This window comes from Microchirus variegatus (genome assembly GCF_963457635.1).
Source record: "Microchirus variegatus genome assembly, chromosome: 14".
In the NCBI taxonomy this organism is placed as follows: Eukaryota; Metazoa; Chordata; class Actinopteri; order Pleuronectiformes; family Soleidae; genus Microchirus; species Microchirus variegatus.
The window spans coordinates 25,379,639-25,523,817 of NC_139815.1; the positions used below are offsets into that span (position 1 = coordinate 25,379,639).

General features: G+C 40.1%; 2 protein-coding genes across 3 annotated transcripts in view; both read left to right on the forward strand.

The window, feature by feature from the left end:
- Positions 1-15,546: 15,546 nt before the first annotated feature.
- On the forward strand, positions 15,547-51,439 carry LOC310936989 (mothers against decapentaplegic homolog 3). Its single transcript, XM_083901168.1, has 8 exons — positions 15,547-15,923; positions 40,642-40,835; positions 41,843-41,977; positions 43,459-43,584; positions 44,899-45,111; positions 45,216-45,353; positions 46,659-46,803; positions 49,970-51,439. The coding sequence occupies exons 1-8, from the start codon at positions 15,721-15,723 to the stop codon at positions 50,091-50,093; spliced, it is 1,278 nt and encodes a 425-aa protein (XP_083757294.1). The 5' UTR covers positions 15,547-15,720; the 3' UTR covers positions 50,094-51,439.
- A 45,660-nt stretch (positions 51,440-97,099) lies between these two features.
- Positions 97,100-144,179, forward strand: part of map2k5 (mitogen-activated protein kinase kinase 5) — a 66,208-nt gene continuing 19,128 nt past the window's right edge. Inside the window, exons 1-22 of one of the 2 annotated variants that reach the window (XM_083901181.1) lie at positions 97,100-97,317; positions 98,753-98,801; positions 99,480-99,547; positions 105,509-105,578; positions 106,377-106,417; positions 107,789-107,856; positions 107,961-108,009; positions 110,541-110,605; positions 119,416-119,455; positions 119,579-119,647; positions 120,436-120,517; positions 122,000-122,061; positions 124,857-124,905; positions 125,022-125,095; positions 127,107-127,157; positions 127,260-127,331; positions 129,641-129,670; positions 134,984-135,010; positions 135,420-135,452; positions 141,942-142,003; positions 142,187-142,212; positions 143,196-143,262. In XM_083901181.1, coding sequence (XP_083757307.1) covers positions 97,186-97,317; positions 98,753-98,801; positions 99,480-99,547; positions 105,509-105,578; positions 106,377-106,417; positions 107,789-107,856; positions 107,961-108,009; positions 110,541-110,605; positions 119,416-119,455; positions 119,579-119,647; positions 120,436-120,517; positions 122,000-122,061; positions 124,857-124,905; positions 125,022-125,095; positions 127,107-127,157; positions 127,260-127,331; positions 129,641-129,670; positions 134,984-135,010; positions 135,420-135,452; positions 141,942-142,003; position 142,187 — 1,194 coding nt within the window. In that variant the 5' untranslated portion in view covers positions 97,100-97,185 and the 3' untranslated portion in view covers positions 142,188-142,212; positions 143,196-143,262. Of the gene's footprint in view, positions 97,318-98,752; positions 98,802-99,479; positions 99,548-105,508; positions 105,579-106,376; positions 106,418-107,788; positions 107,857-107,960; positions 108,010-110,540; positions 110,606-119,415; positions 119,456-119,578; positions 119,648-120,435; positions 120,518-121,999; positions 122,062-124,856; positions 124,906-125,021; positions 125,096-127,106; positions 127,158-127,259; positions 127,332-129,640; positions 129,671-134,983; positions 135,011-135,419; positions 135,453-141,941; positions 142,004-142,186; positions 142,213-143,195; positions 143,263-144,024; positions 144,071-144,179 lie in introns of those variants that run through there. The other variant, XM_083901180.1, reaches the window with a different exon arrangement.

The following is a 144,179-nucleotide window of genomic DNA, read 5'->3' on the forward strand; positions in this document are numbered from 1 at the left end:
GCTGTGTGAAAGTGAATGTGCCCAGCCTTGTTTGGTTTTTTTATCAAATCATCTCTTGTACCTTTCAGGCAAACAGTCAGTGCTTTGTGCAAATCCAGTACCAATCGTTCACATTCACGATCACTAATGTTCTCTGAGCCAGAGAAACAATAACTCTCACGCCTTATTTCATCATTTTTAAGGATTAAGTCTCATTAAAAAGTGCTGAGACTCTTCTTATTATGGCATTATTTTATGTTCATATGTGTATGGAATAAGTTCAAATGAATGAATAACTGATTCTGTCCTCTTGCTTCACTTGCTATACAGACATCTCACACTGTACAGTTTACAGGCGAACATGTCACATGTGTTTTGGCAAAAATCTATGAAAACTTTGCTTTAAAATCTCAGCAAATTATTGATTTTTCCCACAGTCGACAAAAGCTGGGATTTTTTTTAAGAAAACACTGTAGATTTCAAAATTTAAAAACACTATATATCTCATATATTAATTTTGTTAAAGGTTAATATCAATATATGTCAGTATATGACATGTCCCTTTTACTTGCAGTGCTAATAAGCAGGAGGAGATTCTGGGGAAACTCACAATTTCTGTGTTTCCATAACCTTGCCCGAGTCACTCTGGCTAAAAGTCTCCCCCCTGAGCCCTGGATTCACATAAGTATAACATTTGGATAAGTGGGATTTTAAAGGGTTTTGTTGTCAGCTCAGCTGGGTTTTGCTGCCATCTGTTGGCACAAGTGAAGCAAGTCATGTAAAGTTTGTCGTGCGTGGGATCAATTTGTGAAGAACTGATCTGTGTTAGGTGGTCGTTTGTCTCAATGCGTCCCTGTGTCCAGAGTGTGACCCCCGCCCTTCACCCCTTATGTCAGCTGAGATTGGCACAGCGCCCCCTGTGACCCTCACGTGGAGGATAAAGCAGTAGAAGGTGGATGGTTGGATATTCTCTTGACCCTCATGACTCACCTAAGACTTTGAGAAAAGAGTGTTTAACAAGTGGAGTCTGCCAGAGAACCCCGAACATGGCTGTTCTCAACTGTGTTATCAATAAAATAAGATCCTTCAATGTAATAAAGGTGTTTGTCTCCACATACTTGTGCTAACTGTTGATTTTAGTTTAAAACCTGACAGTTACTGGTGTAAAAAGTGGAAAACAAAGTCTCCTCAGGACACAGAAATACAAGAAGAGCAGATTATCTTCACAAAGCTCTTAATCTTAATTCAAAGCTTGACCCTCAACCAAGTCTTGGCTCTAAAATAAAAAGCTTTTTCCTGATGGGAACATATAATATATAATAAAGTGCACACAAACACAAACATGCACTTTGATTACTTATTTTATGTATTTATTTACAAAAGGGGACATTGCACATTAATGAAAATCAAACGCGTAAAAAACACGCCACGGCTAATTTACGTCTGTTGTCCTCGGGCAAGTTGATGGTACAGAACAAATGACACGATTACTCACAGAAGACAGAAAGAAAGAAAGAAAGAAAACAGATAAGAAACTGCAGAATTACTCCCTGATTCCACTCAACAAACACAGACAAAAGCGCTGCACGGTGAACCCGGATACACAAGCACCATAGATTTCAAAGTACTTTTAGTGCCAGAATGTTAAAGTGACTGTTGCTAAAATGCTCCTACTCGTTTTTTATTGCTCGTACATTCGATACACGCAGGCAGCCTTTTGCAGAAATTAATGAGAGTTCCTGTCCCTTTGGTTCTTAGCCTGGAGCTAAGGCGCTCACAAACCACCCCCAAAAATAACAATAACATGATCTGTGTTATTATCCTTATCGGCTGTCTGCCGAGGTTTTTCCCACATTTTTTGGGTGAAATAATAGAAACTTTTAACTCCTCAAATGCATCATCTCAGATGTTAAAGATCGTGTAATGAGATAAAGACGCGACTGTGGTCGGAAATCAGAGAGGGGTCAGAACAGAATGTACTGGAAATATCAGAGATTTTCCCTTGATATTCATATTACAGCTGCTATGTGTGTGTGTGTGTGTGTGTGTGTGTGTGTGTGTGTGTGTGTGTGTGTGTGTGTGTGTGTGTGTGTGTGTGTGTGTGTGTGTGTGTGTTCTTGTACTTGCGGCATACTGAGGACCAATGAGGGTTTTTAACCAACAAAGTGAGATCATTTTCACGGAGTGAGGACATTTTGGCCGGTCCTCACTTTGTTTTCATTGAAATCACTTCCTTAGGTTGCTATAACATGCTATACTCAATTTGTCCAAAAAAAAAAAAAAAAAAAACATTTTGGACGACATAGTATAGTATGACGTTTTTGTCAAATTTTGGACCAAAATTTTTTTGCCAAATATTTTTTCAAATTTTGGACGACATAGTATAGTATCACGTTTTTGTCAAATTTTTGACCAAAAATTTTGGGTCAATTATTTTTTCAAATTTTGGACGACATAGTATAGTATGACGTTTTTGTCAGATGTTGGACCAAAAATTTTTGGTAAACATTTTTTTCAATTTTGTTCGACATACTATAAGGATGATGTTTTTGTAAAATTTTGGACCAAAAATAGAAAAAAAACAGTCTGGGGCTCTACCTGCAAATATTTTATGGTACTGCAACCAGTAGTTCTATATAGATGTAATTCATGAAATAGATATTTGTAGACGTTTTTGTCAAATTTTGGACCAAATTTTTTTTGTCAAAGATTTTTTCAAATTTTGGACGACATAGTATAGTAAACACGTTTTTGTAAAATGTTTGACCAAAAATTTTGGGTAAATTTTTTTTTCAAATTTTGGACGACATAGTATAGTATGACGTTTTTGTCAAATGGAGGACCAAAAATTTTTGGTCAAATTTATTTTTAATTTTGTTCGACATACTATAAGTATGATGTTTTTGTAAAATTTTGGACCAAAAATAGAAAAAAAAACGGTCTGGGGCTCTACCTGCAGACATTTTATGGTACTGCAACCAGTAGTTCTATATAGATGTCATTCATGAAATAGATATTGTAGACGTTTTTGTCAAATTTTGGACCAAATTTTTTTTGTCAAAGATTTTTTCAAATTTTGGACGACATAGTATAGTATGACGTTTTTGTCAAATGTTGGACGACATACTAAAGTATGACTTTTTTGTCAAATTATGGACGACATACTATACTATGACTTTTTGTCAAATTTTGGACGACATACTAAAGTATGCCTTTTTTCTTTTTTCAAATTAATTTTTAATTTTTATTAATTTTTATACTATATAATACATCATTAACTGGCTATTGTATAAAAAATAATTCAGAATGTTGCAGATGCTGCTGAAAACTATACTTATATGTTATCATCTGTTTTCATTTTCATCCGGGACAAAAAAGTAAACATTTAAAGTTAACATACCTTATATGAAGTATTTTATTGCAGTAATCATCACCCCAAAAGGAAATAATGGATCAGTCAGGCTTTAGTTTAAAAAGTATATATTAAAATGTATCTGAACATACAAAAAGTACAGATATTTGCTAATGGATATAATAAAATATAGATACATATTATACGAATTCCCTTCATTCAAGAATACAGACATCATTTAATTGTGTGTCTCTCCACAGGTTTGTGACACAAACGATGATGTTTTCTTCGTCTCAAATTGAGAATTGAACTGAAATAATTGGATGAAAGAATTGATGAACGAAGATGAGTCGCGTGTCATCGTCACATTGATCTCTTTGTGTCTGTGCTGCCACATAATGATCCGCTGCAGAACTGTTCTTTTTTAGAAGCTTGTTGGAATTTGATAAGAAGAACTCTGGTGACAAAAGGGTTCCTCTCACACACACACACACACACATTGTTCAAGTGCGGCAGTACAACGGTCGCCCAGGGACATTATTTGCATATTGTCAAGGGGGCGTGTGTGAATGGGGCTTATGAGAATGAGAAATTATATCAGCCACAAAGAAAAGCAATGGTCTGTGACCAAATGCCTGATCTTCTGTGCTTGTGTTTTCTCAGACTGAGGGGTTTTGTTGCCATAAAAATGCAAATGGAAGACTGGTATATGCAGGATATAATGTGCAATTATCTCTCAGAAAGGAGGGGGGAATTGGTACGGGATTGAAAGCTGCTTTAGTGTCGTGTGTCGTGTGATGTGCAGTGGACAGTTTCAAACAAATCCCACACAGTGGGATGATGTTAGACATAGTTCATTTGTTATACAGTGTGTGTAACCTGTAACAGACAGAGCTCTAACACCACGGTTAATAGGATATGTGTGAGGATTGATGGGGGTTTTGTTCAGTAAAATAGAACCTTTTTACAGGTGCAGTGAGTGAAACTTATCACCATTTATTAGTGGTGTGTTGCACCTTCCTATTCGTTTTAGGATTGATTTTAATTATGTTATTGTTGGTTTTTAGAACCCTTTAACACCGAGCCTTAAAATATCTGTGGTCAATTTTTCCCGAATACTTATAACGTTGAATATCTGACAGTTGTTTAGAATCAAAACAGTTTTAAGAGTTTTATTTTGAAAACAATACTGCTAAAAATTTGAAATTTGAACAGTGTAAAACATATTTACAATTAAAAGAAGTCATTTCAGCCAAGTAAATGGAAACCATGTACACACACCATGTATACTCTGTGTGTGTGTGTGTCTGCCTCCAAACTTTGGAACGAGTTACCCACAGAAATTAAATCTACCCCCACTATTGAACATTCTAAGACCCACCTCTAAGAACAGTCAACCTGGACACTTCTATGTAGTTTTTAACCATTTTACTATTTTCCCATTTTATGTGACTATTTTACTGATTCTATTTCACACCTTTTTATATTTTAGCCTTCAGTTCTAATCAAAATTCAAAAGATGCTTATTTTACACACACACACTGTAGCATTTAATGTTTGTAATGACGTTACTTTCACCACTAGGTGGCGTAAAGATACCATGCCTTAAAATGTAGACGTCACACTGTGTGGAATGTGATAGAGCAGACTTGATTTTTTTTCTCTTCTTTGTATCTGAATATTATTATATATAGAATAAGTCTATAGAATAAGTCTATAGAAGCAGTCACACAGTAACTTTATGACCAGGATTCAAACATTTAAGCAACATTAATGAGTCACTGGCTCTTTTCCAGAAATGTGCAAGTCCTCATATTAAATTGACTGTAACTTATATGATACATTTACTGTTTTCATTATTGTGTGTCAAATAGTTTTGGCTTATGAATAAAATAATTTAAAAATATATATATATATATATATATATATATATATATATATATATATATTACATGTTCTATGATGTGTAATTTGTGGGAACTTTCCATACTTAAAAAAAAAATACTCTCTATTTTTACTTTTGTAACATTTTACAAGATTTAATTTTTTTTTACTTTTAACTAGTAATTTTTCTTCTTTCTGCTGCTGACGCTTAATTAAGTGTGTCCTTTGTTCTGGTAAAGTGTGATGTTTCCTTTTAGAAATGAAGATATCTTGTGAGTCATATTTTAGTAATAATAATGAATCATCATGATAACTCTGTTCACAGCTTTTCTCTCCTGTGACCCCAATTTTCTTCTTCGTTTCATGTGGTTGAGTAATGACTCACACTGCTCGTGTTATGTGTGCGTATACATTTAAATGTTCAGTGTAGTTATATAATACATTTTTCATTTTTGCTCAGGTGTGTTTGTATAGTTGCCTATATGTTGTGCTGATAAAGAGGACATGAGACACTCAATATAGCACATTATTATAGCCTCTGTGTATATGTTTTAACATAACTGTGTTCTAAACGTTTATATATGTGTGTGTGTGTGTGTGTGTGTGTGTGTGTGTGTGTGTGTGTGTGTGTGTGTGTGTGTGTGTGTGTGTGTGTGTGTGTGTGTGTGTGTGTGTGTGTGTGTGTGTTCTTGTACTTGCGGCATACTGAGGACCAGTGAGGGTTTTTAACCAACAAAGTGAGGTAATTTTTACGGAGTGAGGACATTTTTTTTTTGGCCGGTCCTCACTTTGTTTTCATTGAAATCACTTCCTTAGGTTGCTATAACATGCTATACTCAATTTGTCAAAAAAAAAAAAAAAAAAAAATTGGGGTACATTTTTTTTTTCAAATTTTTGTATAGTATGATGTTTTTGTCAAATTTTGAAGCAAAAATTTTGGGTCAACATTTTGTTTTAATTTTGGTCGACATAGTAAAGTATGACGTTTTTTGTCAAATTTTGGACCACAAATTTTTGGTCAAATTTTTTTTTTCATATTTTGGACTACATAGTAAAGTATGAAGTTTTTTGTCAAATTTTGGACCAAACATTTTGGGTCAGATTTTGGACCAAACATTTTGGGTCAAATTTTGGACCAAACATTTTGGGTCAAATTTTGGACCAAACATTTTGGGTCAAATTTTGGACCAAACATTTTGGGTCAAATTTTGGACCAAACATTTTGGGTCAAATTTTGGACCAAAAATTTTGGGTCAAATTTTGGACCAAAGATTTTGGGTCAAATTTTGGACGAAACATTTTGGGTCAAATTTTTTTTTTCAAATTTTGGATGACATAGTATAGTTTGACGTTTTTGTCAAATTTGATACCAAAAATTTTGGGTCAAATTTTTTTTTTCAAATTTTGGACGACAGTATAGTTTGACGTTTTTGTCAAATTTTGAACCAAAAATTTTGGGTCAAAATTTTGTTTTAATTTTGGTCGACATAGTAAAGTGTGTGTGTTTGTGTGTGTTTGTTCAAGGTATTTACTCATGTTGTGGGGACCTAAATGTGTTTACACACTCACGTTATGGGGGCATGTCTCCTTGTGGGGACAAAAATCATGTCCTCATAATGTAAGGTTTGACTAAGTCTCCAGGAAGTTAAAATAAGTCAATATAATGTCCTCTGAAGTCATGACAACCAGAGTTTAGGACCAATTCTGGCGTAAACACTGACCAAAACCTGGTCCTAATGAGCAAGAACACAACAAAAGAATAGCTGCACGGACCTGTGTGTGTGTGCATGTGTATGTTTGGTTAAAAAACAACAAGCCGGAAAAAAAAAGCTTCCGCTCAGTGTCTCACTGTAATGAAATAATGTGAACCAGACTCATCAGTGAATGTGCTGCTGCTGCTGCTGAGTCATGTGTTGGGTTTCACACAACAGAACTATTTCGGGTGGCTGTTGCTCTTCCACTCTTCAGAGAATCTGTAACTTCAGCTAAAGCAACATCCCAAACCAATTTATCAGAACACGGCTCGCTAAATGAAACACAGTGCTTGGTGCCAATTTGCTTTCAAACCGAATAACCTCTACTCAATATCCTGTCTGCTATCAATGAGATTATGAAGGCACGCTAACAACAGGAAATTTGCTCTCGCTGGGATTGACCAGCAGCCATTTATAGTGACTCATGACTCAGAGGTAAGTCATGAGAGCGTAGTGCCCTCGATGACAAGTTTTTAGAATCAGTCACAGGTCGCAGTGTTGTTGCTGAGATTGTTGTTTCACGCAATGAGTCACCAGCGCGAGTGGAGATAAACTGGAGGAAGGGATTATGGTCAACGTGACTATATAAGGGAAGAGAGTGGATCTACCTGCAGCCGTGATGAGTCACGTGTTTGTATCTGATCATGTGTTCATGGAGCATCAAGGATGGAAATGTCACATCAGCAGAGTCTCACAACGGACACATGACTCGCTCTGTGTTGTACCAGTGTGTGTCAGTGCATGACCCACAGTGTTAGCAACTGTAAAGGGGGTCACACACTGTGTCAGGGGTCTGCAACCTGTGGCTCTTCAGCTCCTCTGCAGTGGCTCCTAGTAGTTTTAAAAACATATATTTTTTAGTGATCAGGGCGATCAATACAAGTTTTTTGTGTTGTGTGTGTTGTGCATCACATCCAACGTCTACGTCAAATAAAACAAGAAAAAGCCTTTGGAGTTTTGTCCATCTTTGGATCCACATATTTATGCCAGGCAGCAGGTTTTCTTTTCTTTTTGTAGTTTTTAAATCATAAATGCAACAAACTATCATTCTTTTATACATATATGGTATCTGTTATTATCTTTATTTTAATGGTCAAGTTGTTGTTTTTTTTAACTGCAAGCCAGAGCCATAGACAATAATCCAGTCTAGTAGAAATAAAAGCACGAATGACCCGTTTATAATCATTAAACAAGAGAGAAAAGGTTTTCAAACCACATGTTAATATTTGACAGAAAAATACTAAATCTTACTGCAATTTAAGGCCAACAAAACATTCAAACTGGTTACATTACAGAGCATGGATGTCATTATGTGTAAGAACCCTGGATGGAGAACAAAAGTCATGTTTAAAGTAGGACCCACTCTGAGCCAGTGTTTCTGAATTTCCATCTTTGATTATGAAATTGTTGGCTCTCCAAGGTGGCCACACACACACACACATTCTTGTACTTGCTGCATACTGAGGACCAGGTAAAAGTGCTGACAAAGTGAGGACCAGCATTTCCACTTTATAAATCAACACAATTACAAATATCTACTTCATGAATGACATCTATAAAGAACTACTGGGTGCAGTACCATAAAATGTCTGCAGTTGGAGCCCCAGAGCAAAAAGGGGCCGGGAAACTTTTTTGATTATTATTTAGAAAAAAAAAAAAAATTGTCCAAAATTTGACAAAAACGTCATACTATACTATGTCGTCCAAAATTTGAAAAATCTTTGACAAAAAAATTTTTGGTCCAAAATTTTACAAAAACCTCATACTATACTATGTCGACAAAAGTTGAAAAAAAAATTGAAAAAAAAAATTTGGTCCAAAATTTGACAAAACAGTCATGGTACAAAAAACTAAAACTAACACTAAAATTGATAGAAAGTCAGCATTTACAAACAATAACAATGAATAAAAACTAGCAAACCCCGCTCTAAAAACTAAAACGAAAAAGTAATACAAACATTAAAAAAAAAACTAGAACTAATGAAAAATCCCAAACTATTATAACCTTCTACAATAGCGTCCTGCTTTCAGAGAGCATGAGTCTCCAGCTGCAAACTGAAGCTTTGAAACCACTCACTCTCCTGCACCAAAGGCCATAGAGAAAATCAGTGTTTTGCAATTTGTCCTCCACATGAAGGTGAAAAGTGACCCTAGACACACAGAGACCAACAACCGTTCACGCTCACATTCACACCTATGGTGGCTTTAGTGTATCTTGTTGACCTCTGCATGATTTTGGACTGTGGGAGGAAACCGGAGAACACTTGGAGAAAATACATGTGGAACAGCAACCTTCTTTTTGTGAGTGCTATCCACGTGTTAAATCAAAACAAAATAAATGGAATAACAATGGCTGTGAGGTATAAAGAAAATCTGTGATTGTGCAGAAATCATTAAAACAGACTCATTTTTGGTTTGTTGACCAACATCATCACATTCGAGCACATCATCAGTTCCAGGTTTGGTAAACAACAGTGATCAACATTATTTCAACATTTTGTCGCACCCAATATTTTTCAAAAAAGAAAGCAAGAAAATAATTGTTAGTTGCAGCCCTAACATACAGTATATTTGTGTGTGTATATATTTAAATATGTGTGTGTGAAAATGACAGTTGACGCAAAAATGTCGTACCAACTGAACCATATCGCAATCAAAACGACATCTGACAAAATACTTGCAAAATGTGTTTTTGAGAATATCGTGCAGCTCCACACTAATGTGCAGAGACACATGATATCTTTCCTCACTCAGTAATTTCTCTCTCTCTCTCTGTGTGTGTGTGTGTGTGTGTACCTTTTATTCCTTATGTTGTGGGGACCTAAATCTGTTTACACAGTCCCATTATGGGAACTTGTGTTCCTTATTTGCACAAAAATCAATTCCCCATAATGTAAATGACACTGTTTTAAAGTTAGGCTAAGGTCAGGGTTAGGTTCAGGTTATAGGGTCAGGGTTAGGATTAGGCAGTAGTTATTATGGTTAAGATTAGAGTTAGTCTCCAGGAAATGAATGTAAGTCAATGCTATGTCCTCTGAAGTCATGGAAACCAGTGTGTGTGTGTGTGTGTGTGTTCTTGTACTTGCGGCATACTGAGGACCAGTGAGGGTTTTTAACCAACAAAGTGAGGTCATTTTTACGGAGTGAGGACATTTTCGCCGGTCCTCACTTTTGAGGACTGGCAACCTCACTTCCTTCGGTTGCTATAACATGCTATACTCAATTTGTCCCAAAAAAAAAAAAAAAATTTGGACGACATAGTATAGTATGACATTTTTGTCAAAAAAATCCTTTCAAATTTTGTGTCAATTTCTTTTTTCAAATTTTGTGTCAATTTTTTTTTTTCAAATTGTGGGTCAATTTTTTTTTTCAATTTTTGGGTCAATTTTTTTTTTTCAATTTTGTGTCTTTTTTTTTCAAATTTTGGGTCAATTTTTTATAAAAATTTTGGGTCAAAATTTTTTTTTTTAAGTTTGGGTCAAAAAATTTTTTTTCAAATTTTGGACGATATAGTATAGTATGACGTTTTTGTCAAATTCAAATTTTGGACCAAAAATTACAAAAAAAAAAAAATCGGAAAAGTATTCCAGCCCTTTTTGCTCTGGGGCTCCACCTGCAGACATGTTATGGTACTGCAACCAATAGTTCTTTATAGATGTCATTCATGAAGTAGATATTTGTAATTGTGTTGATTTATAAAGTGGAAATGCTGATTCTCACTTTGTCAGCAACCCAGTCCTCAGTATGCAGCAAGTACAAGAATGCGTGTGTGTGTGTGTGTGTGTGTGTGTGTGTGTGTGTGTGTGTGTGTGTGTGTGTGTGTGTGTGTGTGTGTGTAGTCTCTTGGGTACAGCATGTGCTCAGCACAGTGAGGGTATGAGCTGTCAGGAGCTGTTGAGTGATTGATGGCTCTCTCAGAGAGGAGACAGTGTCGCGTCAGTGTCAAGGAGCTCAGTGAAAACTGACTTTTATTTTGTTTCCCAGGAGTTTCTGAGCTCTTCACTCACATCACAACATGCATACCTGACATAGCACACACACACGCGTCTTCTCCACAAACACATGTCAAACAATCACACACTGCAGTATAGTAATCCTTTATTGTCATTGATGTTTGGATGTCAACTTGTCATTAAAAATTAAAAACAGATATTTGTGATAACTCCATCTCTGGCCCTGATGAATGATGTTCTGCTCATATTTAGCATAGTTCAAATACTTATTCATATTTCATTCCGTAGCTAATGTGATTAATTAAGAACTTACAGGTTTTCAAGACACCTAATAAAGTGAACAAGGTCACAAAATAAATAAATTTTCCTCTCAATTTGTTTATTTTAACATATTCATTTAACATATTATGTGTATGTTTTGTCTTTAAGTTTATAAGTTTTAACTTTATTGCTATACAGTGTTATTAAATCTACTTGTATACGTTTATATAAGATGTAGAGAGTGTAAAATATGGTTAAATGTGCAAATGTCTATAAAACAAGTTTATTTTCACACATTAATGTAAGAGAGTGTACATTGTTTTTGTCTAATTCTACACATACTTTAACTAACACTTAGTTCTGTTACTGTTTGTCATATGGTTAGGCTATAATATTTAAATAACATTATATAGATATATCACAATATCATTTTCTTCAATAGCAATATTATAACACAGGTTCAATATTTATGAATAATACGCACAAACACACTTTGCGATATTACACATAAAATGACTTCATCTCAGTTCAACAAGTGTTTGATTTCTGACTTTCAAACCACAATCAGCTTGGACATTTATTGTGATAATTATTAATATCAACTCGTTTTATTGTGGTTATTATTTTGACTATGCCGCACAGCGTTAGGTTACATTCAGTAAATCTCACATTGCTCATATTAAAGTTAATAAAGGTTTTGTTTTGTTTGATCCAATGGCGTTTTTTAATTTCCTCCAAAAGGTGGACAAACACAGATCAGCTGTGTTCTTATCTCATCTAAGCAGGGACCCACTATTTCTATTATTCCTGCTCCTGCCCCACAGGGACACCAGCTGACATCACACACACACACACACACACACACACACACACACACACACACACACACACACACACACACACACACACACACACACACACACACACACACACGCTGGACCACGTCCTCTGAGGTCGAGGCCAGCACAATGTCATTATCATCCATCGGATTGCATGTGGTCACTGCCTATTCAGTCCTGCTGACGTGCCTTTTGTGCTCAGTAATTCTTCTCACAGAAGCCCCCACAGATCCCAACCCTAAACCCCAGTCTACCGCGGCCCATCTGTAATCCCATCCCCCCCCCCAACCCTGCACCCCCATATCCGCCCTGTCTCGCCCCACACTTCTTCTCCCAAACAAACCAGCTGTCTTGGCCGGTCGTGTCCCCCCCGGGGGCGTAAACAGGTGCCGCGAGGGCCCGCGGGGGCCTCAGCATGTGACACATGGCTGCACGCTCCTGCAACCTGCCAACACACCAGAGAGTCGCAGAGGAAGGAGGGTTTTGCAGCTGCAAACTGTTACGACGACAGGCGGGAGGCTCTTCACTGCTGCTCGTAGGAAAACCACCTCATATAAATGACACTAATGTAATAGAACTGGTTTAAAAACAAGGACGCGGTTTTTAATTGAATTCCACGCAGGTCCAGTGGCGGCACACGTAAGAGTTGAAATAACTTTTAAACTGCCAGACATTGTTGTGCGTGTGTTTGAGCTTAAGTTCAGATAGAAAAGTACACATGGCTGTGGGACCAAAATAGATAAAAGGATAGGTGTCCGTCCTGCTGAGTAGAAAGCCAGCTGTATTTTTAGCACAAACTACACACTGTGCACAGAAGGAGAGGGGGGAGGAGGGGAAGAGGGGAAGAGGGGAGGAGGAGGGGGTGACTGGACACATGTCAGAGTGCACACATACCAAAATAGTAACCACAGGTCAAATGCTGCCCATCTTGTGAACTGATTAAAGGTTTTGCACAGGAAAACAAAACTAAAAAGTGAAATGTGGTCATTCTGACTCAATCACACTGTTTAGATCGTAAAGTCAAATAAATAAATAAACAGTTTAATGTGACTTAGATTAGTATGTTTTTCTGCTGCTGTGTTTTGGCCCAGTGTGATACTTTGGAGCAAGTGCACCATGCAGTCAGTCAACCTTTGTTGCACAACTTTTTAACACTCTCTTTGAAGAGTGCGGGCAAATAAGACACTCAGGTTTGGAAACTGCTCTTGAACGCAATAAAAGTCCTTCTTTTGAAGCGTGGAGAACAAAAGCAGAGCAGCCCCCTCACCCCGATCCGTCCGGCTATCACTCTCTCTCTCTCTCTCTCCCTCGCTCTGTGCAGAGAGCTCATCTGTGATACACACTCTATTGTACATCTGGCACTTTTGACTCCTTGACATTGTGTGGGTGTGTGTGTGTGTCTGTGGACTATAGTGAGGGAGCGAGGGGAGGGGGAGGGTGGACGTACGTCTGCAAACATATGTGCGTGTGTTTAGCTGTGGTTTCAGAAGCCGAGAAAAAGCCAAACTGCCATCTTGATGAGTAAGCGTATAGGATGTTCGCACCTCTTACAAGCTGAGGCAAGTCAGAGGCTCAACTTGTGTGTGTGTGTGTGTGTGTGTGACTTCTATCGCCTTCCATCTCACAGCAGCTCCTAAGTTATTTATTCACGCAGAAACCAACAACCCCGCAGCAATCACTGGACAGTTGTGTCCATGAGATAGCGACTGTCTCATGTGTCCTTATGTTCTTAGGTAAGACTGTGACAGTTTATAAGAGAAATATATGTAAGTGTTAAAATAATTGTCAAATGTAAAGCTTCATTATGAGAAGAGAAGTAAACAGTCTACAAGGTAATAAATAATACAAAGAAAACACATTTTTCCATACTCCAAATTCATATGCAGGTGATCAGCACAATCTTCTCTTTGTACAGCTGCAAAGATCTTCATGCAAATACTTGTTACACCGTTGTTAGTCTGCCTGTGAGTGTGTGCATGCACTATACACCTGAAATCTAATGGACAGTTTTGGATTAAATGTTGTAGATGAGCGAAATGAGATTTAAGTGGTAATTAAATTCAGGATTCAGGATTGTACTGAGTCTTGGATGGAGGATTGGGCAGTTACTAATAAAGTTATTTCTGTATAGTTTATTTTATTAATAGATGAATTTTGCATCACAAATACATACAAATATACACATATTGTGAACTATTTATCATTCCATATAAACACAGACACCTTTATTTTGAAATCATGTGAAATATCATCATAAATATTATCATTTCGCTGTCCTTTTCTCGAAAAGTTGGACTTAAAGGTGAAGTAAGTAGTTAATAGTGCCATCTAGAGGAGAGGCTGAAATTTACAACAAAGAACTGCTGCTCTGCTCACCCCCTCCCTTCCCCGAGCGCTACGGTGTCCTCAGCCGGTCAAATGTCGTCCTCGTCGTCTTTCTCCGTGTCAGCAGATGAGGTTCGTGAGGTGAGGGAGAGGGCGGAGCTACCGCGGCCGTAGCAGACGAAGCGGAGAGAGAGGAGGCGGGACTTCCGCTACAAGTAAAGAGACGCTTGATTTGTTCTCTCGCGTTTGTCCTTACAGGCTCCGGTAGAAACATGGCGTCTCGCTGCTAACAGTGGCTATGCAACCGCGGCCCGCGACCATGTTATTTTACATGACTTTTTGAAACACTACGAAAATGAAACAAAAACTATTATACAGCGACTAGACAATGCAGGAGCACATAATATGTATAAAAAAGTGGATTTTGGGTTATATAAACCCATAAATACTACATAGTGTCCCTTTAATTTCACTTGACTGGCCATCTACTGACTGACCTAGACACTCAGTGGCCCCGCAGGTCATTTGAATTTGAGATTATGGTTTATAAACAAACAAAAAAACAACTGTTCACCTGGTGAAACAGCTATGTGTCCTTGCACTGTGAAGGCAATGTGCAAAAAGGACACAGGAAAGATAACACCACTGAAAATTGAGGTAATTTTTTAACATTTTAAAACACACAAACAAACACATTGTCACTGATATTTGATTGGGTGCAACCATGTGTTGGTGCCTCATGTCCAGAATGTGCAGACACTCAGAAGACTGGTCTGTCTTTCACAGCTTCCATGAGCAGCAGATCACTCTCTCTCTGCAGCAGCAGCTCGTGCATTAGCATTTCATGCAGACTTCAGTCGGTGGGCCGAAGCACGGCGGATGAACACATCAAAACTTTGCAGATCTGGGGGGGGGGGGGTCAATGGCGCTCGTAGAAAACCCCCAAAATAAGTCCTTCCACCTCCTTGTTTCAGTCAGGTGTGTGTTGAAAGGCTTGTTATTGTGAGTTCGGTGTGTGTGTTGTTGCGCAAATAAAGACGAGATGTGAAGAAATGCAAGACGGGACTACTTTTCACTGGGCGGAGTGACACTAAAGACACAGTGCGGCACACTACCGGTGCACTCAGTCCGCAGCTGAACTCTCTCAGACGGACTGACGGAGTGAGTGAGTGCGTCTCAGACTGTGGGGGGTTTAACTCCGGGATGTTTCTGTGTGGAGCTCCATAAAACAACACGAAGCCCGACTTTAGCACATAAAAAACTACTGCTTTAACCCACGCTTGTTCGGGACAATTTTCAGGAAGAGCAGTCGTGTCATAAAACCGACGGACTTTTCCTGCGAGGACTTTCAAAAACCCCCACGAAAACTCAAGATGTCAATTTTGCCCTTCACTCCCCCCATCGTCAAAAGACTCTTGGGCTGGAAGAAAGGGGAGCAGAACGGCCAGGAGGAGAAGTGGTGCGAGAAAGCCGTGAAAAGCCTGGTGAAGAAGCTGAAGAAGACGGGACAGCTGGACGAGCTGGAGAGAGCCATCACCACGCAGAACATCAACACCAAATGCATCACTATACCGAGGTAAGCGGAGGGTTTTCCCAGCGTCAACAGCCCCGACGTTGACCGTGAAGTTCAGCAGCAGCAGCAGCAAAAAGCGATATCCTGTTGTTGGCTAACGCCGCACGTTCAGCATCCTTCCGTGACACTTCTCTCACTTTCAGTACCTCCAAACTCCCGTCGGCTTTATTACACAGTAACATGGTGGCTGAGGTCGAAGCTTAACGAGCTAACGCTGCACCATAAAAAAAGCAAAGCTGTGCATGCTGTCACTGAGCTGCAGCGATCGTCGTCTCGTGTACAAGTACGTGTGCACTTGTGTTCATAAATTAGACTCTTGTTTTGTGTCCGAGTGGCATTGTTTTCCACAGAACGCCAGAGTTCTGTGGAGAACGTGGAGTTTTTTAGAGATTATGTGCATTAGCAGCGCACATGCAACGCTGAAGCACAAATGGAGTCCAAGTTATATAACTTGACCTTAATCTGGGACGCTTTCTAGCTCTGTGCTCTCTATGCGTAGGCGAGAGAGAGCTGGAGCTGCATGGACCCTTTTTTCTTCTCATCTCAGTGCCAGTGTCCCTGTCTGTCTGTCTGTCTGTCTGTCTGTCTGCCTGCAGGTGTGGAGAAGTTCTAGTGAAGCACTGATTGAATCCCTTATCCACAGGATGTAACAGGACTGCAGAATTCAGAGCAATATACTTTTGAAATTGCAATGGCCATATCAAAAGACAACGATGGAATGCCTTGATTAAGATAACAATTGTGTGATAACAGCATCGCGTTGCAATTCTGTGGCTCCAAAATCATGCTCCTTGGATGAGAAAGAGCATTTTTTTTAAATGGCAAATGCTCATGACCTTTACATCTGGCATTAAAAGGTGTTTTCTGTGATAGGGAATACACGCGAGACGAGGATGAATTGTTATCCGATCTGCCAAACCGCAGAGAACGCAGCGGGTCTTTGATGCGTCTGTGCTCCACCTGCAGCAACTACGTTAGCAGAAATAACTGTACGTTGGTGGCTCCTAGCACAGCTAACGCGAAAGTGACAAAAATGCACAGTATATCGTCTGCTTTGAAACTCAAAGAGGAGTACATACAGTAGTGCAACGCCATGTGCGACTAAAATTGTTGTTGATATGGCGGCACGCAGGATGTGACGATGTAGCCTTAAGGCCACATTATACTTCTCCGACTGCGTATGCGTTATCCGTCTGCGTCACCACGGAGACGCCTCGAACCTTTATACTTCTGCGTCGTGGTGACGGATAGGCGCTGCAATTTCCCGCCCGATCAGTAGGGGTCGCTGCGCAAGGTTGTTTCATGCTACAGTGAGCAATGGCGTCCGAGAAAGAAAGAGAGAAAGACTGTTGTTGTTGAAACAGTAACCGTTTGTCACTTTTCTGTGTGACGGAACGCAGTTTTAAGATAATTTGAGGCGAGAAATTGGCCATTTAGAGTCTAAACATGTGCTGTGTGTGTTAAGATATGACGTATTTATAGTTTGGCAGCGGCGTTATCGGCGGTGATCAGCTCCGCCTCTGTGGGCGCTCGGTGCTCACTGTGAGCCGGCACAGAGCAGCTTAGCTCGGCCTGTCCTGAGGACCAATCGCAGCTCTTGCCGTCTCCGTCGTCCCTTGACGGAGTGACGGACACTTAAAAAATATTCCGTGCAGTCGGAGACGACGCAGAGACTCTACGACAGGTTCTGCGTCGACGCAGAGTCTCTGCGCAACCTACGCAGAGCACTTTACGCAGAAGTATAAATTGGCCTTAAGTCTTTGCAGAAGGAGAAGAGGAGGTGATGCAAGGAAGGAGATGACCGTGATTGGATAGCAATTGGATCTTGATGTGGACACCGGAGACAGATGTTAATACCAGATGTAAATGCATGTGGGGACTTCAGTCATAGAAAACACGTTCTAGTGCCAGGTGTAAATGGGGCCTGCGTCTTGAACAGCAGAATTCACTTCGGCTTCTTTGTAGCTTCACTCATACGCCAACCTGTTTGCAGCCATCTCACTTCGTTTTAGAGCAATGTCGCTGTTGCGTTCATCAGCCTTGACATAAAACAACTCACTTCTTGTGTGCAGGAATGTCGCTGTGCTGTCATGTTGAGCTGTTAGGCTCCATCAACGTTGTTTGAACTAATATGAGTTATTGGACCATATTCAATATAGGCAGGAAGGAAAAGAGAATCTCAGCTGCAGACTGCAATGTGAGGTATAAAATCTGTGATTGGCATGACAAAAAGTGATGGGGTTTGGCTCATAGTTATAGTTGAAGCTGTAAAGGAGAGGCTTTAACAGGTAAGAGGTTGAGGTTAATCAAAGTCTCCAGTAAGTGACCTGCAAGTACATCAACTCACTTTTCATCCACCCTAGGTACTAATGCTGCATTCCAGTTGTAGTCAAATTTTTCCGAGATGAGTCAGATTTCCAACTCGAAAAGTCGGAAGCAACTTCACCTAAACCCCTACATAGGATTCCGAGATTGCTGCCACGTGTACAAACACTGCTCCTTTTACAGTTAATTGCACTGTTAATTGCACTACTGTGTTATTTGTTTCACAGTAAATCAGTCGTACACATTGACATTCATGGTTATCAGTAGCTAGCCCACTCCCAGTTCAGCGTTTTGATGTAAATTGAATGCAGCGTTACATCTGTCAGCGAAAAGCTAAATTAACATGCAACACATTAAGGATACGATAAACAGAACATAAATTAGCAATGATGTTTTATGACTCAAGTCATTTTGAAAGTGTGAGATTAACAGCCACGTGCTGATATCCTCTTCTGAATATAAGGACTAGGCAACTTATGCTTCAACACACAATAATTAAATGGGAATTAGTCATTTAAAATGACCATTACTCTTAAACAAGGGCAGATGTCATCTTACTATAATACAACCGCTCAAAATGGCAGTGAAGCTGAAATAACACCTTTCTTCAAATGTTTAAACAAAGTCTGAACGGTTATGGAGCAGGATTTACTGGGTTGTCATACTAGTTTCAGCCTGGTGTAACTCACTGACTGGCATCAGATTTTCTATTTCTATCAGTCTGGCTTATTTCTTATAGAGTTATAGTAACTAAGGAAGGCCTCGCACTTTCTCTGCGTCCACAGATTCTCACTTGCATGTGTGGGCAATTTGGATTTAATAGCACACAGAGTGTGTCAGATGAAAAGTGAACCCCACGCAGGACACTCCCACATTCTTGATTGCCACAACTGTGCATATCACAGCTTGCACAAGCCCGGGCCGGCATTCGGAGTTAAGCCTACCCGGAAAGTTAAATAATGTTTGCCATGATCCAGGTTTCATATTTCCCCACCACTAATGCAGAGGGGAAGAGACAGCAGTGCATTAAGATGACCCCAGATCAGAGTTGGCTGTTCCGTGTTGGCCAACAGTGTCCCTGGAGAGCTGCTGTTTCTATTAATTCCCCTACGTTCTGGCTCACTGACAGCAGCTGACGGCATGTTCAGGCCTGTCTACTGGGAGGTCAGCTCTTATCTCTCTGACACATGAACTCCCCAATGATGTTCATCACCGTCCCTCTTGATAGTAGTGTGCTGTTATGCTGAATGCTGAAGGAAACATTCACCGAGCTCAGATTAAGTCAGTGTACAGAGATTACGGCTGAATTATTTGGTGAAAACATCTATGATTGTGTTTGTTTTTGAGAGATATTGTGATTCAATATATATTGATATTGAGACGTTGAGCTTCACTTCAACATACGCTCTATAATGGATCTAAAACGTGATGGAGCATTACCAGGATCCTGCAGCAGGGATGGTGAGAGTTTGATTTGAAATCAATGAATTGTTCAGGCCTGTTTTTTTTTTGGCCAGGTGGGACAAAAGTACCGTTATGACAAGCCATCACTGTCCTCACTTGGGCTGCAACTAGTGATCGTAATCAGGACATGTTGAATAATGTTGATCTAACAACCTCAATGGGTTGATGATGTTCTCAAACATCTTGTTTTTCTTTTTCGTTTTTAATAGCTACTTTTTTACATGGAGCAATGAAACCAGAAAATATTCTTTAAAAATCATTAATTATTAGGAAAAAAACATCATTAAATAATCATTGCAACCCTAGTCTTGACTTATTATCAATGCTTGGCTGGTTGTACGGATGACCTAACGACTTTTTCATGTCTGATACTGTTAAATACCATTATCGGTCTTTTTTTAATATAAAATGGCACTTGTCTGTATGGCTTCCCCCCCCTTTTTGTTCTGAAAATAACTCCACGTAGCTCACATGATCAGTGCATTTTTTTTTTTACCGGTATCAAACGGATTCCAATACTTAATATCTTATCGGCTCATCCGCACTTGTGGTGTCAATGTCGGGTAGGAAACCTGAGGAGGATTTAACTCATCGCAGCTGATACTATATCATATCAGAGAAGGCCAAATGCCAGATGCTGGTTTTTTACAATCACAAGGATAATGTTCTGCAGTTGTTTCAAACAAAGGGAATCAGATTTGCAGGTTTAGTCTAAAGCCGCCACCTACTTAGGTTTGACGTCTGTATCATGTCTACACTTGACGTGTGTCTTACCAATGTTCAGCTTCAGGGGGGTAAAAATGCTTGTGCGCTTTGGGGAAAGACGTGGTAAGACAACACGGTGACTTTGGTCGACATTTATTTCTGGGTGTGGGCAGCGTGTTGGTGGTGGATGTGGAGCAGCTTGTGCAATGTTTGTGTATACAACATATTCCAATACGAGGAGATAAAGCCCACATCCCGCTAAAACGACGTTAGTCACCGTCCCTCTGACTGACGTTCCGTCTAGAAATTGAAAACAAATGGCTGTTACGCTATATCAGGCCTTGTCTATCACTTGGGTAGGGCTACTGCTTTACTTGCCTTTTCAGTCGCTGCGGTTTTCACAACGAGCTGTTTTTACTTTTCTAAGGGTTTCTATAAAGACTGAATGCTCAGGGCCGTGTCCAAGTTCAAGCCTTAGTCACTCAACAATGAGCAGTTGCGGCATTGTGGTGTTGACCAACCTTCCCTCCCTTTTTTTCTCCTTTTAAAATCCGACCATCCTTTGAGCTGTAAATTTGGGTTAGTCACAAACATTGGTGTGTACAGTGCGTCAGGCCATGAAAGTTTACCAGTTTCCGATGCTGTTTAGTGGGCGAATGTGAAGTGTGGTAGCCTGCAGCGCCCGAATGTGACAGGATGACTAACAAAAAACCTTGTTTGCCTTGCATTTATTGACAGAAGAAATGTCTTTTTTTGAAAATGGGTTGGTATTTATATCTCGTGCGGTTTTACCGTAGCAAGATTTTACTACTCTGGTGGCTCACAGGCTCCCCCAATAAACCCTACTTCAGCCTGCCCCACACTAGAAGATTTCCAAATCTGACTTGATTTTAAAAACATGGGGGAGACCACAGACACAACGAACTTTGTGACAGATTTTCAGTGTTTTAATCCTGAGAAAGCACAGACTACAAGGTCCAGTCAGGACACAGGACCACACACTTTGAGTTTAATCAAACAAGTTCAGCTAGGAGATTCCAGGGATTTGGGGTTTAACAGAAACTTGCACGATTTAACGTGACTTAAAGCTCACAGAGTGATCCTGTTGCACATATATGTTAGTTATGAAGGTCTACTCACATACATGAACTTGTTTTTATGGTCAAAAACCTCCGAGTTGCTGTAAACGAGCCGATAGAAATCAGTCCTTATTGAAGCTCTCGTCAGCCGCGCTGTTTCGGACAGAAATCCCGCCCCGAGAAGTCAGACTGTGTTGTGATTGGCCAGCCAGCGTAGAGCCTTCCCAACTGTCTTGTGATTGGCCAGTACACGGAAGTGACATATTCAGCACACCAGCTCTCTCAGAAGCGCAGCTCCCCCCTCTGGAACGGTGGATGTACTGCTACTCGTTATCAAAACATTGTTTTAACAGTGTTTAAAAATAGCTTCTTCACGACTCCCCGCCGCAGTCCCTTTGACGACCTTTGACCCAGAGTCAGAAGACACTGTCGCTCGTGAAACACCTCCACAACGGACGTTATTCTTCTTCTGTGGTTCAATGTACGCAACCGGATGTGCCCGGACTAGTGCCCGGAGCAGGAGGATCTGCTGTTCAGGAGAACCGCCGTTTACGTAACCGGACTGGGTTTTTTCAGAGATCTCGCTGAGCCCGAGATTATAATAAAACACAGCGTTCTCAGCAGTGGCTTAACTGTTTGTTTAGAACCTTCAGGGCTTCGTAAACAAGTTAATGACGCAGATACACACAGCGTTAATTGGAACATCCGGTCTAGGTCCGCTTTAAAAACAAGAAATGGAGGCAGACTCTTGGCATCATCAGTTAATAGCTGCGATGACGGAATCAACTTGGTTTGCACAAGCTATGGGTAAACTTAAGTATGCAACGTTCATTTCCCGGTCAACTCCCGGGTTCTGCTCTTGCCCCAATCGCCGTTCAGTTGTAAATATCGAACGTTTGATACTTTTTACTTTGGAATTGGGAAGACTCTGAGTCTTATCCCATAGTGTGGAGCTGGCTTTACTTCTATTTTCACTGCTTTATCTCATTGTGAGAGATCCTTTCATTATTTTTGGCCAGAACTCTCCTGCACCAAATTCCTCAAAAGAAAACCCTTTTCTTGCTCTCAGGCATGTGACAGAGCTGCTTGGTCTGATCTGAATGAAGTATTTCAAACACCATGTCACTTGGCTACTCTAACTGGTAGTTGAATTGCTGGTAGTGCTAAACACATAGGATGTAGATACCATTTTAAATATCGTCTTTGGTGTGACGCAGCTGGGGTTTGAACCACCCACTCCAGAGGTGATCACTCTAACCACTGGTTCCACCTGGGTGGTCTACTTAACTGGGCAGACATTAAGTGTTAGTTAAGAAATCCCAACTCTATAGCGTTGTGTTCTTGCAGACATGCAAAGAACTTTCTCTGAGAACCATCTGAAATCATCAAAAACGGTGCATTTTCGATATTTGAACATTTTGTGGGGGCAGTTTGTAAATCGGGTAACAAATAAACTTTCATTTTAATTTAAAAAATTATTGCAACTTTTGCCTGGCAAACATCTCTTTCTGTCTTATCTAACCTAATTACCTCCCTGCCACACCTAACTAGGCCACTGTCACTACTGCTGTGGGGATGTGTCATCATCTCCTGATGACTGTCATCATGTCCTGATGACCGCAGCTTCCCGGAGCCCCAAGTCATGCCTTTCCGAAATGTGTCATGATTAATCAAGAGTTCACTGTCAAAAAAAACCCATCTGAAATCCTTTATTTATTTATTTTTTGCACAGTGAATAACTTAAATGAAAACTCCTGACTCCTGAGCAGTCAAGAGAATCAGTCATTTAGATAATTGACATGTACAAAACTAGGTTTGTGCTACATCATGCTGTGTTGACTGGGGACGTGACATTAATGAAGCGGACTTGAATCATCTGAACGTCGACTTTTACAAACCACATAAGTTATACTACTTTCAGAACCGTGGCAGGTGATAACAGGTACACTGCCTTCAATAACTTGATGAAGTGTGTGTAGGTTTTCAGAACCGTGGCAGGTGATAACAGGTACACTGCCTTCAATAACTTGATGAAGTGTGTTTAGGTTGCATGCCAAATGCCAATCATTGCAAACATTGAGTTACAGAACGTTTGAACAGAGGCCAATATAGAGAAGGACAAACCCATACGTGCTACAGGTTTTCTGTTGAGCATAATCAGGAGCTTACAGAGCAAGAATCTAATAGCAGTTTAGCGTGGGAACTATGGTGATATACACTATTTACATAAATGGTGTAAATAGTGAATGCTGTGTTTACTCTATGTGTGTGTGTGTGTGTCATGTGTCTTTTCACAGAGCCTGGGGGGACTGAATTCCTCGCTGCTACCTACCTACACTTACTTACTCTGGGTTTAGAATTGTGCAGGGTAGTGCTCTCGTCTTGTCCACACACATCCCTCCTGGCAGCGAGTCGACTGTCTGATTCACTCTGATGCGTGTCAGGGCAGGAGGTGGGGAGTTAACAAGTCCAAGGCACAGAGGAAAAGTGACAAAACAGGGAAAACTGTTATTATATTTATAAGAGTGAGAAGGGCTATATCCATGAAAAACATATTTTTCTTTGTTCTTCATAGGACAAGGCCAGGGATGAATCCCCAACTTTTTTGATCATTGATTAATTGGTTTGAGTGTTTTTTTTATTTTTTCCAAATATATATTAGTAGGCCCACGGTTGGTGTAGTGGTTAGCACTCTTGCCTTTGCAGCAAGAAGACCCGGGTTCCTGGGTTCGAGTTCCGTTTGGAACAACTTCGGAAAATAAGGGCCTTTCTGCAAGGAGTTTGCATGTTCTCCCCGTGTGTGTGTGGGTTTTCTCCGGGTTCTCCGGCTTCCTCCCACAGTCCAAAAACATGCGATATGGGGATTAGGTGAATTGGTCACTCTAAATTGACCATAGGTGTGAGAGTGTGAGTGAATGGTTGTTTGTCTCTATATGTGGCCCTGCGATGGACTGGCGAACTGTCCAGGGTGTACCCCGCCTATCGCCCAATGTCTGCTGAGATAGGCACAGCACCCCCCGCGACTCTCTGGTGGAGGAAAAAGCGGTAGATAATGGATGGATGGATGGATGGATATATTGGTAGCAAGATTTTAACTCTGTGCGTTGCAAAACGGCTAGAAAAATTAAAACATTTCACAGAAACACGGGGCATTTTTGGTCCATCTACCTAAAAGTCTCTTGGACCGATGACCTCAACAATAAGTCGGCCAGGACAAGAACACGCAGATACACGGTATCGTCCTCTGCAATGTCTTTGTCATGGAAGACAATTAGGAGTAACTTAAGCAAAATTCTTCGACCGGTTCATCCAGTCCACAATTATCGACACACGTCTTTGTGATTGAGAGCGACCCATTTTAAATGGAAGAGCTAAAATGACGACATCCTCAAATTTCTGGTTTACTATAATTATTTTTCTAACGGTGCCTTCACGCCGACATCATTTGGTTCGCACCAAACGTGTTTGGTCCCTCGGTTCGGTTCGTTTTGCGTAGGTGTGAATGTAATCTCGCCACTTTGGTGCGCACCAAATCGACCAGGGTGGTCTCGGACCGCTTTATCTTCTCTACTTTGGTACAGTTCCTCTGGTGGGAAAGCAACTAAACCAAATGGGACAAAACGGTATAATTTAAAGGGGAAGTAAGTAGTTTATAGTGCCATCTAGAGTAGAGACTGAAATTTACAACAAAGACCTGCTGCTCTGCTCACCCCCTCCCTTCCCTTGAGCGCTACGGTATCCTCAGCTGGTCAAATGTCGTCCTCGTCGTCTTTCTCCGTGTCAGCAGATGAGGTTCGTGAGGCGAGGGAGAGGGCGGAGCTACCGCGGCCGTAGCAGACGAAGCGGAGAGAGAGGAGGCGGGACTTCCGCTACAAGTAAAGAGACGCTTGTTTTGTTCTCTCGCGTTTGTCCTTACAGGCTCCGGTAGAAACATGGCGTCTCGCTGCTAACAGTGGCTATGCAACCGCGGTCCGCGGTCATGTTATTTTACATGACTTTTTGAAACACTACGAAAATGAAACAAAACTATTATACAGCGACTAGACAATGCAGGAGCACATAATATGTATAAAAAAGTGGATTTTGGGTCATATAAACCCATAAATACTACATATTGTACCTTTAATGCATTACGGGTATGAGATGAGATACAGGATTACCCCGAATTTCCACCGGGCTCGTCATCGGCCAACCATATTTAGCGCTGCCAGCGATCAGCTCCGGTGATCGCAGCTCTTATGTTCCGCGGCGGTGACGCGCCTGATGGAAATCATCGGGGGTTAGTCTGTTTCCGGTTTCGATGGTCACTCTCTATTTTGGTCCGTTTAGAACTGTGCATATGTAAAAGCAAACCGTACCCACGTCCGTTTGCTACGTTGTAACATTTTTCTGACCAAAGCAATCGAAATATAGACGTGAAAGCGCCCTAATATTTCTAAACTTTTGGCAGTTACACATCAGTTGACTCATAAAGGCAGAATATAGAGCACCAAACAGAAGCAGGGGGATTCCCAGTGTGTTTGCGGTTGCTGGAGGGAGAACCTGTCATCCTAGTGGAGGAATGTGTTTCACTGAGACAGACGGAAGTATGCTGAATTTAAATAGAGGCGAGAAATTTCGATTGAAGTTTGAGAAGATCAGAATGTCAAAGAGCAAGGGGAACCAGAAAGCAAGGGTTTAGATAAAAGACGAAACGAGGGCAGAACACTTGGCAAGTGCCAGCATGGTGGATTCTCCGGGCTTATCAAAGGAAGGGAGGTGGTTGGTGTGGTTTACATGAAAATAAAGTAACTCACTCAAAGCCGAGATGGAACAGATTTCAGACAGTAGTTTGACTTCCAGAGGCGTGTGTCTGCATGTTTCTGGGTGAAAGACTACATGAAACACGCAGCCTGCGTTATACCACACCTGTACTTTCCATACTGTACATAAAGTTTAATGTGTTTGCAGGACAAAACCAAAGATAGATGGAGATTTCACTTAAATATAGACTTGGATTCAGGTCAGTAATTTGTCTATCATCATCATTGCTAGACAAATTATTAGCTATCACAAATGTGTTAGCTCTCTGTTGATAGATGAGTACATTGCCTTAGGAGCTCTTCATTATTTAGAAATAGCCATAAAACTATGTTACATTTTCTCTTTCTCTCATCACATTTAAGTAACTGAATGTCAATCAGGGCTGCAACGATTATGCGATTAATTGATTAGTAATTGATTACTAAATTTGTGTTTTTTTTTTTCAATAATTAGAACAAGCTCTTTGGTTTTTCAGTTTCTTCTTAAGAATATTTCCTGGATTCTTGGCTCCATCAAACAAAAGAAATCAAAAATTGTCAACGTTTTCTGACATTTTTGACGCACTTCTCCTGTAGTTTGAATGCAAACTTTCCATAGAATGTGTGCAGTTTTGTCTTTGTGTTTTAATGTGATTTTTAACATTTAATTCATGTATGTTGCTCCGTTTTTCTCAATTTACACCGGTGGAAGGTTATGTTTTAAGTTACAAAGTTACAGAGACATCAGTCTATAACAACACAGTACTTTATTTCTTGAACTGTGTTAAAAGGTCATTTTAAAAATAAACTTATTAGTCATTCATTACATACCTCTATCAGTAATCTTAATCCGACTTTCCATGCTACTGTCACTATCATCGGGCAACAACGCCCAGCGAGCCGCTGCCGCCTGCCTGCGGTAACGGCGGCACCACTAGATGGCGCAACACAAATCACTCACGCAGATTTGTGTAACGGAGAGATTTTCACTGATTTTCTCCTTGCTGTTTTTCTGTAACTTTCATCATAATTGTGCTTCGGTGCGATCACAGTTGTTTGTTCGTTTATACACACACACACACACACATACACACACTGTCTGTCTGTCACTCACTTGAGTAGCTTTCACGCCAGGTACCACACCGTGAGTCACCCGAGACAGCATTGTCCGCCGCAGACGCAATACAAGACAGGTCACGGGGAGTTTATGTGTGTTGTCTGTCTGTGTGTGTGTGTGTGTGTGTGTGTGTGTGTGTGTGTGTGTGTGTGTGTGTGCGACTGGCTGCTGTAATGACTTACCCTCTTCAGCAGCGTTCAGGATTCCTGTCATTGTTTGATTTGCTGCGCAGAAACGGGACACTTGCCTGCGTGTACCTGCGTTTCAGTGTTTACCTCGTTGCAACCCGTAGACTGTATGACCTCGAAAACCTGAATGAGTCAGACCTCGTTGGCCTCTGCTGTGGCTGCTAATGACGCAGTAAGTGTGTGACATCACGACGCTGATGTTACGGATTCTTGGATAACGGACGTATAGAGTGGTGTTTATATAAGAAATATCATGTTTTTCAATATGATACGGAATTTAAACTCGTGCAATAAGTCATTGTCGATTATAAACAATGTACCAGCTACTGTCACGCCATTGAGTGCAGCACTAATATTTTTTTTTTGTGTGTGTCTGTGTGTGTGTGTGGTTAGTCAGCTCAGAGAAATGCTCTCTCTGCATGCCAGGCCTTTGAGGAGGGCGTGGGCTGCTGTTTGGTTTGCGGCATGCACCCGGGGCGAAGAGGGGGGGGGAGGGTTGGGGGTTAGAAAGACAGCATTGCCTTGACTTGGCCTCGGCCGCCTCACTATCTGCGGAGGAGTGTGTGTGTGTGTGTGCACGACGCAGAAAAACACACACACACTTTCACACGCACGTTCACCAGACAACAAACCTGCCTTTGTGCTCCACCGGCCGCCGCTGATTGCTGCGGGTGCTGGACCACAGCTGGATATGTGGGGGGGGAAACCTGACGTGAGGGAGGTGAAGTTTTAGAAAGAAAAAGAAGATTTAGAAATGAGCTCAAGTGACGGACTTTAAAATTCAGAACTACAGCACTGGTTAGCTGACCTGAACTAAATGTGTTAAAGCGGAACTAGACCGGAAGTTCCTATTATCGCTGTTTTTTTTGGTGTGTATCTGCGTCATTACCTTGTTTATGAAGCCCTGACGGTTCGAAACAAACAGTTCAGCCACTGCTGAGAACGTTGTGTTTTATTGTAATCTCGGGGCTCAACGAGATCACTGAAAATCCCGTAATAGTTACGTATGGAGCGATTCTCCTGAACAACCGATCGTCCTGCTCCGGGCACTAGTCCAGGCACATCCGGTTGCGTACATTGAACCGCAGAAGAAGAATAACGTCCGTTGTGGAGGTGTTTCACGAGCAACAGTGTCTTCTGACTCTGGGCCTGACTCCGGTTTAAAGTCATAAAAGGGACTGCGACGGGGAGTCGTGAAGAAGCTATTTTTAAACACTGTTAAAACAATGTTTTGATAATGAGGAGCAGTGCATCCGCCGTTCCAGAGGGGGGCGCTGCGCTTCTGAGATCGGATGTGCTGGATAGTACTGGCCAATCACAAGACTCTGTCTTCTGGGGGTGAAAGTTCACTCTGAAACATCGCGGCTGAAAAACACTGTCAGAAAAGAGGATTTCTATCGGCTAGTTCACAGCAACTAGGAGGTTTTTGACCATAAAAACAAGTTAATATATGTAAGTAGACCTCCATAACTAACATTTATGTGCAACAGGACCACTCTATGTGAGCTTTAAAGCATACTTTTATCACATAAAGGTCCAGTTTGTGTCTGTATAAGTGTATGATGAGGGTTTCATAGCCTTACATTGAGCTTTCTATTTGGAATTTAGGCTACAGTGTTGCTTTATGGACATTATGAAGTGGAAATGAGCTATTTGAATGTAGAGGAAAGACATATTTTGGTGGAATGTGAAGAGAAGGGGTGAGCGGGGGGGGTTATTCTTATGTTTACAAAATGGACCAGTACTACCTAGTACTCGCAGCATAGATGCATATTTGAAAAATATCTGGATTATCATTCTTTATGATGACCTCTTGCAAGATCTTTCATTCAAATCCGTCCATGAGGAATCTCAACTGATATAGGGCGATAGGAGGGGTAAACCCAGGAGGACAGGTTGTCAGTCCATCACAGGACACAGAGACAAACATACCATTCACACTCACACCTACAGTCAATTTAGAGTGTCCAATTTGTCTAATCCCCAAATCTGCATGTCTTTGGACTGTGGGAGGAACCCGGAGAACCTGGAGAAAACCCACGCAGTAAGGCTCTTGTTCTCAGGTTATTTTCATTCAAATCAAATTTTATATATTTTGCCTCTTTCTCCAACATCCATTATATAAAAAAAAACTTGACAAACATAAGTGTACTCACAATGTGTGACAAAACCCTTTGTTTAAATAGAAGAATCTACTGTCCGACAAGTTAGAGTGCATGTTGTAACCGGAGAAGGTCGAATGCTCATCCTCGGTTTACAGCCAGACGAACAAAGAGTTTCCTTTAGGTAAACGTGAATTGCGTCGCGCACGTCATCAGCAGTGTATGTAGGTTAGGTATGAATTTATTTTTAGCTGTAAGTTATACTGCATATGCAGCTGCAGCCCCCAGGGTTAGGGAATGTCACAGAGTGGTGATAAAACATGTGGTACAAAAAAAAAAAAAAGTCCGACAACCCCCCCCCCCCCACAACCGTTCATCACAGCAGAATAAACTTAACCAATAACCATTATACTTCATATTAGTGTTAGTGTGTGTCTGGTTAAAGAAAAAAAAAGCCTGTTTATTAAATCACGTTCAACAGTAAAACAAACTCTGGCCTGTGAACGTCTCTACAGTCGCTACCATTGGAAATAAACATCAGCTCGGCTGCAGGGAAGAATTTATTGATGACTCGCATCTGGAGTAATTTCACTCATTCATCATTTTGATTCTGAAAAAGACGAGGCAGGGCTGCTCAACTCATTGACTGTTAGCAGTAAAACTAACGCTTGCCAGTGCTCTATCGTCTCCCAGTGCTTTGAGCCCAGACTCTGTTATTTGTCGTCTCGCCTTTGCCAGTCGTCTGTCTCCTGGTTTCTTATTCCACATTAGATCCCTCCTTCTCTGCTCCCTGCACACTCCAGCCCTATGATATCACCTGTGGGACTTAGTTTTCTCTCACACTCTATTCTTGGTATGCTCCGCTCACCCCCGCAAGCCCCCGCCAACCCACCACCCACCCTTCCTTTTGTATGAAAAAGAGAAGTTTGATGGCTTTTCCAGAGAGTGGGAGTGTGTGTATGTGTGTGTGTGTGTGTGTGTGCTAAATGTATCCACACGTTAAATCTTCTGGACCACGATGATAAAATATGTGTGATATTTGTAGCATTTATAAACCAAACTGACTTTCTTAATGATGCCTTTCTATGAACATCATTATTTTTTATCCTTCACAAGTCTCTAGTTTGATTGTTTGATCTAAAAATGTGTTTATTCTTGCTCTCAATCCCCCAAAAAGCAATAAATGACTAGTTATGTCTCTCGTACTATTATAAACCACTACACGGTGTCTTAAAGGGACACTGTGTAGTATTTATGGGTTTATATAACCCAGAATCCACTTTTTTATACATATTATGTGCTCCTGCATTGTCTAGTTGCTGTATAATATTTTTTGTTTCATTTTCGTAGTGTTCCAAAAAGTCATGTAAAATAACATGGTCGCGGGCCACGGTCGCATAACCACTGTTAGCAGCGAGACGCCATGTTTCTACCGGAGCCTGTAAGGACAAACGCGAGAGAACAAATCAAGCGTCTCTTTACTTGTAGCTGAAGTCCCGCCTCCACTCTCGCCGCTTCGTCTGCTACGGCCGCGGTAGCTCCGCCCTCTCCCTCGCCTCACGAACCTCATCTGCTGACACGGAGAAAGACAACGAGGACGACATTTGACCTGCTGAGGACACCGTAGCGCTCAGGGAAGGGAGGGGGTGAGCAGAGGAGCAGTTCTTTGTTGTAAATTTCAGCCTCTCCTCAAGATGGCACTATAAACTACTTATTTCCCCTTTAAGCATACTCTAGATTAGCCTTCCTGAATTATTTAACCCTACTAAATCAAATACAAACTATTGTATTTTACCTAATGTTAGGTTTATATATTCTACATAAACAACCAAAGCTACAACCCTCACCAGAGACACCACTAAATACATTAACGGCGTCATCTGACCGTGACTGAAAGCAGATGCTGCCCAACTTTTCTAAAAACTTAAATAAACATCCTCCCTCCGAGTGAAATGACACAGACTGTTGCTGCAGAATCTGTGAAGTGATGGCACAGTAATAGAAGAGCAGCTACACACCGGGTTAAACTCTGCTCGTTAATGTGACGTTTGGAGTCTTCGGTGGTTAAGTTGAGTAGAAGCAGGTCCAGATTCTCGAGGAGAACACGAGTCCACCGACACGGTTGCGTTCTAGCACTGCGATCGCCAAATACCCCTTTTTAAAATGCCCAGAAATTCACGAGTTGGTGAAGTGGACGCGTGGCCAGCTTTTTTGAACCAAATTAAATGAATTCCCTTCTTGTGAATTAGCGTGTGATTTGTCACCTTACATCAGTGGTGTCAAACTCAAATACAGAGTGGGCCAAAATTTAAAACTGAACAAAGCCGCGGGCCAAGGTTGAACAAATTAACCTTTTAATAGGGACCCAAACAAGTTTTGCATTGAATATTGAACAAGCAAGGCTTATATAACTTTATAGTGACATGCAAAATCGAGTTTCACATAATAATAATAATAATAATAATTAAAAAATATCAATGGCATATCAAATAAAATTTAAATAAAAAATTGAATGCCTCTTTTCTATTTGCAGCCTTCTGAGGTAAATATCAACATTTACTTTTTCCACAAGCTAATAAATTTGAAAATACCGCTATACTGACCATCAGTTGCCAAATCGCCGGCTAAACTCAGCGCGATTGCTGCTGTATAATACCGGCGGGCCAGCTCTAATGTTAATTTGATATTGCCTCAAGGGCCAAATGAAATTACACGGCGGGCCGAATTTGGCCCGCGGGCCAGAGTTTGACACCCATGCGTTACATGTTGTTGCTGGAAGACAGCAGCAGCCTCTGCTCGAAGGTCATTGGACCACAGCGCTACAGTCTGGCCACAGACTTTATGAAAGTTCACAGAAGCCAGTTCAACTCCCCCACATCCTCACGTCCACCCTCACCCCACTCTCAGTTACTGGGATGGAAGGGATAGTGGGACAGACGGAGGAGAGGAAAAGGGGAGGGGTGTTTTCAGTCACAGACACTGTGAGCTGCCCTGAGCTGTTGAGACAGTCTGCCAGACCCATTGTCCGGCTGCAGCCTCCTTTCTTTATCCATCACCACCTTTGTCCTCCCCACTCTCCCTGCGCTCTTGTAGGGGGGGGGTTAGTGTTTTGAAGTATTTTTGCAGACATTTTTTTATTTTATTTTAAATTACACAAGAATTTTGTTTAATGACTTGATGCGCGAAAGATTCCTACAGGCGTCGTGTTTCTCACTCTTGTCTTTTGACATTTTTCAAATTCATTTTGTGAGCCTAGACTTCAAAGCTTGGCAGAGAGTTGTGAAAGATTCTTGTCAAAAGGTCGCAGCCCGCGAGGAGCAAGAGAGAGAGAGCGTAGTGTGTTTGTGTGTTTGTGTTCCCAGACCAAAGTCAGTCTGAACACACACACACACACACACACACACACACACACACACACACACACACACACACAGAGTGTATATGTTTGTGTCTGTGAGCGTAACCGGGCATGCCTCGGTGTGTTTGTTTTGCCCCCTCCTCCTCAGCTCAGTAAAAAAGCTCAATCTGCTCCGTCTCGGTCTCTTCTATGAGTCACACACACACACACACACACACACACACACACACACACTTCTAAAATGTGTGTACTACTACTACTCTTTCCTCCTCGTCACAGTCACTCACCTCAGCACTCCTTTCCATTTTCTGACAACATTCTTTACACAGTTATTGTATCTCACAGGCACACACCGTCACTGCTCTGAGTGTTTAAGTGTAAAAGTGTGTGTGTGTGTGCGTGTGTGTGTGTGTGCCATTCACACAGAGAGATGCAGCGCTGGTTTGGGCTCAAAGGTCAGGTTCAGCCTCGGCTTCATGGCACACACACAATGAGGTTGACACAATATCCCCCACGGCAAAGAAAAATCAATACCAATTTGTCCCTTTCATTCTCGTACATCAATTTCTCGTGTGACAGAGAAATGTCAGTGATTTGTCTCGTGTCCTCCATGCAAAAGTCAGCGCAGATGGTCTAAAGAGGCTCCGTCATAATACGCATAAAAAGCTATTTTATTTTATTTCAATAAAACACTCCCTGGACAAGTTTTAACCTCTTAAGTTAAAAAATGTATATTTTGTCATATATTAAAATCACTTATGGTTGAAATAGACAACTTTTTGGCTGCAAGGTATAAGAAAAAACGTGCAGTACAGTATGCAATAACATTGTTGAATACTGCTATGTTCATATGACTCGCAATAAATAAACAAATATTTAAGTGTACAGTAGTATTGACCCAGACAGTGAGGAGCCAAACACCTTAATATCCTGTTTACATCCTTGAAATAAACACATGAAACTCTAATAAAAACGAACTACATTTCTTAATAAACGTAATAATTTAAATCTAAGTGTAAGGTCTTTTACAATTGCCTGACCAATACTTCTTCTGTTGCACCAAGATATGTATAGTGCACATGTTGAAAGTGCAATGTTTCTGGTCTGATTGCTCAGTACAATGACGACAGTAAACCATTCATTCACGTTTATATTAGTCCTCTATAATCCTCTCTTTTCCCGTTGTGGAACTGTGCTTTTGTCTCAAATGTATTGCAGATTTATGGCACAAAGAAAATGTGATATTCTGTTTCCCTCAAATTATGAGAGAACCATGTCCATCCAGTATCTATGACATCATCGTTAAATGCCAAAATGCATCTTTTCTGCCGCTCCATCACTGCTGTGCAAGTAGTCAAATAGTCAGCGTTGTGATCTGTAAATAAAATCAGCCTGTGTTGACCAGCTTCAGGGAGAGGCTGAAGGATGAAAGCTGCTGGCCTGAGTTTTTTTGGATTCTTGGATGACTTCAGATCACGTGCCTCTTTCTGTTGCATAGCTGCAGCTGACTCTGAGTGTTGAATCATTGAAAGTGTTTTGCAGAGTGAGAGTTTGGCTGTTTGTGACTGACTCTCCCCTCTAACCGACAGGCTGAGGCTTGGTGCTGGTGCAGGAGTGGTTTTTACCGTCAGGATGATGTTTTTTTCCCGCATAATCTCGTAAATCTTGTCAATAAAATTAGTCAGTGTGGCGCAATGTACTATACAGTGATTGCGTTTGTTTCCTTTATTTTTTATTGGCGGATAAACAGCAGTTTTAGGGATGCGCGATATTGGACTTTTTGGCGATATACTAACATAACACTGCTTGCGCCAATAATCGATACTGATATTTTTCTCTGCACTGAAAAACTGAGGTTGTTTAGGTACACATTTTCTTCCTTGTGTAAAAAGGAATAAACTTAAAAAATAACAGTAGATGAGGGCACAAGTATAGAACTCAAGGATATAGCAGCATCGTCAGCATATACACAACATCTTAAAACCCACTGATCATACAAAGCAAATGCACAATTTCTGCATTTCAAAGGTCCCATATTATGCTAAATCTACTTTTTAATCATTTAAATCCATATATCTGGGGCTCTGGAGGCTCTACCAGTTGGCAAAGTGTGAAAAAAGATGACTCACTCATGTTTTTGTGGTCCTCCTCAATCTAAGTACAGGAGATAAAACACGATGTTGACCTCTTTGCTCCTTGGGACGTCACAAGACGCTAAATTCCTGGAATTGTTGTCTCACGGAGCTCCGCGTTGTCCGTAAATCACACGAGAGTGCTGGCGAGGGCAACAGTATCCGAAAACCAGAAGTCAGCGTAGTCCTCGAAAAGTTCTATTCTTGGCTCCACAGTGCAGCACAGAGTCCTACACAAACATCCAGCCTCAAAGGATTTATCTGTCCAGTGGATACATACATACATACATACATACATACAACAATGTGCCTGCTAGAGCCTGAAAATGAGCCATCCAAATGCTAACTGCAACTCCCAGTAGCCTCTGTTGCTGATGTCATTTCCTGTCCTTAAACTTTCGTTTTACTTTTTTTTTTTTAAGAGATACTGCTAAACCGAGCGTTGTGAACAGGGCTGTTTTGGCAGAATGATTGAACTGCTGTGGTGTTTCATCCTTATGGTATTTTGACCAAAGCATGTCACGGACATGTTCATTAGGACACAAGGGAACTAGCTTAAAGTTACGTAAGCAGCGGTTCTCCTGAACAACCGATCGTCCTCCTCCGGGCACTAGTCCGGGCACATCCGGTTACGTACATTGAACCGCAGAAGAAGAATAACGTCCGTTGTGGAGGTGTTTCACGAGCAACAGTGTCTTCTGACTCTGGGTCTGACTCCGGTTTAAAGTCATAAAAGGGACTGCGGCGGGGAGTTTTGATAATGAGGAGCAGTGCATCCACCGTTCCAGAGGGGGGCGCTGCGCTTCTGAGAACGGATGTGCTGGATAGTACTGGCCAATCACAAGACTCTGTCTTCTGGGGGTGAAAGTTCACTCTGAAATCTCGCAGCAGAAATACGCCGTCAGAAAAGAGGATTTCTATCGGCTCGTTTACAGCAACTAGGAGGTTTTTGACCATAAAAACATTAACTTGTTTTTATGGTCAAAAACCTCCTATATGTAAGTAGACCTCCATAACTAACATATATGTGCAACAGGACCACTCTATGTGAGCTTTAAACTTGCAGAAATAGGATATAATACGGGACCTTTAAATAAGGATGGATCAGTATAGTAGTATTTTTTGTGTCTGACATTGACAGCCTTTGAGTATCTTACACTCTTGTATTTTATGTTTGTCCTATTTTATTTGAAAATAAGTCCACATGACTGCATTCCACCCGTGCTACTGTTTAAGTGATATTTAGTGTTTTTTGGACCGCAATCGGATTTTATGCTTTTCTTTTTCCGATATCCAATCCTGTAATTTTGGGCCAGTGTCAGATCGAGACGTTACTGAATATTGTTGTGGAGTTTTCCAATTCCAGACGATGGCAGTAATGCGACATTGTCGATCCAAGTTTTCGCTAACCCGCGCAGAAGAAGAATCCATGTCTACTTAACTTGTATTTATCAGTATTGTTTTTAGTGGCTCTGTTTGTTTGTGCTTCCACACTTGTCAATCTGACCAGCAGAGGCCGCCAGAGGCTTGTTGCGTGAATGGAGTGAAGTGTGCCATCATTTATCAGGAAACAAGTGACCAGTCAAGAAAATCCCTTACAGCCCAAAAACCCAAGTATTTTTCTTCTCTTTTAAGACTCTTTAGTGAGGAAAGTGTTTGTTTACTATATTGGTGTAACCCTGTGTATCACCCTGAAAGAAACACGTTTTGGGCGACTTTGGTTCAATGAAGAATTTGGGTTTGTTTATGACTCGTGTGTTATGTGATGTGTTTGTCATGCAAGACATTGCATAAATGATCCTGATTTGTAGTAGTTGTCATGGCAACAGTATATTATGTATGTAGTAAACAATAATGCCCTATAGCAGTGGCAATGTCGTTCATTGTTGTTCACTGCAAAATTAGGTCACATTCAATGTTTCAAGTGGACTGTACTGTGGGTCAGTTTATTTCATTAGTGTGAGTCATACCATGCCATATTATTACTGTAACTGTGTTCCCTGAAAACACTGACTGGAAGGGGCTTTACAAAGACAAGGACATGAAGTAGGACACCAAAACAGCCAGTAATGTCATTGCAGTTTGTGTCTGTCTGTCTGTCTGTCTGTCTGTCTGTCTGTCTGTCTCAGCCCACACAAAGTTCAGCCCCACCAAACACCCACTCAGCAGCACCCAACAGTCCTGTCTGACCAGTTCACAGTCTGAACAATCATTTCTTTTACATATTTTGCTCCAAAGTGAAGTAAACACCTCACACATCACAACAACATTATTCTCTCTTTAAACGGTTTTTGTGAACCACATCAGAGAAATGTTGCACAGTTCATTCTTTTATAAAGAAGAATATATTTCTGTCTCGTATGGTTGGTTTTGTGAGTGTGATCAATTTTCCTCTGCGCAAATGCATTTTTCATGTGTTTCCCACGTGGCGTCGTGACCGTCGGAATATTTCCTATGATTCACTTTTTCAGCTGCCTTTTCTGTGATGTTGTCGCTGTATTTTAAAGCTCCCCTAGCAGTTTTTTTTAACGTTTGATTTATTTTTTGCCCAGCTTTATTAACCTAAATTGCCGTCACTTCTGTGAAAAACTAAAATTACACAAAATTGCGCAAATGCAGTAAAGGGAAACGGTGTCGATAAATTCTGACTTAATTCGTGCCAAACACTGCAATAGAAAAGAGGAACAGTGATCACAGGGAATCATAAACACTGACCAAAATAGATCAAATTGCAAAACCAAAAGGCACAATTAAATAATTCAAACGTTTTGACAGTGATTTTGTTCTTATTTGAAGAAGAACCCAAAGTGCTCATTTGTCTTCTCTGTGTTGGTTGATGTAGATTGTGTTGAGATTTTGTTATATATATATATATATATATATATAAGATATTGCTCACTTCCCCCTTCTGTGACAGCAGTGATGCCATGCATGATTCTGCTAACACTATCACCCACCAGGGCAGTTTGTTCAGTGAGATGCCATTTATTATGAAGAAAGACACATTTTCCCCAACTCTGAAATCATGTTGACATGGCTTTTATTGTGTATATTGTGTAACTCCTTTAGCATCCACTGGAGGTGGAAATCTGGTCAAAGTCTCCCGTCACGGGCCTCGTTTCCATCTGTAAAAGCAAAGTATTTAGGAGTCTCATTAAGTCTCTTTTTATTATTTATTATTTTACATTATGGTGAAGATTATTATTTAAAGCGGAACTAGACCGGAAGTTCCTATTATCGCTGTTTTTTTTGGTGTGTATCTGCGTCATTACCTTGTTTATGAAGCCCTGACGGTTCGAAACAAACAGTTCAGCCATTGCTGAGAACGTTGTGTTTTATTGTAATCTCGGGGCTCAACGAGATCACTGAAAATCCCGTAATAGTTACGTAAGCAGCGGTTCTCCTGAACAACCGATCGTCCTGCTCCGGGCACTAGTCCGGGCACATCCGGTTACGTACATTGAACCACAGAAGAAGAATAACGTCCGTTGTGGAGGTGTTTCACGAGCGACAGTGTCTTCTGACTCTGGGTCTGACTCCGGTTTAAAGTCATAAAGGGACTGCGGCGGGGAGTCGTGAAGAAGCTATTTTTAAACACTGTTAAAACAATGTTTTGATAATGAGGAGCAGTGCATCCGCCGTTCCAGAGGGGGGCGATGCGCTTCTGAGAACAGATGTGCTGGATAGTACTGGCCAATCACAAGACTCTGTCTTCTGGGGGTGAAAGTTCACTCTGAAATCTCGCAGCAGAAAAACATCGTCAGAAAAGAGGATTTCTATCGGCTAGTTCACAGCAACTAGGAGGTTTTTGACTATAAAAACAAGTTAATATATGTAAGTAGACCTCCATAACTAACATTTATGTGCAACAGGACCACTCTATGTGAGCTTTATCTGTTGATCAAAGCACATGTCACCTACTGCAGCTTTAACTTTAAACTCTCTGCTGTTTTTTATAGATATGTATAACAGTTTGTTAATGTTTTTCACAGCAGCACTTCCTCAACATTATGACTGAGGGTTTGTTTCCTCATTAGACATTTGGGTGAAGGTTTGTGACTCATTTAGACATTTAAAACATCTTTTTATTCTTCCGGTCTTCTTCTTTAAGCTCCCGTATGCTCGTGTATGCACATTAACTATGCTTTTGTGCACATTAAGCTCTTCCCGACATACACACACACACACACACACACACGCCCTGGCCCCATTTGAAACGCAGACGGCGAATAAAAGCTTGAGCCATGAAAAATTAAAACGACATAATGGTTGACCCGGCTTGACACTGGTGGAGCTTTCAGTGGTTGGACAGTGCACAGCCCGTGTTTTTATTTAAGGACAGATGCTTGTCCTTTCTGAAGTGCTCCAGCTTAAGCCTTTGACCCTTACTCTGTATTTGTGTGAGTGAGTGAGTGAGTGAAAGAGAGAGCTGTGGTCTCGCCTCTAACATAAGAAGGTGATGATATTTCTTTCTTTAGTGGGACGATGTGTTCAGAGATTATTCTCTGTCACCACATTAAGTCATTCTGTAATATCAAAGTCATGCAGCACAGCAGATGAATGCAGATGTCATACAACACTGTGGACTTCCTGTTGTACTGTAATCATGTTACCAGTGTGTTGTTGTTGTTATTATTAGACATCACCTCATAACCAGCCCTTAAAAAAACCAGCCGGGACCCAACTTATAACAGCAGTGTTATTATATATAGTAATATAATATGGTAGTTATTAATATTAATATCAAGTGTGTTGAATCAGGATAGTGCATAATATGCAGAATTCGCACACTTGCTTAATTCAGGGCTGTGACTGATTATTATTTTCATTATTATTATGTCGATTATTTTCTAAATTAATCGAGAACTGGTCCGTAAAATGTCAGTGAAGTTATTATAGTTATATTTAAGTTATTATAAAGTTATTATGGAGCAAAGAAACCATAAAATATTCACATTTAAGAAGCTACAGAAAATCAGAAAGCTTGTTTTTCTTTAAAGACTTAAACAGTTTAATTGATTACCAAAATATGTGACTATTCATTGAAATAATCATTGCAGCCCCAGCTAAATTAAGTCCATATTCCTAATGTTACTACAAATAGTACTTAACAAGTGGATCTACCTTCAATAATATTATAATATACTGTATAATGAGGCAGAAGACCCTGGGAGGGGGAATCAAATGAGAGTGTACACTGAGTGTTTGATGATGTGGTGTGTGGTGGTTTGTGTGGTGAACTCTTATGTGACGAACATGCTTACTGCTTAAAGTACCAGTGAGTAAGAAGACTCCTCCACTCACTTCTACACGTTTTCTTACTGTGACTCGGAGACTCAGTTTTGACTCATTCGTCAGTTACAAATATCCTGAGCATGAGACAAACAATAGGGTTTTAATTTCAGAAAGTGTTGTTTTTCATTCAAATGATTGACAAACCTCTGCGTCCTCTTCTGCCTTGTGTCTGCAGGTCTCTCGATGGCCGCCTGCAGGTTTCCCACAGGAAAGGTCTCCCCCACGTCATCTACTGCCGCCTGTGGCGCTGGCCCGACCTGCAGTCGCACCACGAGCTGCGGGCGGTGGAGCTGTGCGAGTACGCCTTCCACACCAAGAAGGACGAAGTGTGCGTCAACCCGTACCATTACCAGAGAGTAGAGACACCAGGTACGGAGCAACGTGGAGCTTGTTTAACGCGGAACTAGACCGGAAGTTCCTATTATCGCTGTTTTTTTTGGTGTGTATCTGTGTCATTACCTTAGTTTATGAAGCCCTGACGGTTCGAAACAAACAGTTCAGCCACTGCTGAGAACGTTGTGTTTTATTGTAATCTCGGGGCTCAACGAGATCACTGAACATCCCGTAATAGTTACGTAAACAAGGGTTCTCCTGAACAACCGATCGTCCTGCTCCGGGCACTAGTCCGGGCACATCCGGTTACGTGCATTGATCCGCAGAAGAAGAATAACGTCCGTTGTGGAGGTGTTTCACGAGCAACAGTGTCTTCTGACTCTGGGTCTGACTCCGGTTTAAAGTCATAAAAGGGACTGCGGCGGGGAGTCGTGAAGAAGCTATTTTTAAACACTGTTAAAACAATGTTTTGATAATGAGGAGCAGTGCATCCGCCGTTTCCAGAGGGGGGCGCTGCGCTTCTGAGAACGGATGTGCTGGATAGTACTGGCCAATCACAAGACTCTGTCTTCTGGGGGTGAAAGTTCACTCTGAAATCTCGCAGCAGAAAAACACTGTCAGAAAAGAGGATTTCTATCGGCTAGTTTACAGCAACTAGGAGGTTTTTGACCATAAAAACAAGTTCATATATGTAAGTAGACCTCCATAACTGACATATATGTGCAACAGGACCACTCTATGTCACCTTTAAAACTCCCTCCTCTGCAGACACTGGCATGTACACATACACGTATATATGTGTGTGTGTATATATATATATATATATATATTTATATGTATATACATGTATATGTTTGTCTGTGAATGGCAAAATTCCGTTGGGCATTTTCGTCACGTAGAGCTCTAGATATTTATGCACCTGACATAATTGCTCTGTTAGTAAAATGTGTTGAATTAAACATCTATTTATTTATTTATTTTTTCCAGACGTGTAACCAGACGTCTTGTTTGTGTTTGTGACTGTTTTTCTGTCCGTCGTGCAGTCCTCCCTCCTGTGCTGGTGCCCAGACACACAGAAATTCCCAGCGAGTTCCCGCCACTCGATGACTACAGCCATTCAATCCCCGAAAACACCAACTTCCCTGCTGGAATTGAGCCCCAGAGCAACTACATACCAGGTACCAGCGCGAGTGCATGTAGGAAGTGTCCTAATCCACCTAATCCTTGTGTGAGTTTAACAGTGGAGAAAGAAAAGGCTCAAAAACCTCTCTGCGTCCTGAAAGGTGCCATATAAATCCAGGTTTTTTATGACATCATATTGGTTTGTTTGGTTTATTAGTCATAGGTTTTGGTGTTTCAAAGAACTTGCAAGAAAGCAATCAAAGTGCCATTTCTCCGTCTCGATTAAAGATCAGTTGCTCTTGGACCTTGAGAAAGTTGCTTTTAAAAAAGGCAGATTTATCAGCGAGTGAGAGAACTGACATGTCTGTAGAGGAAACTGTTTGGCTTCACGCACACGCACATGCATTTGTTTTTTAAATGATGTGTGCGACACTTCTCTTATAAACAGTACAGTACTTTTAGGCTTTAAGTGTCACTGATCTTTAACACTTTGACTTGTATGTGAATATTTTATATTGAACTATTTCCAAAACATTATGAGGCTTTAATAGTAATATAATATATTAATATTTGCAGTGTTACTATACTACAGTTGAGCATATGTAGATACATGTGCTACAATACAACTCAGGGAAGATACTTTTTATTACGGTAGAATACGATTCAGTGCGATACAGTTCTTTTTTTTATAATTTAGACCACAAAATTACAAACAAACAAGCAAAAATTGATTGATGGTTTACCCTCAAATAGATATTTCATTAAAGACCAAGGATATGACACTATGAATCATTCGGGAACTACCAACACTGTTTGCTTAAGCGCAGTCAGTGAGACATGAAACATTTTTGACATTGTAAATATAAAGGGAAGTCTGGCTGACACACCCACGACCAGGTGTTTCACTTTGGCAGCCGTGGAGGAAATGTGGAAACAGAGAAACACCCAGCATTGCAACGTAGTAACTTAACATAGTAACTTAAAAAGACAAATTCTCTATTCTCACAAATTAGAGTGAAAGAAAAGGAGATGATTTGTTTTTTTATTTTTTTCATAAATTTGGCCACAGTTCTGATATCCTGACAAATAGAAACACAATAATTAAAGAATGAAAGCACGTAAACATGAGGATGCTCAACCGTAGTAAATAATGCAAACTACAGGGAGGTACGAATCAGAAAAAAATGCTGATGAAAGAACATTCACATTTTTGATTTAAAGGAAGTAACTGTTGTCTGTTATGTGTCATATTTACCAGGGAGTTTCAGAGTTCTTTAGGTCCCTATAAGATGATAAATAAAATGTAAAGAGAGGGATTGATCATTGGTGTGTGTGTGTGTGTGTGTGTGTGTGTGTGTGTGTGTGTGTGTGTGTGTGTGTGTGTGTGTGTGTGTGTGTGTGTGTGTGTGTGTGTGTGTGTGTGTGTGTGTGTGTGTGTGTGTGTGTGTGTGTGTGTGTGTGTGTGTGTGTGTGTGTGTGTGTGTGTGTGTGTGTGTGTGTGTGTGTGTGTGTGTGTGTGTGTGTGTGTGTGACTCAGAAACGCCACCACCTGGCTACCTCAGTGAGGATGGAGAGACCAGCGATCACCAGATGACCCACAGCATGGACACCAGCTCCCCAAACCTGTCACCGAACCCCGTTTCACCCACACACAGCAACTTAGGTAAGGGTTGTTTATGTGTATGTGTATGTGTATGTGTGTGTTTTCCGTGCTGCCTCAGTGTTTGTGTTATTCTCTCTGTGTGTGTGTGTGTCTGCCTGTGCTCACATTCTGACAAATGGTTCAATGGTGTGTTAATTCCCAGTTGGGGATTGTGTTTGTTTAACTCCATTATTGTCGGAGGAGGAAACCAGGTGTTGAAAGAAGCCTTTGTCTTTTCCCGCTCCACGTGAGCTGCTAAACAGGCCGTGACAGCGTCCTGCCAACACTAACATCACTGACAATATCCCACATTTATTCTATCAGGACGGGAAAAACTCCAGGAGGCCGCGGCTGCACGGCTCCCGGGGAAATAACAAAATCACACCCGTTTCATTATCCAGATCTGTCGTGAAACTTCAAAGTCAAGGACAAAATGTTAGACTGTCGAGGAGGAGGTGGGGAGGAGGGGGGGGGGGACGAGCAAAGCACCAGAACCAGTTAAAGTTACTGAAAACTATGCTGGATAAGCCTGTAATTTGACCATCTTGGCTCCGGCGTCTCCATCACTGAGGTTCTGAGTTTCCACATTTTGTCTGGTCAAAGATTCGGGGAAACGAGCGTATGGGTTTGACATCTTGTGACGCAAGTTTCAGCCTAATGTTTTCTTTGCTAGTGTTTTTCTTCCTTCTCTACGTTCGTCCTCCTCCTCAGCCCCCTTTTTTTTACGCCTCTTTCTATTTTGCTCTTCATTGCTTTTCTCCACCGTTTATTCAACTCAGACTGGCACCTGCTCTGGTTTTACATTTGTCTCCATCCTCATGTACAATTTCAAGCACTTTAATGATAACTGCACATTTCAGCAACTAGCATGTGAATTACACTATTTCGTAACTAGTACCGCTACTTTTTATTGTATACTACTACTACTTTCTCAATAATATTTCAACATTCTTATAGGCTTTTTTTCCAACTTTTGTTGTTCTCGAATGTTAAATGATTCAGTCTTAATGATTTCTTTGTTATGTAAAGAAAAGCAAGAGCAAAGCAAAGAAGAAAATATCCACATTTAAGAAGCTAAAACAACCAGAAATCTTGTTTTAATCATGAAAAAAACTTTTCGTCGATCATCGAAATAGTTGACGATTAATTTAGTAATCGATTAATAATCGATTGGACTCTCAAAATTGACCTTTCGTCCCTGTGTCAGCTGGGATTGTCTCCAGAGGCCCTGCAACCCTCATGTGTAGGATAAAGCAGTAGAGTTAAAGTGAATGATTCTCTCCTGTTTCTACTCTGTTATCAAACTGTCTCTCTCTCTCTGTGTGTGTGTGTCAGACCTTCAGCCTGTGACGTACTGTGAGCCGGCCTTCTGGTGCTCTATTTCATACTACGAGCTGAACCAGCGAGTAGGAGAGACCTTCCACGCCTCGCAGCCGTCGCTGACCGTGGACGGATTCACCGACCCCTCCAACTCGGAGCGTTTCTGCCTCGGCCTTTTGTCCAACGTCAACCGCAACGCGTCCGTGGAGTTGACGCGCAGACACATCGGTATAGTGTTCCACTCAAACGTCACGACGTCGCGTCGCGTCACGTCGTCACCTCTCCCTCGTCCTCACTGCGTGTTTTTTTGTTCCGTCTTGTTTCCTCTCAAGGCCGCGGCGTGCGGCTCTATTACATCGGAGGGGAAGTGTTTGCAGAGTGTCTCAGCGACAGCGCCATCTTTGTCCAGAGCCCCAACTGTAACCAGCGCTACGGCTGGCACCCTGCCACAGTCTGCAAGATCCCTCCAGGTGTGTGTGTGTGTGTGTGTGTGTGTGTGTGTGTGTGTGGAATCAGAGACACAAAACAAGAGATAGATGTACAAACGCCTTTAAGTTAGCGTTTCAAAATCATTTTAATGGCTTACTGACTTGTAATAAGGAGAATGGAGCCTCTTTCATTTCCCGCCCCGCACCTGGACCTCTGTTTTTGCACAAAACTGTGAGAAGTGTGTAACTTAATGATGCATCATGTGCCAGTGTACACAGGAAGCTGGATTCTCTGCCATGACGAGAAATATTGGGAAGCAGCGATGATGAAAAATAAGAACAAGGACTACTGTTATGAGACCAAAACGTTGAAGTGAAACTGAAAATAAGTTTTAATGTCACTTTCGAAGGTCTCCATTTCTGCCCAACAGAGCCAGCAGCATATTCAACCTCTCAGTTTTGTGGCAGACTTTAAAATCATGAAGTTTCTGCAGCAGAATGTAAGCTTTTTTTTTTTTTTTAAAAAATGGAAATATAGCAGCGAGAATACGGAGCCTCAGACTGCCAAAAACAGGGAAAGTAATCCTGAACTGAGGTTACAAACAGTTATAAAGACCCAGAAATCGTTAAACATCTGCTTTTATCGTTTTAAAAGTTACCTAGTGTTGATTTAAATTTGATTTGCAGTTTGTTTTATTTCCCCGTTTTATGTGCTCAGAAGACTATTGAATTCAATTCGGACTACTAGTGAATTGTAAATTACTTTTGCTGCCAAACGGCTTAAGTTTGTCACTTTCAAGGCTTTAAAAATGATTCATAGAACATACACTACAGTTCAAAAGTTTGGCCTCACTTAGAAATGTCCTTATTTTCGAAGGGAAAGCACTTTTTTTCCAATGAACATAACATTAAATGAATCATAAATACACTCTATACATCGTTAATGTGGTAAACGACTATTCTAGCTGCAAACGTCTGTTTTTTTAATGTAATATGTACATAGGTGTATAGAGGCCCATTTCCAGTGTTCTAATGGTACATTGTGTTTGCTAATCGCGTTAGAAGGCTATCGGATGATTAGAAAACCCTTGAAAACCCTTGTGCAATGATGTTAGCACAGATGAAAACAGTTTTGCAGGTTCTTTGACGAAAGCATGCGATTATCTAATCTGATCTTCTAATCTTGTGAATGTCTTGACTATATTTTCTCTTCGTTTTGCAACTCTTTTGATGATTAAAAGTGTCACTTTTAATGAAAAACACAACAAAATATGTATCGTGTCCCCAAAGGTGTCCACCAAGTGTGTTTCATGAATCTGAATGCATGTTTTTTTATTCCCCCTCTAGGATGTAATCTGAAGATTTTCAACAACCAGGAGTTTGCTGCCTTGCTCGCCCAGTCAGTCAACCAGGGCTTTGAGGCCGTGTACCAACTCACCCGGATGTGCACCATCCGCATGAGCTTCGTCAAAGGCTGGGGAGCCGAGTACAGGTAAGCGGCCGCTTTGGATTAAACGACGTAAACCACCTTGACCGCGGCAGATTTAACAGTTTAAAGCGGAACTAGACCGGAAGTTCCTATTATCGCTGTTTTTTTTGGTGTGTATCTGCGTCATTACCTTGTTTATGAAGCCCTGACGGTTCTAAACAAACAGTTCAGCCACTGCTGAGAACGTTGTGTTTTATTGTAATCTCGGGGCTCAACGAGATCACTGAAAATCCCGTAATAGTTACGTAAGCAGCGGTTCTCCTGAACAGCAGATCCTCCTGCTCCGGGCACTAGTCCGGGCACATCCGGTTGCGTACATTGAACCACAGAAGAAGAATAACGTCCGTTGTGGAGGTGTTTCACGAGCGACAGTGTCTTCTGACTCTGGGTCTGACTCCGGTTTAAAGTCATAAAAGGGACTGCGGCGGGGAGTCGTGAAGAAGCTATTTTTAAACACTGTTAAAACAATGTTTTGATAATGAGGAGCAGTGCATCCACCATTCCAGAGGGGGGCGCTGCGCTTCTGAGAACAGATGTGCTGGATAGTACTGGCCAATCACAAGACTCTGTCTTCTGGGGGTGAAAGTTCACTCTGAAACATCGCGGCTGAAAAACACTGTCAGAAAAGAGGATTTCTATCGGCTAGTTTACAGAAACTAGGAGGTTTTTGACCATAAAAACAAGTTAATATATGTAAGTAGACCTCCATAACTAACATTTATGTGCAACAGGACCACTCTATGTGACCTTTAACGGAAAAATAAAAATACTCGCACACAACCAGCTTATATTTTCAGCGACGCCGCGTAAAGAGCGAGTCGTCCTCAGCAAACCCATATGTAAACACAGACAATAGAAACAAACAGACTGTGAATCACATCCCGCAATCCAGCCGCCCCCGCTCCCAGGCATCTGCTCACACTCACACTGGTGAATCCGGTGTGTGTGTGTGTGTGTGTGTGTGTGTGTGTGTGACGTCGCCGAGGCCTCATCAGTCGGAACAGGCCCCAGCTGGCACGCCAGACTATTTTTAAACAAACACACATGTGCTGTGTCAAAAATGAGATGTCAGACTTTCCCTCTTCCATCCCCGCCCTGTTTTTCCACTTAGTCTGACTCACTGATAGTAAGATAGGAGGAGACGGAGCGAAGGAGACCACGCCATTGGACGAAAGCACCAAAGAGGTTTTTCCACAAGGGAGAGAAAACCTTTTGTGCCGCGAGCGACTGTTCAACAGTCCAGTCTGAGAGCAAACACTGACATGTGGATTCACTTAAAGGCAGGATTCAGGTTACTGGAACAGCCGAGCCCTCCTTCCTCCTTCCTCCCTCTCTCACTCTCTCTCCACACCCACTCCTCAGTCTCTCTGTCTTTTCCCAGGCTGGACGGATGTTGGTTGGTTTTTTTTTGTCGTGTTTGCCAATAACATTTAATTCATAAAAACACACAAATCTGAAAGTGAGTAAAGATTTAAAACTTCAGGTTAAACAGTGTATTATTATGACAAACCACTGCACTTAAAATGACTGTGTGGATGATGCATAAGATTTAGATCGACGTCTTTCTTAAGCATCTGTTAATTCACTTATCTATAAATTCTGTCTGTGTCTGTCTGTTATTCTCATATCTCTCCAACCAATGGTCTGATTTATTTCAAACTTGACAGGTGTCTTTTGCACGAGTAAGTCCAGTGTCACAGTGTTTGGATAAGTAACGTAAAAAGATATTGTTAAATATATCGGTTAAAAAAAAGCACACATTGGCTTTCGCGTGCTCTACTGTAGCCACGCCCCCTCTCACTCACACAGCACTGTGGGCTACCTGAGAGGATAAGATGTGTGGGTGATTATTACTGTACGTCTGACCTCTGCATTAAAATGTGTCAGAGGATTTTTGCTAAGGAAAAGAGCAAATAAAGTAATAGGCTTGATATTTTATTCAGATTTTCACTTTGCATCTTATCTTGACCCCGGTTTTCAATATTTCCAGAGCTGAAATATAATTTTTTACGGGCTAACAATGTGGGAAAGGAGTCGTCCTGGGCTTCGTAATTAATTTTCCCACCTCTGCCACATCAAACAGAGCCGTTAACCAAGGAGAGAGGGCTTTTGCATAACAGAAAGGATGTCTTTCACCTTAGTTTGCATAGTGAACTTCTGCAATCGGATGGCAAAAGCACACTTTCAGGCTACTGCACAAACATGGCAGCCTCTGTAAAGCAAGTATACACATATATTTAGTAATGACTCCAGTAAAGAAGCCTAATAATTGTGGATAGTATATTCAATTTCTGCATGTAAACGCTCTTAAATGTCATTCTTTCCTTGGATCATAACCAACATTCACGCTCCCTCTGGACATACATGACAATAACACTTGGACTGAACCAGTCACAACCACCCGCACATTATCATATTCTGTGCAATACTGTAAATACTGCAAATATAGTCACATGTACAAAATAATTATTCCCCGGCTGTAAATAAATGCTTACCACCCATAACTATAATCAACCGCCATATATACCATATTTATCTTTAATATATATGTATACTGTATATATTATATTGTGTATATATATTTTTATTTGTATACATTGTACATTTGTAATATACATATTTAATTGCTAACAGCACTTCTGAATGGATGCAGACTGCATTTCGTTGCTCTGTACTGATGACGTGCAATGACAATAAAGTTGAATTCTATTCTATTCTATTCTATTCTATTCTTACATTCCAACATTAGACAATCAGACCACGTTTGGCCTCCTTTGTGAGGGTTAAAACAATTCAGATGGCAAAAGCACACTTTCAGGCGACTGCACAAACATGACGCCTCTGTAAAGCAAGTATACATTAATCATTTGTATTTATTTAAAAGTAATCACTCACGTAAAAGAAGCCTACTATGGATAGTATATTCAATTTATGCATGGGTCATAACCAACATTCCAACCATAGACCACTTTTGACCTCCTCTGTGAGGGTTAAAATCATTTTTTCTTTGTGTTATAAAAGGTTCCAGTAGTGTTTTGAATCAGATTCTTTGCTGAAACTTGACTTTGGAGGTGAACTCACCCCCCTCCCCCCCCTCCCCCCCTGACACTGTCCCTCTCAACAGCTTCCTTTGTGCTCCTATAACATCTGTTTCTGTTCTGTGTCCCAGGCGACAGACGGTGACCAGCACCCCCTGCTGGATAGAGCTCCACCTGAACGGCCCCCTGCAGTGGCTGGACAAGGTGCTCACGCAAATGGGCTCCCCCAGCATCCGCTGCTCCAGCGTCTCCTAGGGGGAAGAACCTCCCACGCGGCCACTTCCTGCACACGTGTAAAATGTCAGTGACTAGAAACACACACGCACACATGCAGAAAAACAAAAAAACAAAAAAAGAATGGCTTCAGTACAGAAAGATGTGGATCCTCCTCGTTCTGTCACTGGCTCCTTCCTCCCCTCCAGCTGTCAGTAGCACTTTTGACATTCATGTTTGTGGCACAAGGGGACAAGTGCATTAAAGCAGTACCATGTAAGTATGATCGTCACGTTTTTGTCCAGAATTGTTTTGTTTTGTTGGAAAATGTTTTTATTAAGCAGCAGCTTTGTGCCAGAAAAGGCTGTAACTATAGGAGGAAGTTTTCAATTAAGATATTCTCATTTTCATACTTTTTATTCTCTCTCTTTTGTACAGATGTTTAAGTGAACAGTGGATTTATAAAAAAAAAAAAAGAAAAAAATGTTTTTTTGTTTTTAAGCATAATAACATTGTGAAGCACGTGTAAGATCGTGTTTAATGCATTTCACTTGACTTTGTATCTGGGCATTTGGAATACAGTAGAGTATGAAGATGATGGGAGGAGGAGAAAAGAAAAAAGGTTGAGCATCATTTTTAAACACTGTGTGAAGGAATATAAAGTGATGACGCAGTTTCAGGTTCAGTGTGTGAGAAGCTTCAGTCTCTCTGCTCTTTCTCAAGTGTGCCAGGAAACTACGGTGGCCTTCGCGTACCAGAAATTACGTTTTGGGTTTGTGTTTTAAAAAAAAAAAAAATGTAGAAAGCACAAAATGGCCTCCGTAAACCAAACCGTTCTTTTTAATTTTGAAACGACTTTACACTTTACGGATAGTATCTTCAATTTCCGCCTCAACACACTGTTTACGCACTGAACCTTTAAACTCTGTCCCTCAGCGATAGCCATACAAGCATTCACGGATTGTTCTGACACGGTAGATAGACAGATTACCGCTCCGATCTCAAAGTATTTGAAGACGATGATACTCCTCACATGTCACTTTTGTAAAAATGCAATGCAACATTGTAAGGCAACGTGGACAAAAGCACATTTAAAGGTCCAGTGTGTGGGAAACAAAGTAGAAAAAAACTGTTTTTCGAAGTCTATTATCACTTGGAAAAAAAACTCTCTTCTACAGAGTTTACCGTGTTTTGTACGGTAGCTCAGAATGGACACATTTAAGTCCACATTTGAAAACCCTCATTGTTTCTTTTAATGGCGCTTTTACATGATACAGTTCTAGCACTACTCAACTCTACTCTACTCCGTTTGGTATCAGACATGTCTTGTCGTGACATCATTTTGTACGTGGCGCCATCAAGTAAAGCCCAATTTATACTCCTGCGTAAAGTGCTCTGCGTAGGCTACGCAGAGTCCTCTGCGTCGACGCAGAACCTGTTGTAGAGTCTCTGCGTCGTCTCCGGATGCACGGAATATTTTTTAAGTGTCCGTCACTCCGTCAAGGGACAACGGAGACGGCAAGAGCTGCGATTGGTCCTCAGGACAGGCCGAGCGAAGCTGCTCTGTGCCGGCTCACAGTGAGCACCGAGCGTCCACAGAGGGCGGAGCTGAACACCGCCGTCTTCGTCGCTGCCGAACTATAAATACGTCATATCTTAACACACACAGCACATGTTTAGACTCTAAATGGCCAATTTCTCGCCTCAAATGATCTTAAAACTGCGTTCCGTGACACAGAAAAGTGACAAACGGCCACTGTTTCAACAACAACAGTCTTTCTCCCTCGGACGCCATTGCTCACTGTAGCCAAAAGCACAACAACCTTGCGCAGCGACCCCTACTGATCGGGCGGGAAATTGCAGCGCCTGTCCGTCACCACGACGCAGAAGTATAAAGGCTCGAGTGGTCTACGTGGTGACGCAGACGGATAACGCATTACGCAGTCGGAGAACTATAATGTGGCCGTAACGAGCAAAGCAGTTGCACTGAATACTCATCCGTCTCTGACACAGTCGCTGAACGGAAAAACAGCTGAACCGGTTGTGATTCGATCGCCGGCGTTCAGCAGTGCTGTTGGTATAAAAACACCATGACTCCAATGGTAAATATTGAGATTTTAGACACTTCCTTGCTAAACGTTGGAGATTAACGCACGTTTTCAGTATTCAGGAAGTCTTTATAACCGATCTAGAGTTCGCTATTGTTCGGCTTGATTCTTGCAACGGACATGGCGCTCATGAATCAGTGGACGACAGTCTGTCGACATCACATTTTGGCTCGGCTTGCTGGGTAACACTGGGTAACACTGGGTACCAGGTACTATCACTGATGGAAAAGCAAAAAAAAAAAAAAACTGGACTGGAGTTGAGAACTGTATAATGGAAAAATGCATTTACACACTTCAATTGGGTGCTTTTCCTGCACACTGGTCCTTTAATGAAAAGCTAAAACAGTGTTTTGAGAGGAATGCGTGAAATGACGTGTGCATCAATTTCAGGAATTTTCCAAACGTGTGTTTGCAGCATTGTGTCGTATAGTCACTTTGTACCTACAATAACAGATATTTTAGTTTTTTTATTCGACTTGAAAACATCTCACACACCTGTACCGTCCTGTCGTCTCCAACCAAACACACATCGTGTCATTTCAGTGCTTGTGTGTGTGTGTGTGTGTGTGTGTGTGTGTGTGTGTGTGTAACAGGAGTACAGAAAGATTTCAGGTGCATTTCTCATTTACCCGTCGTCAAACCGTGACATTGGTTTTTCCTTTTTAAGCATCAGTAATGTTTTTTTGTAAACTCAGGATCGTATATATAAATATATACATAAACAAAAAAACAACAACAGATTTATACACAGAAACAAGATGCATGATTCTTTAGACTTTAAAGTCAGTTGTTTTTATTTCATTTTTGTAGCACATTAAGATTATAATGTGTTCATGAGTTCAAGTGTTTTTTTGCATGACGTGACAGAATTAAGCTTTAACACAGCTTTTTTACAAAGGGAAATGTATAAATATATATATATATATATATATACACACACACAGAGAGAGAGACGTGTGTAAATAACATCAAACCTGATTGACCCTATTTACGACTATTTACATGTAGTTACATACATGAGTTATGACGTCACCTTTGACCTTTATATTGTTAATGGTTGTGGAAGCAGAAAGAACAAAGAAATAAGCTTCAAATTAACAAAGAAATAAAGCGCAGCAGCCGCTTCCTGGAAGTGGATCTACTTCCTTCTGGTTCTATAAAGAACACACACACAAAGACACAGTGGGTGTGAACACGGACAATATTTTTTTATAGTACTTATTTACATGAACCTGGTCTTTTTGATGTCGATACCAGCCCAGTGGTGCTAAATCCTCAAAAAGAAAACCATGAGATTGTTTTACTTCTTCTTCTTCTTCTTCTTGTTAAAGCTGGCAGATGATGATGATGATGATGATGATGATGATGATGATGGAGGAGACTCATAACTGTTGTAATGTGGGATTGTTTCAGAAACAGTAGCATCTACCGATCTGAGACAAGACGGCTCTTTGTGGAGCTTTTTAGTGTCCTTGAACACAGCAGTCCTGGTCCTAATGGGCTCTTAAAAAACCCCATAGTCAATGTAATTTACCCTCTAGGGATTTTTATTTTCTTTTATTTTTTTATTCAACTTATAGTGCTTGTGTATTTTTCCCTCCTTTTGTCTAAAATTCTCACTGTAATCTTTAGTAGTCTTTTTTTTTTTTTTTTTGCTTTGAATTGGTGTCGTCTTGTATAAAAATATACCCGATAAAAAAGTTGATGTGATGCTTTGTATATTTTTTTGTTTATTATTGTTGGTCAATTAATAAAATATATATCTCGTGGTGATTGCGGCGTCGACGTTGGATTACCGTTATCTCGTCAGTCGTTAGATTCGATTCCACCTTTCAGCTATAGGGTTTTTCTAGCCATTTTGAGTAACCATGGCGACTAAAATCGCAAAAAAAACTCCAATTAAACCCAGCGCAATTTGGAGCCTCACAGAGTCGTCATACTCTAACATAGAGACGTGGTTGAAACTTTAAACAGTTTCACAAGACCTGAGACATTTTTCACCTCAATCAGAGTTTTGATAACTGTTACGGTTTTTTAATCAGTCACAGTTTAATTTTTGGGACGTTTTTAAGATTTTATAATGAGTGTTTATTGCGCTGCTAGAGTGGCCACACTTGAGCTGAGGTTTATGAAAATAATCGAATCAAACTCTTCTTCTGCGCACAATTTCCAACCTACACAGACGACGTTTACATGAAGATGTTGTTATGGTTGTTGTCTAACCCTGTGTGTTTGTTTTCATTCTCATATGACTTACAGTTTTTCTTAAAATCACCTTAAAGGGCAGAGAGTTCTGGTCAAAGCTCCCATTGACTCCCATGTTAAAACTCAGCTCTGGAGTTTTTATTTTTATTTATCTACTTTTTTAAAGACGAGGGTGATTTTAAAACTGTAATTTTTCTGTCAATTCACACCCGTTTGTCACAGATCTAAATGTGGGAGCTCCTGAAAGCCTCCTGATGCTCACATACCAAAAAATGTTATCTGTATCATCAACCGTTCTTGAAATGCGACAACTTTAATAATAAATACGCAGTTAAAATGACTATATTTATAATTTAGGCAGGAAAAATAGAACAAAAACTGTTGCTTTTTCTGTTTTTCACCAGTTTTTGACTCTTAGAATCAGGTGTTTGGAAAAGGGGGAGGGGCTTGTACAAGTATAAGAGTCGGTTGATTCCACAAAAATACTGCATTGTCTAAATACTTCAAGTTTTAAAGGTTCAATCCACCCAAATGTTACTCCACGGATATGCCACCAAATGTTCTAGTTCCACTACACCAGTGTGTGAAGTATGTGTGAGGAAGAGGAGGAGGATGAGAGAGTAAATGATCTTATGAGGAATAAATCTGCCTCCTGTGAAACGGCTTTGCTCGGCCTAACTTTATTTTAACATTGGTGATAAATGTGTTATATTTCAAGAGCTCAATATTTTCTGGTATAAAAAGGTTTTAAAGCGGAACTAGACCGGAAGTTCCTATTAACGCTGTTTTTTTGGTGTGTATCTGCGTCATTACCTTGTTTATGAAGCCCTGAAGGTTCGAAACAAACAGTTCAGCCATTGCTGAGAACGCTGTGTTTTATTGTAATCTCGGGGCTCAACGAGATCACTGAAAATCCCGTAATAGTTACGTAAGCAGCGATTCTCCTGAACAACCGATCGTCCTGCTCCGGGCACTAGTCCGGGTACATCCGGTTGCGTACATTGAACCGCAGAAGAAGAATAACGTCCGTTGTGGAGGTGTTTCACGAGCGACAGTGTCTTCTGACTCTGGGTCTGACTCCGGGTCAAAGGTCGTCAAAGTGACTGCGGCGGGGAGTCGTGACGAAGCTATTTTTAAACACTGTTAAAACAATGTTTTGATAATGAGGAGCAGTGCATCCGCCGTTCCAGAGGGGGGCGCTGTGCTTCTGAGAGCGGGTGTGTGCTGGATAGTACTGGCCAATCACAAGACTCTGTCTTCTGGGGGTGAAAGTTCACTCTGAAATCTCGCAGCAGAAAAACACCGTCAGAAAAGAGAGATTTCTATCGGCTCGTTTACAGCAACTAGGAGGTTTTTGACCATAAAAACAAGTTAATGTATGTAAGTAGACCTCCATAACTAACATATATGTGCAACAGGACCACTCTATGTCACCTTTAGAGAGTGTGTGTGGCAAATAATGTTGTCAGTGATGTCAGACGCAGACAGACATAATTACAGGCCCAGAGCAGACGTGCTCTTGTTTCTTGGTAATTCAAACCCACACCTTTCACACACTTTTGTTCTGATTTTTTTATTTATTTATTTATTTATTTATTTTTAAAAGAAGAGCCTCTTCACAGAAACCACTTCACTGCGTCGACAAGTGGTTCCGGTGCATGAGAAAGTCTTTTGTCGAAGAGAGACGGTGACTTTTTCCTCACATTTTTCCTCGCCGATGACTGAACGGCTGAGCGCCTCTGTTGTGTGATGACATGCAGAGATACACCAGCTTACATAACCACAGTGTGTGTGTGTGTGTGTGTGTGTGTGTGTGTGTGTGTGTGTGTGTGTGTGTGTGTGTGTGTGTGTGCTCCCCGAGCATCATCACACACACACACACACATTCACACGATTTTAATAATTAACGCTGCGGTTTGCTTTGCTGCAGAGTCAAACACGTGGAAATCATAAATATTTAATTGTGTTTGTGCACACACAAATTAATAAATCAAAGCTCAATGAAGAACTCTTTTTATGTAGTTAATGCAGTTAAAGTTATAAAGAGTTATGGAATAATTTAGCATCATAATTATGTTTATTTTGTTAAATGCTTTGTTTTGAAATTATGTTAAATTAAAGTTTGAGTTTAGTTTGGTTGAGTTTATATACTTTTTTCTTCACTTAAGGTCAATATCCCTGATTTACATGTCAAATAAAAATCATTCACAATTTTAAAACACTTCTAAATACAAGGACTGCAACTAACAATAATTTACATCATCTGTTAATAAGATTATTGAATCGGGTTGTTATTTAATTATTTTAGCAATGAAAATTCAAGACCTTAAAAGACAAATAGCTGAATTTTTTTTTCATTTTTTTTTATTGCCAAATAACTCACAACTAGTATGACCTTTGACAATATCGTTATGTCATGACACATGTTCTGTTCTTATCCGATGTTCCAGTGTCAAACGTAACAGAGAATTTAACATATCACCAATGAAGACTTTAACTTCTTTAATCAGTCTGTTTTTTTGCAGCGTTACTGTCTCGTGACGTTGTCTCTTTATGTGAAACTAAAACAAAATCTAAAAAAAAAAAAAGTGTAAAAATTAAGTTGTCTGTGTTTCTGTCAAACTCCAGGATATATCTAGAAGAACAAATACTGTAAAAACAACTAAATAAAATACAGTCTTCACAAGCTCAATGTGTTTAAATATGTTCTCATGTAAAAGAAAAATATAATGATTTGGCAAAGAGAAAATGATAAGCAGCAAAATTGGTGAGGCTGCTGATACAGAAATAACCACAAGAGGGCGCTCAACACACCTAAACTGAATGACAATGTTAATTAAACACTTGTAAGAGTTTAGAGCAAATGCAATGTCTGATTTTGTATTTTCTTCTTTTATAATTAAAGTTTAAAGTGGAGATTAATACAAGGCCACGTTTGTTACAACCCTTTATGGTTAAAGAAGTAATGGAAAGTTACATTTATATTACTTTGTATTACTACTATGAGGTGGTGGTTTCTCAATGAAACGTTTTAAACTTATTCTTAAACAGAAATACTGTATTATTTAATGAAATGCTCCTCCTCAGGGAAAAGTCACTGTTATCAGTTTGTTTCAGCTCAATGCTGCCACCTGCTGGTAACAAGGAGTACAGGAAAAACAACTCGACTCTCATGTTTCTGTAATGGTCGATGCACCAGGATGTAGAAGCTCTTTAACTGAAAATGATATTTTTAATGCCAAAACATAAATATTATTGTGTGTTTAATCCATGAACTTTCAAATTTACTGTTTTATAAAAACAACAGTTATTTCTGATGTAAAGGTTTAAGTGAAATCATTTCAATTTGGCAGAAATGTAATATAAAATAATTATGAAGTGCTCATTCACCTGATTATATGATGTTGTTGTTTTATTATAACTACAGAATTAGAATTTTTTAAATATACATATATGTATATATATATATACATATATATGTATATATATATATATTTATTTCAGGATGTATGGCGGCCCACAACAGACAAACACAACTTTGGAGTTTTAAAGATAACGGAAGGTTACATAAGTTATTCAACACACTTGGATAATAAATACGCAGTTAAAATGACTATATGTATAATTTAGGCAGGAAAAATAGAACAAAAACTGTGTTGAACTTTATTTTTGTGTGTGTTCAGCTTTACGGTTTTATTTACACGTACATGACCAAAAAGTAAATGACAGATTTTAATGATGATGCTCAATGTTGAGGGACATTAAATATAATTAGGGAATTTCACTTGCGCGAAAGTGTTATTTATTTGACCCGCGCCGTTACTTGTTTATGTTCAGTTCAGCTCATTTCAGTCCGCGAGGAATTTACAACGAGTCAAAAGCATTAAACTGACAATAAAACAGGAGACAAAAGAAAAACAAAAATATTTTTTTTTATGGCATTGAAAGGTAAACGATGAAGCACAAGCGTATATTATGTCTACCCTTTATAACCAAAAACAGAGAATAAATAGACATCCTTTTATATTTGCCCATCCGATCATTTCATCACGACTCTATGTGGCTTGAAACAAACTTTGTTTACTGTTGGGTTTGTGCAGCAAAGCAGGACAGATGAGGATATTTGATAAATGCACATAAACATTAGGTACGGCCACCTCATGCTGACTCATCAGCCCACATTTAATATAATTACTTTATTTAATGTCCTTTTAATTAGCCTGAACATGTGTATTTCCTGTTAAAAGTGTGACTTACATTATATCTGATTGTTGTGATGCAAATCAAAGCATGGTGAATTCATATATGAGCATTAATAACACACTATTTCACGGGACAACATTAATGATAATATATACAGTCTCTGCATAATAGAATATACTATCAGGATAAAGATTCAGTGACTGCACAAATATTGACAATAACAATAGTGTTTCCCCTCATTTATCACTCGTCAGTGACGGAGAAGAATTATCAACAGCTTTGAGTCCACGCGATTACAGCTAATAGTGATGGAACGCGCTTGTGAGCGTTGAATTGACACGACTTAGTGTTGTCACACGTGGACGTAAACACGGACAGATGAGCGGCGTCGACGGCGTCTCCACGCGAAGGTCACTGTGGAGCAGACGACAGGAAGCACGTGTTGGTAAACAAATCCATCTTTGCAAAGGTCACCGTTTGTGCCCGGGAATTTTCTCCTTCACTCTGTCTCTCTTTATCCTCCCTCTTTTTTTTTGTCACCTTCTTCTTCTCTTTCTTCTGGTGACGGACAGAACAGTTTATTTTCAGTGTTCTTCAAGTGTCCACGCGAGAGGATAATTGGCCAGATGTTGGTCCAGATCTGGCCCTTCTGACAATCGTGGGTTTTAGGCTAATTTGAAAGGATTATCAAGCCAAATTATCCGGTTTTTGGACACATTAACAAGTATTAAACATGTTAGATATTTTTTGACCGAACACCACAATAATAACCAAGGAGAGCGAGTTGACCGGAAAACGGATGTAGCCGTTGTTAGCCATTGTTAGCAATATCGATGGCTAGCAACACTTGACGTGGTGTTTTGCACACGCTAAACAGTTTAGCAACATGTTCACGGATTTAAAAAAAAAAAAAAAAATGGAACAGTATGTGTAAGACTGACTTTGTTTGAAGAAAGTAAGACAGAAGTGCAATTAAGTGTTTAATTGGAGCGTTGATTTTATCAACTGGTGTTTAAACCAGTTGATAAAATGATGCCGTATTGAACACAGAAACTGCAACAACAAAAGTATTATCAATTATAACTGATAGTAATTGAACGGTGTGATGTGTACAACTGATTTACTGTGAAACAAATATGACAGATGTGCATTTAACAGTAAAAAATAGTGGTGGCAGTATCCCATGACACTTTCATTGTTGGACAACTTTGCTTTGGGGTGTGTTCAGACTCCAACTGGAATGCACCATTATTCTCTGGCTGTGGTCTGAGCTATTTTTCTGAGGAATGTCTGCCACCGGTTGCTAGGTGAGGGGGGAAAAAGCTGAGATTATTGCTTTTTCGCTAACGTGAATGAGCAGCTACGGGTGGCTACGTTACAGCTGCGTCTGGACAAACGTTACAGCTGCGTCTGGACAAACGTTACAGCTACGGCTGGACAAACGTTACAGCTGCGTCTGGACAAACGTTACAGCTACGGCTGGACAAACGTTACAGCTGGATCTGGACAAACGTTACAGCTGCGTCTGGACAAACGTTACAGCTGCGTCTGGACAAACGTTACAGCTGGATCTGGACAAACGTTACAGCTGCGTCTGGACAAACGTCACAGCTGCGTCTGGACAAACGTCACAGCTGCGTCTGGACAAACGTCACAGCTGCGTCTGGACAAACGTCACAGCTGCGTCTGGATAAACGTCACAGCTGCGTCTGGACAAACGTTACAGCTGCGTCTGGATAAACGTTACAGCTGGATCTTGACAAACGTTACAGCTGCGTCTGGACAAACGTTACGGCTGCGTCTGGACAAACGTTACAGCTGCGTCTGGCCAACGTTACAGCTGCGTCTTGATAAACATTACAGCTGGATCTTGACAAACGTTACAGCTACGGCTGGACAAACGTTACAGCTGCGTCTGGACAAACATTACAGCTATGGCTGGACAAACGTTACGGCTGCGTCTGGACAAACGTTACAGCTGCGTCTGAATAAACGTTACAGCTATGGCTGGACAAACGTTACAGCTGCGTCTGGACAAACTTTACAGGTGCGTCTGGATAAACATTACAGCTATGGCTGGACAAACGTTACGGCTGCGTCTGGACAAACTTTACAGGTGCGTCTGGACAAAAGTTACAGCTGCGGCTGGACAAACGTTACAGCTACGGCTGGACAAACGTTACAGCTGCGTCTGGACAAACGTTACAGCTACGGCTGGACAAACGTTACAGCTGGATCTGGACAAACGTTACAGCTGCGTCTGGATAAACGTTACAGCTGCGTCTGGACAAACGTTACAGCTGCGGCTGGACAAACGTTACAGCTGCGGCTGGACAAACGTTACAGCTGGATCTTGACAAACGTTACAGCTGCGGCTGGACAAATGTTACAGCTGAATCTTGACAAATGTTACAGCTGGATCTTGACAAATGTTACAGCTGGATCTTGACAAACGTTACAGCTGTGTCTGTCTGGACAAACGTTACAGCTGCGGCTGGACAAACGTTACAGCTGCGCCTGGACAAACGTTACAGCTGCGTCTGGACAAACGTTACAGCTGCGTCTGGACAAACGTTACAGCTGCGGCTGGACAAACGCTACAGCTGCGTCTGGACAAACGTTACAGCTGCGGCTGGACAAACGTTACAGCTGCGTCCGGACAAACGTTACAGCTGCGTCTGGACCAACGTTACAGCTGCGTCTGGATAAACATTACAGCTGGATCTTGACAAACGTTACAGCTGCGGCTGGACAAACGTTACAGCTGCGTCTGGACAAACATTACAGCTGCGTCTGGATAAACATTACAGCTATGGCTGGACAAACGTTACGGCTGCGTCTGGACAAACGTTACAGCTGCGTCTGGACAAACGTTACAGCTGGATCTGGACAAACGTTACAGCTGCGTCTGGACAAACGTTACAGCTATGGCTGGACAAACGTTACGGCTGCGTCTGGACAAACATTACAGCTGCGTCTGGACAAACGTTACAGCTGGATCTGGACAAACGTTACAGCTGCGTCTGGATAAACATTACAGCTATGGCTGGACAAACGTTACGGCTGCGTCTGGACAAACGTTACAGCTGCGTCTGGACAAACGTTACAGCTGGATCTGGACAAACGTTACAGCTGCGTCTGGACAAACGTTACAGCTATGGCTGGACAAACGTTACGGCTGCGTCTGGACAAACATTACAGCTGCGTCTGGACAAACGTTACAGCTGGATCTGGACAAACGTTACAGCTGCGTCTGGATAAACATTACAGCTATGGCTGGACAAACGTTACGGCTGCGTCTGGACAAACATTACAGCTGCGTCTGGACAAACGTTACAGCTGGATCTGGACAAACGTTACAGCTGCGTCTGGACAAACGTTACAGCTGGATCTGGACAAACGTTACAGCTGGATCCTGACAAACGTTCCAGCTGCGTCTGGAAAAGCAACATGGACGGACTCTTCTCCCACAGGCTGCTGTTGGCCTTGGGCCAGCATGTCTCACACAAACACACACATTACACTTCAGCAGCCGCTCTGAAAGCCAACACTCATCCTCTCCTGTCAGCTGGGCCACACGTCCACGAAGAGGAAACTGTCACAGCGGAGACATTTTGTTCTGACAACATTCATAAGCTCCTTCTGTTTGGTGTAATAGAAAATTAAAAAAAATCAGTGGCAATTCTGCATGACTGTGTTGTTTGTTCTTTAAAGAAAGTCTGTGTGCAACTTTTAAATAACAAACAAACAAATGTTTATTTATCTTAAATCAGATGTTTTGAATTCATACTGGGCTGGATGGCCTTATATAATATTTATAATGTTCAATCAATGATGGAACAATAGGTCAGTTCAAGGTAGGTTGATAATTAGCAGTGAATTCTGATGCTGATCAAAAGGGAGTTACCTGCACTTTAAAAGCGTATATTTAATGAAAACATGGCAAAAACTACAAAAAACTAATTTGTAGGTTGTAAGTTGTAAATTAACTTTGTTTATTCTAGAACATTCTAAAAGAGCAAACCAAGTTTTTGAATCTATTTTACAGCTGGGTATTCACTCAAATTACTTACTGAAAATTAATAAATACATGTAAAAAAAATATTATTTATGTATTATAAATGTTTTTATTGTTTATATGTTGATTTTGAATGGAATGGCAAGTAATTAATACACAAATGCAAATTCTCAAAAATGTCCCTCAATTTTATCAATAAAGTTTTTTTTTGTTTTGTTTTTTTAAATGCGTGCACAAAGGATTATGGGTATTTATACTGTGCCGTTGAGGATTGACAAAATACACGAGTGCAAAATGTCTGAATTTGACGCCTTTTTTGGATTCTTCTGCTGAAATTCAGCCGCAAATTCATCATCTTTACTTGAGTCAGAGAAACGACTGAACAGGTGAGTGTTTAACAAGACACAGGTGAGCTGAATTACGTAGTTATCTGTGAAACAGGAAAGCAAAAACCAGAACAGGAAGTCAAGCTGAAATGAGGACAACACAGTAAATACACCAAAATAAAATAACTGAAATATGTAAACATGCAAATGAAAACAATACAATAATACTTTTGTAATTTTTATGGTCCATGAAATGTTGTAAAATGGAAATTATGACGTTTTCAAATGTCTTGTTTTGTCCACAAACCAAAAATAATTTAAGGATTTCTTTGTAACGTTGAGCAAAGAAACAACAAAACTATTCACATTTAAAATCAAAGAACATGTTTTAGTTATTTAAAAAAAAACACAAACCGATTAATCGATTGTCGAATAATAATTGAATTTTGTTGTTGGAGCAAAACAAGCAAAAGAGTTTCATTTTGACCCGAGAAGTATTTTTTTCTTTCTATTATTTCGTCAATATTTTGTTCTCATTTTCCCTTTCCACCTAAACCAAAGCGCTCTACAACGATTTAACTTAAGCTTCCAAAGTTAAATCGTTATATAAGATTAAGGCAAGAACAGGTCAACGTTAAACTCAGAGGAGCGGAAGGAAAGAACAATTGTAGAAGCAGTGGAGAGAGAGAGTGAGGGGTGAGGGGTGCTGAGGAAAAAGCAGCAGGGAAAAGAAACAGTGAGGAAACATATTTACTGACATCCATGGGCTGTCACCACTCTGATTAATGGTGGCTGGAATCCCTGCCTGGTGAAAAGGTGTTGTTGGGGTGTGGAGAAAACCCAGGCTCTGACCCAGAACTAATAGCATTCGACTTGAACAAGCTGTCCAACCTGAGAGAAAGTGATCACCTCCACCACCACCACCACCACCACCACCACCACCACCGCCGCTGCTCCTGCTGCTGCTGACTGTACACCACCTGACGGGAAACAAAGTAGGAGAAAGTTAGAGATGAGAGACGAGGCAGGTTCACATCACAGACGATGAACTTATCTGGATTCTACACTGCGTTTAAAACCAAGTGTGCAACTTTTAAATAACAAACAAACCATTGTCAAATGAGTTCAAACGATACTGATAATCTGTTCCTCAGTATAGTGGTGTTTAGATTTCATGTCCCCCCCCCCCCCCCCCCCCCCCCCCCAGAGACAGACATGCGCTGCACACAGGAAGTGACGCATCCACGCGAAGTAGAGCTGAAACGATGAATCGATGAACCGATTATTAATCGATTACTAAATTAATCGCCAAATATTTTGATAATCGATAATCGGTTTGAAGCTTTTTTCATGATTAAAACAAGATTTCTGATTGTTGTAGCTTCTTAAATGTGAAGATTTCCTTGGTTTCTTTGCTCCACATAACAAAGAAATCATTAAAACTGAATCATTTTGGTTTGTGAACAAAATAAGAAATTCGAGAACATCATAATTTGACAGTTTTGACAAACACTGATCAACGTTTTTTTAAATTTTCTGACATTTTCTGGACCAAACGATCCATCGATTAATCCAGAAAATAATCGACAGATTAATCGATTATGAAAATAATCGTTAGTTGCCGCTCTAATGCAAAGTTACAAAACTTAGCAAAAAAAACAACCTGTTGTTCTGCAGTTTGACAGGCAAAACGTGTCTTATTCCCGCCCGTCCCTGCGCTGCTGGTGTATACACACAAACAGTCCCTCAGTCAGGTCTGATAGTATTGCTTGACGGTGGCCATTTTCAGATGAAAGTCCTGCAAACAGGCAGCATAACAACATCAACAGAAATCTATTCTATGATGCATGCCTGAGTTTCCCAAATGTTTTATATGACATTTTAATCGAAAACAGACTAAGAATTTATATTATAACTCATGACGAGAGCTAATTTGTGCATAATCTAACTAATAATGTAATGTAATGTAATTTCCGTAACACCTAATAGTCTATGGTCTATGTGTGCTGGACCTTTTTTTTCGTGAGTCAAGCGTCGTTTTCTCGTAGCTGGCTGGTGAATTGTGGAGAATTTTTTTCTGTGTGCTGGAAAATTAACAAGCGCACTCCGGTGGCTGAGAGGTGTAACTGCAGATAATACAGTAAATAATAAGTAAAAGAGCTGGCGAAAATACCAGGTGTCTACATACCAGGTGTTGCTTTATGACCAACAGAGTTTTCTTGGTCATAAAGTAACAACAAATTCCATCAGTGCTGCTCAGCAGCACAATCACGGGTGAAATATTCGCAGGCCCATGATGAGACACGTTGACATTATTTGGGGGTTTAACAAGGTTTTGTCAATATTAACGGACTTCTCTGAAGAGTTAAAGATTTCCAAGCTTTTTAATCACTGACTAAAGATGCGGGCAAAGCATCACTATGCAGGATATTTACCCTAATTTAACAGCTTCATAGTCATTGTGACGGTTAGATGTTTTGTTGTGGGGACATCGTGGGTTTGTCTCCACTCCCCCTACTGTCTGTCTGCGGAAAAGCAGTCTTGCGAGATTAGGACCAAATGCACGTAGACCAGGAGAAGAGAAGACGGGAGAATAAAATGGTAGAATATGAATGGATGTTTTTACGGTGGTGTTGTAAAAACATATTTTTACCTCGCGACTATAGGGGGAGCTCTGTGGAGATGACGTTCAGCTTTAAATCTTGACCCCGTGACCTCGGTATCTCTGTCTTTGAGGCCCCGTGAGGTAAAAGAAGGAGGCTAATAGTCGTGTGTTTACCAGCTGTGACAGCGATGCTGGTTTTGTTTTCACCGTGTGAATCGACACCCAAGAACTGTAGCTCAACTTAAGTCCCCGACGTAAATAATTGAGCGGTTGTGTTGGTGGTCAGCGTGCAGCGCCCTCTGCTTTATTTACTTCACTGTGTGAACTTCTTCCACACAGTGTGTGTGGGTGTGTGTGTGTGTGTGTGTGCTTCTCAGAATGGACACAGCCTTGTAACTGCAGAAATACCTGCTTCTTGCACTAAATCAAGGAACATTGTTTCACCCACACATCAACACATCCAGCATTTTGAAATAATTCCAGCGCAATCACAGAATCTTTTTCCATGGCACTTTTTCCCCGCTTACCTTTCACTGATGTGCAGACTTTTCCACCTCAGTCGAGCGTAAAAAAACTTACATACGGTATTTTAATAAATGTTTTTCGATTTTTTTTTTTGTATTTCTATTCATGTTTTTTTTAATGCGCAAAGCTCAAAGCTATGCCTAATTAAAAGCAGGCTGATGAAAACACACCTGATAAGATTAAGGGTCAAGTCGACAGCCAGCGAGTACCTCGGGGCCTCAAACTCAGAGGGGGGGCCCCCAAAAAAACAGTTGATGGCATTATTACACCACAGTCAAAGCCTTTATAATTAAGTAGACACTTCAATAAAATTGGTTAAATACATTGATTGAGTTGAGAAACTCTAAATTGACATTAGGTGTGAGTGCGCATGGTGTTTGTCTCTGTGTGGCCCCTGGTCGGGCTTTAACACCGGTTCTGGTTCCTGAACCCAATTCGAACCGACTGGCCCATTCAGACCGAAATATCAGGTTCGGAACTGGAAATTTTGATTCTTGAGGGAACCGAGAAATACCTGGTTCTTCCCTGCGAACTGTGACATCACCAGACCGAGTAACGCTGATTAAAGGCCACATTATACTTCTCCGACTGTGTAATGCGTTATCCGTCTGCGTCACCACGTAGACCGCTCGAGCCTTTAAACTTCTGCGTCGTGGTGACGGATAGGCGCTGCAATTTTCCGCCCGATCAGTAGGGGTCGCTGCCCAAGGTTGTTGTGCTTTTGGCTACAGTGAGCAATGGCGTCCGAGGGAGAAAGACTGTTGTTGTTGAAACAGTGGCCGTTTGTCACTTTTCTGTGTCCCGGAACGCAGTTTTAAGATAATTTGAGGCGAGAAATTGGCCATTTAGAGTCTAAACATGTGCTGTGTGTGTTAAGATATGACGTATTTATAGTTCGGCAGCGACGAAGTCGGCGGGGATCAGCTCCGCCTCTGTGGACGCTCGGTGCTCACTGTGAGCCGGCACAGAGCAGCTTCGCTCGGCCTGTCCTGAGGACCAATCGCAGCTCTTGCCGTCTCTGTTGTCCCTTGACGGAGTGACGGACACTTATTAAATATTCCGTGCAGTCGGAGACGACGCAGAGGCTCTTCGACAGGTTCTGCGTCGACGCAGAGGACTTTAGGCACTTTACGCAGAAGTATAAATTGGGCTTAAGGTCCTCCCACTTTGGTTCAGCTTAAACTTCTACTACTTCATTTCGCCTATATGTCAGCTGGGATTGGCACCAGTGCCCCCCCTCGTGACCCTCTTGTGGAGGATAGAAGATGGCCCCAGAATGTTGTGTGACGCCCCTGCTCCCTTCTATAGGCCCAATAACCACCAGCTATTGCATACGTGCGACTACTCAAGCCTTTTAATCACACAGTTCAGCTCACACTGAACTAAACACAGTCACTAACGGCTCGTGTGGACGTTTCACAACAAAAACACCACAAAAAACGGATCTTGATTCAAATAATCTGCAGTTTGTTTGCCAGGAACATCATCCTGCCGAGGTTTTTTTTTTTTTTGTTTGTTTTTTTTTTGCTGAGGGCAACAGCTAGCCCAACAGCTGGGACATAATGAAGCTCTGAGGCACTTGTTCTCCCATCGTGTCGTGCCAGCACATGTCTCCTCCACCAGATGTTCCGTGTTTTCCCTCCAAAAACGCTCCACTGCCAAAGCGTGGGACGATCGCTACCAGGCAAAGCGAGGAACCAGCTAGCTTCACGGTCGATTCGTGATTATAAGGTGATTGTTCGGTTAATTGCTTGTTTTGTGTTTAGCGGGGCGAGGCCTTGTCGCTCACTTGTCATCTTTTGTGTTGTTGTCTGACAGTTTTAACTCCGGCTGCCGTCGTCGGTCTGGTCCGGAGTCAAGTACGAGACGCTAAATGCAAATGATTACTTTTCAAAGATTGTCATAGAGGCTGTTGTGTTGATAAAGAATGATATTAAAGTGTTTTCCCTCACAGCAGCAACATGTCAGCTGACCTGGCACCGGGTTATTCTCCACCAGACAATAGCAATACACAACGTCCAGTGATGCAGAATAGCAGAGAAGCCTTGTGTCATTTCCCTCTCTCTCTCTCTCCAGCATCATAAATGTTCTTATATGTAGATCTAGAGTCAAACAGACCAGAGCAGGCGTTAAATACAATAGAATCCGTAGCTGTGGAAAAGCCGTAGCCTTGTCATTGTTCCCAAAAACATAGAAAAATCTATATTATTATGTTTTCCACACAATTCCCCAAACCCCTCTGCCCAGAATCAACATACAAAGCCAAGCAATAATTCTGCACAATCACACGTGATGTTTTCTCACATTCTTTTTTTCCGTGGAGGAACATTTTATTCTTTGAAATTCTGTGAAATTTAAACTATTACTCAAAATGATGGTTCCATGAACTGATTAATCAGCACCGCAGTCGACTTTATGTTAACTGATACGTTGCCTACAGCATTTAACTGTAGTCTGTTTTGGAACGCCGATCACTTTTAATTATATATATATATGTATATATAAAAATGTGCAAAAAACATTTAAAAGATATTGCGGGTACATTTTTGTAATTTTTGGATTCAGCTGTGCAAAATGGTCCTAATTCAGTTGAAAAGACAACTTACTTTTTTTTGTAACCCAGTGTAATAGTCAGCCTCACCCTGCACAATGGTCATTGAAAATATTTGCAAACCTCTTAAGGAATAATTTGAATTAATTTTTGAAATTGAGGAAATGATCCATTTGCCCTGATGCACTTTGACATTGGGAGGGATTTTGAGGGGTGACTTTATTCAAAAAAACAAAAAGTATCTTGAAATGACTTGAAATTTCCTATAATAATAGTTAGCATCACCTTGAACAAGGATCCGTTGAAAATATTTGCAAACATCTTAAGCAATCATTTTAATGAATTTTTGAAATTGAGGAAATTATCTATTATTTGCCCTGATGCACTTTGACAGTGAGTGAGGTGACTTTATTAAAAAATGAAATAAAATAAATAAATAAAAATAAATTTTCTATTATAATAGTCAGCATCACCCTAAACAAGGATCCATTGAACATGAAAAAAAAATACCTTTGTTGGGACATTTTGGGTTAAGACTTGATTTTAGGGTTAGGCTTAGAATTGGGGTTAGTTTAGGGTTAGGGTTAAGGGTTAAGCTTTGGCAATTAGATGTGATGGTTAAGGTAAGAGGCTAGGGAATGCATTATGTCTTATGAGTGTCCTCACTAAGAATGCTCTGCGAGAACGTGCGTGTGCGTGTGTTAATTATCTCTCATGTTTGCAGGGCAACTGAATAAATTGAGTCTACATGTTTTTATACATGTAATTAATTGAAATCATATAAGTTGCGCTTTGCTCGGATCCCGTTAAACCGAAAGTGAGGTGTAGTTAAACCTAATTTTCTGTTTGGGCAAATGAAGCAATCTCTGTGGGCCATCACGTCACCGACCGATGCACATTTAGATTTCTAACATCTGGCAAGCCACTGGAAATTGGCTTCTGTGGCAACATTGTGTTGCCATCATCCTCCCGTCATTAGCTTTCACCATTGCCCCGGGGTTCATAATGTCGTTAGCTTACATAGAGACGCCAGTAAAGTGATGTTACATGACGTTCCTCAACTCCTTTTATTGGAGTAGCCCGCCACGCAGACTGCTCGTCCTATTCCGTGGACACCACAGGGAAATAAGACGTGATGAGAGCGCGCACACTTGATGACACGCGGTTTAAAATTTCTTGCGTCAAACATCATTTAATTTGAGGACGAGGCGAATAAAAAAAGCGCCGCGCAAGCTCGGAGGAAATTCTAGTGCAATGTTACGTGGCTCTCCGAGAATGGGCGATAAAGAACGGGGTATTTAGCCGGTTGGCTTACGCAAGCTTTTGCACATGTTAAGTCTCTGTCGTGTGGCTCGATGTTTGTCTGCTGCATGTTCTCCTCACATCTGCACGAACCTCGAGAGGTTTAACACCCAAAGTTGCACCATTGCCGCACTAGTTTTAATCGAATGTGCAGTCAAAATGATTAGCCACAATGAGTGAAATTATGTAGTTGTAATTACAAACAGATGGGAGGCTTTATTTGCACTTAAGGCGACTGTGTGCTTGGGAAATGCAGTGTGAACAAGAATAATTAAGAAGTTAGAGTCTTGTTTTTTCCAGTTTGGGTTTAAATAATCAACACTATGGTATAAATTTGTTTTAAATTAACTATATAGTTATATGAATGCTTTGCCCGGGAGCAGCCGCCGTCACCTCTGAGCTCTGAGGTTGTGAAAATAAATACATATTGTTTTACGTTTGTTTGTTTGTTTGTTTTCCACAGGGAGGCGGCGTCGCTTCGTGCTGAGATGTTTCTCGACACCGGAGAGACGGTAACTCATCAAGTGAGTCGGACTTGACGCTTTGCATTTTTTTTCTCAACATGTTTATCTTTTAAACGAATAGTGGAGCCGATTGCTGAAACAATCGTTCCCAATCTTTTCACTTTCACGCATCATATTTGGCAAACAAGTGCTTCAGTACCTACTCGCTTAGAAAAGTACGTAATCCACTTGAAAATACAAAATGGCCGCCATTTGAAGTGTTTTTTTAACAGTGTTTGAACTACATTTTGATTGATTAATCCTATTTTGTTGGTCTGACCTCGCCATCTTTTTAATGATGCACTTTGACAGTGAGGTGACTTTATTCAAAAACAAAAAGTAACTTGAAATGACTTTAAATTTTCTATAATAATAGTTAGCATCACCCTGAACAAGGAACTATTTGCAAACCTCTTAAGGAATAATTTTAATGCATTTTTAAAATTAACAAAATGATTCATTTGCCCTGATTCACTTTGACAGTGAGGTGATTTTGTTCAAAAAACCACAAAGTATCTTGAAATGACTTGACATTTTCTATAATAATAGTCGGCATCGCCCTGAACAAGGATCCGTAGAAAATATTTGCAAACATCTTAAGCAATAATTTTAATGAATTTTTGAAATTGAGGAAATTATCCATTTGCCCTGATGCACTTTGACAGTGAGGTGACTTTATTAAAAAATAATCTTGAAAAGGCTTGAAATTTGCACATGCACACACACACACAGGTTTGCACAGCTATTCTTCGTCAGTGTTTGTGCTACGTCCCAAAGAGGTAATGAATACAAGAAAAGACACATACTGACCTTCCTTTTTTTTTTTTTTTTTTTTTTTTAAACAACTTGACAACAACTTTATTCCGTGTCTGCCTCAGTGATCTGTGAAGAAAGGTCATTGTAAGAAAGGACAGATTTACATCCCCTCTTTTCCTCAAGAGGGCGCTGGTGTCTCCTGCTCCCACCTTACAACAGAGGCACGACTGTGTCCCACTGCTATAGTAATGATCACCAGAATAATAATCATCATCATCATGATTTAGACGTGTGGTGCCTTTCAAGGTCCCCAAGGCTGGTACAGGTGACGGTGACGGTGACTTCAGTCTTACAAGGGGAGTCGTAATCTTTTTTCTCATGATCAGTTTCAGTCTGAAGATTAAATCAGTGATTTTCATTCCAGAGAGCGGTGAGCTGCAGTTGTTTCAATTAACTGATATATTAATGCTTCTTTACTGCTGCCTCATGCCTTTTTCCTTCAGACCGACAAGTCAATAAAACACATGAGGTTTTGATTGAATATGAACTCTTGCTATTTTATTTGAGTATATGTAACATGTCACAACAACCATATATTACAGGCGCTGTAAATAACAGATTTTTGGCTTGGAAAGTTTAAGATGAGGACCTGTTTCATCTGTCCATGGCTGTAGTCGCTGTACAGTGACTGGATAGTTGTGTGTATGTAAAGTAGTCACCAGGAGCTCTCACCAGGAGTGTGTTATGTGTTTTGTGTCGTTAAATTCCTTGTTAGGCTGCACTGTCTCCCAGGGCCTTATCAGTCACTGGGTGAGTTAATTGCAGTTCACTCGGTAAACAACAGAGGTCACTAGAAACTGCTCTTGGATGAAGTTGGCTCGTCCTCCTCATCAGAGCCGGTGTTTTTCACAGTGACTGCTGTGAACTCGAGTTCCCGAAATATGCTGCAGTTGTAAAAGTCTTTCTTTAAACTACCATTAACAAACAGCTTGTTTCTTATTTCCAGCCTGATTCAGCAAACCTGCGAGCACAGGCGTGCTTTATTTATGCTGGTGGATTTTATGCATGACAGTTTTGCTGAGGGGAAAAATGTTCCTCCTTCCCATCTTCCCCATGTTCCTCTATTGATTTTGGCGCCGCTTTGATGTGAAACCGTGCCAGAAGTGTCACTTAGATAAATCACTGTTAGTCCAAGCTGGCGTAGCTCGGCACTGGTGACAGAAGGGAGAATTCCACGCGGATCAAATAAATACAGATGTGGTATAATTAGTTGTATTCCCAAGGAGCCTTTTGTGGGCATGTTAAAGATGCCGGGGATCAGCTGGTTCCATCTACTATATTCGCTTTTGTCAGTTTAAAACAGGAGCAGAAGCTCGGAGGGTCACGGCCCATGAGGTTTTTGATGAGTCACGCGTCCGTGATCCAGGTATGGAAATTAAACAAGGTGAAATGCCTGCAGTAAACTGCAGCAAACTCCAGTGATGTGAGGCCGACTTTGTGAAATGAATCAAACAAAAGTAGCTTTATGCTGCTTTTAAGTACAGTAATGAGCCGTTCAACTGCAGCGTCCTGCACGTTTATTTGTAGGTGACGGGGGGGCACGTAATTAATTTCCTTCTATTATTGAGCCTTTTCATTTTATTCAACCTGAGAGTAAATTCTTGTTGACAATGTCACCGACGCAGAAAAAACTACAAAAAAGCACAAAACACTCCGCCAAGGCCGCTCACTTTCCCACAGTGTAAATACTCTCAAAAGGTGTTTTCCAGATAACCCCAAAAATAAAACATGATTTCAATAACATACTTACGGTTAAGAAAAGTTAAGAAAACAATGTAAAAACTCTCATTCATCCAAATCAAACGCCAAGGCGTAAACATTTTGTTTAAGACGAGTTTTAAACGGATACACGGATCGAATGCAGGTCATACGAACACGGCTGAGAATGTTTGGTCATCCTTGGTTTTCAGATATGGGACAGCTATGACCTCAGCGACCTTGAAGTAGGCCCTAACCCTTAGCCTCACTCCTATCCTGGTTCATAACCCTCACCACACCTCATATTCTGTGATAAAAGACACTTTTATTATTTTACCGCTGCTCTGAGCGTTTACATTGGAGTCAATTAAAGGGACACTGTGTAGTATTTATGGGTTTATATAACCCAAAATCCACTTTTTTATACATATTATGTGCTCCTGCATTGTCTAGTCGCTGTATAATATTCTTTGTTTAATTTTCGTACTGTTTCAAAAAGTCATGTAAAATAACATGGTCGCGGGCCGCGGTTGCATAGCCACTGTTAGCAGAGAGAGACGCCATGTTTCTACGGGAGCCTGTAAGGACAAACGCGAGAGAACAAAACAAGTGTCTCTTTACTTGTAGCTGAAGTCCCGCCTCCTCTCTCTCCGCTTCGTCTGCTACGGCCGCGGTAGCTCCGCCCTCTCCCTCACCTCACGAACCTCATCTGCTGACACGGAGAAAGACGACGAGGACGACATTTGACCAGCTGCGGATACCGTAGCGCTCAGGGAAGGGAGGGGGTGAGCAGAGGAGCAGTTCTTTGTTGTATATTTCAGCCTCTCCTCTAGATGGCACTATAAACTACTTACTTCACCTTTAAGTGCCCGGTGTTTCTCTTCCAAACGTGAAAGTGTACCTTGTTCGAGGGACGTGACAGAGCGGCAGGTTGATAATGACCATACACTATAATTATATCGCAATCTCTTTATTGGAACGTGTGTATTTAGTGTGATAGTGTGAAAATATCTGCTGTGAAAAAGGCTCAAATTACACCAAGACGTGCTTCAGCATTACATGCACATGTTGTATGAGTGTAACTCATTGACAGTTTGTTAATATACTGTATAAGACCACGTTTCAGGCCCATCATTCCAATCCAAATGATCGCAGCATTTGACAAACATAAAAACAACAAAGCCGGTGGAGCCCTGAGACTGTTGCACAGTGCTGCTCCATTTAATTAGCATTAGATTCTGTAACTGGTATGAAGTGATCACTACACACGCAGAATCAGTTGCCTGTGGATTCCCATTGCTCCATCTTCCATGCTCGATTTGAGCCTGTTTTATGGCAGCGATGTAACTCTGCAGTCTCAATGGATCTCGGATGATCCGGTAAAATGTGTGCTCTCGTTTCCTTACCATCCACCATCTTCACTTTTTACAGGAAACAACCGACAGAGTTGCGCTGCCTGACATATTATTTCCAAGTATGTCTTTCTGGCACATATACGTCTAAAGGCCCATTTATATTCGACACAAAAGACGGAGACGGACGGAGCCTTTTCATCCATACTTTGCATTAATTACGTCCATAATAGTGCACCTCACAGGGGAGCTTACTATGACGGATGAAACGGAGCAATACCACCTGGAAATCACGGGGGTGGTATAGAGTCAATAGTCCAATCAGTCAGGAAAACGGCAAAGAAGCCTGCACAGACTTTTAAAAATGGCGTCTCTGGGAAGAAATTGGTGGAAACTTTACAAAGTCATCTTGATTATACTGACCTACAGTTGTAGTGTCCAATTTAAGACATGCTGCCGGAGCTTGCTGGTCTTATCCCTGCAGCCAGAGAACAGAGAGTGACTGCCAGGCACTTAGCTCGCCGGTGAGGGAAGGGCAGAATGTGTCATTTGAGGAGCTATGGCGAACCAAGTTTTTGGATCCAGCAAAATAAAAAAACCTCTTCAATGGTCAACGTGTTTGTTTATGCCTGCAACTTGGTACTTGGCACTGCCTTCTAGAGGAAGCGTTGTGTAAATGTACCATACCCGTGCAAAAGATGTACAGAGGTACTGTATGTCAGGTATTGACGGAGATATTTGGGATGGACAGATGTTAAAGGTGCATTATGTAATAAATCTAAAGCAACTTGCCGTTAAAATCCTCCTAATATGTCACAGAGACTCAGGAATAATGTTCATATAATATATTGAACTCATCAACAGTACAGCCAAAAAAAAAAATATTTTGCAGACTGCAAATCATGTTTATGTTTTGAAATCATGTTTTGCCGTCATGTGGCGCCACCTACCGCCATCTACCAATCATTGCACTCAGTAGAGTCTCAGCTGCCGAGCAACCACGGGTTGCCAGTTACGTCAGAAAACGAAGCCTAAAAGGCCTCGGTATTTTGAATTTGAATGTAGTAACCGTTTTTGGCCACATTCTTACATATGGCACCTTTAAATGGACGTAAATTAGATTATAAATGGGCCTCAAGGCTTCCTGCCAATATGGTGGTGTTTTGGTTCAGAGTGTTGTATGATGGGACTGCGTGATGCCACCTACAGATGTCCGCTAGGTGGCGTCACGCAGTCCCATCATCACAACACTCTGAAACCACCATATTGACAGGAAAACCTTGAATATAAATAGGCCTCGAGGCTTCCTGCCAATATGGTGGTGTGTTTGTTCAGAGTGTTTAATGGCAGGACTGTGTGATGCCACCTACCGGACCTCTGTAGGCACAAAGAGGCCTACAGAGGTCCGTTTACCTTTTACGACAAATGCTGCTTCGATGCATCGCAACATCGTCGGAGCCACGTTGGAGTAGGACTCTCCAACGCGTTATTAGTTTAGTCGAGTTCATGAGTTTATTTAACAGAGGTTAACACAACACACAAGCCGGAGCCGGAGTTAGCTATATAACTAATTTACATCTTGTCTGTAATTTATGTAAAACGTGCTTTGATCCTCGCTCCAACCAGAAACACTGCACTCCTTTAAGTGCATCATCTGATAACAAAGGGAGAGCACATTTGCCACATAATACTGCCATTACACTTAATGCCACATCCTTGTGAAATTGAATCCCACTTTTTTTTTTGCTCTCGCAATTACAGCCCCTTCAGGAGGGGACGTATTTATGCCCAGCAGTTAGCAATGCATTGATTTAATACGTTTCTAATCAGGACATACAGCTTCAGGGCCCGAAATGTTAATTTTTCCTGCTGCTTACAAAGTAGCCTTTGATTTTCTGTCACGGTAGTAATTACCGTTTTTTGCCACTAGATAGGGGGAGAGCTTTGTCTTGTCTAATTATGAGGTAATCATTGCTGTAGTGCCAGCATGTTGTTCTCACCTTTTTGTTATTACTATTTTCATTTTATTTTCAACAGTTTCTGCCTCTTCTTAATTCACACTGTGACACTGTTAACAGTGTGTGTGTGCGTGTGTGTGTGTGTTCTTGTACTTGCGGCATACTGAGGACCAGTGAGGGTTTTTAACCAACAAAGTGAGGTAATTTTTACGGAGTGAGGATAAAAATCTAATTTTGGTTGACATAGTATAGTATGACGTTTTTGTCAAATTTTGGACCAAAAATTTTGGCTAAATTTTTTTTTTCAAATTTTGGGTCAATTTTAAAAAAAAAATGTTGGTCAATTTTTTCTTTCAAATTCTGGGTCCATTTTTTTTCTCACATTTTGGGTCAATTTTTTTTTTTCACATTTTGGGAAAACATTTTTTCAAATTTCGGGTCAAATTTTTTTTTCAAATTTTGGACGACATAGTATAATATGACGTTTTTGTCAAAATTTGGACCAAAAATGTTGGCAAATTTTTTTTCTTCAAATTTTGGGTAATTTTTTTTTTCACATCTTTGGTCAATTTTTTCTTTCAAATTCTGGGTCAAATTTTTTTTTCACATTTTGGGATTTAAAAAAAAAAAAATTTTGGGTCAACATTTTTTTTTCACATTTTGGACGACATAGTATAGTAGTTTTTGTCAAATTTTGGACCAAAAATTTTGGCTAAATTTTTTTTTTCAAATTTTCGGTCAATTTAAAAAAAAAAATGTTGGTCAATTTTTTCTTTCAAATTCTGGGTCCATTTTTTTTCTCACATTTTGGGTCAATTTTTTTTTTTCACATTTTGGGAAAACATTTTTTCAAATTTCGGGTCAAATTTTTTTTCTTCAAATTTTGGGTCAATTTTTTTTTCACATCTTTGGTCAAATTTTTTCTTTCAAATTCTGGGTAAAATTTTTTTGACGCAGAAATTTTTTCACATTTTGGGTCAATTTTTTTTTCCACATTTTGGGATTTTTTTTTTTCAAATTTTGGGTCAAATTTTTTTTTTCACATTTTGGACGACATATAATATGACGTTCTTGTCAAATTTCTTTTGTCAAATTTTGGACGACATAGTATAGTAGTTTTTGTCAAATTTTGGACCAACATTTATTTGTCAAAGATTTTTTCAAATTTTGGACGACATAGTATAGTATGACGTTTTTTTTGTCAACAAAAAAAAAAAATTGAAAAAGTTTTCCAGCCCTTTTTGCTCTGGGGCTCCACCTGCAGACATTTTGTGGTACTGCACCCAGTAGTTCTTTATAGATGTCATTCATGAAGTAGATATTGGTAATTGTGTTGATTTATAAAGTGGAAATGCTGGTCCTCACTTTGTCAGCAACACAGTCCTCAGTATGCAGCAAGTACAAGAGTGTGTGTGTGTGTGTGTGTGTGTGTGTGTGTGTGTGTGTGTGTGTGTGTGTGTGTGTGTGTATGTGTGTGTGTGTTTGTGTTTGTGTGAATGTGTGTGTTTGGACTGTTGTAGCCTAGTGACTGTAATTGTTGTGGTATGGGTGCTGTTAATTACTGGAGTAAACGGTTGAATCATGGCCAGGGCCTTTTGTGGTTGCAGAGTGTCGGGCAGCAGCAGCAGCAGCAGCAGCAGCAGCAGAGAGAGACAGAGGGCTGGAAAATTATTTTTACCATCTGGGGACCGAGGGAGAGAGAAGGGGATGCAGAGAGGAGAAAAGGGGGAACAGCAGCAGACAGAAAGGCCCAATTGGTGGCCACAGCCTCAGGGTTCGGGGTCCATATGGAAGGCAACACTTTGCCTTGCGCTTTATTGCACACCTTGCTGTTTTAATCAATGGCAAGCCTGTTCACAGAGCCTAGAGCAGCAGTGCTTGTTTCTCATTGTCTCGCTGCATCTTTTACACTTTTGCTGCTCCACTACACCCCAACACTTCTCACCAAATCTCCAGAGAGCTGTGTAGCACTTTCCCGCCTCCTCTGGAAGCCAGAAAAAGTGGATGTGCCGCGGCAAAAAAAAAAAAAAACCTTTGCGCCGTGTGCGCGCCGAGGTAAAAGCTCCTCCTATTTTGTAATGATGATTTGATACGCTTTTGGCTCCTGCCTGAGCTGTTTCCAATCTCCCAGCAAAAGCAGGAGTAAGAATGCCGACACCTGCTGTGTTTGGAGCCGTTTCTTAAAATGGAGATTCCATCTGAATTCCATTTGAGTGTTGAAAGTAATGAGATTAGGCTACAAAAGGCGTGTTAACACCCAGACGCTGGGAAGTGTGCTAATAACACAATAAAAGTGCCAGCCAGCAGTGGACTGAATCCTCTGTAACCCCACCCTAAGTGGAGGCAGCGCTGGTAATCACCCCCCATAGACCGAGCACCACGAGGAGCGGGGAATAAAGCCACAGCTATATGGGAGGTTGAGTGTTTGATTTTTATCACAGAACATGAATATTTTGTTAAATTAGACCCATTTGGTAACAAACACACAAAACGTTTTTTGGGGAAAGTTTTGAAATGAAGGACCTGCTGTTTTAATTTCAAACTAGCTAAGTATCAACAGAAGAGCGATAAGACGGCGGAGCATCAAGCACCCTTAGTCCTGATTTTGTCCTCGTAAACCTCTTTTTCCTTAGATGGAACTTGGGCATCTGTTATTTGACAGTAAGGATTCATGAGAAACCTTCTCATGTAACTTAACTCTGCAGGACACCGCAGACAGACATGACAATGATGGAGCGTGAGCACAACTTACAAGCTGTTGACAACAACAACAACAATAACATTTTTTGTACGTTATTATGAAATACCGTCTTGTTTCTATCTTAATCACCAAGTAATAGCTTTGTAATAACATTGATAACAGTGTAGTGTGGTAATAAGAAGATAATATCACAGTAATAACAAATGTTATTATCGGTTTGATACTTTAACATGGAAATGTATGAGAATCGTAATAGATATTTGCCAGATTATAATCTCTCCTCATGTCCCGCACACGTTTTTCCTTTGAATTACAAAGTTTAGTAATTACTACACAACTAAGCTGCATGATGTTGTACCATATTGTTGCTGTATTGCAGTGAACAGGATTTGCGTTTACTTTAAGATGCTGTCTGCAGTGTCGTCTTTTGGCTAACTAAGCTAATGCTAATGAGCAGAGAGGGTCACCTCAGAACTGGGCATGGTCAGAAACAACTTCCTGTTTACACCGCCACATGCATGTCCAGTGCACCTCAATGGTCATATGATATTATTGTATATATTTTGTGTGTATTTGCACTGCAGACTAATTAAATTAATTAATTAACGTTAATTAAATAACTAAGCTGAATGAAGAGTGATTAGTGAATAAAACATTAATCTCACTTAAGGTGATGTCTGTTTTCCAGCAATTATTAATTATGAAAATGATGTTGAATTTATGTTGTGATAGGCTCCCATATATTTAGTTATTTGACTTTTTTAATCTTCTTAAATGTGGTCATTTTGTGTTTTCTTTGCTCGTATAAGAAACAAATCAGAAAAACAAGCTGTCATTTTGAGGTTTGGGAAATAATGGACTATTTCATCAACTAATATTGAGGATTCAGGATAACTTCACTGTCTTGCAGTGGTTCAATCCGAGCTCAGTATATCCATAGTTAAAAAAACAATAATGACCATGATTTCATCAAATCATCCATAGTAACAGTAAGAGAAGAGGAATAATATAAGTTGGACGCTGACATGACTACACACACACACACACACACACAAATGTCCAATCCGTGCCATAAATAAGCTGCAGATTTGTGTTTTATGTCTCTTCCGTGCAGAAGTCAGGTGGTAATAGCCTACACTGTCTCTCCTCCCTGTTAACAGACGTGTCACCGGTGTTTGGCTCGTTGTATTACAGCTTTTACCATTACTTGGGATTTGTGATTAAATTTAGCAAAGTGCTGCCGATAGCCGAATTGTCCAGCCACTCTCAATTACCATCTAGGGAGGCTACCTGAGAAAGCTTAACACAGCAATTAACAACTTAATTAAGTGCCACAGTCATTGTGGCATTTCTGGAGCCATGCAACAAGGGGGTGTATTGATTGCAGGGGATTGCCAGTTGGTCCCCAATTGATCGCCCAATTGATTGGCTTGGATAGGCATTCCTCAATGACTCAGGGTGTGTGTGTGTGTGTGTGTGTGTTGTGTCTCAGAGGAAGTAGCCGTCACGCTGCCATGTGACACACTGATAATGACCTGCCAGACTGTGTATGGCCTCTTCCAGTCCCCCTGGGTGTGACACGCATGTCTGTTGTCAATCAAAATCACTCACTTATTCTCTCTCTCTCTCTCTCTCTCTCTCACTGTCTCTCTCTCTTTCACACACACTGACAAAGACACACAAACAAAATCCCCAGGACTGCAACGTTTAGCTCCTCACAAACATTTGCAGTCTATTCTTTCTAAATACACCTGACGGTATTACTGTAAATACACACACACACACACACATACACACACACACACACACAAACACAGAATCTTAAGTAAAATAAATACACCCATTTTACAGCCAAGTATTAATTCCTATTATTTCCTATTTATTTTATCATTACAATCAAGTCACCCTTTTTTTTTCTTTATTAGCTTTATATTAAAAAAGATTAAAACAAATGTGATGAGAAAATGACACACACACACACACACATGGATGCACTCACCATTTAACACGCGCGCACACACACACACACATGCACAAGTGCACCCTCGGGAGCAGTTAGGACTCGGGGGCTGGGGGTTGGACGCAGGACGGGGGAGCAAAGTGGTTGGTAAGACGTCAAATAAAGTGTCATCTCTTATTGTGTCAATGAAGTAATTCCCTTTTAAAGGCTCGACCCTTGACCTCGCCGGGGATCTCGGACAATTGCGCAGAGCGTTGGAGCCACGAGGTGATAACAAATGACTCAGCTGAAGTGGGGGGAGGTGAGGGGAGGGGAGGGGAGGGGGTTCTACGCCGCACTCACTCAGCCGTTCCACTAACACCACTAGGCCAGGTAAAATATGTTTCCAGAGCAACTGTTTGTGTAAAGCAAATGCAAGAGATTCTCCTCTTCAAACATGTTTAAATGACTTAATTTTAACTGTTTTATAACTATATATAAAGATGATGTAGCTTAGGTGTTGATTGGAATATTTTGTTGCCGAATGGAGGGAGATGGGCAGCTTTTTTTTAGAAAATTGAATCCACGTTAATGGACTTAATTTTCTGACAATAAAATTGATGACATTTGAATTCAAAATTGATATTGAAAAACGTATCATCAGCATCAAGGAGACGTCAATTCTCTCCAGTTATCTTCAGATATTGATATCGTAATCAGATTTTCAATCAATTACAACCTTTTTGAACGAACGGCCCGTGTGTGACTGGGATCAATCAAAAGATCATTAAGTTAAATTAAATCTGATTTATATGAATATGAAGACATTTTATAGAAGCACCACTTTTAATTCTTTAGATTAAAGAGCCTATTCATTCATTCATTCATTCATTCATTCATTGTCTACCGCTCTATCGTCCACATGAGGGTCACGGGGAGTCGGAGTGAATCCCAGCTGACAGGGTTCACCGTGGACGGGTCAGCAGTCTATCGCAGGTCCAACACTAGGACACAAACAGCCACTCTCTCACACACACATTTACACACACGGTCAATTTATCAAGTCCTATTAACCTCCACGTGGTTTTAGATTGTGGGAGGAAAGTGTAGAACCCAGAGCATCTGCCCTTTGATTTGAACACTATTTCAGTCCCTGTTCTGCTGCAGTAGTTCCATATTTTGCCACCGGGGGGTAGTATTATATGGACAGACTCTGTCAGTGAGACGTTCAGCTATGATCAAGTATGATTTTTGGCAAATACATTCAATGTGGACGTGACACACGATTCTGAGGATTCATTTTGTGTGTGTGTGTGTTTTTGCCACAAATGCTGTCCTTGTCAGGACTAGGATTCCTCATGGAGACCAAAACCTGGTCCTAATGATAGAGAACTGGTCAAAACTGGTTAAAACATATTTTTTTTAATATTTTTTATTGTCTTTTAAAATTCAGTGCAGAGGAGAAATTTCGGTATTTCGATTTTTCTGTATGTCTTGTAGGTAAGAAAAATCGACAATTAAAGTCTTTGGATCTTTGAATCTTGAATCTTAAGTTTCAAGATTTGAATTGTGGTTAAGATTAAGGTTAGTAATAGGCATGAACTGGTTATATGGTTAAGATTAGGGTTAGCATTAACGCTTTGAGGTGCTTAGGTCGTCTGAATGAGTTGAATCATCTTCTTTTGGCCTCTCCCTTCAGGAGTCGCCATGGCGGATCATCTGCCTTCATCTCGTCTCTTCCCTTGTGTCTTCTTCTGTTACACCAACTGTCCTCATGCCCTCATTTAACTGTCTTAACGTGTTCTTGTGTGGGTGTCTTTGTGAGGACCAAAAAAACACATAAAACCCAGAGGTCTCAAACTTGTGGCCCACGGGCCATATCCGCCCTCAAGTCAATTTCCTGCAGCCCAACCACTTACTGTAATGTGGAGTTATAATGAGTTACCTCTATGTGTTTATGAAGTAATAGATTCATTTATACGGAAACTATACTTTGTTCCAAGTCAACAGACACTTTTATTGTGAAATATATTGTGAATATTGTTATTCAGATTCAAGATTCAAAGTGTTTATTGTCATATGCACAGTAAAGAAACACGTTTCCCTGTACAATGAAATTCTTACTTTGCTGTCCACTCAAAAATACCAGCATAAAGTAGAAAGAAATGTTTTAAAAAGTATAATATGCATGAGAAAAAATAGTAAATAAATATTACCAAAAAACTAAAATAATATATATGCATGAAATAAGTATAAACATGTGCATGAGTAAGAAGAACTGTACATAAAGTGCACACTGGTTGTGCAAGATGTTGTGCAACAGATTTAAAGTGACATGTGTCAGGTTTAAAGTGACAATTGTAGTCCTGCTCAGCTGTTCAGGATTCTGATGGCAGTGGGGTAGAACGAGTTCTTTAGACAAGAACGAGTTCTTTAGTGACATCATTAAAGAATATTGTGATATCATTTCCTATATCGCCCCCACCTTGACTGAACTTGTTTTCACTTGACCTCCTGACCAGACTATAGACGCTCAGCGGCCCCCAGGTTATTGAGAGAGAGATTGAGACCCCTGCTATAAACCATAGGGAGTGAGGACATTATTTTTGGCTGGTCCTCACGTTCTGTCGCCTCCCTAAAAAAAAGGGCTTTTTGAGGGTTAAGCGTTGGATGTAGGGTTATGGTAAGGGTTAGGCATTTAGTTGTGATGGTTAAGGTTAGGGTGAGGGACTAGGGAATGCATTTAGTCTATGAATGTCCTATATATATACACTTTTGTGAGGACCAAAATGTATATATGTGAGGACATTTTGTGAAAGAGAGGACAGTTTGGCTGGTCTTATGACATTGTAAGGTACTTTTTCCGACTAAGCAAGGTTTGGGCAAATGGATCAGGAATTAGGGCTGAACAATTCATCGGAAATTTTATCGAAATCGCCACACAGCCTACTGCAATTTTTGACACGAAGAGAATCTTTGTTTCTCACAGACCTGCATAGATATCACACAGTAATCATTCTGAAATATATTTTTCGAATGAATCTCATGTAATGATGTAGGACTTTCCTCTGATATCACAATTCCTGTAAATAATGACGAAAATATTCACATTTAAGAAGCTAAAACTATCAGAAATCTTGTTTTAATGATGAAAAAGCTTCATACCGATGAATCCATGATCACAATAGTTGACGATTAAGTTAGTCATCGATTAATAATCAATTAGAGCTGCAATTATCAATTAATCTGTCGATTATTTTCTCGATTAATCGATGGGTCCATAAAATGTCAGAAAACGTTTAAAAAAAAAACGTTGATCAGTGTTTGTCAAACCTGGAAACGATGATCTTGTTGAATGTCTCGTGTTGTCCACAAACCGAAATGATTCTGTTTTAATGATTTCTTTGACATGTGGAGCAAAGAAAGGAAGAAAATATTCACATTTAAGAGGCTAAAACTATCAGAAATCTTGTTTTAATGATGAAAAAAGCTTCATACCGATGAATCCATGATCACAATAGTTGACGATTAAGTTAGTCATCGATTAATAATGAATTAATCGTTTTCAGCTCTGCAATAAGATATTTCTTCAAAATCTTTGCGCCCTATAAGGATCGTAAAGTCTATGAATGTCCTCACTAAGAGTGCTGTATGAGAGTGTGTGTGTGTGTGTGTGTGTGTGTGTGTGTGTGTTGTCGCGGGGTGCTTGACAGGCTCGGCTCTCCCTGCGCCTGCCGTGGTCCTGAGGTGGTCAACTTATGACCTGTAATTACATTGTGACTTTGCTCTCACATCTCACCGGAGCAGGTTTGGTCGTGGATACTTCAATTACCTCACTCCAATGCCTCTGTTGCTCTCACACGGCCAGCAAAAAACGTAACGACAGTCCGGGGAATGGACCGTTCCGATTTTTTACAACATGCGCCACAGGAAAAACAAAAAACAGGGAAGCCTTTTCAAAACGCAAAATGTTACAAGAAAATATAAAAAATAGAAAGCGACGGACTCTGCTTTTCCCCTCTGAAAGTGTTTATTATTATTATTATAATCTTAATAGGCGCGGATTTTCAAGAGGGTCAGAATTAAACCCTGGACATCCTCTCGTGCATCTCAATAGACAGGCTTGTTAATTTTTATACCCAATTCACTCTGCAGGCATTTCAAAATTAAACAAGCGGACGCTTTTCAAAAGCGACGGCAACAAAGCGGGAAAAAAAAACACATTCATAGAAAATGGCCTGCATTCATCTGCATTCAAAGTTGTTGTAAAATAGATAGGAGAGAGAATATATATATATATATATATATATATATATATATATATATATATTTGGGCATATTTGAAGGTTGGGCCCAGGTCGCATATGTTTGCCCTTGTATAGTTCTGTCACATTGTGGCGTAACAGAGCCTCAGCTGCACGATTGCAGTTTTTAATGAAAAAGTGGGGGCTGCCACATCCAGGTAAGACCCCGGAGGTTGTATTTCCAGGGCTTTGTTATGTCCCACAATGAGGCAGTGTGGACACACACACACACACACACACACGCAGCTTTAACCTGACAATGATAGCTATAGCGGAGGCAGATAATAACGCACGTATTTCTCCTGCAAAAATCTAATGTTGGACACATCCTTGATCATCTGAAATAGTCTCTGTCTCAGAAAACATCTGAGGTTATTAAACGCTCACTAAATGCCACTTTGAAGACATTGAAGTAAACCTTAGTTCTTTTGGTAATAACAGGAAACGGGCATTCACAGTTCTTTGTCGCCTCATTGTGTCGTTCAAGGCCAGACTTGTTGAGTCTTATTGCCATGAGTTGAAAATGCCTCAAAATTGTTTCATTCTTTTCGATCTGAATAATGCTATTTTTTTCATTTGTGACTAGTTTTGTATCAGCGGCAGATTGATAGAGGGATAGATTATCCTCACGTCCAGCTGTTCTATGACCACGGTGTGATTTTGTCCTTCTGCATTTTTAAACGATAATAAAGAACATCCTTCCTCACGATAAACTTAATTCAATTTGGGGACTTGAGACTTGCTTGACTAATGTTGGCAAAATGACTCTTTTTAAAAAAAAATATTATTATTATTCTAAACGTCTGCTTTTGCGGCCTTGCGTACAAACCTGGCAACGATGTGAAATTCCATTTGACACTGAAGACAGGAAGTCAGTTTGCTGCTATTTTCATTGAACGCTAGTTAAAAACTGGTTATGATTAGTGGATTTATTTAGACCTAATGTAAGTATTCTTTACATTTTAGGCTCTGTACTAGTATTTATTTATTTTATTCAGTTGTATGGCACCATGCAGCAGTCCTTACATTGTATAAGTAATACAGTGTTTCTGTTAGGGATAAAACTCAGGAGAGTCAAACATAAGGCTCACAGAAAATTCTAAATACTATATTTTTGTGACTCAATGTTTTGTGCCTTTGCAGACTAACTGTTATCTGTAAGTAGTAATGCATGCAATGTGTAAATGGTAAATGGGGCATAATATAATTGAAATTGCTCAAAAAATTTCAGGATGTTCACAATATGTTTTGTAAAAAGATACTTCATTGAATGTAAAACAAAGGGAAACATTTGGAGCTCTTGTTAAGTTATTATGCTGCTAATTATGAAGTGCAAAATGACTCTTTTTAGTATATTTAAATGTAGAAAATCTTCAATCTTCATATGACTTGACTAACTTGATTCTTGCAAAAATGACTTTGGACTTCACTTTGAGACTTGGAAGGTTAAGACTTGAGACGTGTGACTGCAGAGGTGACACTGACAACTGTCCAGTCTTATTCACTTATTCACGTTTGTTGAAAAAGTAAATGCTGTAGAAGGAAAAAAAAAAAAATAGACCAACACATCCAAATAAAATACATTCTCTTTAAATTTGTCCGTAATGTATCTTAAGAATGGGCAACATTTCTAGTTTTACCAGTCATATATAAGATTTCAGAAACGCTAAATACCTCACTCTGCACAGACACTGTGTCTAATTGTTAATCAACCAATTACGTGGTCTGTCATTATTTCTTCCAGTGAGACACCTAAGACATCAACACTGTCCAAGGTTATATTCATTTTGATTTGTCACTTCACAAACTTTACTGACACTCGGAAATGGCCTCCTTACATGTTCCGACTGTAGATTATTGGCAAATGCGCTCGATTTGTGCGGCTATTATTTTCTCAAACCACATGAGCCACACTCGGGTTTCATCGCAACAGAAAACGCCACACCTGATATCCAGCTCCGGCGGCGTGATAATAAAAATTGCAGTGTTATTCATACTTTTGCCAGGAAATTGTCACGGTAGATCTGAGTTTCCCTACATATAAATGACAGTAATATTTAAAGTGTTAGCTTTTAATAGCTATGTTCAGTGTACATTTACGGAGCTAATTAAAAAAAAAAAGAAAAAAAAATGATTTCCTCATCTGTCATAATGGAATGTTGAAATCCAGGCACATAGTTCAAGCTCAGTATCGAATATGTTTTCTAATGTTATTACCTATATTTATATAGTACATATTATCTCATATGATTTTACATTTATTTTATATAAAAGCATCTCACGGCATAATACTGTATGATTTTATTTTTTGTGACAAACATTTGATTTGTACAGTATAAAGATATTAAAGTACAGTTAGGATTTGAGTTGCACTATGATAGTTTCGTTGCTGGACACATATTTGCCTCTAATTCAAAGAACAACCCCCTAAATTCGTGGTTCTCAAACTGTGGTATGTGTACCACCAGTGGTACGTGAGCTTCTCCATGTGGTGCTGACGGAGGAAAATCAGAAATACTACTGTTCTGCGGTGTAGAAATTAAACCAACAACAAAAAAGTCAAATAAATTATATAATAATAATAATTATTATACCTCATCCCTTGCTTCATCTTAATCTAATTCCGCAATACCAGTGTCTGAAGTCATTTTCTTATTGGGAACTAGAAAAGCATTTGGAGAGCACAGACCTCCACAAAATAGCCATAAAAAATAGTGATAGCATCTATGGATCACATCCAAAATGTAATCACTTGTTTCTGGTCCCGTTGCAAGACATTTCCTGGAAATTTCATCCAAATCCGTCTGTGACTTTTTCGAGTTATGTCGCTAACAGACAAACTCGAAAACATATACCTCCTCCTCCCAATAAATCAGGTGATACTTTGCACTGTAATGGATGGTGTGTTGTAAATACAGTCCATGACTTCACTGGCAAAACGAAGGTAAAACTTACAACATTCTATTCTGCAGATGCTGCAGAAGCAATTGTAAGCAAACAAACGCTGCTCATCCACCAGCGGTTGTTGCGAGCAGAAGGTCATACACAACAGGCGGGCGGATAAAGATTTGAGTGTGTCGACAGACTGGAGAATCTCATCTGACGCAGGAAACTCCAACACCAACCACAACTTTCCCAATTAGATAGTCTTTTATTTCTTCTTTCATTATTTCCCCCTCCGTTATTACTTTCACTGTTCAGGTCATTGTCTCGGGCTATATATGACATGTGAGCACTGACCATGATGTGCTCTTTCACACGCCAAAGGTCAGCGGCATCGCTTACAGAAAGAGAAGGACCCCCCGCCTCCTCAAAACACCCAGTCAGTCATTACCTCATTCTGGATCAATTATTGACACGCAGTTGTCAGCTGAAAAGCAAGCCAGACTTTCCGTTGATCTGTTTGATGAATATTTCAGCTGACAAACAGGCCACCTGACACTCGGCACCAAAGCAATGTGTGGTTAGTGAGGGGTCACTCATCTTAGCCGCAGTCACTCACATATGCATTCACACGTACAGTATAATATACGGTTACAGTGTTGTTGTTGTTGTTGTTGTTGTTGTTGTTGTTGTTCTCTTCAAAATGTTTTTACTTAATGTTTATTGACATAAATTAGCCAGGGAATCCGTCATCGTCACTGCTTTGTTTTGTTGGCGGTTAACCGAATATTACATTATTGATTTTCTGTTAAATCGATAACTGTATATTCATGTTCAAGTGTGTTCCAGTCGGAAGTCTTGTGTGAAGCAGCTAAAAGGGATACTTGAGTGAGTATCTTCCAAGATAGCGAGTTTTATTAGAAGTTGAAGTCACGTTTTTACAATATTACTTGAGTAAAAGTCTTAATGTGTATGACCATTTAGAGACAGCAGCTCAGTTGTCGTTCGACTGGAAGGCTCTGGGTTTGATTCCCAGCTCCACTAGTCTCTATCAGGGCTTTCACACCGGCAGGGCTCCATGCCGGTTCCCGAACCCAATTTGAACCAGCTGGCGCATTCAGACCGAAATAAATAACAGGTTTGGAACCGGAAAAGTTCCTTGTTTCTCCAGGGAACCAAGAAATACCTGGTTCTTCCCTGTGAACCGTGACATCACCAGTGGGCGTGTCATATTCTGGGTTGTGAAGACGAGCGGAAAGTAGAGGAAGTGTTGAGATTTTGCTGGTGTTGTGTTTACTTTACTTTACTAACGCCCTCGTACTTTGGTTCCTCTTAAACTGGTGTGAACACGGGGTGGTTCGCCACAAAGCACCATGGTTCTTCTGAGGCTCCAGAATGGGGCCAGAGCCAGAACCAGAAATGTCTTTGATTATGAAGCGTCCAGACCCCTCAGGTCATCAGGGACAGGTTTACTAAGCGTCCCCAGGGTCAGAACCAAGCAGGGCGAAGCTGCATTTAGCTTCTATGGTCCTCACCTGTGGAACAAGCTCCCTGAACACCTGAGGCGTGCACAAACTGTCAGCTTGTTTAAATCAGGGTTAAAAACATTATTGTTTACTGCAGCTTTCTAATATTACCAATTTTAACCACTTTAACTTTCCTTTTTAATGATTTTAATAATTTTAAAATAATGATTTTAAATTGCATTTTTTTTGTGCATGATTTTAAGTTGTTAAATGTTTTAAATTGTTGATCTTAAATTGTTTAATGTTTTAAATTGTTTTAATTTCATAATTGATTTTTGAATTTATTGTGCTTAAATTTCAAATGATTTTATGTTACACTCATTTCTGCTTGATTTTAAATTGTTTGATGTTTTAAATGGTTTTAATTTCTTTACTTGATTTTTTAATTGATTGTGTTTTAATTTCAAATGTATTTCCTGCCTGTAAAGCACTATGAATTGCCTTGTGTAAGAATGGTGCTATACAAATAAACTTGCCTTGCCTTTAAAAGCACTATACGTGTCCTTGGGCAAGAAACTTAACCTCCATGTTGCTCCTGATGGTTGCGTTTGATTGGATATGGAAGATACTGTAGTGTGAAGTGGCTTTGAGTGACCATCAGGACTCAAAAAGAACTCTTCTTCTTCTGATTTAATTTGGTTGTAACAAGTAATGAAGATTGTTAGGCTGAAAGGTATTGGAGTTAAAGTTAAAGTTGCTATAGTAAAGTACAGATAGGTGAATTCTGGAGATCTGGAGCGTCTGCACTGATGTCATGTTGACCAAAGTATATTATTGTACTGCTTCTCTATTGTGTCGTTCATTGTGGTTGAGGCTGTCATCGTTTTTGGTGGTCAATGGGTTCAAAACACATTTAAAACACAGACTCGTCACTCTTCCTCACTACGTTAGATGTCTCACCACAAGCCCAATCGCAGAGGATTTCCCCTCAAGTACTTCTGAAGATTGTTGCATTGAAAATGTTTAATATGACACATATGAAACCATTTTGCCAAAAGGTAATATTCAAACATTTTTAATTTCTGCACAGAACATACAATTCTTAACATATCCCATCATTTCCATGAAGGAAAATAGCTACATTTTACTGGGAGACCACGTTTCTCAGCCTCAAACAGATAAAACTTTACATTAAAATCAGATCATCCTTTGAAGAAATTTGGATTTAAAAGTTAGCTGTTGTCTGATCTCAGGGACTCAGAAGTTTGTTAATGAGCAACTTGTGATACCTTAGTGTTCCACTCAATGACTAAGAGGTCTTTAAGGATTAGGTTATTAATTGATTGAAACGATTGCCTATTTAATCATCAACAATTCTGATAATGGAGTAATCGGTTTGAGTGTTTTTATTAAAACAGCCCTTTCTGATTTTCCAGCCTCCGAAATGAGAATATTTTTCTTCGCTCCATTTAACAAAGACAACATTAAAACGGAATCATTCTTTTTTTGTTATTGTTTGGTTTGTGGACAAAACTAGACATTTGAGAACATCATCATTTCAAGGTTTGGGAAACACCAATCAACATTTTTCAACATTTTATGGACCAAACAACTAATGCATTAATTTAGAAAACAATCGACACATTATTCAATTATGAAGATAATTGTTAGTTGCGGCCCTTGAACATTTTGAATTCCACAGCCAATGTTTACGTCTCAAGTGGATTTTTAGTGTCATTTATCTGTTTGTGTGTTGTGAAAGTGTGTCTGAGTGCTGAGATGACAAAGAGCGTCAGTTGTGATTAAACAAATGAACACAAATGTGACATTTCTGAATGAAAACAAAATATTGGATGAATTTTCCATTTCTACGGTAAGAAATAAACACATTTCGTGTTGTCACATTTTGTTTTCAGTACCGTCACTTGACCACGGCGTGAAAGAAGAGCCAATAGAGCCGTGTTGAACTGGTGATGGATTATTTATGGCGGGCTCCGTTCAAAACAGCCTCTGTGGAGGAGACACACCCCATAAATTTTTCTATGGCCTCTATAAGCAGGTCAGAGAGGCACCAATATTTCCTCTTTATTAGAAACAACAGAAACAACATGCAGCCATAAAGGGGGCCTCAGAGGTGAATCTGAGACAGTGGGAAATGCAGGGGGGGAGCGTGCCGCTCCGTGAGCTGAGAGGTAGTCACACAATCCATTTCCTTTTTACCCGATGGTCCATATATTGGTGCATTTTTGTCATAACTCTCAGACCAGTGACTCGCAAGCTCCCCGTGCTTCATCACAGGTCAACTTGGAGATGAACTTTAAAGGAAGGTGTAACGAACGATCGCGGCCCCTCCGCCAAGTCGTATCTGCCGAAGTGCCGTAACCCTCTAAATATCCTGACCTCAATCTGGAGTCTGCATGTTGAAGGCCCATCGGAGAGGGATGGTATCGATCTGAGCAGCAACTCTGGCAGCGTCTATAAACAACCGGCTTCAGGCTTCAAGGCTGAGGAGACACATCTCTATTTCAGCTGGAGGGTTCGCGTCTGGATACCTGAGTTGGGATGTGGTACTGGACAGATGGTGGGATTTTTTTCTTTTTTCTTCTCTGAACTCACAGCAGGTCCAGCTCATCTGTGAGACCAGGGCCAGTGATATCCTCCGTAGTGCTGGTTCCAACAAGGTAAATAAGGCCTCGAACCACAAGCTACACACACGTTTTGCTTTAAATAATCACATTAATGTTAAAGAGTATTGTAAATAGAAAAGCTGCAAAGCAACAGTCGATATGTGGACGAGTGATCAATTCCTAACCAGCGGACAAATAGTGTTTGAAGATCTTCTATATCAGCATTACAGTGACAGCCCACGTAGTGACTTCGGGGTCATTAATCAATAAACACAAGCCAAGCAATACATTTGACGTGGACTAATGAAATAATAATCATCATCATCGGGCAAAACAAACGTGTTCTACATTTGAAAATAAAGCACAAAAACAAACCCACAGTAAATATTGGGCAACCGTGTCAGACTATTATGTCGCTGTCTTGTTTACTTGCCTTCCCCTCTTTGTTTAGAAAGTTAAATAAGTGTGCCTCATATATTTAGAGTCAAACTGAGCTTACTTCCTGCTAAGCAGCTTGTCAATAGCAAGGAAAGAGGTACAGGGCAAGAGAGGAGGTCTGATAAAATGGCTTTTAATTACCAGACAGTGAATGCTGGCCTTCCTTTTCCACTTTCTCCTCCCAGCTAAGTCAGGGCTTTGATTTCTGATAATGTGGATTGCTGACTGGGCTTCACCCTAGTTGCCCCTAAAGCAGAAGGACCTAACGTCAAGTCCTGGGAGAGTGTGTTTGACAAAGTGCCATATAGATCCCCCGTATTTCATCAGAGGGCAGTGCTGCTGGAAGCATTAATCAGATCATCTGATAGCCCGGCTTTGTTTCCACTCTTTACTCTCCTGTAACAATTAGGGCAAAGTAATAATTTCAGGCATCACATGGAAATCAATGGGTCTTTAACCCTGCTGCTCGTACATGTGTAAATGATGAGATCACTTCAGTCGCAAGTCGATGAAATGAATTCACACTCACTGGCCACTTTGTTAGGCATACCCGTCCAACTGCTTGTTAAGACAAATATCTAATTAGCCAATCACATGGCAGTAACTCAATGCACTTAGGCGTGTCGACATGGTCAAAACGACCATCAGAAGTTCAAACTGTTCAGCAACCTCTCATCACCACCAGGGTATGTAGAACACACAAGACCTGAAGCAGATGGTCTGCAGCAGCAGAAGACAACACCAGGTGCCACGACTGACACTTCAGCCCTGTGTAGGATAGGTTGGTAGGTGGGTTAACTGGTAGACATGTGGACAGACAGGTAGGTAGCTACATACCTAAATCTGTAGGTACCTACCTATCTAGGTATTGCTGCCTACTGCCTACCAATATAGCTACCGTTGGTAGCTAGGTAGACTGACCAGTAGGTAGGTGGTTAGGTAGCTAAGCTAAATATGAGGTAGGTGGGTAGATAGATGGCTAGGTAAGTAGAGCAGTATTTAGGTAGGTAGGTAGGTAAACTGGTAGACGTGAGCATGCAGGTAGATAAGTAGCTTTATACCTACCTCTGTTAGGTACCTACATAGCTAGGTAGGTTTCTAGCTACCTATATAGCCACCATAGTTAGTTAGGTAGACTGTCCAATACAGTAGGTAGGTGGTTAGGTAGCTAGGCTAAATAGCCCACCTACTTAGCCATTCAGGATTTAACACTCACAAGCCGGAGCGCAGCAGCAGTGTGCAGCACTTTTCTGCACCTGGGGAGCAACAGGGATTGGGTGCCTTGCTCAGCCTTGCTGGCACCCCAGCACTTGACCCGTCCCACAATTTTAAGTGGTGACCCTCCAGTTACAAGACCAATTCATTTCCCATTAACCATAGGTAAGTCCTAGCTAAGTATGTAGGTGGGTAGATCGATGGCTAGTTAAGTAGGGAAAGCAGTAGGTAGGATAAATATTGATAAACTGGTAGACATGTGAGTAGGCAGGAAGGTAGCTTTATACCAACCTATATAGCCACCATATGTAGTTAGGTAGACTGTCCAATAGGTATGTGGTTAGGTAGCTAGGCTAAATAGCCCACCTACTTAGTCGTTCAGGATTTAACACACACAAGCCGGGCGTAACAACAGGGGGCAGCACTTTTCTGCACCTGGGGAGCAACAGGGATTGGGTGCCTTGCTCAGCCTTGCTGGCACCCCAGCACTTGACCCGTCCCTCAATTAGAAGTGGTGACCCCCCAGTTACAAGACCAATTCCTTTCCTATTAGCCATAGGTAAGTCCTAGCTAGGTATGTAGGTGGGTAGATAGATGGCTAGTTAAGTAGGGAGAGCAGTAGGTAGGATAAATATGGATAAACTGGTAGACATGTGAGTAGGCAGGAAGGTAGCTTTATACCTACCTCTGTAGGTACCTACATATCTAGGTAGCTTTATACCTACCTATATAGCCACCATATGTAGTTAGGTAGACTGTCCAATAGGTATGTGGTTAGGTAGCTAGGCTAAATAGCCCACCTACTTAGTCGTTCAGGATTTAACACACACAAGCCGGGCATAACAACAGGGGGCAGCACTTTTCTGCACCTGGGGAGCAACAGGGATTGGGTGCCTTGCTCAGCCTTGCTGGCACCCCAGCACTTGACCCGTCCCTCAATTAGAAGTGGTGACCCTCCAGTTACAAGACCAATTCCTTTCCCATTAACCATAGGTAAGTCCAAGCTAGGTTTGTAGGTGGGTATATAGATGGCTAGGTAGAGCATTAGCTAATTGAGTAGGTAGACCAGCTTTGTGTGCAAGAGTGTCTTAAATGGACAGAAAAAGAGGATATACTTTGCCCAGGGATCGATATCTCGTAGTTGGAAATATAATCAGAGTTCTTTGGTGAGTGGACAGAGATACTGATGTGCCTCCTTGATCATATGGCTGTAATCAACAATTATTTAAAGTATTTAAAGTATGTCTTTGTTTTACTTTCTATTATATTCCAAAAACATTTCAATGAACGATTGGGACATGGTCATGGGGGCACACACTCCTCTGTTCATATTCATATTTTTTCTTAAATAATAATGATTCTTCCTTTGGTGGGTTGCCAGTGCAGAGCAGAGGCCTTGTCAGCTCTGTGTCTTTGTGTAAATGAAGACTTACATTTTGATTTAACATTTAGAAAGGTACACTGAGGTGACATCTGTTCTGAGCTAAGGTCATCTTTTCAAATCATATTTATTCTCCCTTTTCGAAAGATATTGTGTGCTGTAAAAAACGTTTTACTCTCTTATCAAACCCAATCTCACATCAATGCCATGTTTAGCAAAAGCAGTTTAAAATAAAACGTTAAGTAATTGCAATTCTGTTGTAAGGCATGTTCAAGCAGTTGTCTAACGTATTGTGCTACCTTCATGCACCTTTCTTTGCGGAAACCTTCAATCTAACACTGATTAGTTCAAAGCACAGTCATTATAACTAACAAAATTATTTTCTTTTAAATATTTTAAATCACTTTATTTACAGTCCAATTCTCACAATATATTCACATTATATCACTAATGAAAGCACTCTTAGAGTGCAATTCTCTGCAGAGGCCGGATCTAATGGTTATAATTTAAAATAGTGAGACAACTATTTATTATTTTTTAGAATAATTAGATTCTTCTGCAGCACAACTTTCATCCAAATATATTCTTTACTGTTTAAGTTGTGCTGCTCACAGACAGACAGACGAAACACATGCAGCTGAAAACTTAACTTTGACAGAGGTAATCATTAAATAATAATTATAAAAATCTATAGTCAAACAAAATCAAGACAAAACTTTGTGAAACCTGCCTTTTTTTGTAAACGAAGCAGATGGACAGATTGCCAATGAAATTGTAGATGTATATTTATTTATGAAATACTGAATCACGTGCAAATATGTTCTAGCAACTGTTCAAGAGTCTGTCAGACCAGTTATGTTAGTAATTTGTCATATCAACCTTCATTCACACGCATGTCACTGCACAGAAATTTATCACCAAAATGCATGTGCTTTTCTGTGTTAATTTAATCTTGAGTAAGTGTTGACAATAAATAAATCAGTAGCAATATGAATCATCCATAGGCACAACTAACAGCTACAAGCAGTCCATAAACCTATACTGTCAAAATCAATCAATGTTAAGTGCTGCTTTGTACACAGATTAACACTTCATTGTTTTATGGGTTTGTGTAAGTTATTAATACCTTGAGGAAACATTGTGGCCATAGTTCAACCTCAGCCTTCTCTCTAACCTTTAAATCATAACATAAACATGTTTTATTGTTCTACATTTCCTGGCTTTACCTAACTCTTGCTTTTAATATTTATTTGGCAGGTCTTGCTTGTGCTTTAGTGCAGCGGTTCTCAGACTTTTCACATCAGGTACCATGTGAGAAAATGAGCAGTCAGCTACAGACTTGTCACAGGAGGCAGATTTTGGATACCACATTACCATGGCGTCAGTGTTTTTATTATTTTATTATTTTATGACTCTACTTGTTTATTTATCTATATCTGTGTCCTGTTACTTATTTTATTTATTTGTATTTGTAATATGAATTAAGATCATCCTCATTATTATTATTATTACTAATACAACAACAACAACAACAACTGGAGGGTCCTTTTGAGTAAATAATCTGTTTTTTTTATTATCAACTTTCAACATGTGTCAGAAATGTTTCTAATTTAATAAACAGAAGAAAAAAACACAGTATAAATCCGTGGAGATTGTTTCAGGTCACGGATGAACTGTGTCGCGGGCTTTTATTTTGAAAAGCTCTGAGCGGATGTTGATGCGGAAACGCTGTAGCTGTGGTTTCCTCAGAACCAGCTACATGGCTAAATATCCCAGATAACACTCAAACTTAGGCTTTGTCAGTACGAGGACAACGTGTTACAGCTACGTCTAAACCTTTCGGGGGGTTATGTCGAGACGTTAACATTTTCAAACCGTCACGTCATTCCACTCTGTGTCTGGAGTGAGCAGGATGCTAACAGCTGTCGTTAGCAAACTGCAGGAAATTAGCTAGTTTGGCTAGCAGAGAGCACAGGCAGGTGACTTTATGAGTCTCGATATCGGCTCTTAATGCTCGTATTGGACTTGAATAACCTCTTCGTAATGGACACCGAGGCAATAGTGATCCGTATCAAGACGCCGTCGGGGGACATGGACTCGTCCGTGGATTGTCCGTCTCTTCTAAACTTCAATGATTTGCTGGTAAGTCTGCACAGCTGCTATCTGTCCCTCTGGATCCAACTTCATGTCAAAAGTCTTCACTTTCCCCCTAAAATGTTTAAACATATTATAATACCCCCTTATAATATCACGTTATAATGAGTTTTCTGAATGTTTTTATTATTATTATTATTATTATTTTTATTACTATTAAAATGTTAATTTTGCCTCATAAACACATTTATATTGTGAACTGTTCATCGTTCCATATCCAAAGAAACACATTTGTTTTGAAATTGTATGAAATATGAGCATACATATTATTATTTCGATATCTTTTTCTCAGAAAGTTTGACTTTTATTACTTAACCACCCCCCTACTGACCAAACTAGGTGCTCAGTGGTCCCCAGGTCATTTAAGTTAGAGACCCGTGGTTTAAACATATTTACACAAAGTGTCCCTCAATTTCTCAAAACTGAAAACTAATAATAATAAAAAAAAATAACACATTATTGTATGAGAATAGTCAAACATATAACTATAGGACTACATATAACCACTGAGGTTAATGTAAAAACTACAGACCTGGGAACAATTAAACACAAATATTGATAAATAACTGTTCTCTAGTGCTAGCATTGAGTGCAGCTATAGCTGTGGACTGGAATGCAACACAAATGTTATCATATGTATATTTTACCTCTTTAAATATGATGAGGAACACTATAAATGCAACACTACTGTGATGCATTCATATGTGGGGGGTTGAATTGTGTAGGAAGGTCAGTGTGTCTAGGTTAACAAAGTATGCTAAAAGTTTAGAGCAGAGGTGTCAAACTGACAGCCCGGGCCCAGCACTTAACATCATTGTCCCTCGACCTCCTCTTCCTTTTAAATGTGTGTGGCTTAGGCACAATAGAAATAATTTCGGTCCTCATTATCACATTATTAAAATTAAATTACATATATAAGCTGGTTTTGATATTAATAGATTGATTTTGCATCATAAATATGTTTTTATTGTGAAGTATGCGTCGTTCCTTATCAAAACGAGCACTTTTACTTTGAAATTCTGTCACGGGTCATCATGAATAGGAATATTGTGTTATAGTTTTATAGCTCTTATTGTCCACTCGCTACTGAACACTCTTTTTTTTCTAAACCGCCCTCCTCAGGAACCGACTAGGTGCTTATTGGCCTCCAGGTCATTTGAGTTTGACACCCCTGGTTTAGAGTCATGTAGTTGAAACTTGAATGTTCAAATTTGAATGAATATTTTTTTTTTTTGTGTGTGTTTTAAAATGTAGACTTTTAAACTGAAATAACAGCTGTAAAGAGACAGTTTGCATTTGAGAGTCAAGGATTTTGACTGAACTTGTACGAGTCCTCAAGCTGCACTACAACCAAGGTTAATTTTGTTCTCTTGTAACTCTTTGTCCCTGTTATACTTGTAACTCACTCTGTCAAACATTTCAGGTCGCCATCAGAGATGTCATGCCTGAAGCCACTGTCACTGCCTTTGAATGTAAGTGACTGTTTAACACATGGCAATAATATCCAGTATTTTGGTCCATTACCTTTAAAAGTTACACTTTACAGCTCTGCTTATGTTCCATAACAAACTAGAAAAGCACTTGGAGAGCGCAGACCTCCACCAAGGCAGCTCAGTGCCTACCAAATAGCAATAAAAACAAAAAATGTAATTAACCAGTGATTAAAATAAATTTAATCACTTGTTCCTGGCCCAATTGTGGACATTTCCTGAAAATTTCATCCAAATTCATCCAAATCGTCTGTGACATTTCCAGTTATGTTTCTAACTAACTAACAGACAGACAGACAGACAGACAGACAAACAAATGAGTATTTTTATAATCAGCGAATCTGTCTTCTGCGTTTTCTCGATTAACTGATTATTTGTTTGGTCCATAAAATGTCAAATGTCTTGTTTTGGCCTAAAAACAGAAATGAATTGAATCTTTGTTATATGGAGCAACTAACAGAAGAAGAAAAAATCACATTTAAGAAGCTGAAAAATCAAAGAGCATGTTTTATACAGGTTTTACAAATAAAAAAATAAAAAACACCCTTAGTGCATGATAATAATAATAATAGTGAAAATATATACCACAAATATTGTACAGTAATGCAATCTAAGGAAAAGTTTTCTAACCTAAAATCAACATGCTGTTTTTGTTTTTAGATGAAGATGAGGTGGGAGACAGAATCACTGTAAGAAGTGATGAAGAGCTCAAGGCCATGTTGTCATATGTGAGTATATAAATAAGGTCCATAGCCATAAACCTATATCGTTTGGTTTTACTATGAGTTTTCATGGGATTTATTCAACATTTTACATTGAGGTTGAACCCTGCTCTGTTGCCCTGTCTGCAGTATATTCTGAAAATCTTTGAAGGCAGATCCCTCTGTTATCCATTGTTTTTTTAAGTGTTGTCTTTTGATCTTTTCCAATCCATATCAAAATTTGAGAAGAATAGTATTTTATTATTGTACGGATATTGTTCCACTATACCGTTCAAGCACGACACAGTTTTGTGCTTCCCAACTCTTTGGAAAAAATGTCAATAGTAGAGAGCTCTTAAGATAGATCAGTGTGAGTGTATAAATAAAATAAAATAACCAACATGCTTTATTTCTGTTTTCCTTTGTGCAACACAATGGAACATTCTCTCACCTCCTGCTCCACTGGACTTCTTAAAACCTTGACATGTGAAACTCAAACTTTCAACAAAGGAAAAACACTTTGCTGTAATGGGTTGGAGCAACAATGTTCTGGTAGACAAAGAAAAATATAAATCTCATGGCGTAGGGTTCTGAACCTCTGCAACCTATAAAGAATTCTGAGACTATTAAATCACACTGAGTTGCATTTTGGGCTGTGGTCGAGTAAATAAAATCCTTTTCAAACAATTTAAATATGCATGTTTTGTCTATAATAACACAATCTGCCATTGTCCTGGTAGCCTCATAAATGTTTTTTTAACTAACATATTGACCGATACTATTCACAATAATGACTGCCCTTTCAATCTTTCAAAGAAATTCAATGAAATGTAGTTTTAAAGTTTTAGGCAGTTTTAATAGAAGGTTGCACTCAAAAGTAGAAAAATCTACAAACCCTTTTCATTGATATCTTGAGGGTTGATCAAGTCATCAGGTCACTCATGTCCACATGGAGACTATTCAGATGCAACACATTGGTTTTTAACCATAAAGATATGATTGAATTAATAATGGATTTATAGATGTTTCTACAAATGCTTTTCCTTTCGACTGCCACTTATAGTATACCTTATTAACTTTTTTTCTTAGGATTGAATGGACAGACATTACTTTGACTTTTGAATAGACATTTGCTCTCATCCTTGAGAGCATGAGTACCCTGTTTTTTTCTGACATGTTCTGACCCAATGCAGCACTTGTTGTTTCATATCAAAAGGTAACTGTTGAAGTTTACACTCAGATGTTCAGTCCTCCGAGTTCTCTGACGACCTGTGGAATTGGAGAAAACAACCCTAGTTGTATTTTACCTGTGGTAAAAATCAGCATTTTTTTGGCTGTTTTTTTTTAAGTAAAACTCACACAAACACTCATGCTTCCATGATCAACCCAGCTCCCCAACCTCGTGCAGTACACTTTCATATACTTACTGTTCACGCCATGGACAGCAAGAGTAATGGCATGTAATGGTTTTCTCTACGAGGTACACTGAAAGCTAAATGAGCTGTCAATTTTTATTATTTATTATTCAGTACTTAAAGTTTTGCCTCATTAAAGAGCGGCCCCCCCTGGGCTGCAGAATTGTTCAAAATCTACTTTCATCTGTGGATGTCTTTTACCCCCCATCAGCTCACAATGATGCCTCTAGAGCCATGGGCACAATTTACAGTCATTGTTTTTTTTGTCCATTTTTATCATGCATTCACTTATGGTTGCTTTTTAATCATTAAGTAGCACAGGGTAGCAGGGTGATTAAGCCAAAAGAGACAGCTGTTTTGCTGCTGAGGGTTGTGAAAAGGGGATGGAGAAAGCACTGACCTTAGCCTGTTTTATTATTCACAAATCTCACTCGTAGGTTTTGAGGTCTGTTGTTTTTTTGTGTCCTTGACAAATCACACTAAAAATAACAAAATAGCAAAATTATGTAATGTCTTGTCACAGTGTTATGGTTGGACCGCCACTATTTTCTGTATTGCTTGCTTAACTGTCATCATAATGTTAATTTGCTGCTATAGATGGTTATAAATTACCATTGTGGCTGGGTCTTGTTATTATGGCTGCAACTAACAGTTGACTAATGATTCATTGAGTTCATGTTTGGTCCATATAATGTCAGAAAATGTTGAAAAATGTTGATTGGTGTTTCTCAAACATGGAAATAACAATGTTCTCGACTGTCTTGTTTTGTTCACAAACCAAAGGCATTGAGTTTTAATGATTTCTTTGTGATATGGAGCAAAGAAACTTGTTTTAAATACAAAAAAAACCACTCAGACTGATTTATCAATTATCAAAATATTTGCTGATTCATTTAGTAATTGATTATTCAAATAATCATTGCAGCCCTACTTGTTATTAATCTGATTCACTGCTGACCATATATTAATTAATGACAAGGTGGCAGCAGCAGCAGCAGCAAGCATTTGCTTATTGGCCTGCATGTGTGTTTGCAGAGGTGTTGAAATTTTCGAGGTTTCCTGAATGTATCTTGTAGTCGCTGCTTCAACCTCAACAGGCTGTGGAGTCCTCAGAAGTATTGAAATTCATCCTGTTATGAACCCCACATTACTCTCACTCGCTCGCTATGTGCTGCTAGTGGGAAATTTCCCTGGGATGAAAGAATGTGGTGGAAAGTAGAAATGTAATTTAAATCTGTTGTGTAGGACGACTGATGCTTTTTCTTGCCTCATATCATAAGATACCATTTTTGCTTCAAAGGTCCATTCCTAGTAATGGATACCTAGAATATAGTACACTACTCACAAAAAGTTTGGGATGTTTGGCTTTTGGATTCAATTTCAGAATACACCTAAAATGCACTGTTAGTCAACCTTCTCTAAACTTTTGAATGCACATGTCCAATTGTTTCAGTACTTATTGAATAACATTTTGTTGTCTAACAAGGTGATTAACCACAAAAATAATCAATGATGTAGTGGTTCAATTACTATTGGAAAAAAAATCTGATACAATCCAAATATCTTGGATATGGCATGCTTCACTATGCACAGACTGTATAAATAAAAAATCAGCAATAGCATTTTAGCTGAGTCATGTTTTGGGCAGATACTCGAATTTGATGTGGTATCGTGCCATTCCTAGTATTAATCAGAACAGACTACAAAAAAACATTTATACCGTCATGTTTTTTCTAATCTAAAATGGCTGACCCTGACCAAATCCAGCCAGCACAAATATTTAGTCTGTACACAACGCTCCACTGCTTCGTCCACAGATTTCAAAGACCATCTCTACAAGGAATTTTTTGGTAAACAAATCTTAAAGCTCTGTAATGGTTTTTCTACTTCTCATGGGACGGCCACATGTACAAAAAGCTGCTGATCACCTGGAAAATACTGGGCTCGCTAAAGTATAATTTACACCAACCGAGTATTTTAAATGCATTATGCAAGGGTTATGCGTCTCAGCAGTCATTTGCATTTGATTTTTTTCCCCCTTCTGTTGGGATTGTTTGCTGCATTTGCCATTTGGCCTCCATGGAGACTTTCGCTGAATTTCTCTTGTTGTTATTAATTCCAGGTGAACAGGCAGCCATTATGTGAAATTAATAGGAATTAAGGGGAGCCACCATGTTGGGTGAAAGGTGGGCTAATTCATTAGAGTATGTCATTGTTGGTTTGTGTCTGAATGTGTTTGTGTGTATTTCTGCCTTTGTGATAATTACTTAAAATATTAGTAATTACCAGACTTTTAAATACTTAAAAACTCACCACACAGTGAGTTTTTTTTTTAAATATATTCAAGATCCTTGCTTTAACATTGCAGACTAGAAAATTCACACTACTCATTGCTTGAGCAAAATTAATGCTTAAATTCAGCACTTAATTAACATCAGTCTGCAGAGGACATTGTCGTGAAAAGTGTGCCCCCCCCCACCTCGCTGAGAACATTGATTGCTACATGTTCCTGCGAGACCCACTGGTCTTCGAGGCATCTCTAATCATTGTTCGACACCTTGAAAGACAGACGCCACTGTTCAAAGTTAAAGACTGGCCAGTGTCAGGTGCTAAAAAAAACATGTGACCTCATCTGTTCCTCACTCACTTCCTCCTCCTGGAGGAGGTAGTGCCTCTAATTCTGCCGTTCTTCCATTTCCCCTCAGTCTGCTAATGATGATGAGGCGCGCACTCTGCTCTCACTCTCCCACTTGTCCCTTTAGGCTGAGCGATGGTATTTGGGATCGGACACTGTTTAGTTATTGGCCAACAATGGAGAATGTCTTTTAATAACACACCTACTACAGATTAGGTTGTAATTGCAGCCTTAATCAATAAGCTAGCTGAGCGGAAAATTAAAGGTACGTGAAGGCCCCCCCCCCTTCCCCTCACCTCACCAAACACACACAACACTTTTTCTTTTTTTTTGGTATTGGGCCCATTGTTCAGATGTGGCCTAGTGAGAATGCTGGAGGGCGAAAGCAGAGGGCTAGGAGCGAGGAGGGATCTGACAGTGATAAATAGGCCTTTTAATAACAGCTGTGCCACTTGGGTAGCCATTCTGATCCATTCCCATCCAAGCTGGGCCCATCGTCCTCCCTCCCTCCCTCCCTTCTCCCACCATGAGAGAGCAAATTTACATATTTGCGTGATGACATGGTAGTTCACGGTGGATTGTAAATTAAACACTTTGAACACATGTACATGTGGACTACATAATATACATCTCCTTAAGTGTGTCTTGGGGAAACATCTAGATGTTACTTTTTTTTGTCGGTTTGAAGCTTCAAAAAAGGGGGGGTGGTGGGTACACAAATGTTACACACACACATGCACACACTCGCACTTTAACAGATGGTTTGGTTAACTGAAACATCAATTATTGCATTGCCTTGGCAAGTGTCTGAGAGGCTCCTGTGTGTGTGTGTTGTGTAGGATGTGACTGTTTGGTGAGCTGTTGACCTGCAGGAGAAAAGGGTTAATGCTACACTCCTTCAGAACAAGCCCACAGGGCATTGGTCCTCGTCGGCAACAGATTTCAGCACAGCACGCCACATTTTTGGGAACACTGTGGATATGGGATTCTGACGTCATTTAATTAGACACTTTTGTGTGCAAGTGCAGCGCAACATGACCGCAGCTTTGTTCAATCTGTTTCCTGTTATTTTGGGTTGTGCTTTTAATTTTGTTTACCCTTATTTAGATTTTAAATCTGTAGTGCTTGACTTTTAAATATGATCGAATGGCCTTAATATTAAAACTGCTGTTGAGCTCCACAACTCGGTATAAGAGTGTTTAGATGTTGTGTTGCCTAGTTACATTTTGTTTTATAAGACAATTTCTCAATTAATTGATTATTAATAGTTTACTAAATCAATTGGCAACTTTTATGATGATCGATAAATCAGTTTGACTGTAAGTTTTCAGATTTTTCAGCGTTTTGAATGTGAATATTTTCTGGTTTCTTTGCTCCATACAACAAAGAAATCATTAAAACTGAATAATTATGGTTTCTGGGCCAAGTGCAAAATTTGAGAACGTCATTATTTCCAGGTTTGGTAAACACGGATCAACATTTTTTTTTTTAAACTTTTCTGCCATTTTATGGACCAAATGATTAATCGAGAACATAAATGACAGAAGGGAAGTGATCACAAAAAGTTTCAAAAGAGAGTTCAACTGAGATCTATAAAATAACTGAAATAGAGTTGTTTCAGTTGGATGAGATGTTTCTTTTATTCAAAACAAAAAAAGTGACTTTTACTGCTCTAAAACCTGGTCATTCAGAGGATGACACCTCTTTGTCACGCCCGCCACTGCACTACTGTTGTATACACACAAACGCTCCCTCAGTCAGGTGTAATAGTACAGCTTGACAGAGGCAGAATATTAAGAACAACAATCACCAAAAGTTATGCACTGCTGCTTGAAGTAATGCTTAATTTGTGGAACAAGAGTCTCCGCACCTAAGAATCCCTTCAAGCCAAGATTGCTCTCAACCATTTATATTACATAACTGTCTTTTCTCCTTTAGTACTGCAACACAATGAACGAACAACGCATGAATGGACTGCTGCCAGACCCTCTCCAGATTTTTCCAAGAGGTAAAAAGTGACACAACGGTTTATCACGGGCTGGAAATGCCGAAAGGCCCAATTCATGTTTGCAATTCATTTGTATCCAATAATTACAAGCAGAATTTAAATATAAATAAATATTCAGATTTTTCCCAGGCGGAAAAAACCGTTACGCTGAAATTTGGGTAAATCACTTGTGCTCAAACAATTAGAAAATGGGAGCATTTGATGGCTAGAAATAACAATGCAGCCCCTGGACAACATTAAAATTCACTGGCTCGTTCTGGTATTGTGTTGACAGTCATTTCAAAGTCCACAATTCTTTTGCTCCAAGGACATTGTAACTGCAAGCCAGCGTTCAGCCCAGGCTTTGCACACGTCACTGACACTGCACGGCCTCTTTCTCAGGTGGTTTTCACTATGAGGGTGTTTTTTTTATTTTTTTTTAATACCATCTTTCATATATTCATATAGTTTTCTCACCAGTCATACATAATCACTAACAGGCCCCAAGAGTAAAGTGATGAAAAATGTTCTCGTCTATCTGTTTTAGTCAATGTCTCTCTCTATCCATCCACCGTTCTTTTTTCTTCTCTCTCCGAACTCTGATTCTGTTTTTCCTCCCTCTCTACCTACCACCTACTGTCTCAAGAGCCCAACATCTCAATCACTCTCTTCAACACCTAAATTCAGAGTAACCCTCATTTCATTTCATCTTTTTTTTTTTTTTCTTCCCCTTCTTCTTTATAAAGAACTGATTCCTTTTCAGCACATTTGTAAATGGTCCAGTGATGTGTTCTACAATCTAGTCAATTACTGTTTCAGCCGGCAAGACTCCAGGGATCCGGAACATACATGGCCTGAAGGTACGTATCTCAATAATTGTTTCAGCTGCCTTACACGGAGAACAAGGGAAGGGGAGGGAGGGAAGTTGAGGCAAATGGATTGGTAATGCTGTGTTCCACTTATTGAAATGTCAATTGAAGTCAAGGCTCTCCTTTTCTTTCACTCATTCTCTTGCTCCCCTCGTCTATGTTTATGTATGGCTGTGGCTGCCGCTGCGATCATCCCTCTCCTCCATGTATTTTTTATGCCGGGGCAGTTGTTTAAGAGCAAGGTGTTGTGCTGAAAACCCCAATTCCCCTCCAGAGCATTATGATCCTCTCATTCCATATGATAGGAAAGAACATCAGCTCAGGTTAGAGCAAAAAAAAAAACCTTAGTCTGGCAGTAAGAAGATGTCATTGTTCAACCATGAAATTGTCATTACAAGCCTCCTCTGCCATTTACAAATGGCCTTGCACAGACCTCCCTGTTTAATGTTAGGCATATGTTGCTATTGAAACTCATTGCTAATTACCATGGGTTAAATGACTTGACACCGCCTCCGTGTCTTCAGATTATTCATGTAATATCCATCTCCATTTCAATAATAAAATTACCTCACCCAAACCCCAATGCTGAATGTGTTTTATTTAATGTATCCTCTGAGGAGCTTTGGTAACAACTACTCATCTGTGTCAGTGTTTTTTTTATTTTTTGTGGGGGGGGGGGGGTCTTTTTGAGGCAGTGATATTTCCTTAAAACCTTGAGTCCCTTGCTAATCTTTCCCCTCTTTCCCCCTGTTTTAATATAAAAGTAATTGGCTAAGGAGAGTCGTGTGCACTGTTTAAATTAGGTCTTCCTGGGCACTAATTAAAGAGAGAATCCCTGTGCTTTCGTAGACCCAACGTGTCGGCCTTTTGACCTCAATTAAATTAGTTATTTTTAGTTTTGCCTTCACAGGCTCGTCACTTCTTTTGTTCATTATCTGGGTTTAGCACAGTCTTCAGAGTAAACATATGCTGATGAATAGATGTATAGAAAATGATCCCCATTGAGATGTGACGGTTTTAATGCCTTATCTTTATTTTTCTCCTGCCTTTAGAAACGGTTTTTGCAGTAATGCTGAGACACATTTCTGTTCTTCCATGCAAATATATTTTTCTTCACATCTCTTTTTCCTTCTGCTGTCCATCATCCTTTCCCCTCCTCTATCTGGACACCGCTTCCTTTCTTCATTCTTTCTCTCAATAAGAAAGCCAATTAAGCTCCCAGCTGAACTGAGAGTCTTTGTTTTGTTCTTGTTCATCAGGAGGTCTGACCATATGTCTGTCTGTCGCTGTCTTTTAGCCTTGACCAATTGGTGTGTGTGTGTGTGTGTGTGTGTGTGTTTTGTGTATTTGCACATCTTCCAGGTTAATACAAGACCTAACCCAGCCAATGACTGCGCTCATACTGTCCCGGACTCCATTGCCAACAACAGGTGAGCGTGCTGGGCTGTGAGGAGTATGTTAAACTACCCTTAAATAAACAAATGTGTGTTTAAATATGATATATGTGTCAGTGAAGTTACGTTCTGTCCTGCAGCTTAAAAAAATCATCCGCCGAGCTGAAGAGGATCTTGTCCAATGGGCAGGTGAGGCCATATTTTGATTTTTACTAGCGATTAACCATTGCCGTCTCTCGGCCTCTGCTCTTGCACCAGTTTTCCACTCAACTCATTATGCTTCAAACTGTTAGGTGACAGTCAGTATAACAGATAAGAAATTGCGTATTTCACCTGTCAGATACCACTGATGTAAGATATGTGGACAGTATTAATGTGCTGTCACGGTGCAGCTGTAGATAAAATGAAATGAATGTTATTTAATGCTGCTTTATGAAGATAAATGAACCATTAAAAATAAAAATTAAAAAACATTTTAGGTTTTGTTTTCCCACACCTACTTCTAGTATATTGAATGAAAATATTAAATGACTTAAATAGACCTGTGTGACTGGTAATTACTCCATAAAAGTTATTTTTCAACACCCTTACCCATGTTGCTCCTCTTAGATATATTGTTTGCAAAAAAAAATGTTTTGATAGTCGATTAATCAGTTTGAATTATTATTATTATTTTTATTAAATTAAAAAAGTTTTTCACCCTTTTTAAATGTGAATTTTAACCTTTTTTTTGGTTTGTGGACAAAATAAACCACTTGTCCAACAGCATCAATTGGAAGTTTGAGACCAAACATCTGATTGATGATTAATCCAGAAAAGAATTGTCATAAATAAATAATTGTTAGAGTCCTAATCCATTGTGTACAACATTTGGAGGTGTGCAACCAACTTTTGGGTCCCCCCCCCCACACACACACACAACACACAGGCTGTGGAGATTTCTGGCACATGCGGTCTTGTGCATGTACAAACCAGACACTCTCAGTGGCGCTTGGCTCCATCTCTGACCTCTTGTGATGCCAACTGTGGGCATGTATCAGGTTATCTTCTCTTCGGTGGGGGGGTCAGTGGGTTGCTAGGATAATGTGCGGAACAGTCATCTCTCTCTCTCTCATAAAACCACTCTCTCCACACACACACACACACACACACATACACACTGGCTACCATGTCAGGGAGTCAATTAAACTGGTGGCCTCTCAGGTTTCTGCCCTAACACAGTGAACTAATAGAGCTGTTCTCTTCCTTCTCCTCCATTCCTTCATCTATCTCTTCTCATTCTCTTTACCTCCATCCTCTCGCCTTGTTATTACACCAGTAGCTGTGGATCGGGAGGGAAACCTGCCTTCGTGTTGAGCTCACACATGCATCTTATTGTGTCTGTCTGTAGCAGCAGCCCTGCGCTGATATTTCATCACTGAAAATGATAAATCTGTGCTCGCACACAGTTGTTCCCAGCACATGTTGAATAGAACGTTTCAGTGATTTGTAGCCATTTCAGTTTCAGATTTCAGATTAAATGAACAATACTTGTTTTTGTATTATATTTTTATAAATTAATTTGCACTATTTTATAGGGATGGAGTTATTTTAAATGTGAAACAAGTATGTTAAGATACACTTGCGATCAACTGTATACAGCTTATTCTGTCCTAATATTCTTTATATAATTCATTTAAAGTATTAGTGTCTTCATGATTTTTCATCTTCATATTTAATAATTTAATTATTAAATGTCATTAGACAGGCAGAATATAATTTTTATCCTGAGTGTAAACTGTGCACTATATCAATGAATCTCAAACCTTTTATACCTGAGAAAATATTGAATAACATTTTCGCCAACGTTAAAATACAGTTGCTTAAATAGGTCGAGCAAAGTCAGCTAAAGGCTTTCACAGGAGGCAGATTGTTTCCCAAATAAGATCATTTGCTCTCTCATCACCCTCTTCCTCACATATATTTCACACACTGGTATAGTGAAAATGGAGCGAGAGATAAGGTGACTCTAATTATTACGCTTGTTCAGCTTTACTCCCCGGTCACATACTCTGGTATAAACAGTAAAACTGTGTTTCTGATTCACCACCAAGTACAACCAGAGGAAGCTTGCGTACCATTGGTGGTATACGTACCACAGTTTGAGAACCGTGGCACTATATCGTAAATACAGAATTCTCATCTCTCCTTGTTACTCCTCTCCTCCAATCCTGGTTATATCAAACTGCGAGAGGAGGAAACTTTTGCTCATATAAGCCACGTTAGGTCTGGTGAATTTTTCCTCTGACATGTTTTTATTTATTTATTTATTTATTTATTTTTTATCAAACTAGAGTGGAATGGCAACAGAAAACAAATTGTCATTAAACTCCACATCCATCATTTTCCCCCACTCCCCCAAGCACGATGTCCCTTTATAAAGTGGACAGCAAATGTTGTATCGATCTCCTCTTCTCCTCCCTCTTTCCTTCTCTTTTCTCTCCATGTGTTGCTGAACTTGATGTGACCTGAATGCTTGTCTTGTTTATCGCCTCCAGTGACAATGTAGACCCCCCCCCCCCACACACGCACACACACACACACTGTCTCTCTTTCACTCTCTCTCCCTCGCTCACTCTCTGTAGTTACATATCCACTGGTTAAATGTCTTTTTCGTGTTATAACATCTTAAAAACATTATTGTGTGTGTGTGTGTGTGTGTGTGTGTGTTTGCTCTGCAGATAAATGCCCTAGATATCCACTACCAAGAGCAGCTCGGCCATGGGAATGGAGGCACGGTTTACAAGTAAGTGTTTGCCACGACATAATGAGCAGATAGTAAGAGCAGCTGTCTCGGAGTACTGTTTTAAACCGATGAGTGGGACTTTTCTTATTTTTGTTACAATTTCTGCTTTGTTTTTATGACAAAAATAACACTCATGACTTTGCAGGAGGGTTTTTTTTACAAGTTCTCCCTACCTCACCTCTCTCCCTCTCCTCTGCCGTCTGGTCATTTATCTCTGTGTGTTTTTGGCATGATATCTATAAGGCTAGTTTGTGTCTGTTGTTCCTTCATTTATTTATTCTGCTTTGAAGGTTGCAAACATATTTGATATTGATCCGGGACTGTAAAGTATGACAGCAATTGACTTAATCGGTGTATGGTATATAGCACATCACCTGCCACAGCAGAGGAGCTCCATCCTCTCAGGCCAGACAAATGCATTACTGCTCTGCTAACATTATGACAAGGTTGGCATTTGTGTTGCTCCTTTTATCTCTCTTTTCTGCACCTTCACTTCCCTTCGTCCCATCAATCCTGAGCTATTGAGCCCTTTTATTGAGATTGAAGTATTGATCACTGCTCAGGCTAACCTCGAGTTGACAGTGGTTTGACTCACACTGTCCCCGGCAAACTCGGTAAATTTTCTGCTCAGCAAATACACAAGACTGTCTTTTTTTTTATTTCCATCCTTTCCGTTCCAACTACCTTTTTTTTTTTTCCTGTTATAGGACTTTGAGATATTTTTATTAAGAGCCAATCCCTCATAGTTTTTGAAGGATAACGTTGCTGATCAGTTTGGCACTAGAAATGGTTACACTGCACTGGGGAAGGCCAATATTGCAAGCCCGACATTTTCTCAGTCAATTTAGCCCAACAGAAAATCCATACGCTTTGGTGCTGAAATGTTCATGGTTGAAAAGAGACGGGGAGAAAATAAACCTGGTTGTTTATGGTATGTTGGCGTTATAGATCGTTTCATTCAGAAAACATATTATTCAGACTTAAATTAAAATTGTGGAAGGTGGGGGGGAAAGAGTATAAATTCAAAGCTGCATGTTCAGGTTGGACAAATCAGTGCAAACACCAGAGCCTATGTCTAAATATTCAACAGCTTGAAGACGTACCACTTTCCTGCTGGGATCCAAAATCTCACCACACATTTATTATAAGCATGTTTTGTGAGTATGATGGCGTTTTAACACATAGAACAAGATATTAACATAGAAGGTTCTCCACACAAGGTCACATGTATTGAAACAGGGCCATTGATGGACTACGAGACAAAAGCTCACCTGTTTTCATGTGCACATTATTGTGCATACAAAAAAAACCTTATTGATTTCAAATAAAAAAACATACACATCTACTACATATGAATAATAAGCTAATACATTATTATATTACTGCAGTAAATGTACCACAACCTGTGGTGGAGCCATTGCTTGCAATCTACTACATTAATCAGAAAAGGTGTAATAGAATCTAGTGTTCAGGCCTTTCTTTCTGTTTTTAACAAAACTAGTCATTAAAGCTGGGGGAACTTTTAAATTGTTAATTTGTATTCAAAATTTGTGTTGATTGTGTCGGTGCCCTTGACATTAGCTCTAAGAAATTTTCATCAGTAACTGTTAATTGCTTCCCTGTTTCTTTCATTTTAATTATTTTGTCACAGTCAGGAGAAACTCCACATATTGAATGATGCTCTTCCCTTGACATCGCCTTTGATATGTTATTGACAGGTTGTTAGTCAGCTTGTTAAAGAATGGTGACTCACTGACCTCTGTGTTGTGGTGTATTCACTTCAAATGGATTTTTCATATTAACAATTGCAGTCAACTTTTTCTATTCACACTTTCTTTAAATATGTATTATGCCAAAAGTAAATTAAAATATTTTAGGACAAAGACTGTGGCAGAGCCGGTAAGATGAATCGAAAGATTTATCCAGTCTGGCTTTTGTGTTTAGTTTTTGTATAGACACAAAAGCAAAGGTCACAGAAACGTGTTATAGGTATAATTTAAGAATGGGCATTTCAGACAATTGCTGTTTGTTCGTTATACGTACACACACATACACACACCCCGCCCCACAGCTACATGTGCTAACTTCAAACTGACTTCACTGTGGTCTTTATGAGGGTCATACAAAAATGTGATGTGCCCCAGACAAACCCGTACGACAGACATACTATTATGTTTCTTAAAACTATTAAGTCCAGAGCATGAGATAAATTTGGGATTCACAGTGTGTCGTGATCTGAGCCTTGAGGAAGAGGAAGATAACAGGATGCATTCAATGACCCTGGTCAATTTATTATAGAATACTGCTGCCACTTTTTGGTAAAACATATTGTTGAAGTATTCATTCATAAATACTGTTCAGTTTGGTCACCTGAATTGAACAACTTTTAACCAAACATATAATCGAATATTCACCACTAATGTAATTACCTCTTACTTATAATGGGCCCCTAGGCAAAGCCGTTAATGCTATTTGCCTTTCCGTGCCCGGCTATATGGGCCGGTTGCGTCAGGAAAGGCATCCGGCGTAAAAATCTCTGCCAAACAAAATTGTGCGGGTGATCTGCTGGAGGGAGCAGCCGAAAGACTTGCACACTTACAATGTTAAAGCAACTTGTTCTCTGTGGAGAAAGAAAACAAAATAGTTGCCTTACTGTGGTGTAACAGAGAGCAGTTTGGCTTCATACTTTTATTTTGTGTCAGTACTCATCACTACATTTCATTGTGCGGGTCTTTGTTGTAGCACTGGCCATTAGTTATTTTACATTCTACACGCACCAAAGTAAATGCAGAGATCTTGGATCAAGGCAGCATCACAGAAGGTCAGTTAATGCGTGTAGCACACAACGAATGTGCCAAGCAGAGAGAAGACATAGTCAAGGTTACTGTAGTCACCATCCTGCACAAAAAACTGAGCACCATCGATTGAGGTTTTTTGTTCTCCATTTTGTCACTCAGGCAACTTAAAGAACTCAGAGCGAAATTTGTTGGAAAATGACTGAGATTGAGCCAGTTTTCAGTATCATTAATGCATTGTCAAATCGTAATAGATTGAATGATGCATATATACAGTATATATGTCGGAGTAAATACGTATTTTAGATTTTATTCTACTTTATGTTGGTCTAAATGTGGCTTTTTCTTTTTAGATAAATGACTATATATCTATTCTTTGCTCCAATGACCTGGACACAGGTTTCTTGTGTGGTTGAAATCAATTCTCTCTCCTCTCCGGCCTCTACCCTTTGGTCCAGCTTATATTAGGCTTATCACGTTTGAAAAGCACTACCAAAAGCTACCCCACCTTTTAACCTCTTAGCCCATTTATGACCCAGAGCCATTTAGACTCAATTGGATGTTACCAACACCTCAGCTCTCCATAGCCACACGCTGACCTAGCCATCCATCACTGTCGGCCTTTGTTTTTTATTACACACTCTCTCAGAGGTCCATCTTGTCCACCAATCTAACTGACTGTGGCTTATAAATACAATAACAAGGACACAAAGGCTATTTTTGTGACTCATGGTTCCAGCAGGGCAATTAAAACAAGCACACTGGCCTGACTGTGACTGGTGACATCTACTTAGACACCCGTAGTCGTTCCTGTAGTCTCAGCCTATTTTCTCCATTGATTCTGTTTTTGTACATCATTGATTGGTCTGTATGTTGAAGGGCCGAACCTATTTGGTTAATTGGTGTTTAGTATCTTGAATACAGATGTTTTCAGATTGTATCTAGAAACGGCTTAATGGGATTGCAGAGTGCATCTGGCATCACGGTGCATATTAAATACAGTTTGATTTGATTTCTGTTGGTTCAGCCGTCTTGGTAAAGTTGTTGTTGTAGTTTGAAACGCATAAATCGGCTTTGATTTTGAGAGGAGTTGTACTCTAAATGCAAATTTGTGGATCAGGAGGCAGAAAGGGTCGTCCGCTAATCGGTTGGCGGTTCGATCCCTGGCCGCTCCTTGTCCTTGGGCAAGACACTGAACTTCAAATTGCACCTGCTGGCTGTGCTGTCAGTGTGTGATTGGGTTGTATGGGTAGATAAGTGGTATATAGCAGCATTTTATGAATATGTGCACAAAATGGATAAATGCAACTCATAACTCGTATCAGAACAGTCGATGTAAATCATACAAAGATAAATGGCTTCAATGATGACTCCTTGAATGCAGCATTATGCTGCCTTCCCGGGGGTTATGATGTTTAGGTCATTACCAGGCTTATCCGTAGACACTAACCCACTTCTTTTCCGGTAAATTTTAAGGTTGTAAAGATCACAGAGAATGGTAGTCGGTGTTTACGCAGAGACATCCACCCATCCGTTATCTGTGCTGCTTATCCTTTGAGGGTCATGGGGGGGGACCTGAAACCAATCCTAGCTGACATTGGATGAGAGGCAGGGTTCATCCTGAACAGGTCACCAGCCTCCGTCATCAACGGACCAACATACTGAGACATTCCAGGGTTTGTAGGGGTGCTTGAAATCCTTGAACATTTCTAATGTTGTGTATTTCAGGGTATATTTATCCAATAACTGGATAAAGTACTTGAAAATGTTTGAAATCCAAATTATTTCAAAATATATGGCAAACTGACCAAATACTTTGATTATTAGGTGTTGGAATATAGTCTACATTAAGACTGTTGTGCCACAATTGTGGGTGTCTATATACTATAACACCATATCATTGATTGAGCTAAAATGCATGTAACCGCAGTAGTAAGGTACTGGAAGAGTGCAAAAATGGTCCTTGGAAGTGCTCGAAATGTGCTTGAATTTGACCTTGGAAAAGTTTTATGCACCCAGAGATTTCAGTTAGCTTAACCTCAGTCTGCATGCCGTTGGACTAAGGGAGAAAACCTACATATAAATTCAAAGCTGCAAACTGAGGTTCAAACCGGAAACCTTCTTGCTGTGAGGCACCAGTGCTAACCTCTCCGTCATTGTACTGCCTATGTTGAAATGTCTCAATACAGGAAAGTTGGACTGGAAGAACCTGACTGAATGCAAAATTTAACTCCTCAAAGGACAAATATTAGGTCATTTGTCCTCCGTGAGCACAATACATTTAAGTTAATTAATCATTGAAGTTTCAGAGCCTGAAGAAGCCACTCCTGAAGTTTGGGCGAAGAAAATGCTTGAAATTAGTTCATTTTCAAAATCTTCAAAATACACATTTAATGGTTAGTGTACAACCCTGAAGCCAAATGATTATGAAATTAATTTCATATGAAATTATTATTAGAGTGAAGTTTCCACTGGAGGTTGGTGTGACACGGTTGTGTTCTACTTTCGTTTTTTTTGTTTAAATTGACGTAAACCACATAATGCATGAAAAATAGAAAGTAGATATTATGGAGCATAGAGTTTCAGTTTAAGTGGTGACACTGAAATGTTGAATTTGTGTTTAAATTTATAAGTGGACATCCTAATGTAAAATTAATATTCCATATCCGTCTGCCATCTTCCTGTTCAAAAGACTTCAGGAAACTATTAACCGTTGTATTGTTGTCAAATTTATTCGGCTATAATTTGAATGTGGATGGATTTTTAGTGTCCATGCATGTGCTCTATTTTAAGGTATTTATCTGCCCGTATTAGTAAGGGAACTAAATACAGTTGCGTTTGTGGAGCCAGAGAGAGAGAGAGAGAAAGGCAGGTCATCATCCATGTGGCATTGTAAACGTACCACGTTAGCCCTGATCCAGGGAGGCCAGTCTGTCTAACCCACAGCTCCAACTTCAGAGACACAGAGAGAGGCCGCATGAATACTGCATGATGGAGCTTTTATTACAGAGCGAGCTGGAGTGTAAATAAGATCCAGGCAATGGGGCACATTTACTGGGGTCAGATTGGGGGGAAGTGGTGGTGGTGGTGGTGGTGGTGGTGGTGGTGGGGTCGGGCTATGTAACCTTGTCCCCATGTCTCCTGCTGTCATAAGCCTGTCACTGTAACTCATACAGGGATGCTCTGCCCTGAGGTGGTCAAGGACAGTCTGGGAATAAAGCTTTAACCAAGCAGTAGTCACACACCATGTCTCCGGCACCGTAACGTACTGCCCTTTGATGCACGTTTGTTTAAACTTTGTGACTTTGTTTTTGTTTTGTGTGATTTGTGGATAGAATGGTGAAAGGAAAAACATTGTGAGCATTATGTGTGTTCTTTAGCACTGTTGAAAGCCTCATTTTGAATGAAATTAATGAATTATTAAATGAAAAGGCTGCAATTTAATCTAATTAAATAAATATTTTTTGATTGTTCTATGTTATATGCCAATTTATAAAATGGCACTATAAAATTGATAGACATAATTAATATTTTTAATGGGATATTGCGTGGTGATACTTCTTCTTATTTCAAGCTTGACTTCAAATTGTATATCCCAACTCAAATGACAATTTATGTCAGAAAAATCCCATTTATATTGGGGTGCAACTAACAGTTATATACAAGTACTTGTTTGGTTCGTAAAATGTCAGAAAATGTTGATCATCAAATGGTCTCGTTTTTCCACAAAACCAACATGATTCAGTTTGAATGATTTCACTGTTATACGGAGCAAAGAAACCATAAAATATTCCCATTTAAAAAGCTGAATAATCTGAAAATGTATGTTTATTTTGGGATATTTTACCCAAATAATTCAGCCCTATTTACTAATGTGATTACATACCAGTTAGAGTTGTTCAGCCACAGGCTGGTGATGTACTAGAAGTTGTTAAGTGTAGTGAAGACTTGGTTTAATCTCTTATTTCGACTGCCTTACACACCAACCTGCCCCCGTCAGTATTTAACATGTCTACTCCTGTGATCTTGCTGCAATTAACATCATCTTAATTAAGAAGAAGCAGTCATGCTTAACTGATATTGATTGTAGCTTAGAGGAAGACCGAGACATCAGAGTAGAAACAAGGCCATCAGCCTTAAAGTGCAAAGAGAAATAAGAGAGGAAAAGATGACTTTTAGACAAAAGGAACGTAGGAGGTGCAGGTGTCCAGGTCTGTGGAGGATTTTTGTTTGTTCTAACAACTATAACATTTAGGGGGGTTTATTGGCACAAATTATGTAAATATGTATTGATACTCTTCCAAAAAAATGTATAATTACTGTGGATGTTTGTGCACATCTTGAAAATTTTATGTTCAATGATTCTCTGAAAAATATGTGGTTCATGTTTTTTCACACTACATATTTTTGCATTCAGGTGTAGCTACAGTCAGTGTTTGTTCTAACTGTGGGTAATACCTGCCATGGCACTAATAGGTGTCATTAATTAAAGGCCTCTGCCAGTTTAGAGGTGTCTGGGTTTAGAGCAAGACGATACTCTTAATCTAAGATACATTAATCACATCTTGCACCAATACAGTACACATTTTCTCTGGAAGACCCACTGACAGGTGAGTAGCCTGGTGTCACGTTCACTAAGCCTGCTTGCAAGCCACCCATCCAGTGTGACGTGCGCTGCTCCCACCTCATCCCCGTCACCTGACAGCTGTTGGACAGTATTTGTCCTTGAGGATTGTATGTTGAGAGGTCCTGCGGTGTTGTCACTGGTGCCGTAAACTAACCTTCACGGGCTGTAACTAAAGCCGATGTTTGGCATTAAGGAGTTTGATAATTAAATCATTACGGGGACGGTCTGTGGCTGCTTGCAATTCAAAACGCTGTCTGGAACAACTAGTGCTAGGGTTGACTGGATCTGGTTTTGGATAATGACCTCTGATCTTTTAAGAGACACAGGGGATGACCATTTAGATGACTCTACTGTTTTTGTTACCCAGTTCTGGCATTACACTTGTCAAGTTATTCCTGGAAGTCAATTTTAAGTCACTTTTATGTGTTTTTTATGACCTAACATTATTCTTTCTTGACTATAATTTGAGACAAAATACACATGGCTACCATGTTGATGTATATGTATTATGGTCAAACCCTTGACCTTCCAGTTGAAAATCTACTTGATATACCACTCATCCATTGTCGCCCCACATTTTAGTGATGAAAACGTATGTGTGATATATTAGCAGTGTTTCACTTTCTGAAAGGCTTACACTAACACGTGTTCATTATCGATGAATCTTTAACAATTGATTAATAATCGGTTATTCAAATAATGCAGCACTAATTTACATTTGCTCAGGAAAAAAATTGGAAAAAAATGTCATTTCAAAATCACTCAACAGACACAGAGGTGTGTTTTGCTGCCACGAGGTGCAAACCCTTTGTGTTGATGCACATGAGACTAACCTGAAAACATAACACAATAATAATCACCCGTCATTAACAAGCCAGGTCTATGCTGTCTGCAGCAGCTTTATACTGCGTGTGTTTTATTATTTATTCACAAAGCTCGTCATGTCCCCTGTTGCTATTTTTAGAACTGACCTGTGGGCGCCTTGTTGGCTGGCTGCAGGCAGCCAGGTGCCTGTGGGCACCATGTTGGTGACCACTGGTGTATAGTGTAGCATCAGTCTAATCAGTGACATCATAGGTTACGGAGCAATTTTATTCAGTTATCTTCGTATAAAGTACTGTGAACAGGAGAAATTATGAATCAGATCAATATGTTGTACTACTTTTGTACATGCACTACTCCATGATGTTGAGATCAGACCTTTTTTTAGGACATCTTGTTCTTGATCACTGCAGATAGTTCTATGTATATGACATGTAAATGTGTTTGGTGTCATTGTCATGAAAGAATATGTGACAGCTTCTTTTTTAAAACCATACAATTTCAAATTTAAAGATAAAATGCAATAAATAAACTACAGCGCCTGCTTATCTCTTTTTCCCCTCTAGAGCATACCATGTTCATGGGAAGCGGGTTTTAGCTGTCAAGGTGAGAACTTCTTCCAAGTTCATGATACCTCTGACATCATCAGAGCATCAGTAGAACTTGACTGTGTGGCATATACTCATTCTGTACCACCACCCCCCCCCCCACCACCATGTTTACTTACAGGTCATCCCACTGGACATCACTGTGGAACTACAGAAGCAGATTATGTCAGAATTAGAAATTCTCTACAAGGTTGGTTTTGGTTTCTTTTAACAATCTTTTCTCCTCTAAATCTACATCATTTGTTCATGTTGTACTTGGAGTGTAAGCCAAGAGAATCAAGGTAACTTAAACATTCAGGCCAACATACACATGGACTTGGCATGTTATCTTAATGAATGGTTTGCACCTAAAAATGTGGGCTTTTTTTTTTCTTTTTCTTTTTTTACATACATCTCAGTTGGATATCAAATGCAGTTTAATGCAATCCTATTGATGGACATCCTTAAATTTCTGACATTGAAATAAACTTAACTTACTGAAGGTTATTAGACTAAGTTTTGGACCAATCTCACCATGCAACAGAACCACCCTTTTCTGTTTTTCTCACCATGTCTATAGATATTATCACATTGATCTTCAGCCCTGAGTTTGGTCATGGAGATTTTACATGAACACTTAAACTAAATGTGCTGGTGTTTCTTTTTTTTGCATGTGTTGCCACTTGGCAGGAACCATGGCATCACCCCAGGGCATTTACTTTGGGGTAATAAGCCCATATTTAAATGCATGATGAGAGTAGCCTAAGTGCACTTTACATCATCAAGAAACATAAAGTCTGCATGAATACACATTCTGGTAACTTGGCCCCAAAAATGCTTCCATACATCTGCCTCGTGTGCAGGGTTTCATAACACCACGTTTTCTGAGTTTCCTTATGTTAAAGTTGTTGCTGTCATAATTTTTTCTCAAACCTACAATTAATATATATGAACCAATTATTTGTGCTTTTAATTATGCTGTCGGTTCTTTTATTGCAGTGTGATTCACCCTACATCATCACTTTCTTTGGTGCCTTTTTCGTCGAGAACAGAATATCCATATGCACCGAATTCATGGACGGTAAGAGTTCCTCTGTAGCTTAAGCCAGTAGCACCTATGTTCTCGTTTTTCTTGGCTAACCACATCTGTGTAGGGGAGACTTTGGGGAACTGTCCTCTGTCCATTTACACTTCTGCACATCAGCAGCACGTCTTAACTCTGTGAGCTGCTTACCATGCCTGTGTGCTAAAAGCTACAAGGGTGTGATAAATCTGGATTTAAGTGCATTTGTATGTGTGTGTGCATAGACTGGTATGATGTGGGAGACTGTTTATTTTATTTTTTTTAGATGTGTCTGTGTTTGTCTAAGTGTGTGTTAACGCAGCAATTCCCCCATTTCACACATTTGTTTTCAAAGTCTGGCCAACCTCTGAGCTCATTCTGACTATGAAACTTTGTCAGCTGTACTCTGTCCTTGCTAACACATTTTTAGGAATGTTTTGAAACGGGCATTGAATCTGTATGTTCAATACCATATTTAATGTAAATAGAAAATAAAATGTCTTTAAAAAAATCCTCTTGCAATACGAGAATCGGTATGCCAGTGTACATTTCCATATTTTGATTAACAAATTAAGGTGTTCTTAAGTAAACAGTCCCTGCCGGTTTCACTTACCGGGCGTCGCTATTTGATGTCTCCTTGCGACTGTGCTGCTCAAAGGTTACCTGGCCGAAGAAGAGGGAGTTTACAGTGGGATAATAGTGGAGAAAGCTATGTTAATAGATGCCCCATCCATGTTCAATACATAGACTTTATTCTTTATGTTGTGAATAAACAGAGAAATCCTGCACTTTTCACATAACTTTTCACTGATATTTTGTTAGACAAATATCGTGATGTATCGCTATATGACATTTTTGAGAGGGGTACCAAGGCTTTTTAGGTCTGGTATGGGTCATTATTACTGATGCTCAGCAGCATGCTGCTCGCTCTGCTGGCATCCTGCGAGTTAAATTGCTACTTGCTGAGTTATTAGGTGGATGGCGCAACAGACCAAAACACCAAACCAATCCATAAACGCAGTTTGTGGTCTGCAAAGGGAAATTAACTTTGTGGATGCACTGGCTGCACCATTGTTGAAGCCAGTACTTCAATTTAACATGTTTCCTCAATCTCTGACAACACATCATGGTCATATATGGTCTTAATATACATTTCTTGCATATATCACCTTTAAAAAATGCTTATATTTATTGATTTATACATGTTTTGTTGCTTATTAAAATTTTGGCAGCCATGTTAACGTGTTTTCAGTTGAATATTTGATTTCTTTAAACCGGCCTATATGATGTGACTCGTCTGTGAATATCTGTCACAGCAGTGAAAAGTTAATCATAATTTTAAGTATTGTGGCTGCTGCCAGTTTGAGCAACAAAGCGGTGCATGCCATTTGTTTTGTTAAGTGTGGCGTTTGCCACCTGCATGGCCTGCAACATGAATTGTGCTTTACACAAATGTGTAACACCATGTCACTGTCTTATTGATTCATGTGTTATTTGCAGGTGGTTCTCTGGATGTGTACAAAAGAATACCAGAGCATGTTCTGGGAAGGATCGCAGTTTCAGTAAGTTCTAATGAAACACTTAATCTCCCTATTGGTGGTTTGATTACTGAGTTAAAAAAAAAAAACATTTAATCAAGTGGTGTCTTCTGTATAAGAATATTTATTAAAATCTGTTTATTGGATTTTGAAGGCCCAGTTTTCAATGACATCTTATCTGATTGTTGGATACAAAAACTCGTCTGAAGAAAAATGGGTTTGTGGAAGAAAAAAACCAGCATTTATTTTATTAAAGAAATAAAAGAAAAAAGAAGCTCAAGTGTGAAATTTTCAATTACCCTCTATTGGCTGAAGTGACGGACAAAGTCAGTGTGTTCCCTTTATCCTCCTCTCTCTTCCTCTTTACGTCCTTGTCTACTCAGTTAAGACTAACATTTTGATAGAAATGGCCTTGAAGTTGATAAATACGCGTCCTCCTCTCCACACTCATTATCCGTCTGCTGTCTTCACCTTCTCTCGTCTGTCTCCTCCCTTTAACTTTGTCCGTAATCAAGCAATGGCAGCTTTTTAGTTTGTGTTAATTTTAATTCACAGCTTTCCCTCCTTTCCACTGTCACAGTTGTTAATTATCACAGAAGGATAAGCACCCAAGAGGGTGAGTGAGTGAAGCTGCACACGCCAGTTGTTGCACTCACACCTTTTGAGGCAGCAAGACTTCACAGAGCTTTTGTGCTTTCTTAATTTTATCTCAGATGCTGACAGGCATCGGGTTTAAACTGTAGTCAATGTTAGGATCCTTTTATCACGCCTCTAAATAGATAGCGGAATTTCATTACTTTGGGCCAGTTCTGTTTTTCATCTGGGTTGATTGAGTAAAAGGACATGTCCAAAGTTGAGGGATTCTTTGTTCTGAGATAATTAGCATTAAGAAATTGTATGTAGGGCATCACACTGGGGAAGAGTCCATGGTCAAAGATGCAACGAGAACCAAGTAAAAGTACAGACGAGTTTCATTTTTGGTGAATTCCAATTCCTTTTAATTTTATTTAATGGGGACATACTATGCAAACTCAACTTTTTAATCATTCTTATACTTATATTTGGGACTCTGGAGGCCCTATGAGTAGGCATAGTGTGAAAAACGAGGACTCAGTCAAGTTTTTGTGGTCCGCCTCCGTCTAAGTACAGGAGATAAAACACACAATGTTGACTTCTCCACTCGTTGCTACGTCACAATGAGACATTCCTGTCATCGTTGTCCCTAAAAAAACACGAGAGTGCAGACGAGGGCAATATTATCCAGAAGAGCGGAAATCTGCAAAGTGTTCTATTCTTGGCTGCACAGTGCAGCACAGAGTTCTACACAAACTTCCAGCCTCAGAGGATTTACGTGTCCAGTGAATACATTTTATATATGACAACAATGTGCTGGCCAGAGTCGGCAAATGATGGCTTTTCCAAATGCTAACTGCTGTTAGCTGCCGGAGCCTCAGTGACGCTGACGTAGTTTCTTGCATCTCATTTGCATTTAAAGAGACAGGCACTCAAAACAGAGCGTTGTTTTGGCAGGGTGATTGAACCGGTGTGGTGCTTCATCCTTAAGGTATTTTGACCAAAGCATGTCACAGACATGTTCATTAGGACACCAGGTTAACTTGGAGTAATAGGGTATAATATGTCTACTACAGTAGCTCATGACATGTTATGATGGCATTATATTATGACTGAGGCACGTTATTTAGAGAAGGGGAAACAGGCACATTTATGTGCAGCGTCTATTGTGGAAAGAGAACTTGCACCGCGTTTGAGTCCCCATCAGGTCACGGGCTAAGCAAGGTACCCAAGCCCCCTCTCCTATTGTTAATTAGACCTTAAATTCACCCCAGCCACAGAGCGGGCACATTGAGTGTACTCCTTGTGCCGGTGCCAAGCCTGGATAAGTGGAAGGGTTGTGAAAGGAAGGACAAAAAATAAAATGTGATTTAAAAAATTCACAAAATTCTCGGACAAATGGAGGAGGTCAAACTAGTCTTAGTCCACTCTGAACTAAGTTTTGAACCTCCCACGCAAACACAGCACATTTTTCTTTTTCTATTTTTGGCTGCACTTTAGATTAGGGAACACATATTCACCATTAATTAGGTCCTTACTAACATGCATATAAGTAGCATACTAGCCCTTTATTAGTTTTATTCACGTATTTACACCTTATTTAGGAAAAATCTTAATTCTTGTTGCAATAGAGGTAGAATAAGGTTATGTAGAATATGGTGTTAATATGTGCTTAATGATTACTAATAAAGGGCTAGTATGCTACATATGTTTGTAAGCACCTAGTTATGGTGAATATGTGTTCCCTAATATAAAGTGTTAGCCTATTTTTGTCCACAAAATGAAGATGACAGAGATGCTGCACATAGACAGCGCCCAACTCCTTCCCCTCAGTGTCTGTGTTGTTTTAAAAAGAAATCTAATCAACCCACACTCACTCACTCACTCACTGGCTGCCTCAGCAACACGTGGATTGGAGTTGTTACCAGACTTATTGTCTCCTACAGGTGTTCAGTATATTGGTAAATTTGTAATTGTGTTCTCAGAATTTAGAAACCGTGCCAACACCAAAGGCAGATAAAACTCAGAATCAGTTATCAAAGGAGCTCTTTCAGGACAGTTTAATCTGTCTGAGTTGACTGTTTATATTCACAGCTGCAGCTGCATAACTAAAGCTGAAACACACCAATTTGGGATAATCAAACAATCATTAACCAAGTTAATTAAATATTCATCCAAGTTTGTTTGTTGAATGATGTTAAATGTTAATGTAGTCTATTTTTTTCCCCTGTCCCCCGTGTGCTTAGGTAGTCAAAGGCCTGACGTATCTGTGGAGCCTTAAGATACTTCACAGAGGTGAGTAAGATGTTGCAGAGGCTTGTTAATAAAAAAAAAAAGAAGTGACAGAGTTGATAAAGATGAGGCGCAGAGTTGCTGATGTCGCAGTTCTTTGAAGCAGTTTCTCTCCGCAGATGTCAAGCCTTCCAATATGCTGGTGAACACCCGAGGACAAGTCAAGCTCTGTGACTTTGGTGTCAGCACGCAGGTAAACGGATTTGTTTGTGTGAACGTGTGGGGAAAGAAAGAAAGAAAGAAAAGGACAGAATATGAAAGGGAGAAGCAGAAGAAGAAAAACAATTCTCCACACACGTGACTGCTGAGTGTTTATGTACTTTTCTGGCATAAACACTGACCAGTAGTCCTCACAGTGACCAAAACCTGATCCTAATGAGGCAGAATGTTATTTGTGAAGGCACTGGTTTAAGATGTGAACTGTGGTTATGGTTAATTCTTTGTTTAGGTTGTTCAAATAAATTAAAGTCAGTGCAGTGTCCTGAGAAGAATAGCTGCATAAACCTGTGCAAACCACACACACCCGGTGTGCGTGTGTGTGTGTGTGTGTGTGTGTGTCTGCATATGGTCAATCTGTCAATCACTGCATTCATTCTCTACTCCAAACATGAGCACCATCCCAAGGGTCTTCCTATCACATTAACTCCCCACCCACCTCCATTGTCCTGCCGGCTCCAAAAAAAAATCACTTGTTATAATTATGACCCACACACACACTCTCTCTCACACACACACACACACACACACACTAAAGCCTCATTGATATGTATTCAGTGCGTGTGGGGACAGCGTTGGTGACAGACAATAGTTCAGTCAGTGTGTGGGTGTGGGGGTTAGGAGTGTGTTTGTAATGTAATCATCAGGGACAGACCTTCAGCGTTCCCCAAAAACATCAACCTCGAGGACTCTCTTCTTATCACCCCCCCCCCTCCCCTTCTGTCCCACATCGTTATTCATTTTTTACCTCCACTTCCACAGAAGCTCCAAGGTGAATTGTACACCCTGCATGTGTAACACTTGCAACACTGACTCGCTCATGCTGTTAAACTCTGCTTTTGTGTTTATCTCTTTTATCTCTGTTTCACACATAAACACTCCCCTCCCTCTCTCTCTCACACACACACATTCTTGTACTTGCTGCATACTGAGGACCAGCATTTCCACTTTATAAATCAACACAATTACAAATATCTACTTCATGAATGACATCTATATAGAACTACTGGTTGCAGTACCATAAAATGTCTGCAGGTGGAGCCCCAGAGCAAAAAGGGCTGGAAAACTTTTTATTTTTGACAAAAACGTCAGTCTATACTATGTTGTCCAAAATTTGAAAAAAAAAATTTGGTCCAAAATTTGAAAAAAAAAAATTGGTCCAAAATTTAAAAAAAAAAATGTGGTCCAAAATTTGAAAAAAAAAAAATTGGTCCAAAATTTGGAAAAAAAATTTACCCAAAATTTTTGGTCCAAAATTTGAAAAAAAAAATTGGTCCAAAATTTAAAAAAAAAAAATGTGGTCCAAAATTTGAAGAAAAAAAAAAATTGGTCCAAAATTTGAAAAAAAAAAATACCCAAAATTTTTGGTCCAAAATTTGAAAAAAAAAATTGGTCCAAAATTAAAAAAAAAAATGTGGTCCAAAATTTGAAAAAAAAAAAAATTGGTCCAAAATTTGAAAAAAAAAGTTATCCAAAATTAAATTTTTTGACAAATTGAGTATAGCATGTTATAGCAACCTAAGGAAGTGATTTCAATGAAAACAAAATGAGGACCGGCCAAAATGTCCTCACTCGTTAAAAATTACCTCACTTTGTTGGTTTAAAACCCTCACTGGTCCTCAGTATGCCGCAACTACAAGAACACACACACACACACACTCTGTAGGGCATGCTGGAGAAAAAAAGCAGCCATAAGGGAGCAGACTCTCATTATCACTGTCCTGTCATTGATGGCATGTACCATTGTGTACACACTCTCTCTCACACACACACACACGGAGACTAATGTCTCCTTGTCTTACTCCTATTCCCTTGTGCGAGGGTTGGGATCAGCCCAAAATATCAACCTGACATGTCAATAAATTAAGGTAATGTAAATTAGGTCCAGCTCCCATCTTTTTTTTATTTTCTAACACTGAGTCTTTAAAGTTTAAAGCTCTATATATGTGCAGCATAATTATTGGCTCATTCTATTAATCTATTTGCAGTTGGTGAATTCCATTGCCAAAACCTACGTGGGAACTAACGCGTACATGGCGGTAAGAAACGCCTTCAATATCAATCTCATGCCAGACTCTTCTCTACTGCCTGAGTTTGTGATGGTTGTTCTTGTGTTTTTTTTGTTTTCTTTTGCTCCACAGCCAGAGAGGATATCTGGAGAACAGTATGGTATTCACGCAGATGTGTGGAGTGTGGGAATCTCTTTCATGGAGGTACGACGGTAGCTTCATTCTGTGCCTAAAAATTTAAAATTGCACTATTAGGTATAAGGCTGTTTGAAGCCTAAAAAGGATCACCTTGTATCTCTTCACACCGGCTGATGCTCTCAGCCATGTTCAGATTATCAGGCTGAAATGACTCGTATGTTATTATTTCAAGGGCTGTCCACGTGAAAACCAGTCTAGTTGAATGTGCTTAAATGTTGGTGTGTCTTTTTTTATCGTATTAGCGTTTTTTAACGGAAACGGCATTCTGGGAGCACTACTACAATGCTACTTTTTGAAAAACGGACTGGGAAAATTGCATTTCTGTGTAGAAAAACATGGCTGGTAATACGAAGTAGGGCTACAACGACTCATCAGTGAGAACGTATATAATTTTTCCGGTTCTTAAATGTGTATTTTCATTAGGTGCAGCTCTAATATGAATGTAGGCTTACTTCTTTTACACAATTTGGTATCCGGCTGTTCAAATCCATTGGATTTCCCTGTTTGTCCTTAGACTGGCCGTTGCTCATTGACTGAGCAGCAAAGGATGTGTTTGTGTGTCCATATTGTGTGTATGTGTATCAATATCTCTCTTCATCTCTCCTTCTTGTTGATTGAATGCTTGACCGACACCCTGTGCTTTGGAATAACATTTTAATTTCACTGTTAGACTCCCCTGGTCTCTTGTCCTCCCACTGACACTATTGATTCTCCATCCGTTTGTGTCCACAGCGCTCCCTGCGCACTATAACAGATGATGTGGGGCTCTGGCCTCGTTTTTGTTTGTCAATAATGTGATATCATTATAATTATAACAATAATGGATGACTTCACACAAAAGGGGCCAACGTCAAAAGTATTGACACCATCTCCGCGTGATAGAGATGGAGTTTTATTGGAGTGAACGCCCCGGCCCCATAACCCTTTATTTCTCGCTGTGAATGTGTGCATTAAGCTAAATGAAATGTCTTCCACTCAATGTGGATTGATCTTTGGCCTACAAGTTGGTCTATTTGTGTTCAAGGGAGGACCGTGAGCGTTTTTGACGTTTTAATAACTTAATGTTGCCAATAAGCTGCCCTTGACCGAGGTGAAAAATGTCCATCCCATGTGATTTACTAAATGTCAGGGAGAGCTGTCACTCAACTACCCCAGCCAAAAGGAACAGACATGAACGTATGACATACATCTATGCCACAGTCCTGCCCTCGTCTTTCTCTTCATCCCTCTATTTTGTTCTCTGTAGGTGGTCATCACGGGGGGGTTATTAACTAATAGCTGATGTGTGTTTGATGAGCTTGTGTTGAGCAGCAGGTGAGCACTGAGCTCACCTCAAAGACTGAAAGTCTCTTAATTCTGCATGAGGCTTTAGCAGCATGGGATTTTTATATCACTCACGAGAGAGTCGGGGGGGGGGGGGATTGGCACCAGCTGACATAGCTGGTGCCAATCCCAGCTGACATAGGGCGAGAGGCGGGGGTTACACCTTGGACAGGTTGCCAGTCCATCACAGGGCTACTGTTCATGTTGTTGATTAAAAACAAGAAAAAATAGATCAACGCAGACAAACTGAAGCGTTTGTGACTGTCACACAGGTTGTTGTTGCCTTTATTTATGGTCTTTGCATCCAGAAGGAAGAAACTACTAGACCCATGAACACACACACTCATTTTATACACTACCGTTCAAAAGTTTGGGGTTTTTTCTAATGAATTTAACATTATATGAATCAAAAATACACTCTATACATGGTTAATGTGGCAAACGACTATTCTAGCTGCAAACGTCTGGTTTTTAATGGACCATCTCATGGAACAACCATCTCTCCAGTGTTCTAATGGTACATTGTGTTTGCTAATCGCGTTAGAAGGCTATTGGATGATTAGAAAACCCTTAAAAACCCTTGTACAATGATGTTAGCACAGCTGAAAACAGTTCTCTTCATTTTGCAACTCTTTTGATTAATAAAAGTGTGAAATAGAAAACGTATAAAAAATTGTTTAAGTGACCTCAAACTTTTGAATGGTAGTGTAAGTTATCACCAGCATTTATGAGTGTAATAAAATGTCAGACTCACTGTTAACGACCAGCCTTTATTCTTAATTAACTGTTATTTAACTGCCGATAATTATTATCCTAATCCAACCATTGTGTTTCAGTAGCCTGTGTGTTGTGTTCAGTTGTGTTCTGCTGTTGTAAATAGTGAACGTTGAAGTCTAAACAGAAGCACCAGGTCAATCATATCACAAATGAATGTCTCCATATGCCCTGAACTGACATTATTGTTAATCTCACTGCTTTTCTCTTCTCCACAGTTGGCACTGGGCATGTTCCCTTATCCTCAGGTGAGCTATTTTAATTTGTTTGTATTGTAGGCTTATTTATTTATTCTCTCCACCTACATTTTTTTTAGAAAGGAGCAGATCAGTTACTATTTTGAGCTGTTAGTTTTAGTGAAGTAACCTCAGTATTTCCACAGTGTTGCAAATTAATTTCTTACTACAAAGTTTTTGATTATTTTATTTATAGTTTATATTCCATTAATTTGTATATATGTATATTACTATGTATTTGTATATGATGAAGTTTTATGTCACACAACGATCCCTCATTTGTTGTACCTTCTAAATAGTTGTTTAGTGCTTAAATACTGGACATATATACAGTAAATTGTTTGGGTTCATATACTTAACCTAAAATCCTGCTCAAATGTAATTGCCGACCACAGAAGTGACTTCCCAATCCTATCAAGTCTTAATTAGCCCTTTAAGATGGGTTTATCTTCCCAATCCTTATCTGTGCAAATTCAATCTGGATGTGGTTACCTCAGGTCACCTGCTGGTCACCGGGCCTTCACCGAATGTGAAGAGGAAGACGTCGTTGAACGACAATTTGCTGAAAACGATGCTTTGAAGACCCTGGTTACACAAAACGTATACTTTTAAATCACGACTTAATTAGCCGACATTTCTGAGTTTATATGTCGTGATTAAGGAAAGTGCATATTGAAACGTGGGATCGTTTTTCCGCGAAATCTGTCCGCAAGTGTTAATTTACGCAACTCTGCTCCCTCTGTCAAATGAATCTTCACTGTGGTTGATTACAGAAGTGGTGTGTGATGTAAGCACCGTGCTATCTGCTCTGGAATTACTTAAGTGTTGGCTAACTTTCAGTGTGCAGGTTGTTCTTCCCGCAAAGAGGGAACCAATTTACTAAACAGGGCTGTTTGCGATGACGTCACTCTATCGAAGCTCTCTATCACATCTCATAAGACTTAATTTAACGCCGAGTTGTTGTTTTAAACAGTTCATATCACATCTTTATGATAGAATACACAATGATGTGTGCTATCACATTCTAAAGTAACTACTGAACAAAACCTTTTTGCATTTCTGTCTGTCAGAAAAAAAACGAAATTAGACATTTACCCCAAGTTGGTCAGCGCTGCCTGTTTGCATGCTTCCATGGTAAGCTGCCATCTGTGAGACAGACGATCGAGCTCTTTGATTATTCCTTGAGTTAATCATCAGTCATTATGCTACGAAGATAAGCAAAGTTTAAGTGGAGCAAAGGCATGTTCGCAACCCGTGGCCTAGATTTCCCCTTATTCGGTCCTTTATTGTATATGAATGTGATATGGGAAATAAATTGGACGGCCAAAATATTAGAAAAACCTCCTTGTTTTTTTAGTTTAGACAGCTTTACTCATCGTACTGTTAATTTTCCCATAACTCCATATGGCACTGAAGACAGTTCACCTGCAGGCTGTAGCAGAGTGGTGTGTCGAGTCGACAATGCTCGGATCCAGCTCGTCAGGCGCAGCCAGCCAAAGTCCTCGGGCCTTAGTTGTCATTTTTTGCAGACGCTGGCACAGCTGTCTGTGTGAAACCCCCTGCTACACTTCACAGAGAACATGTTCCTGCAGACTGAGGGAGAAGTTGGAAGAAGCTGGAAGAGAGATTGGAGGAGAAATCGGTGGCTTCCGACGTTTCCACCGCAGACTAGCGGATGATTCATGACGATAAAGTTGCGTTTTTGGCTTTGGGGGGTTTTTTTCACGAGTTGCGATTCTAAAAAAATCCAGACCTCGAGCAATGCTACGCTTTTGTTCACCATTTAAATTCTGTGAAAGCGTGTGTGCTTGCAAGGACTTTAATTTGCAGATAATGTTCAGTTGATGCATCATCTCCCATTCATTGTTCTGTGTGTGTGTGTGTGCGTGTGTGTGTGTGTGTGTACACACAGTAGAGTCATCACCTCATGTTTGTCATGATTAGAAATGGTCTCTTTAATTCCACTTCACCACATGTCGAGATTCATTTGTATTCTTTGTCAGGAGTTAATGGAGTTTTTTTTTTTTGCGCAGCTCGCTCTGAAAGTCTTTGAAGACACCAGACCTGATGTGATGTGTATACAGCCGCCAGCGCTGTTGCTCCTGATTGATTTGTTGTCCTTTTTTGTTGCTCTATGGTTGATTTTTATTTCCCTCCCAGTTTGTCCTATTTTCCCTAAATTTGAGTGAATCTTGAGATGAAACGCCATGTCAGTTTTTTTTTGTTTGAGAAACTTCCATTACTCAACGCCGCATCCATCATATATCATTATGGCTTTTTTTCCCCCGTCTTGTATGAAATGGAAACCCAACAGTGTGGTATTACTTTGTGGTTCACTCTTTTAGAATTCCCGTCAACCAGAAAACACTGACCCATCATTCTCAGACATATCATCGCACCGCATCTGTCACTATTTATTGTCTTCAGATCATATTCGAATAGCTGATTCTCCCTGGTATGTTTTATATATTTATTATATAAATAGAAGACTTAGTCTTAACAAAGTAGCGTTGCCTGGAGGAGATTAAAAAAGAACTGTAGTCACAGGATGATTTTGAACAGTCTTTTTCTTACACTAGTTGTTGTTGACCTAACAATCTAAGGACAAGGACAAGAACCTAACTACTTTTACCCTCCTTTATTTATTTTCATGTTTCCACAGTGGGACTGTACCTGCTCATCACAAAAACATGCTTGTTGAAACGTAAAATGCTTTGTTTAAGTTTTGTGATTCCTTACCCTTGAAGGCAAATCTTTAAAGAAAGAAACATCGGACTGATCTTTTACACGTGTTTACAAGTGAGTTTCTTTTGAGAGCAAATGGAATTGACAAAAGATCGTGTGCCCACTCTGACATTCTAAAAAGAGGCTCTTTAGTTCAGAGGGCGTTGTTGTTATTCACAACTACAGTCATTATTCAGTTATACACACACACCATCTCTTACAGACTAAATACAAAGAACCCCTCTGCACTAAACACAGCAAAAAAAAACATGTTTGTTCTTTTTAAGTCAAGTATCAGAAGAAAATCTGAAAAAGAAATACCTTATTTGAAGGTCTTATGTTTGTTTTAATGGCAATATTAAACAATGTTTACCCTCAGGACAAACACATAATGAAATGTCTGCCAGATAATCAGCCCACATTGATGAGAAACTGTTAAGAGGGAAAGATAGGGAGGCATTATCAACCATTTCTCTTTTTTTTGTGGTCAAGCTACCTAGTACAAGAAGAATAAGTGCTCAATTATGCTTGAATAAGTTAGTCTCCCACTATCCAATTTCAACCCCTGGAGCAGCACGCAATTTTGTCCTAGTAATTATTTCTGAACAAATTAGTTTTCCATAGTTGCCTTTAATGTGTCTGAATCAGGCAAAACTGGATATAGAGGCAGTTTAGGAGTCTCTTGGTATTTACAGAGAGTGAAAACCTGTATTTAATTGAGTGAATCAATAAGTGCTCTAATGCACTGTCAAAAGACGCGGAGAAATGAGCAATTTATTTACCAAACATTATTAGACATTTAGCTGAGCCATTTAAGTTTCAGGCCTTGTATCATTTAGTCCGTATGATGAAGTTACACTCGGAGGGAACTCGGTGGATGCAGACCTGCAAAAAATTAAGGCTACTACTACATTTTCATTTTGAGAACAACATAATCAGATAAAAACTAACCGTGTCCAGACGGCAGCATTACAGCGGTCGTCTGCGTCCATACTATAGCACATCTGAGAACGTTTGTCACGTGACATTGCAAGTGCACTGGCCGTGCGCGCAGGAAGGTGTCAGCAGGAAGCTAATTCTCTCCGTTGTATGTTTCTATTAACAGTAAACAGGAAGCAATAAGGGTGAAAAGTCAGGAAAAATAGATTTTATTATTTGGACAATGCAGCCGAGGCCCCGTTTACACGAGGACGCTTGCGTCAGACGTGCCTTACGTTTAGACGGTGATGGCGTTTCCGGGGCTTATAAACACAAAAATCTGTAACCACCCTCCAGAGTGAAAAACTTGAATAAGCTCCGCCACAAAACTCAGATCAGCTCAGATCTGCTCACGTTGCATACTCGTTTACGTCACACACATGCGCCAGTACAGGGAAATAAACAAACATGTCGGATTTATTTCCATGTGTCGGACCTTCAAGCTGCTCTGGCAGCTTTAATAAACTTACTCCACGAAATGTACGCGGTGCAGATAACGCACGCGGTCAGACATGGCGGTGTTGTGTGATAGTGTATCATAGCACCACCTAGCCGCCTGGCACGCATAGCCAATCAAATTCCACACAATTTTGCGTCACCGTATGCATGCAGATGAAGACGCGACGCCACTTTTGCGCCTTCTGTTTACGACTGTCATCATGAGTTACTGCCAGAAAAAATATAGAAGAAATAGTCAAGGAGTGAATGCGGGTAACCACGTTGTCATTGTTAGATTTGTTTGCCGCCCATCAAGACTTAAAGGCAGCCTTAAAGTGTCTAAAAAAAAAAGTCTAAATCCAAGTCTTTTAGTATGGATTTTTTACAAAAAAAAGAGAAGTGGTAGAGGTGTGGTAGTGACGTCACCCATAATAATCTGAACTCGCACTTTTAAAGACTCTCAATCACACTCATGTTGTGCTTTGTCATCCGTTTTCACCTAAATGAGAACATAATTTACCAAATTTACATTATGTGCTATTGAAAAAGACCCAGAACTAGCGATTGAGACCATTAAATTGTCAGGAAGATTTTTTACTGCCTTGCCTATTGTCACCTGGTGGCTAATCAGTATATTACTTCCACGCTAGCTACAACCAACAAACCGAAAAAATGACATCCACGTTTTCTTTGTGGACTATGGGTTCACCCCAGACCTTTTAGAAAAGTATTGATTATATAAGTTTAAAATAAGTTTAAACCAGATTATCATCATCACATATGCGCCTCACCATGTCCTGCCTATTGTCAGTGCTGCACAGTCTCTTACAGTATGTCAGAGACACACTGGGCGTCCTCATCACAATTCTTACTCGCATTATCTGTAACAGTGACTCTTACGTCCTCGCGCACATCTCGCTGACCTGGAAGGCAGAGAAAGTGCTACTCTGGAAAAATTAGCATTAGTGGATCTTTCACGCCGTTCTCCACAAATGGGCGCGAGGCCATTAAAATTGTGTGTTTTCATTATGTAAATGACGCTAATGCGTGCTCACAAATAGTCAACAGAAAAGCTATAATTTTTCTCCTCAGATCATAACGTGTCCAAGTGTGTCGTCTTGATTATGACGCGCTAATTACATATTGCCTCATCTCTTCTTCCCCTTCTCTGTTTTTGCCCTCCAGATTCAGAAAAACCAAGGATCTTTAATGGTGAGTTTTGACTGCATTAAGACGGGGAACGAAGAGAATCCAGGACTCCCACACTATAGTCAGTTACTCATGGTTGGCTCTCTCATTCGAAGGACGGGGGGGGGGGGGGAAAAAAAGGAAAACACTCAAATTGCATTTCAGCAATGAAGTATTAGATCATGCTTAAACTGCTGGTATTACATTAGGTGCCATTATGGAATAATAAAAACATTCAGGAGATGAAGGATGGCTTTGCCTGAGCTCACCGCATTTGATTAATCTAAGTAGATACTTTTTTTTTTTATATATCCCTCTTGATTTTCCTCATTGCCAAGAAATTTCATGTAGGTCTGCTTGTTTTGTATCTGTGTGTGTGTGTGTGTGTGTGTATTTTTCTTTTTTAATCTCCTTGTCGCTCGTCTTCTTCCAGCCTCTCCAGTTACTGCAATGCATCGTTGATGAGGTGAGTCGTCATCTTATGTGCTTTTGCATCTAAAGTCAGTCCTAATGGCCCGGAAAGCTTATATTTTGTTTCCTAATGAAGCAAACCAGTCAGGCGGCTTTGCTCCCCATTCACTCAACCCTTCACCCTATGCAACTGCCTCAGGCGATACACATATGCACACACACATTACTGTAGAGGTTGGACCTGTCATGAGAGACCCACACCCACACACACACACACACACACACACAAAGCACAGCCGTGAAAGTCTACATCACAAAGCCAGCACCGAAGCAGTCACATTTGGTTCAGCCGGGACTACCACAATGGTGCTTCCCGGTTTATGGAGGACACGATTGGGAATAATGGGTGGGAATCACACAGTAACTCAGCACACATAGCCACCCCATTAACATTAATGTCGTAAAACATTGATTTTGTGATAATCGATATACTGCGAGATTACCGCATTACAGTGCATCACAATATCTGTCGAGCTAAAGAAAACAAAATGCCCCTTAAAACGTTTACCGCCGGCCGCCATTATGCTGCTGTCAACTTGTTTGGCCATTTAATTTATATTTGTCGTAAGCCTCACTTCGGCGAAATATGAGTCATAATGTAGTGACACTGGTCAGTCACATTGGCGTAGAAGTCTGTAAGGTCGGGTAATACTTTATTATCTCGAAAAGGGCAATTTCTCTTTTAGCGTTAGTTAGGAAAACGGTACCAATTAATACATACAACACAAATAGAGAGAAGTATATAAAAAATCCAAATATGCACATTTTGTTTGTTTAAACTCTTTAAGTAAGTCCAACTCGGTACATCCAAAGCACTTCTGTTGTTTCCATTATGGAGCCGTCTGTCGAGACTGAGACTCTCTGCTTAGTTTTTCCTAACGTCTGATTTCAAAACGCTCAGTTTAACATTTGAAAACCAGGCAACTTTGCAATTTTACCCAACCATAGTCTCACAGTTGTCTATTCCCTTATATTTGGATGCATTTGTTTAATCTCACATTGACGTAAATCACACCATTCCTCTCCTCCTCCTCCTCCTCCCTCCTTTTTTGCCTCAGCTTTTTTGCTGACATAAACTAACAAACAAAAAAAACACCTTTCGGGTCCGAACCAGCTGCCCCTTCCAGTGGCCATATCTCACATTAAACATACAATGTCACTTGTCAACTGCCCGCAGATTGGCCGTAATTAATAATTAAATGCTTTTGGTTGTAATGGATTGACCTGGACTGAACTGTTCATTAGTCAGCCAGACAGAGGCATCACTCAAACTATTTTTCCTGCGCCCTTTGCCGTCTCCCCTTGAGGCGAGGGAACACTCTTTTGTCCCCGACAAGCCAGCGCCACCTCACTGTCCGAGCTAATGTGACGCTTCCGAGTAAGACAAGAGGATGAGCGCAGGGGTGGGACAATGAAGTCGCTCAGAGCGAATGCAAAAGGTCGAGGAGTGAACCGTAGCCTATATATTCTTCGCCAAGCACTTTATTCGAAAATACCTGTACTACTGCTTACCGTGCAACCATGTGGCAAGAGAGCAAAGCATAAAATCCTGCAGATGAAGGTCAGCAGCTTCAGTTAATGTTCACGTCAAGCATCGCAATGGGATCTTATTGTGCATGTCAGCCGGGGCTGGGTTTGAATATTTCTAAAAATGCACAAAATTTTCACACAGAACTGAGGTTTAGAGGGAGTGCAAGTTCTCTTTGAATAAAAATGTCCTCAGATGATAGATTTCTTTACAACTTAAACGTGAACAGAGAAGCATCTCAGAATGAACAGCACATTAGACCTTGAGTGGGATGAGCTATAACAGTAGAAGGCCACATCATGTTTCACTCCTTTGAGCCTCTGACGGAGATCTGAGGCTGCAGTAGACGCTGGTTCACCAACACTGGGCAGTGGAAGACTGGAAAACTTAGCCTTCTCTGGTTGTTTTGGAGTCATAGACACTGGTTTTATACGAGGACGGCTCAGAATCGTCCAGAATCTGGTTTCAGGGGAAGAAAACCTGAAGACCTTGGTGATGATAGGGAGAAGCATTTTGAGTCAGCTGTGTAGGTTTTTGTTGTTGTTTGAATTTATATTTAAAGGGGCTACATGTAAAACTGGCACCATTAGCATTTATAGCAAGTACTACAGTCTCATTTTACAATATAGGGCAGCGTTGTTTGACAGGAAGCTTCTGAAACACTCTGTGTTATATACTGTGTTACACTATGTTCATATCCACACACATACATTAAGTATAGTTTTACATTCACAAATATGGAACCTATAAGGCTCATTTATTCTGTGTGTAAGCAACAAGTGGGCAGCAGGGAATTGATGAGAGGAGACTTGACTGACAAGGCTTTAAAAACACTGTATACATTAAATATTTACAGACAGTGTCTGAGAGAGAGATACTGTGTTCGGCACACATTTAGAACGAGAAGTTCTCTGCAGCTGTTTCTACCGTCTGTCTGCTCTCCACACTCATTAATGTGCCTCTCTCCTCTATTTGCTGAATAGCAAGTGGCTCCACTAATAAAGATCTCCCACTTTATTTTCAAGCCTGTAATTACTGATCTAATTTTGCCTAATAATTGCTTCATGGCAATGACATGTATATTTACCCGTACCCTCGTACTCTCGTAGCGTGTGTTTCTTTGGTATCGTGGAGGAGCAAGTTGACAACCGGCGGAATAATTCACCTGGACGAGCCACTTTCATCAGCCTGCTTGTCTTTTGTGCCGTCGCCTGCTGCTACATCAAAGCTGCAGCGGTGTGTTCCTCTCAGCTGGAGACATGAATACATGCATAAAATGTGTGTGTGTGTGTGTGTGTGTTTGTGTCTGCAGAAAGCTGCACGTGCACACAAATATGTGTGCAAAAGTGCAGTGAGTTACTGGCGTAAACATTGACCTTGATCAAAATGTGGTCCTCGTGGGGCAGAACCTCGTTTCTGAGGAACGGGTTACGTTTAGGGTTAAGGTTTTAATTGTGGTTAGGTTAAGGTGAGGCTTAAGCATCAGGGACGGAGCTTGGTTTAGGCCGTTCAAATGAATGGAGAGTCCTTTAAAGGACATCTGCGTGAACCTGCACACGTCTATGGTTATCTTTATACATTTTGGGGGTCAAAAACCATCATTTTGAGGACATTTTGCACGATCTCGACAACTGTGTGTGTCTCTGTGTGTGTGTGTGTGTATACAACATAGCACAGCAGTTGCAGATTATTTGGCGCTCTCCGTCTAAACAAAGTGTGTACTCAGGCTTGTGGTGGTGGCGGTGGTGTGCAGTGCTCCGGGGCATTTGTTTGTGCACGCGTGCTCGTGTATGTACATGCGCTCTGATATATTGCTCATCCAAGCGGCCGCAGCACTATGCAGGGTGGCGAGATTAGAAGGAACCCATTCCTTTGTTAATTTAAATGGGTTCATGCATCATGCTTTGCGGGAGCCTGCCGATCAGAGCATTAAGGAATGGCGAACACTGCCCAGAGGTGTTTTTAATGGCACAGCAGGGTTTCAGATGTAAAGAGGTTTAATTCCCTGAATTTGAATAAATGCTCGGTTGTGGACTCGGGTTTTATGGTTTTCCTTCATGTCTGAGTAGTTTTGAGTTTTTTTTTTTAATATCTTTGTTTTATATACTGTACATACATTTGTATAATTGGATGTCAATGACGTGCATGTCTTTAAACTTGCACCATCTGTCTGCCCGCCGCTCCACCTCTGACCTCTTCACGTCACAACCTCTCGTTTCTGATGTAAACATCCAAGTCTTGTGCACACGCCGTTTTTTGTCATAATGCAGCACTTTACATTGCAGCGATCAGTGTTATATGTGGGAAGATGTGACCTGACGCACCAGATGGTTTGTTACACCGAACCATCTGTGAAGGCTTTGTTTGGGGAAACTGTTTGGGAAAGGGCAGGCGCTTTCGAAAACTACTTGGCAGGTGATTGGATGAACCATCTGTCTGTCACCATCTATCACAGTTGCTAAAGCCAGGCGGGAGAGGAGCGAAAACATCTTGGCCGTCTCGAAAAATCATCAAGTGCCATTCTTTGAAAAAGAACTTATTCTTATTATTATTATTATCACACCATAGACACACCAGTGGTTCTGTCTCACGAGACTCGATCTTCTAATCGGCTACGGTTCACGCACAGGCGCGTTTGCTTGGTGCCTGGCTTTCAAGACGTCAAGCTGCTCGTCACGGACGAATACAAGAACATGCAATTGGGGCGAAATCCTTGCGAAATATTGCCGCTACCAGAGTAAAATGTTGGATCTGAAACCTAGACTGACACAGATCAGCAATGAACGCACCACCAGAGATCTGTAACGATTCTCTGTTGGCACAGAACAGGGATGAGCGTATATGTTGGGGTCCTAATCCAAAGTTGTTGTTTTACTTAACACTACTTTTTTTTCCTCACTATTAAAGAATGAGCCTCTAGTTTAGGGCGGTGGTTCGCTAACATTTAGTAGCTGTGAAAATGCTGAGCTCTTGAAGCAACACCATTATCACCAAAGTTAAAATACAGTGGTGTAAGTAGGCCGAGCAGACAGACTTTTCACAGGAGGCAGATTTATTCCCAATAAGATAATTTGCTCACTCATCATATAGAGTAAAAATTAGGTTAAGATGGAGTGACTCATTGTGTTTATTTCCACCTTTTTTTTGACTGTTTGAAACACAATTTGAAGAAATTTATAAAGAATTTGATCCTACTTTGTTTGTCAGCACTGAAACAACGAAAGATGATAAAAGTAAAGGCCACATTATACTTCTCCGACTGCGTAATGCGTTATCCGTCTGCGTCACCACGTAGACCACTCAAGCCTTTATACTTCTGCGTCGTGGTGACGGATAGGCGCTGCAATTTCCCGCCCGATCAGTAGGGGTCGCTGCGCAAGGTTGTTGTGCTTTTGGCTTCAGTGAGCAATGGCGTCCGAGGGAGAAAGACTGTTGTTGTTGAAACAGTGGCCGTTTTTCACTTTTCTGTGTCCCGGAAAGCAGTTTTAAGATAATTTGCTGTGTGTGTTAAGATATGATGTATTTATAGTTCGGCAGCGACAAAGTCGGCGGGGATCAGCTCCGCCCTCCGTGGACGCTCGGTGCTCACTGTGAGCCGGCACAGAGCAGCTTAGCTCGGCCTGTCCTGAGGACCAATCGCAGCTCTTGCCGTCTCCGTTGTCCCTTGACGGAGTGACGGACACTTAAAAAATATTCCGTGCAGCCGGAGACGACGCAGAGACTCTACAACAGGTTCTGCGTCGACGCAGAGACTCTACAACAGGTTCTGCGTCGACGCAGAGACTCTACAACAGGTTCTGCGTCGACGCAGAGGACTCTGTGTAGCCTACACAGAGCACTTTACGCAGGAGTATAAATTGGGCTTTAGTGTTTAATGTTGGCACTTGTTATCAGTGAAAGGCAGGGAAAGCAGGAGTGGGAGGGAGTAGGGAAATGGGTGGAGCAATGAGGTGAGGGTCAGTCTGGCACGGCTGTTCTACATGACACGGTTCGTAGACGCTCAATTGACGAGACGTAGCGAGCCTGACGCACACACACAAACAAACCTGGTTGATTTTAACCCTTGAACTTCACCCTCAATCGCAAATATTTGGGAATATTATTTATTTATGATTACATAGTTAATTCAATTATCACAAGTTTAGGAAATATACAAGAATGCACACACACATACAATATGAATTATATGAACATGTGAACTTAGATGATAGAAAAAATGCCACTTAAGTATTTAAAATGTGTCACCTGTATAGAATTTTATCAATTTACCATTTTATTGTGTGACATTTTGTGTGATGTCTTTTCATCAGCATATGATTTCTTTACTCGCAGCTCAAACTGTGTATTGGGAGGTCTCAGTGACCTCGACCTTTGACCTTTTCACTGAGGACTTGAAAACATAAAAGTGCCTCCAGCCACAACAGTCTGTTGCACTCAGGCATTAAGCCTCTTTATGTGCATAAATTTATGTAATTAATTAATTTTAGATTACAATGAAGAACCAGACATGCAAGTAAATGCAACACTAAGCAGATATGTGTCGGGTTGTTCACTGAGCCTGTTGGGGAAATTATACATTTATAGCTGCAACAAATTATTTTCATAATCGGTTCATCTGTTCATTATTTTCTCGATTAATCCATTAGTTGTGAAATGATGATGTTTGCAAAACAATTTTGTCCGTAACCCAAAATTATTCAGTTTTAATGATTTCTCTGTTATATCAAACAAAGAAAAGCAGAAGATATTTATATTTAAGGAGCTGAAAATTAAAACAATGCTTTAATAAACACTCTTTGATTGATTAGTAAATGATCAAAATAATGATTCAGTGTTGCTGCTCTTGATACATTTCTTTTGTCATTCCTGCCAGTACACTTACATGACAATGAACCAGGTGAATATCATTTGACATTTAAATTGTATTTACTAAATGTGTTTTATTCCTCTCTACAGGATCCTCCAGTTCTGCCTGTCGACCAGTTCAGTGAAAAGTTTGTTCACTTCATCACTCAGTGGTGAGTCTAGTGTTTTAGGGCCGTCACGTTCTATTACGTTATGTCATCTATGAAATTCAGTGTTGTATGGAATGTAGGATGTGATGTTCTCGTTAGAACTGTAAGTAGTACCCTCTTAGCAGCAGCGACAGCATCTTGGAGATGCAAGCCCGCACTACATGGGTGAGACTCCTCTCTCTGCAGATAGCAAGCAACTCCCTGCTGTGGTGGTGAGATAATATGCATTGACTACCCACTAATAACCTGACTTAATACTCTGTAAGCCGGCTCATAAATACTTACTAATTATTATTAATAATTACTGACTGCTCTGTGTTGTATTAGGGGAGCAGCAATGGTGGCGCATGGGGGGGATGTTTATTCAAAGAAATTACAGGTTATAAAAACTTGATTTTTGGTCTAATTAGCTCCGACTTTGAAACGACAGATGCCTATATTATTTTAATTAATGCCTTCTGGTTTTAAATGGAGTTGTATCTTGGTTTAGTGGTTACAGACTGTGTGGTGCGTTTGTTTGCGATTGTACTTTGTACTAGCTAAATATGTTTGCCACAGTCAACCGTCGGTGCGCCCACAGAGCCACACTGAGCAATTACAATGGCCACACGCTGCATTTCACATTAATCTTTGAGCCAAATTATTGTAGCTCAATCAAAGGTCTAAAGGTTTACAATGGGATTAAAGTGCATTTGCCCGTTTGTGTGGTACTGCATTGTCGGTGGAGGCATTCCGCTCCGACGTGCAGTGCTGTTGATGTTGAATAAACACCAGGAATGATTGATTTTATCTAATGCAACAAGACAAAAACAATGTTTACCCTGCATTTGCCCCTGATTCATTAGCCTCCCACAACCTTTACAGTTACACTGCATGCGTGTGTGTGCTTTATTTACTTAAACAGGACAACTATTTCTCAAAACAGAGGTGCAGGTGCCCTGTCCTGCTTTGGTACCAAGCACTACTGTGTGTTTTCCCAGAGCCTTGACTCGTACTTTGAAATACGTTAGCAGTTAGATGACTAACAGCAGACAAATTCTCAAAGTCCCCAAAGTCACTTATTTAGATAATTAAGTGTACACCGTGGACTGGCATGAATATTTGATTATATGTTTGATTATTAAAAGAGGATCAGTTAACGCAACAACTTATATGGCAGCAGTAGCACGCATTTTGACTTCTTGTGTGTTTGCAGATTTAAGAGGTTTCTCGATTGCGTCTTCAAGCTGCTTTTCTAAGCTCATCGTGCCGTGGACCCCGACTCGGAAGTGGTCTAATTTACCAGGGACGTTGAATGCATCTTGTCAGTTGTCCTTCTTAGCTCAAATCACTGTAAAACTTGCATTACTCACACTTGCCGTCAGCTGCTGGAGTGGAAAATTCCCTATCATGGATAATGTATTTATATGTTTGGCTGAATTATTTACACTCTTTTCCATCGTCATAAAGATTTTGTTGAAGTTAGTTTGAGGAAAATACTTATAGAGTGTATACTCTTACATACACAGAGTAGAGGATACACAAAAACACACATTATAAATCTGCTGAAACTCAGTTTCAGTACAAATTATTAATTTAACAAATGCAAATTCTTCTTCATCCTTCTGCCTCCATCTTGTCCTCTTCCTTGTGCCCTCCTCTATTACACCAGCTGTCCTCATGTCCTCCTTCACAACCTCCATGAACCTCCTCAGTGGTCTTCCTCTTGTTTTCCTGCCCAGCTGCTCCATTTTCAAAACCCTTTGTCCAATATAATCACTATCCCTTCATGTGACCAGACTAGCTCAACCTCGCCTCTCTTACTGTATCTCCAAACTGTTCCAACCTGAGCTGTCCCTTCCAATATACAGCTCTTACAAACTTACACGTTGAAATGATTTAATTAGAAATGAATGTGCCGTATTGTTGTGAAGCCACTTTCTGTTTGTGTCTAACTAATCATTTGTTCCAAGTTTCCTGTTAAGTATTGATGCTGTTGAATAGTGGCCGCATACAAACTACATGTATCTCATTTTTATTTCCAGTATGCGGCGGCTACCCAAAGAGAGACCTGCCCCTAATAACCTCATGGTAAGTTAAACCAAGCCCTCCTTTAAACTATTCCGCAGATAACAATATAGAAGTTTTGAATAACTGTGTACTAGAGGTGATCATATCCTTGCATTCCAACAGAAATTCA

Excerpts from the sequence above, each read along its gene's own strand:
- LOC310936989 (XM_083901168.1), top strand. The coding sequence starts at position 15,721 with ATGTCAATTTTGCCCTTCACTCCCCCCATCGTCAAAAGACTCTTGGGC. Across the intron at positions 40,836-41,842 it reads CCAGAGAGTAGAGACACCAG|TCCTCCCTCCTGTGCTGGTG; the intron begins GTACGGAGCAAC and ends TCCGTCGTGCAG. Across the intron at positions 45,112-45,215 it reads GTTGACGCGCAGACACATCG|GCCGCGGCGTGCGGCTCTAT; the intron begins GTATAGTGTTCC and ends TTTCCTCTCAAG.